Here is a 144,179-nt window from a genome sequence, read left to right as displayed (position 1 = left end):
ACAGACTTTGTATAAGTGACCAATCGTTCAGGTTATACTGTAAGGAGGAGAGAGCGAGAAGAAAAAAAAAAAAAAAAAAAAAAAAGGGGGAGTTTTCTGGTTACAATAACTGTGACAGGTAAAGAGCAAATAGCAAAAGGAAAAAGAGAACAGTAATAATAATAATCACCGGACAGACTTTTCATAATAGGGGCATAGATCAATATTTCTTCCAACCAATTCTCTCTCCTATTCGTTACACCCCAGGTATCCTGAAACACACGTCCATCTTTGCTCAAAATTGTCCAATGTCATTTGTAGAACTGCCGTCATTCGTTCCATTGTGTATACATATTTCAGTCTCTGAGTCCATTGATCTATGGTTGGTGGTTTCACCTCTCTCCAATTCACTGTAATCATTTTCTTTGCTATTAATAAGAGGATCCTCAGTATATATCGTTGGTCTGAATTGTACGAATCTTTGGGTATTGCTCCTAACAAAAACAGCATTGGTTCCAAAGTAAGGTCTATCTCTAAGATAGTGTTAATTTCTTTTCTAACCTTATCCCAAAATCCTTGTATTACTGGGCAGTCCCAGAATACATGAGTGGTGTCACCAACAGTTCCACATTTTCGCCAACATAGTGCCGCATTGGGATTTTTTGCATATTGGGAGATGACTAAGGGGGTATTAAAAAATCTGATTTTTACCTTCCAATCAAACTCTTTCCATAGTTGACTATTTATTCCTTTATGACATCCTGCCCATATGTCTGTCCAAGTAGAGTCTTCAATTATGACATTTAATTCTAGTTCCCATTTTTCCTTGATATACTCAGTATTTTGTTTAGTGTCTGATGCTAACCTCTTATATATATTAGATATGTGTTTTTTTGTGGGGAAATGTTTTTCTAGAATGTTGATAAAATATTTTTCTATTTCATTTGGGCTTCTACTGACCTTTTCCCTTTCCTTATGATTTATGACATAATGTCTTATCTCTAGGTACTTATATAAGTCTTTTGATGAGAGGTCGAATTGTTCTTGAAGTTGAGAGAATGATTTAAATTCTGCTCCTATAAAGAACTGATTAATTGTACGGAGGCCTTTGTCAGCCCACCTTCTAAATCCGGGATCCCCCAAGGAGGGTGGGAAATCTATGTTTCCTACTATCAACATGGCCCTCGAGATTGTCTCTGGCCCCCCGAGCATTTTTCTTACTGTAGTCCAAACTTTTAAAGTATGTTTTATCCATCTGTTCTTTATCTGGATTTTATTAATCAACTTTCTATCAATAAATGGGAGAACTGACAGGGAAGCACCCCTAATGGAGTCCTGTTCTATCTGAGGCCATATTGCCTCTCTATCATTTCCAATCCATGACACTATTGCATTTATTTGTGCGGCCCAGTAATAGTATTTGAGATTTGGTAAGCCTAGACCTCCCTCATCTTTGGGTAAATAGAGAGTTTTTAATCTTACCCTCGGCCTCTTCTTTTGCCAAATAAATGTTGAGATTAATTTATTCAACATGTTCAATGTGGAGACTGGCACTCTAACAGGTAGAGACTGAAACAAAAAGAGGAGTTTAGGTAATAGGTTCATTTTTACCGTTTCCACTCTACCAAGTAAGGAAAGGGGAAGGATTTCCCAGCGTGTCACATCATTTTTTATTTGCTTAATTAGTTTATTGTAATTTGCTTCAAACAACTGGATGGGGTTTGGTGTGATAGTAATGCCCAAGTACTTGAATCCTTGTTTGGACCAACGGAAAGAGACAGTATCACTCAGGTGTGCGGGCCAGGTACCTGAGATCATCATGGCTTCGGATTTATTTCCGTTAATTTTGTATCCAGACACTGCCCCATATTCCTGCAGGCATTTCATAAGTGCGGGGATAGAAAGGAGTGGGTTTCTCAGAAAAAGTAAAATGTCGTCTGCAAATAATGCTATCTTATGAATTGAGCCCCCTTCGTCGGGTATTCCTTGAATATTTATATTCTGGCGAATTGTCTCTGCCAAGGGTTCAATACTGAGAGCAAATAATATAGGTGAGAGTGAGTCCCCCTGTCTCACACCTCGCTCCATGCTAAAGAAGTTAGAGCAGTGACCATTAACTCTGACTTTGGATCTGGGTTCATTATATAGTAAATTTATCCAGGCCACAAATTCCTTTCCAAAGCCCATTTCTATCAGAGTTTGTTTTAGAAATACCCAGTCCACTCTGTCAAATGCTTTCTCGGCATCTAAACCGAGAAGCATTGATGGTTGTTTGTCTGTTGCTGCTACTGCCTGCAAGTTCAGGGTTCTCCTTATGTTATTCGTTCCTTGGCGTCCTGTTATAAATCCAGTCTGGTCTGGTTGTATTAATTTTTTTATATTTCTTTGGATTCTAGTTGCTATTATAGAGGTCAGAATTTTATAATCTACACAAAGTAAACTTATTGGGCGATAACTGCAACACTGAAGGGGGTCCTTTCCCTCCTTGTGTATAACTGTTAAGATGGTCTCTGACCATGAGCTTGGGGGGTCCCCAGATTTTATAACATAATTATATAGTTTACATAATATGGGATTAAGCTCATTTACAAATATTTTGTAATATTCCCCTGAGAAGCCATCTGTTCCTGGTGTTTTGTTGTTTTGTAGTTTGGTAATGGTTTCTTTAATTTCAGTTTCGGTGATAGGTTTTATTAAGAGTTTTGCTTCCTCGCTTGATAATTTAGCTAGTTTAAGAGGTCTTAAAAATTGTAATATTTTTTCTTCCTTAAATTGTAGTTCCTCTGCCTTATATAGCTGTTTGTAATACGTAGCGAATGTGTCTGATATCTTAGTGGGATTGGTTTCCACCCGGTTGGTTTCAGGGTTCCTAATCTTGGGGACTACACGGCTGGATTGGGCTTTTCTAAGTTGAAAAGCTAGTAGTCTACTAGCCTTATTCCCCATTTCGTAGTATTTTCTATTAGTATATCTGAGGGCACCCTCCGCTCTATAAGTCAACACCCCATCCAGTTGTTGTCTAACCTCGTTTAATTTTTTAAGAGTGTCTTTCTTTCCAAATTGTTTATGTTCCCTTGTTAACTCTTTTATCTCCGCTTCCAATCTTTGTTGTTTTTCCAGTCTTTGTTTTTTTATTCTAGAACTGATACAAATAATCTTCCCTCTCATAGTGGCCTTACTAGCATCCCATACAATCGAAGGGGAAACAATACCATCATAGTTTATATTAAAGTACTCAGATAGAGCTACTTTTAGTTCCTGCCTGATGCTTGTATCTGTTAGTAATGAGACATTAAGTCTCCAGTACCTAAAATAGTTACTTGCTCCCAGGTTAATTTTCATGGTCACAGGGCCGTGATCAGAAATCGTAATTGGTTCAAGGGTACATTCTTTTACTCTGTGTATTTCTGCTTTAGATATGCAGAATAGGTCTATCCTTGAATAGCTCCCATGTACTTGGGACATAAAAGTAAAGTCTCTTTCGTTAGGGTGGAGTTGTCGCCATATGTCGACTAAACCTAACTCCTTCATCAGGTGTGATAGCTCTTTCGACATTTTAGATTGGGATTTCTGTGTTGCAGGTTGCCTGTCTAATTTTGGGTTAATAGTACAATTAAAATCGGCTCCTACTAATATAATCCCCTCACCTTTGTCTGCTAGTAGAGTTGCTATTTTTTTTATAAATGAGGGGCAGTCTTCATTTGGGGCATACACATTAAGGATAGTTATCCTTATCCCTCCAATTGTACCCACCACCATAACATAATGACCTTCTTCATCCCGAAAGATTCTCTCTTTGTTGTAGAAAACAGATTTATTAAATAATATGGCAACTCCTCTCTTCTTTTTCTTCCCATATGATGCGCTGTAAACCTGATCTACCCACTCTCTCTTTAGTTTTAAATGCTCAGTCTCCGGCAAATGTGTTTCCTGTATTAGAGCGACAGAACAATTCAGCTTCTTTAGTTGTCCCAGTATTTTTTTCCTTTTGACTGGATTATTAATTCCTCTTACATTATAACTTAAAAAATTCAGCTCAGCCATGGTCAGTGTTTTTCTACCACCAGTTATTCCATCCTCCAACATCTCGACCTGTCTCCTCCTGTGACAAGCTAAATCAAAACAAACATTGTACCGATTTGGAAATTGGTAAATAATTCAACTTGAAGTCAAACCAACAAATTTAACACATCATCAACATTTGAAAATAGAAAAAGGAAAGAGTAGTTTTAACAAACCTGTACATAATTGTCATCCATGATGTCAAAGGAATGTGAGATCTGGAAAAAATGGATCCCTCTCTGATGGACCTTGTGATGCCACTGCCCTTATGTCTTGCTGTTCTGCAGCTCCTTCTTGCTCTGGGCGCCGCATGAGTTGCAGCCTGTTACAGCAGCTCCTGCTCACTGTCAAGTTTTTCCTTTAGTTTTTTAATAGTTTAAATTAATTTAGTTTTTAAATAGGTTTTGCTACTGTGTAAGATTGTGCAGAAGGAACTGAGGATGAAGATCAGGGAGGGAAAGAAACACTATAGAACAAAGATGGAGAAGCAGCTGCAGCAGAACAATGTCAGCAGAGTTTGGAAGGGCCTTAAAACCATCTCTGGCCTCAAGGAACCCAACTCCCAGCCTACAGGGGATCGACGATATAAAAGAATCAGCCATCTGCCCCTCCCCCCGTCCAGGACTCTCTGCTGCACCCCCCATCGTCTGCCCTGCCTGTATACTGACCCTCCCCCATTCCCACCTTTTTTTTTTTTTTTTTTTTTGTTATTATGCACTTGTATTGCTTTCTGCACCCTGCTGAAATGTTTTATGTAAAGCACTTTGAATTGTCTTGTACATGAAATGTGCTATACAAATAAATTTGCCTTGCCTCCCTTACCACAAACCTCAGCCCACAGCCACCCTGCACATCTACTACACTTCCTGTCCACCCCTCCTCCTACAACCTCCTACACCCAGCCCCCCTGCCCCAACCTGCCACTCACAACAAACCAGGTGAGGAAAGAGTTCAGGAGGATCAAGGCAAGAAAGGCTGCAGGTCCAGATGGAATCAGCTCAAGGCTTCTCCAGACCTGTGCAGACCAGCTGTGTGGATAGTAGGTCACATGTTCAACTAGAGCCTGAAACTGGGAAGAGTTTCACAGCTGTAGAAAACATCCTGCGTGGTACCGGTTCCAAAGACCCCAAACCCAAAGGACCCCAACAGCTACAGGCCAGTGGCACTGACATCCCATCTGATGAAGACCTTGAAGAGGCTGGTTCTTGTCCATCTCCAACCTCTAGTGAGACCATCAATGGACCAGCAACAGTTGGCCTATCAGCCTGGTGTTGGGGTGGATGACGTGGTCATCTACCTCCAACAGGGATCCTTCTCTCACCTGGAAAACGCTGGGAGAACTGTGGGAATCATGTTTTTTAAATTCTCCAGTGCCTTCAACACCATACAGCCCTCACCTATGAGGTTGGAAGTCACAGAGGTAGACCTGTGAGTCCGACAGGGTGGTCTGCAGCACGGGGGCCCACCGGGAACAGCTCTGGCTTTCTTCCTCTTCACCATCTACACTGCAGACTTCACACTCAGTTCAGCAAACTGCACCTACAAAAGTTCTCAGATGACTCTCCAGTCGTCGGCCTCATCGCAGACGGAGACAACAGAGAGTACAGAGAACTGATCCAGGGCTTTGTGTGCTAGTGCCAGCAGAACCACCTCCAGATCAATGCAGGGGAAACCTGGTGGTGGATTTCCACAGTTGTGAACACTCTTCACCGGCACCGGTGAACATCCAGGGAATGGACATAGAGAGGATGACATCTTACAGGTACCTGGGTGTTCACCAGAACAACAAACTGGACTGGACAGACAACAATAACACAAGAAAGGACAGAGGAGGCTGTATCTGCTACGGAGACTCAGGTCTTTTGGAGTGTAGGGGACACAGCCGAGATCCTTTATTGACTCTGTGGTGGCATCAGCCATCTGTTATGGTGTGGTCTTCTGGGCAGCAGCATCTCGACTGCTGACAGGAAGGGAATGAACAAGCTGGTTAAGAAGGCCAGCTCTGTCCTGGGATGCCCCGATCTGGTGGAGGTGGTGATGGAGAACAGAATGATGGCTAAGCTTTTGTCTCTGATGGAAAAACCATCCCACCCCATGCAGGACTTTTTAGCAACACTGACAGGCTGCTTCACCGCAGTGTGTGAAGGAGAGATACCGCAGGTCCTTCCTTCCTGTCAGACTCTACAATCTGCACTGCTGCCAGTAGCCACACGACCACAACGAAGAACTAATAATGCACACAGACGTGCAATACCATCACTGTAATACTGTAAACTCATTCTGTATATATACACTTCTATATAACTTTTATATAGACTTTTTATATAGTTTTTTTTCTGTAGACTTTGTGTTTTTACCTCTGTAATGCTGTTTATTACTGGTTTTGCTGCTGTAACACTGAAATTGTCCCTCTGTGGGGCTAATAAAGGATTATCTTATCTTATCTTATCTTATCTTATCTTATCTTATCTTATCTTATCTTATTTAGCTCAGAGCAGCTCAGTCTGTCCTCATGTTGATTACCTGGTGTCACCAGGCTGAAAGTAACAACAGAAAACCCTAGTAGCGTGACTAGGTTCATGTTGTCTGTTCCCATTGTAGTTGTAAGAATTCTTTGGATCTAAGACATTTTTAAGGAGTTGTAATTTTACTTTGACATGTTTTGACTGAAACCTCGGTCTCCTTCAGAAAGCATCATCTGACATTTGTTGTGACGCATCTTTATCAGCTGATGGTATCCCTGAGGTGTGACCAGCCTGGCAGTCTGACAGAACCTTGTCCAGCTGGTCATGCCTCCTGCTGCCCAACGGTGTTTCCAGGAAAGAGTCACATGTATGGTACAGCATGGAAGCCCCCTCATCACAGTTGGTGGTGTTCTTGGCTCGCCTCCTGGTTTCTTTGGCCTCCTGGTTTCAGCATTTGAGTGTTTTTTATTCTTCTGCAGTGGTCTGAAATGGCTGATTTCAGGTTTACCTGTTCTGCTTTTTCTTTTTGTGATCTTGTGAGTCATCTTGTTGTTTCCTTTTCACATAATTTTTTCCTTACGTTAACTCTTCCCCTTGTCTCTCCTATGAATGTTTTTTACATATTTTGCATGGAACTGGGTTTTGTTCTGTTCATTCATGTTTGTCTTTGTTTTTGCTTTTCTGTGCTCCTTTGATTGCTCCATTTTGGATATTAGCAGTGTGTCAGTGTGTGTTGTTTGTGCTCTTCTTCCTCATGTTTGTCCTCCTCCTCTGTGATAATACTGGCCCATTCATAAAGTGTTCTGAGTACAGAAGGTTTGTGTGTTATGGGATGTTTCATACATAAAACTCTGCCAGCCAAACCAAGATGGAGTCAGACCAACAAAGCAACACCATATATGAAATAAAATCATTTTTGTGGAAAAAAATTCAATAGTTTCTATTTTTAAAAGTCCAAATCTGCATCTGTTTCTTTTAAGCTTGAATTTGATCATGTTTAAATACTTTTTTTTTCAGTGTTCTTTCGCTTCCCTTTTGTTTTTATTGTTAAATTATGCTTCTTGTAGTCTGAAAAGCACTTTGAATCACCCTTTCCTTGAATTGTACAATACAAATAAACTTGCCTTGTAAAGACCAGCCAGGTATAAATCTATGAGATTGCCGGGCTGGTCGCTCCTCCAGAATACCATCAGCCGATAAAAACACGTCATGACCAAAGATTCAGTGAAAACATGTCAAGGTAAAATGACAACTCCTTAAAAAACTCTTTGATCAAAAGAATTCCTAAAACTACAACAGATAACTCTGATAATATCAAATTAAAGTTGTCTAGTTCAGCTTAACTAAAAAGCTTAGAATGTTAAATTATAGAATTTATTGGCAACTTATCTGATATGCACTAATGAATTTCATAGATAAAAGTTATTATTTTATTTTTCATGTGTCAAGCAGGCTTCATCCTTCTGAAAACTAATTCTGTCGCAGAGTGCAGTACATGTGAAGTCGGCCTGTTGACACACACATTCTGCTAACTGAATGTCTAAAACTCAACAAAGACACTTCATTCTCTGCAAAACTCTGTCGTAAACAAGTTTTAAATTATGTCAATACATTTGATCTTCTACAAAAACCCCACTGGTCCCCCATAGAAGACCCCCTTCCCCTTTAATAAAACATATATATATATATATATATATATATATATAGATATATACATATATATAGATAGATAGATAGATTTATAGATTTATATATATATATATATCAAGCTCCCAGGCCTCCTGTAGAGGACCCGAGCTTGGATGGATGAGACCACCCACGGAGGGCGAGTGGACAATTATTTTTTATTATATATATATATATATATATATACATATATGTATATATATACATATATGTATATATAATTTAATTGAATGGAAGGATGATTATTTAGCTCAATGGTTGTTTGATCAGTGGAGTTCACGTCCACCTAACTCAGTAGAAATACCTAATTAAACTGTATTGTAGTTATTATATGTTAGACTAATTATGTTTATACAGTCACATGATCACTTTTAAAGTTTATTCATCAGAAACATGGGAAGAGGCAGAAAAGTCTGAATGGATATAAAATGTCTCTGAAGCCGACTCAGCTTCATTCATACAGAACTTTACAGGTATTTAAAACCCAAACTGCTTTGCAGAAATGAAGAAAAAGAAGAAGAAATGAAAGAATTAAAGATTAAAAAATACAAACTGTTTGTGAAAACAATCAAATATGATTAGAAACAACGATGAGAAGAAAAGTCCACATCCATAATCATAAAAATAAACTATAAAAGCTCCATGAAAGAGGTTCATTTTTAGCTCGGTCAGAAAAGCAGAAAGAGAGTTTAAATCCCAATAGGAGCTGGTTCCACATGAGAGGAGCTGGTTGAAGGATCTCACATACTTTCTGTGGTACCACAAGTTTTTCTGTTTCTACTAACATTTTACCATGAACCATAAACTGAAGTCTTTAACATCTGGATGTTCAGGAAATCTGGAGGGTCCCATCCAGGGAGACGTGGGAATTAGATGTGTGGAGTTATATGTTGTGCAGGACGTGTTGAGACCCTTCTGGACCTTTCTGGTCTAAATGTCTCTGCAATCTTGACCAGAACTTTTGTGTGAAGCTTTACTTGTGTTATTGTACCTTTCTTTCTTCTAATGTTAAAAAAAGGAGATCAGTGAGGGAAACACCCAGCACATTTCTGTCAGAGAGCCATGGGAGGAGTCAGTCAGTAACCAAGATATAAGACTCTCTCAGCAGCAGCAGCAGCAGCAGACAGAAAGCTGCAGCTGGAAGTCAACGAGACTCACAAACAACTCAAGTTAAAGTTCATTTTACCAAGTTCATCAGGTGAGGACAAAGTTTTACTGAAATGTGTGTCCAACTGTTACTGATAATAAAAGTGTGTGTTACATATTTTTATGTGTTTTTGTTTAATTTAATTTAAAAAATAGTTCATGTTAATCAGCAGGTTGGAGACATGGACTCAGATAACATGTCAGTATCTGCTCTGAGTCGACCTTTCACCCTGGGGATGTTCTACGATGCTCTTAAAGATCAACTGATTCCAGGTAAGACAACATAACTCTTCTACTAAAATAAATCCTTTACCTTCTGTATTGATGACTGGATTTAATTAGTCACTTTTAAAATGTGAAAAAGGCCATAATTAAAAAAGACAAACAACTTTCCCAGTTATTTTAAACTCTCTTAAAACTTGAATGTCTAGTTGTTACCAAACTAGTCTGGTTTTATTCTGTTATACAAAATAAAATACATTTCATGGCAGCTGTTGCTGATCATGTCGGCTAAGAAACGTGAACTGGTTATAAAATAAAAGAAAAGAAGAAACGAGTCCATAATTAATATAGTAAATTTCAGCTTTATTTGCTGATGAAATGAAGGATTGTTTACTGAAAGCATCGTATCTGCTCTTGTTACCTTCATGCATCATCACCCTACAACAGAGTAAATCACATCTAAACAGATTATATAATAGAAGTGTGGAAAACGTTGTTCCACAATCCAAACTTTACCGTCTCTAGCATATTGAAGACTTTACTGTTCTGGTTCTCCTGACAGATAACACTGGAAGCTGCAGCTGTGGAGCCTAAACACATTTAGTTTTCTTAGCTTTACATAGAATTACTCTTCCCTTCATGCATGGACCTCATTCATTTTGTTTACAGAATTAATCTTTATTTGCTGAAATTAAGTTGGTCTTTGCACAAAAATATTTTCTGCTCAAAATTTAACTGGTGTACAAAAATGTTTTCTGTTCTATTCTATTCTGTTCTATTCTATTCTATTCTATTCTATTCTATTCTATTCTATTCTATTCTACAGTCATTTAGCAGATGCTTTTCTCCAAAGAGACTTACTTGAGTGTGTTGAAACCGGTGACGAATATTTACCCTATTGTCAGTTCTTTGACCGACCTTTCAGGCTCACGTCCTGTTGTTTCCTCTCTTGGATCTTTAACGACCGGTGAGACTCCAGTCGCGAAGTGATGGGCGAACCTTTCCACCTCGATTCTTGTGGCGCGAGAATAAGCAATTTTACCCCTTTAGAATTCCTGATTATTACCGTCCGCTCATTGCGGAGATAGACCTGAGGAGTTATTCTGGTAGATAAGCCAGCCTTTGGGTCTAGGAGTATGAAGCTACCGTACTATCGTCCTAACAGGAAAACTACCTGGTATCGAAATAATAACCTAGCGAATTCTTATGTCTCTTCGGGCATTGGGGAATCTGGGGCTTACCTGCTCGTTGTGTTGTCCTCTCCTGTCCTCAGTGGATGTGGACAAATATGAGAGAAATAAGTTTGGTTGGGAAGTTAACCGAAGTTAACTATAACCCTTTTATTCAAGTTTTCTTTTATTGGTAAAATGCAGAAAGAATAAAATAAAAAGAAAGAAAAAAGAATAAAATTCCCTTTTTGGGGCTTCCCTTTCAGTGAGGGCTAAAAAGCAAAATAAAAGAAAATAAAAGAAAATAAAAGGTTTTCTCACAAGGAGTGTTTTCCGCTTTCGCGGTCTAAGTTTTCTTCAATAATAAGTAAATCTCCCTTGGCAAACGGGCAAAATCTATCCCAGTAAGAGGGATGAAGTTCTGTAAAAATCTAACTAAGTTTTCTTCTAAGTCTCCGTAGAAAATCTGTAGAAGTCTCTGTAGAAAATCTCCGCAGCAGCTCTTCAAAATCTCCGGACAAATCTTTCTTTTCACAAAAACACCAGTATATATACATAACTTAAAAACCATCCCATCTGGTACCTTCCCACTAGCAGAAAAAACACTAAAAACCAACCCACTCAGTAATTTTCCATCGAAAGAAACAACTTAGAACCAACCCACTTAGTATTTTTCCATCAGCAGAAAAGCATACGTGAGCATCCTACAAGTTGGTCCCTCCTTCTGGGTTGCATCAGGGCTGAAGGAAAGAAGACACTTTTCCCTGCCCCGTTATCTATCTATCCTTACAGTTTTTCTACACAAAGGCTGCTTGTTAATATCTTCTGAGTTTGCTGGGAAATTCCGCTCTGCTTCGGAGCGAAGCAGATAACAGGTTACTCCCTTCTCCCAGACCTCCTGGGCCTCTCTTCACTTCCTCAGCAGTGTAAAAAACTCTGTCTCTTATTTGTACCTTATTTGTGAATGCACTCTCTGTAAACTACAAACTAATAACAACTAAGCTTCAACTCTTATTAATTAAAACCCAAACCCTAATGAACATCACTAAATCTAAAGATAATAATGTAAATAAGCATGCAAGCAGGAATATATGAAATGTGAATGAGTAATACATTACACATAGAAAAACATAACTGAGTATTAATCAGGCAGTCCATAAACTCAGTCTTTTGATTAAAAACATCATCTCACATCATGTGTGCCATAACAGTCATAGATTCAAACTTTAATAAAACTTTTCTCCCTCTTCCACTCACTGAGAGCAGAAAGCGGGGGTTTCCAGCAGGTGTTATCTGTCGAGATAAGGGCCTCTGCTCCCTGTCCGTTGCCTTAGCAACGGCTCTCTGGCCTGGAGCAGTGTTCACGCCACCATAGAAGAGCGCGGCCTTCACACCCTCCTTGGCGGGATACGCTGCTCCTCATAGACGATGATTCCTCTGTCAGAATCTTCTCCTCGTACTTCGGCCCACAGGAAACTCTTTTGCTGGTCATTGGGGGGACGATGCCACACAGTCACCGCAACTCTCTTCCTTGTTCCTCCAAGCTCTTCTTGTGCGATCCCTTTGTCTTGGCTTTGACAGGGGTTCCTCTCTTTCGTCGATCTTCTCCTGTTCCCGTTCTTCCGCTAGTACAGCGGCTGCTTCCATCACCTTGTCTCCTTCATCGGCCTTTTTCATCAACATTGCGATGATTTCTTCTTGTCTGTAGTTGTCTTTAATTTGTCCTTCCAACTTCTCCAAGGAAGGTTTGTTGTCCAGCATTTCACCCGCCATGACGAGCAATTGATCTTCTCCAGGACCTTCCGGAGGGAAGAGGTCCAAGGCATCTCCCAAATTGGGTGTTTTGAGCTGTAACTGCTCTAATTCTTGAAACAGCGATTCCGTCTCAGAGAGAACTCCTCTCTGGTCTGCACCCTCCACTCGTCGAGTGTGTCTTTGTTCATCTTCCTCTTTGACCTCCTTCTCCCTTTCGGGCTGGCGTTTCTTGACTGCCTCGGCATAGGATAGTCGTTTGGCACACCCTTGGCTTTGGCTATCTCCTCTATCTCCTTCTGCACTCTGCAACGAAGGCATTCAGATCTGAATTGCATGCATGCACATACCAGTATGGTTATATAACGACTCCAGAATATCTGGTCTGTCTCTGTAGTTGGTATTAAGGTCTCACTTCCCAGGAAGGTCGAGAGAGTAACTTTGTTTCCGTTTAGCAGCATCACTTTCGCTGGTTCCCCGTTTGGGGCTGTGGATCTTCTCTCTGCTTCCTATCATAAAAGTACAATATCCCATGACAGGGAAAATGGCTGAGTTAATGTAAGTAATTGCGACAATATCCGCATAACTAACTTTTAATATAATAACTGATCCAGTTGATTGAATACTCATGCTAACAAGAGGATAAGTTCTAAAATTGAGAGAGAGTTGCATTCACTAATCCTAACAAGGCTTATAACTGTATTAGTTCTTAGCATAACTGTTCCTCCGTCTCACAAGAGGATAAAATTTATAATACATGAAGGCCTACTGGTCCCCAAGCAGGGCTCTGCTAGCTCGGCACAGAAACCAATATATGCCTGTTCTTTGCCATCGCTAAGTCTGTCTCCTGACCCTTCATAAATAATAAAATTATATTACCGTGGTAACTATTGGTGAGGTCCCTTCAGGGTTGTGAGTCGTGGCCTTCCCTTCATCAGGGCTGCTTTCGTTGTCTGAGCTGTTCATCCTGTCCTATCTTTCTCGTCCGGGTCTCCAATCTGATCTCTACCTCTAGTAACCTTCTATTATATCCTATTCGCCCCTCCCCTCAATTCGGCTCCGCCTTCAGGGGCGTGGTCTCCCTTCCTCCGTCTGAACAGAGGCATGAGGGGGCGGTCCATCTTATCACGTAGGTTTTCACACTCCAAGGCGTCTCTCTCCTCGGATGGTTCAAATAAGGGCCGTTTATACGTCTCGAACCTCCTCTTAAGGTAGTACAGGAAAACCTTGATGACTATGAGAGCCCCTGCTAGTGCTACCAGGAAGCAGGTGGCGTATATGAGATAAGGTTTGAGGACAGTGAAAAGCGGCTCCAATACTGAGTCGTTTACTGCAGTTGCTGCTGTCGTCACAACTGTTTTTACTGCTCCCTTTGCTACTTTCCCCAGTTCCTGCAACCCTATTTTGGCTCCTTCACCCGCCACCTTAAATACATCCCCCCATGTAATTTTCTTGCCTTCGCCCCACTTGCCAAATTTTATGGGAAAACATCTTCCCTCCTTCACTACATGAGTCCATCTCCAAGAAGGACGAAGTTCGTCCTCCTCGATCTCATTGGGGGTCCAATGTTTGAATTGGCTGAATCTCAGAACACTAGTGTATCCTTCGAATATGTGTTCTGTCCGATACAGGATATTTATCATGAGCGATAGTGTATTCTGGGCATGGCAATAGGTTGTGGCCAGGCCCAGGAGGTTTCCTATATTAAAATCTGTTATCCCAAAGCTGGGCCAATCATCATCACAAACCATGTTCTGTTCATGACTCTGCTTGCCCTCAACGTCTGGTATGGCGATACCCCTTCGTACCGTCATGAGTTGCTGATAAAAATTAGTACACGCCTTCCCCATTATTGTTGGGGGATCTATTCCATATCTCATGGAGTACTTTCGAGTATTTGCTTCTACCACATACTTATTTCCATCATCATCCTGCCTTATCCACCTCTGGGACAATTGATATTGTTGAAAGTATTCCCCATCTCTCACAGCCCTCTTTGCTGCATAATCAGTGTCATACCTATACTTGCTATAGCCTCGTTTCCTAGTGTAATATCCAAACTTTACTTGATTTTTTCGAGTATACTCTGTCATCTTGTGTGCTGTTGCTGGGTACGCACTTGAATATCTTGCCATTCTAACCAGGGTATATTTAGTGTAGCTCTTCTCTGTGCGTGTAATTATTCTGGGCCAGGTCAAGTTAAAGTTCTCTGATAACTCGGGGTCATGAGAGTTTGCCATCATGGACATTACTTGTCCCCACCAATGGTTTCTCATTATCCCTTCCAAATCCTCATTACCAGTGAGGAGTTGGTTCCTACAGTTAGCAAGCTGTATTCTCCCTTCTTGGGAAATTCCTGGTACTACCACGTACCTGTCGTCTGAATACAGGCGTCTGGCATCAAAATAGGGTGTATTATAGAAGTATGAGTACATTCCTCCCACGGTCTCTTGGAAGGTCCCCAGGTGGGTTCTATTCCACCTTCCCCCTTCATTGTCTGATTTATTGTAAATTCTCAGCTTCGAGAAATCCTCTTTGGTGCTCAGTAGGGCGCTTTCAATACATTTCACCATAAGTGTTTCGAAGGACGGGTAATTGTTATCCATCCATTCGCTAACCCTTGGGTGTTTAAAGTTAGGAACTTTCATTCCCCATTCCCATTTTCCATTGTTTGGATGCATATAGTATCCCGGGAAGGGCCAATGCATCCCATTTGGATGGGTTCTGTTAGTTTCATTTTTTGATAACCACGGGGACGTGGTTACAAACAAGGTCCAGTTAAAGTATTCTCCAATTTCTTGGTCTTCTAAGGCACAGAATGCACATCTGTCACTTATTGCTCTTCTGGCCCTCTGTCTCTTAACAATGGCTTCTGAGTTCTTTGCATACTCTGACTCGATCATTCGATTCATTAGTTCTGTCACTCCAAGAAATGTGGTGGCTTCTTTTCTGGTCATCCCCTGTTTCGGTTCCCATGATTCAACCGATTCTATTACCAGGGGTTCCATTAAACAGAGGGTACGATTTGCTCCCTTTTCGGGATTGCAGGTGCAATTCTTTACTTGGAAATGTCCCAGACCAATTCCTCCCCAGAAGGGGCTCTTATGGTGATATCTTCCTGTCATGGTTTGACAGGTTATGGTTTCCTGCGTCTCATTAATCAGCCGTATTATCTCTTTTACCCTAAAGGGTTGATCTGGAACAGTGTTTACAGCTTTCACCACCGTCCCATTCAGGTGTGTTGTGGTGTTTGTCCCTGGTCCCTTGAGAGGGGAGATGTGTACCATCAACTGCTCCCAAGTCCAGGGTGCACTGGTTTCAGGTTTAAGCTGCCAGTTGTCTGTGTTAACACAGTTAATTTCTGTGCTATTCTTACACCTAATTCCCGGCATGACAAGGTCAAACCAGTTTTCCCAGATGGTTCTGTTAATACCAGAGCTATTGCTCAGGCCGTCCGACCTTGGGATCTCTAACTCTGTGAACTCCCAGTACATGGGGTGACCTTCGTTGACTGTGACCTGCTTCTCATATTCGAGAATAAGTATGCGGCTATTCAATACCACCATGGTGTATGCTGCTATTGTAATGGCCAGTGCGAGGATTATTCCTGTCCTCAGCCATCGTCTACACCTGTCCCTTCTACTCTCCCTTTCCCTTTTGTAGGGTTTGGCGGAGGTTTCCCCTCGATCGGGTCTCTCAGGGTAGGTCATCTCCCTAAAAGGGGATAGGAGAACTTTCTTTTAGTTATTGGTTGAAGGTCAGGGGAGCGCGCCCCTGCTTCATAAACACATATATGCCGAAGGCCACCACCTGTCCTTTTTCATTCACATATCTTGTTTTCTCTATTTTGAGAGATCCTGGCATCCCATTCGTGCATTTTACACTGGCTTCACAGCTGGTTATCTGATATTTCATTTCTTTCTCAGTGCTTTTCATGGTTCCTGTCGTAACCCAGTCCCTTTGGAACGGGGCCATTGATATCTCCTCTGTCTTTCCCTTTTCTTTCTTATTCCACCATTTGAATCTTCCCCTATTCAGTTGCTTATTAATCAGATTTCCTAGAACCACGGTCTGATATCCTTTCACTCCCCATCCCGTTTTTGCTATGACGGGTTCCGGGTATGATTCCTGTATTATGTTCCTAATTTCCTGACCAGTAAGGTCAAGACCGGAGCGATATGTCATGGTGGAACATTGTCTCACAATTGGTTGCAGGCTGCCTTTGGCACAGCAAATTATCCCATAAGTGGTCCGAGTGCAACACTGGTGGGGGATCATGTCTCCGTGGTCCAGTCGGCAGACATTGTATCGACACATTTTGGTGGTCATACACTTCTGACAAAAGGTCAGCTTAGCGCTTCCAGCCAGTTCTACTCCCACTGGGGATGCTCTGTTTGGAGTTAGATTACGAGGTCTGTTTTCTCTCTGACCTTCCCAGACTGGGTCAAAGACTCTTATTTTACATATAGCACAACACCCTGGTTTATATTCTTCCCATTCTAGGAACCCTCTTGTTTCTCCCCCAGGGGGGCTAGTTCCCAAGTAGGTACCCTTGGTGGTACTAGAGAGGCACAACTGACCCCTACTTAGGGCGTTTTTGGTGGGTGTTGGGTTTTCTGAATCCATTATCCTTGTAGTTGATTTTCCCTCGGTCTCTTTCTGCTCTCCCGGGTTTTACGCCTGTAAGGACAGAAAGGGACCTTAGGTTCTTATACCAGCAGGGTTAACTGTTTCCTTTAATCTCCCTTTTTGGGCTGTAAACCCTGGTGGCTATACAATATCTGGAGAGACCTCGAGGGGGGCCTCTTTGTTTTTCATATATACATATACCCCCAAGGCCACAATTTCTAAAGCCTCATTTAAGTATAGCATTCTACTTATATACATCTCTCCTTTTCCTGTAGCTGTCTCTACCATTATGGTTCCTAGCCTTATGTGGACTGTCAGTGAACCTTGCGGTGTCGGGCGCGTGCCCGTAGTCATCCAGTCCCTCATGTACTTTGCGATCGGGCCTGTTTCATATATAGTTCCCCTCTTGGCTTTCTTAGGGGTGATGTCTCTCCCTCTCAGGATTTCAGTCTCTATAACTTCACCCAAGGTAGTTAGGTGGAAGCCTCCGAAACCCCACCCTTGCTTGGCTTTAATCAGTTCTGGGTAGGCTTGCCGGATCATGCGTCCGATTTCGTGTCTCTGCCAGGTCCGTCCAGAACGGTAAAATAGGCTTGTGACCTGACGATTTATCATTGTCACTGTTCCCCTGCTGCAGTTCAGGACTCCGTAGATTCCCCTCTCACAACATTGATAGGGGACTTCGGTTCCATGGTCAAGCCTACAGATGTTGTATCTGAGGCTTATAGGAATGCATTTTTCACAAAAAGTTATCTTAAAAGCTTCTGCCAATTCTATTCCCTTTCGAGGGGGTGGATTAGGACTTAACCTTGGGGGTCGATATTTCCTAAGGCCTTCCCAGCGCTTAGAGAACACTTTGATATCACAAAGTGCACAATGCCCCGGGATATAGGCCTTCCATTCCAGGAATCCCTGGGTATCCCATCCGGGATACGAGACCCCCAAGTAGGTGCCCCTATCCCCGCCCGAGAGACATAGCTGACCTCGAGCTAGCATACTTTTAGCAGGGCCGCTGTCGGTTGTGAGCCGACCAGGGGCCCGACCCTCCTCGGTTGTGAGCCGACCTCGGGTCAAACCCTCCTCGGTTGTGAGCCGACCTCGGGTTTTGCTTGCTTGGCTGTCGTCAGACTTAGCGGGGTTGCTTTTTCGTTCCCTGAGCCGTGGCATGGTGAATCTGATTTGGGTGAGCTATTATCCCGTTCTCTAGTCGGACTAAGTTCCCTTTTACCGCTTCGACGACGAACGTGCCTTGTAGATTAGTTTTGACGTATCCTCCTCTGTTCTTTGGGCCTCTTTTTAACCAAATCTTGTCTCCCGGTTTAAATGGTTTTAGCCCTGCGGAGACAGAGAGGACGTCCTTACTCTTTGTAGTCTTTATGTGCGGCATCGATAAATAACGGTTTAGTTTCACTAGTCCGATCGGGCCATCCCAGTCTTTCTTTAGGGATGTTTGGATATACTCCTTTGCCGTTCGGATTGCCCTTTCAGCTATCCCATTTGTATTGCTCTGGTATGGGATACTGAATACGGGTTGTATTCCTAGGCTCTCGAGTAGTTTCATTACTTTATCATTTTTAAAATGCGTGCCATTGTCCATCCTGATTGATTTTGCTGTTATTCTGCTAGAAAAAAATCTAGCTATTGCTGTACTGATTGTGTTGCCTGTGGACGTCCTGAGGGGAAACACTTCTGTGTCTTCTCCTGCATTATCTGCTATCAGGAGAAATTGGCCGTGGCCTTTCCCTCCTTTTTCCGTCAGTACGGCTACATCAGCTGAATAGTGTTCTCCCCTAACTTCTGTAGCTATGGGTTGTGGTTCTATGGGAGGTTTTTTGTGTCCTCCCTTTTCAGCACATTCTGTACAAGCTTTCTTCATCTCTGAAAACTTCTCCCTGAAGCCTTTTATTATTAATTTGCTCTCTTTAAGGATGGCTTCCATCCTCTTAGTACCAATATGCCCAGTGTTGTCATGAATCTGTTTTATTATCTCTGTCGCCTCTCCCTCAGGACATACATACCGTCCGTCGGGTGTCAGCCAAGATTTTGGTAGGATGAGTGGTTTGTTGAGTAGCAGACCTCTGGCCTGAGCCAGTTCATCTGCCCTCCTATTCCCTTCAAAATCAGGACCTTGATTTCTTGTGTGACTATTCACATGTCTCACAAGCACAGTTCTCCCTTGTTTTAGGTTTGCTATTATAGTCCAAAGACTTTTATGCTCTAGGGGTCTCCCCTTATTGTCTGTGAAACCAGTTGCTGCCCAGAATTCCAAATCCTCTGTGAGGCCTCTATACACATAGTGTGAGTCAGTTACGATCCGTACCACTTTGTATTTTCTTATGTCTGCATCTGCGAGGGCTTCGAGTACTGCTGTAACTTCTGCCACTTGTGCAGTCCCGTATACAAATCCACTCCATTCCCTTTGTTGGGATTGGCTAGGCTGAGCTACTACGGCCCACTTGGCTCGTATCTCACTGTTTCTTTTGGATCCGTCAGTGTAATACGTACACTGTGGTTCTGGTTCTGTTGTTTCTTTTTCTTTTTCTTTCCTCCTGAGAGGTTTTTCTCCCCTGAACGAAAAGTTCGGGTCTTCTAGCATCATTTGCCATTTTCCCCATCTGCTTCCAAGTGCTTTGCTTCCTTCAACCGTATTTTTCCCTGCTTCCCTCAAGAGAAGATTTTCTGTTTTTACCAATACAGGTTTTCCTTGAGCTAGGTTTCTAATTTCCGGATACCTTTTGAACAACAAGCATAAGGTCTTCTCCGTATCCGGATATTTCCTCTCAGTTGGCGAGAAGCTATAGTTTTTACTATAGAAGGGGGCTTTGTCTCCTTCATTGAAGGCTTGGACTGTCCCTCCTAGTTCTCCCACATAGGTGGCTACTTCAATCCCTTTATTGGGGTCTCTGTTGGTTAGAACCACTCGGGCACCTTTAGCCCATTCCATCATTTGTCCAAAGAGGAGCTTTTCCCCTTGGGTTAATTCCCTATCATGGGTTGTGATTTTTCCATTCTTTTCTCTTTTCCTAAATCCCCTTTTTATCTTATGAAGGGGTCCACTGTATTGGAAATACCCTGGTAGGTGACGAGATATGTACTCAATCTTCCCTAGAATCCCCTCCAGTTCTTTGACTGTCTTCGGGGTCCCTATTCCCTCCAGGGTTTGGTCCAAGACCCCTCTACCTTGTTCGGTAAATGAAAATCCCAAGTAGGTGCAGGAGTCGGTTGCTATTTCACACTTCTTCAGGCCTACTTTAAACCCAGCACTTTTCAGCTTTCCCAACACTCTCTCGAGCGTGTTCAGGTGTTCTTCCTCATCATCATGAGAGAAGTATACATCATCAATATATACCATTACAGGTTCTCCCTCAAGTACGGTTTCTATAGCACTTTGGAAGACATTGGGTGCGTTACAGTAACCTTGGGGCATCCGTTTCCATAGATATGCTTCTCTTCCTATCTGGAAGCATGTTTTCAGGCTACTGTCCTCATCCAACGGGATACTCCAGAACCCGTTAGCTAAGTCAAGGGTAGTTTTGAATTTCAGGAGCGGCGCTTCATGAAGAGTTCTGTTTGGGTCTATTATCTGTCTACTGTCTTTCTCAGTTCTCCTATTTAATTCCCTTAAGTTATGTACCATTCGATGTGTTTTATCTGGTTTCGGGACAGCTTGGATGGGCAACAGACATGGGGGGTTTTCTATTTTTTCAACCACATCAAGGCTCTCCAACTCTTTTAAGGTTGTCATTATTTCTTCTCTCCCATTTTTAATGGGGTACTGTCTTTCTTTTGGGGGCATACTGGCGGGTATGTGGTGAACAAAATCTTTTGCAAACCCCACATCATTTTTGAACCGAGCATATTCACCCTTTTCTAGGATTGATAACAATCGTTCTTTGTCTGTGACCGTGCTTTTGTCTATGATACGCTCAATTTGCTCAGTGATATTTACTTCCTTCATATAGGCTCCTCCAGCCGAGTAGCCGGTGGGAAGAGCTCTACTGAGGTCAGTTATTCCTAGCATTTTCCTGTCTCCCTGAATATATTTTAATCCTTCCGCTGTTTCGTGTATAGGTACGATTTTGGTCTCGCCGTCCGCAAACGTTACCGGTTTATTCTGTTTTGGGGGGTTAGGAGGCTCATGATCGAGAGTGGTCATGTCTGCTCCCGTATCTATAGTAAATTCTTCTATTTTTCCATCTACCACAGCTCTGGCTTTCAGCCAGGGTCCTTTTTGGTATGCTACTTCATTTAACTTCGTGAGGACTGAGGAGGGGGCCTCTTTTGGTAGTTGTGTTTTTTGTCCCAGGCATCTCTTTTCACTAAGAACTCGTCCTTTGCTGTTCTGTCCATTTTGGTCCACTGGTCGTTGCTGACCCGCGGGCGGGGATCGTTCCCTTTCGGGTTCCACCAGGGATTGGCAGTTCCCTGGCTGGATTGTTGAGGAGTTTGTTTTGGCTGTGTGCGCAATTCTGCTTCCCGATTGTACGGGGGCCTGTTTTGCTGGAGGGGGGCTGAGTTCGGCCGATCTGGCCTGGGCCTGTCCCTTTGTTCGGGCCTCCTGTCGGGCTTGCCTCCCGACCCTGTATTTCCGTTTTTTGAACGGAGGAGCAGTGATTGACGATCATATACGTCCAGCTCTAATTGTTTGTCATTGGAGGATAATAGGGCCCATTTAGCCGCTAACAGGTGTCCCCCGGGGACGCTTAATAGCAACCTTTCTCTATGCAGGTCGCCTCCTCCCGCAAGGGTAAGGGAGCGCATGGCTACATTCAGGCTGATTACCCCGTCCCTAACCTGTTCAGCTAGCCGCTGTTTCTTTTCTTCCAGGTCATCAGACCCTGGTGTCCTGACCTTATTCCTCAGCAGGTCTGAGGGTCGGCAGCCGGCGGGAAGGTTAATCCCCCTAGATCCTCTTAAGAACAGGGTGAACGACGGATCGTCCAGCTGTTCCGCCTCGAGGCCCATTTCTACACAGCGCTGGAGTAGCTGTGTATCGCTCTCCCCTGGATTTCTCCTTGGGATGATTTCATTATAATTTAGCGTGAGGGGGAGTGATGAGGGGATTCGATCTTCTGGTTCGGGTGTCCTTTGAGCAGGTTCTAATGCTGTATCCCAGGCAGACCTAGCTGCCGGGCGTCCTCTTACAGAGGTCTCAAATGTTTCATTTCCAGGGCCGCCTGCCCCGGCTTCCCTTGGGGTTGAAAACCTTATGGGTGACGGCTCTGAGTGTACGGGGGGCTCTTGTCTCAGGAGAGTTCTGGCTCACTCATGGTGTCTTTCCACTGAGCGGTCCCTCCTTTTTACTTCTCCCCGCAGCCAGTCATACCCCGCTGCGAGGTACGCTTGCTTAAAGGGGGCACCTATTTCCTCCATAGCATATACCTCCCGACTGGTCTTCATCTTGGGGACCAGTGGGGCCCCTATTTCATCATAATCATACCACTCTGGTAGTGCGAGTCTTTCTGTTGGGTTGTACTCATCCCCTCTCCATAGGGGGTTAAAATATGTGTTTCCTTCCCCAAATACAACCGGCTCCTCCACTGGGTGCCTGAGTGGGTCGTATTCAGGTACGGGTATCGGGCGGGCCCGTCGTACATCCCCTCGCCTCAGGAGAGGTTCTCCCGTTTTACGGGTCAATCCCAGGGGTGAGAGACACTGCCTGGGCGCGCTTCTCTGTCTAACGGACACCGAGTTCACCGGTGGGTCGGTGAACCGGAGCCTTCTGGTTGGGGTGTTGCTCCGTATGATGCTCCCTCTTGGGGCGCTTCCTCTCCCTGAACGCTCAGGGGAGGGATGAGGAGTCGGCTCTCGTCTAGACGATCCGGTATGAGACCGGTTTGGATGTCGGCGACTGGCTGCCGGTGATGCGGGTGTAAAAGGGGCTGGGGGGATTGGTTCATCCTCACTGTCCGATTCCTCGGATTCGTCCTCATGCATAGCTTGCTGCACTGCATACATGTCAGCCTGCTTATGTACGAGGATTGTTACCCTAGCTCTGGGGGGCAGAGAGTCCCATGGGAAGGTGCGAGCTATTATTAGCCCTATCTCCCTTGAGGGCAGCTGTCCACAGCGATGTCCCTGGTAGTGGGCCCGTATTACCAAGGAGGGGTGTGGCTCCCCCTCCAGGTCTTGTATTTCGTTTGCTACGGCTCGTGCAATATCTGTTATTGCGGTTTCCCTTTGGGGCCTTATGACCGCAGTTCGTACAGCGTGATATTTTACAGCAAGATTGCCTAATGTTGTGTGGCGTACTAGGTGTTCATTGTTCCCCTCTTGGGGCTTAAAGTTTCTGAGGTTCCTTCTCCCCACAGCTCTTCTCACCTCAGCCCATCCTTTTGGCTCATCATCCCATGGCTCCGTCTCACTCCTGAATAGGAGGAGCCGGTGGGCTGCAATACCTTCCCCATCTATGGGGGCTACTGCTACAGTTACTGGTCCCGGCTCCCTGGAGCCCCCTCCCCCTGCTCCTTCCTGTGCATCGTTATTGATGGCTCGGAAGGGCTGGGGGATGCCTGGGGGTTCGGGTTCTGGGTCTCCCGGTAAGGGAAATAACTCCGGGGGTGGAGGTGGAAAATCAGGTGGAGGAGGAAAATCCGGGGGGTTTAGGCTACTCCCCGGGTGCTCTAGTCCCTGTATGGGATTCCCTCTCTCTTCCTGTGGAAGATCCGGGTATAACCTGTTTCTCCCCGGGTGATCGGGGTTTTCTGGAGGGGGTCTAGTGTTTTCTCTCCCTCCCATTTCCCTGCTTAGCAGCGGGATTAGGGTCTGGAGTCGCTGAAACTGCTGATCTGAATTAGTTACTATATACACTCTTCTCCCTTCCATCACCTCTATGAGGATCCGGAGGCTCAGTTCTTCGTTCATTCTCCACTCTCCTACTCCCAATAAAGGGAACAGGAGTGGGGCGGTTGGGATTACCAAGGCCGCTACGGCCCGGTAGGCTTCTCTTAAGTATCGTTCTTCACTTTCCCGGTTATCCGGGGGTTCCCATGCGAGCATTACTATTCCTCTAAATTCCCCTAATGAATGTAGGGGCACATAATGGGCTGTGTTCCTTGGTAGGGGAAGCTGTGCCTGATACCTTTCTCGGTGCTCTCCCACTTCTCTGGGGAACCTTCTAAGCAGGGCCGCTGCTGTGCCTGCTCCATGATTTAACCCTGTGTTACAGGAATTGACAATGACCGCTCCCGAAATGGGGGCTCTGAGATTCTCGAGATTTCCCAGCAAAAGGTGAACCGGTCCGGAGCACTCTGCGCGCTCTGCCCGGCGCTCGGTTACACGCGTTCGTTCGAGAAAATCTCGTAGACGATGCCTAATTTCTCCCATGGAGGGGATTGTTTCTTCACTATCCTCGTCCTCCGCGAAGGAGGAACGATCGTCCCAATCAGATTCCCATGCACGGCTTGCCATAGTTTTTAATACACTTACTTTTCACGGTACCTGTTTCTCGTGGGTTGGCCAAACCGCTCCGGAAATAACCCGTATAAAAGTACTTTTGTGTATTAGTTGGTACTCTTTTGGAAACCTAATCTGAGTCACTCTTCCTATATGACTTGTTTTTCAGTTAGGTCCCATCTGGGGTGCCATGTTGAAACCGGTGACGAATATTTACCCTATTGTCAGTTCTTTGACCGACCTTTCAGGCTCACGCCCTGTTGTTTCCTCTCTTGGATCTTTAACGACCGGTGAGACTCCAGTCGCAAAGTGATGGGCGAACCTTTCCACCTCGATTCTTGTGGCGCGAGAATAAGCAATTTTACCCCTTTAGAATTCCTGATTATTACCGTCCGCTCATTGCGGAGATAGACCTGAGGAGTTATTCTGGTAGATAAGCCAGCCTTTGGGTCTAGGAGTATGAAGCTACCGTACTATCGTCCTAACAGGAAAACTACCTGGTATCGAAATAATAACCTAGCGAATTCTTATGTCTCTTCGGGCATTGGGGAATCTGGGGCTTACCTGCTCGTTGTGTTGTCCTCTCCTGTCCTCAGTGGATGTGGACAAATATGAGAGAAATAAGTTTGGTTGGGAAGTTAACCGAAGTTAACTATAACCCTTTTATTCAAGTTTTCTTTTATTGGTAAAATACAGAAAGAATAAAATAAAAAGAAAGAAAAAAGAATAAAATTCCCTTTTTGGGGCTTCCCTTTCAGTGAGGGCTAAAAAGCAAAATAAAAGAAAATAAAAGAAAATAAAAGGTTTTCTCACAAGGAGTGTTTTCCGCTTTCGCGGTCTAAGTTTTCTTCAATAATAAGTAAATCTCCCTTGGCAAACGGGCAAAATCTATCCCAGTAAGAGGGATGAAGTTCTGTAAAAATCTAACTAAGTTTTCTTCTAAGTCTCCGTAGAAAATCTGTAGAAGTCTCTGTAGAAAATCTCCGCAGCAGCTCTTCAAAATCTCCGGACAAATCTTTCTTTTCACAAAAACACCAGTATATATACATAACTTAAAAACCATCCCATCTGGTACCTTCCCACTAGCAGAAAAAACACTAAAAACCAACCCACTCAGTAATTTTCCATCGAAAGAAACAACTTAGAACCAACCCACTTAGTATTTTTCCATCAGCAGAAAAGCATACGTGAGCATCCTACAAGTTGGTCCCTCCTTCTGGGTTGCATCAGGGCTGAAGGAAAGAAGACACTTTTCCCTGCCCCGTTATCTATCTATCCTTACAGTTTTTCTACACAAAGGCTGCTTGTTAATATCTTCTGAGTTTGCTGGGAAATTCCGCTCTGCTTCGGAGCGAAGCAGATAACAGGTTACTCCCTTCTCCCAGACCTCCTGGGCCTCTCTTCACTTCCTCAGCAGTGTAAAAAACTCTGTCTCTTATTTGTACCTTATTTGTGAATGCACTCTCTGTAAACTACAAACTAATAACAACTAAGCTTCAACTCTTATTAATTAAAACCCAAACCCTAATGAACATCACTAAATCTAAAGATAATAATGTAAATAAGCATGCAAGCAGGAATATATGAAATGTGAATGAGTAATACATTACACATAGAAAAACATAACTGAGTATTAATCAGGCAGTCCATAAACTCAGTCTTTTGATTAAAAACATCATCTCACATCATGTGTGCCATAACAGTCATAGATTCAAACTTTAATAAAACTTTTCTCCCTCTTCCACTCACTGAGAGCAGAAAGCGGGGGTTTCCAGCAGGTGTTATCTGTCGAGATAAGGGTCTCTGCTCCCTGTCCGTTGCCTTAGCAACGGCTCTCTGGCCTGGAGCAGTGTTCACGCCACCATAGAAGAGCGCGGCCTTCACAAGTGTAAGAACAACACAAACATGAAATTAACCAGGAGGGGCGTCATTATTAATTGGTAGTCAGACTGTTGGGAGTCCAGGTGCTGTCATCTAGCGCTAGAGGCAGTGCTTTTTTTTAAGGGCTTTTAGGGTCCCTCTCCCGATAATACTCCTTTGTCTAATGATGAGATCACGATTTCATCACACAACATCATCTTGAGCGTAAGTCCACGCAGCTTCTTCAGTACTTGGTAGATCGTTCCACCACCGGGGAACAACAGAGGAGAAGAGTCTAGCTACTGATGTGGTGCCACCTTGTGGTGGGAGCACTAGGCGTCTTTCACTGGCAGAGCGTAACTGTGGAGAGGGAGTGTAGCTCTGGATTAAGGAGTGGAGGTAGACCGGAGCTGTTTGGGTTATTGTTTTGTAAGCCAAAAGCAGAGCTTTGAATTTGATGAGCTCTTTTGGGCTGGTTGAAGACCAGACGTGCTGCTGTGTTCTGGATCATCTGCAGAGTTTTAACTGAGTCTGGTAGGGTCTGATCCTCTTGATGTTGTAGATAGTAAATCAGAAAGACCAGGCAACGGAGGCAATATGGCATAATGTGGGCACAAGAATGACAGGATCAAACTGCACGTTTATCTGTGGCGGTAAGGAAGGATTGGCTGGAAAGACAATAAGCTCAGTCTTGGACAGATTTAGCTGAAGGTGACTATCCTTCATCCATGCGGAGATATCAGCAACAGGCTGATATTCACATGGAGACGGTTGTGTCGGGTCAGGTGGGAAAGAAAGGAAAAGCTGAGTGTCATCTGCATAGCGGTGGTAGGAGAAACTATGAGAGCTGATGATGCACCGAGTGAGAAGGTTTATAGTGAAAAGAGAAGAGGGCCAAGCACCGAGCCCTGAGGCACCCCTATTATGAGACCAAATGCTGTTTAACACACTTCAGAAGCCACATTATGATTCTCTGTTCATCTTTAGTCATTTCAAGAACATTTAACTCACTGACAATTAACAAAAACCTGCTTCTTAACTGAAATGTTCTGGTTTCTGCAGGTTTTACACTCTGGGATCATCAAACTATAGTAAATAACACAGTTAAAACCTCTCAGCAAAGCAGTGCATTTGAAATTTCTGCATCTGAATCCACTGAATCCAAATCTTCTCTGCTGGATATTGAAGCTTCTCTGAAAGCCAGTTTCTTAGGTGGACTGGTAGAAGTTGGAGGATCTGCAAAGTACCTGACAGATCAGAAGAAGTTTGCCAACCAGAGCAGAGTCACGTCTCAGTATAAAGCCACCACCAACTTCAAACAGTTGTCAATGCCGGCCCTTCAAACCTTGGATGAAGATCAGATTAATGCTATAAAGAAGAGCTCTGCAACACATGTAGTCAGTGGTATCCTTTATGGAGCAAATGCTTTCTTTGTGTTTGACAGTGAGAAGTTAGACGCGAGCAGTGTTCAGAACATCCAAGGCCAGATGCAAGCAGTGATAAAGAAAATCCCTTCATTTAATGTGGAGGGAAAAGTTGACATCAAACTGACTGAAGAGGAAAAGAAGCTGACTGAGAAATTCTCCTGTAAATTCCATGGAGATTTCATTCTTCAAAACAACCCTTCAACATTTGTAGATGCAGTGAAGACCTATGTAGAACTGCCGAAGCTACTGGGAGAAGATGGAGAAAATTCTGTCCCAGTGAAAGTCTGGCTGCTGCCGCTGAAGAGTCTGTATCCTGAAGCTCCTGATATGGTGAGTGAGATCAGTGTTGGACTGGTGAGGAGAGTTGAAGAAGCTCTGGACGACCTCAGAGAGATGGAAACAAGATGCAATGATTCTCTGGTTGATGAAGCTGTAGAGAATTTTCCTCAGCTTCAAGAAGAGATGAAAAGTTTCCAGAGCCTGTGTGGTCTTTACAAATCTAAACTCCAACAGACCATGAAAGAGAAACTTCCCTCCATCCGTGAAGGTAGAGAAGATGAGAGCTCCCTGAAGCAGCTCTTTGAAGACAGAGAAAAGTCTCCATTCAGTCATGACAAGATGGAGAAGTGGCTGGTCTGCATGGAGAGAGAAATCAATGTTATCAGATCATGTCTAGAACCAATGAAGGGAACAAAGATCGTCCACAACCAGTCAGAGTTAGACAGAGAAGTTCTCGCTCCAGGTGTCACTGATGCTCTCTGCTTTGTCTTCACCTCTTTGGAGGATGATGACCCTTACATCGATAAGATGAAGACCTACTTGGACACACTTAGACTAGGGGGACCCAGTAAAGACCCCTGGTTCTACTCAACTGAGGTTGTAACCAAAATGAGAGAAAAAGCCAGAGTTCTCCATGATCTTGCCAAAGCTCTGAAGAACAAAAAGGATTTCTGCTTCCTTGTGGCTGCCATTGCAAACAAGAAATACACCGGAGCAACCATCTACCAGTACAAAGATGGCCATCTGGTCACAGAGGACTTTTCCCAACCAGACCCACCCCCTGTGGAGACCATCACAGACAGAAGAGACCTCATCTGGTGTAAGTTCTTTATGTTTTTACTCAGAAATGAACAGAAAAGTGTTTTTCTGTTGAAATGATTTAGGTTGTGTTTTCATTTTACCACCAGATGCTTGTCATCTCACTGTGGACCTGGACACTGTCGGCCAAGAACTCTTCCTCTCTGAAGACAACAAAAAGTTGACATGTAAACAGGGAGGATCTCATGGTTATCCTGAAAACCCAAAGAGGTTTAAGTATCCACAGTTTCTGTGTCACGAGAAGCTGACTGGACGAAGTTACTGGGTGATAGAGTGGAGTGATATAGAAAGTGACAATGTCCTGGTGGGTGTTGCATACAGTACAATTCCAGGAGATTCTTACCTGAGCATCTCAGATAAATGTTGGGTGTTAAATCACTTTTCTTTCAAAAGTCTTTTCCTAAATGCACTAAATGCACTTCATTCAAAAATGGTGTGGAAGGCCCCTTTCCCTTATGGCTGCATCAGGATTGGGGTGTTCCTGGACTGGTCTGCAGGGACTCTGTCCTTCTACAGGGCCGAGGGTGACACACTGGCTCACCTGTACACCTTCCACACCCAATTTACTGATCCTGTTTATCCGATTTGTGCAGCTTATAATACTGACAATTATGTCTATCTGCGTCCAATAGATTAAGAGTCATAACAAGACCTGAGACTTCACAGGAACGTGTTTGTCTCAAAGGTTTTACAAGCAAAGTGAAAACCTTAAACCTGACATAAACCTGTCATTTACTACATGTTGAAATTATACATGTACATTTATTTTCATGGTTCTTCTTTAATCAACAGCTTTATGGGTTTTGTTCTCCAACCAGATTAAAAGAAACACAGATATGCAAACCCAGTTTCTTTGTCAGAAACTTAAATTTCTTCTTTCATCTTTTTAAGTAGAATTGCTGAAATGAAATTTCTCATATAATCATTGCTTAATATTATATATAACCTGCTTTAGAAAATAGTGGATAATCAGAGATCTGCTGACACACAAGATGAGATTTTATGAAATATTGTACAACCTGTTGATCTTTAGTGATTTTTTTCACTAAATAATTTTCATTTAATTAAAAATTTTAAACATCTATTTGTAATATCGTTTGTTTTTGTGTTTTTCTTTATATTTCTCTTTTTTCAAGTTTAAAACTCTTTCATATCTTAAAAATCTTTTTTAAAAGATGAAAAAAAGTTTAATGTTTTTCTTTAATTCAACAAACTTCTATAAAACCTGATATATCTGCTTGTTTGTTTGCAATCTCACAGAATATATACACCACCTTTCGTCAAACTATTTTGACAGGTGGTGTTGACCAATCAGAAGCTGCTACGTCATCACCCAAAGTCCCTCCCCCTCTTCGAGAGCATAAGTGACATGGTTGCATGGATGTCCCTCCCCCTCTTCGAGAGCATAAGTGACATGGTGGTCATCATCCGGAAGTTGCATCATTTCACTGGATCCAGAAATGTCGTCATTGCTGGCATCCTTGGTGGTTTTAGAGCCAATAAGGTGAGGGTTTGGTCAAACGGTGCGTCGGTCCAACAAGGGCATGTCTGAAAAACTGTGAAAATAAGAAGACCAGTTTTTTCTTTACAGAAGAGAAGTACGGAGAAGAAATGGAGAGAAGAGCTACCAACATCACTAGCGGAGGTGAAGTGGTTCCTCACACGAGCAACAATGAGTTACCAAGCTGCATCAGACCAAACAGTACTCCTCCAGGAGATGACTGTAACCATCTATGAATTAACACGTTTGATACCCAGAGCTCCGGTTAAGAGAGTTTTGTATTACCAGAGGATCCAGATGCCTTCAGCCAAGTCTCTGCATGATGAATGGTTTCTAGCTCCCTACTGAATGAGTGGTAGGTGGGGTATGTGCTGAAGTACGAGACAGGTGAACTCTGTATGTATCAGGCAGATGGGGGTGAAACTTTTGGAACTTTACCGAATGTAGCATCTTTGACCTCCAGCGACTGGGGATCCCTGAAGATAGTGGTGCCGCAGTGGCGTGGTGGGCTTGAGCTAGGCTCCTTGGATGAAGAAGAGCATACAACGGTTTCTCCTCCTAAACCTCCTCGATTGGAACGTTTCCCCAGCAACTTGGAGAGAGACGGCTGGAGAAAGCCACATGGAAAACCACCGCCTTAGGCCGGTGGCTTTTCTAAACCAGCCTCCGGAGCTTTGGGGATCCATGGGATGAGAGGACTTTATTTTGGAGTCCTTTAATTCAGAGTGAGGCGTCTTCCAAATGGTGTTGGCTCTGCCTCATACTGTCTGATAAAATGGATGAAATTAGTGACAAGATTAGCACCCTCTTCCGGACTGCCGCAACTGGAAAGACACTTTAATGGTGAAAAAAGGGAGGCGACCAAGATGTTGCTGGGAGCGGATGGTTTTCATTGGTAGGAGAAAGGCTATAGGAATATTTGAAAAATTTTAAGGTTATGGAATCTAATTTTTTCCCAAAATACTGATACACTGTTTTCCATGGAACTAACTCACCATAAGAACCGTGAAAAGTGTTGTTGAGACAAATAAAACTAAGAGTTTATTGACTTTACGAACTATCCTTGAAAGTTAGCTTGCTTGAGCTCAGCTTGCATAATGTCGAGCCAAGCCCCAATGTCCGTGTTGAACAATATGGAGGTGGATCTCCTGAAAGAAAAACGGAGGATTTAAGAAACTCAATCTGGAAAAAATGATCCAAAACAACTCGGCTGAGATTGAAAGCTTGAGCGAAGCATTTAATTCAATTCATACTGATGTTATGGATTTAAAACAAGAAAACTAAACACTGAAAACTAAAATTGTGGAGCTGAAGGAAAAAAACATCATCGCTAGAACTACAGGTGAACGAACAATAAAGGTACAACCGCAGATGGTGTCTACAAATTCATGGGGTGGCTGAAAACTCTTCAGAAAATGTAAAAGAAAAATGGTAAATGGTCCGTATTTTATATAGCGCTTTACTGTACCTGGGATGATACCCAAAGCGCTTTACATTATACATCACATTCACCCATTCACACACAGATGGCGGAAGCTGCCATGCAAGGCGCTCGACCACGACCCATCAGGAGCAATTAGGGGTTTGGTGTCTTGCCCAAGGACACCTCGACATGAACCCGACTTGGCCGAGGATCAAACCGGCAACCCTCGGGTTACGAGACAACCGCTCTACCTTGCTGAGCCATGCCGCCCCCTTTTATCATAAGATTTACATCCAGAACAGCGAGAGATCTCACATGGAAACACGCCAAACAAAGTGCCTTTCTGCGAAATTTAGGTCTCAGGTTCAAGGGAGGATCTCACCACCAGAGACAAAGAAGTCGTCTTTGGCCTGCGGTGGAGAAAGCAAGGAAAGATGGCGAGACAGCTTACTTCAGCAGAGTGAGAGCGTTTGTTGACACTACAAAAATACGTCCTGTAAGGTTATTAAATATGATAAAGTTGGCACTGATATTGTCAATATGCTACTTTATTACATTGTTCAGAGTTATCCTTTTAATACGTCCTTAAAAAGTTATTGGAATTTAGGTTATTCAAACTTCTGTTCCTTAAATGAAATGAAATAATAATAATAATAATAATAATAATAATAATAATAATAATAATAATAATAATAATAATAATGATAATAATAATAATATATTTTATTTAAAAGCCCCTTTTAAAACACCCAAGGACATTGTACAAAAGAACATTAAAATAGTTAAAAACAATAAGCATAAAACAAACATTAAAACGGTTAAAAACAACAAGTACAAAATAAAAAGAACAGAGGACAACAGAAAGATGGAGAGTGACTCGATGACGTAGGACTGTCTGAACAAATGTGTTTTGAGTTGTGATTTGAAGAGAGGAAGTGAGTCTATGGTACGGATGTCAGGGGGAAGAGAGTTCCAGAGATGGGGAGCAGAGCGGCTGAATGCTCGGCTCCCCATAGTGACGAGACGGGCAGGGGGGAGAGGAAGCTGGAGAGAAGAGGAGGAGCGAAATGAACGGACCGGAGTGGCAATGTGCAGGAGATCAGATATTTATGGAGGGGCCAGATTGTGGAGTGCTTTGAATGTAATGAGGAGAATTTTAAAGTTAATTCTTTGTTTTATGGGGAGCCAGTGAAGTTGTTGTAAGATGGGGGTGATGTGGTGAGTAGAAGGGGTCCGTGTAATGATGCGTGTCGCAGAGTTTTGGAGGAGCTGCAGTTTCTGGAGGGATTTATTGGGGAGACCAAAGAGAAGAGAGCTGCAGTAGTCAATCCGGGAAGTAACAAGACTGTGGACGAGGATGGCAGTGGTGTGGGGGGGTGAGAGAGGGACGGAGACGAGAAATGTTTCTTAAGTGAAAATATGCAGACTGGGTGATACTGTTAATGTGGGAGTGAAAGGAAAGTGTGCTGTCAAGGACGACACCCAGACTCTTTACCTGAGGGGAGGAAAGGACATTTATGGAAAGGGGAAAACTGTTAGATCTGGAGAGAGTGGGGGGCGTGCCTACCAGGAGGACTTCTGTTTTAGAACTGTTGAGTTTGAGGAAGTTGGATGAAAAGTTGGGGGGGTGCAGAGCATCCATCTGCATAACATTTCCAGGGGAACTTCGCCATCCAAGGCCAGTACAAGGAGCCAAATTAAGATAACAGCATTTGTTTTGGTTCAGGCTAGAGCTTGTTTCGTCTGCCTTGAGTCTCTCAGTGGTCTCATGGCGACTCCAATTAATCCATTTCCATCCAGCCAAGCCGACAACTTGTCCACCCCGCATACGAGCTCCAGAACTGCAGCCAGCTGAGCTAGAATAGCCTCCAGTTTACGATGAAGCTCTTGCAACGCTATAGTCTGATTGTTCATAGCTCGACATACACCGGTGTTCTAACAGTTCTATTTATCTTTATTTCTGAAATTACAATATTGTTTTATCCCAAAAGTTCAAAATTTAATTATGCAAGATTCCTGATACATATAGAAAATGTTTTACTTTAAACCTTCACGGTAAACTGTAAGATCATTTTCTTTTCCTTTGTCGTTTTCTGCTTTTTCTCTTAATGTCAGAGGATTACGAGGTTCATTGAGGAGGAAAGCTGTTTTTTAGTACTGCATAAGTAAAAATGCAAACTTTTATTTTATTCAAGAAACCCATGCATGTGCAGCAGATGAAACATCTCAACGGGGTGGTGAGATGTGGTTCTCCAATGGAAGTAATCGATCAGCAGGGGTCGCCATCTTAAAGGGTAACTTTGAAGGTCAGATACGACATAGTGAAAAAGTTGCTTTGGGTAGACTCATTATTTTAGTATGTGAAATAAACCAAAAACAATTTATAATAGTTAATATTTATGCTACCAATGATAACGTGAAAAATCAGACTGTTTTCCAAAATGTTGAGCTGAGATTCTGCCAACTTAGCTCAAAATTCTCTCAAGCTAAAATCTTTGGGGAGGTGATTTTACTACAGTGTTCAATGAGTATTTGGATCAATGGCCTCTGAAAAAGATGACAAATACAGACTGCAACCTTAAAAGTACAGTTTTGCTGTTGGGACAAACAACAGAAGACGTATATATGGAGCAACAGAAGCCTTTCCTTACAATCACGTATAGATTTTTGGCTCATGCAGCGATCTTGTGGATATGGTCAAAGACGTTTTAATAGAACCGTACATCTTAACAGACCATAAAGGAACATTCATTAGACTTGCTTTCAATGAGACTTATACTCAGAAATTTGTTCTGGGATACTGGAAACTGAACAATACTTTACTTAATAACTTGGATCTAAAATTAGAAATTAATAACATGATCGATAGACTTTGGAAACAAGGCTGTGTACCTGGTAAATATGGACATTGATTTGAATTAATGAAATAGGAAATATTTCGTATGATGGCTATAAGAAAAGGAATATTATTGGCAAAGCAAAAAAGAGAAAAAGAAGTAAGCATTATTCAAGCAATATTAAATTTACAAAAATAAAATAAAATAAATAAATAAAAAAGAAAAAAATAGAAACCTTAATGAGCAGAAGCTTACTCATATTAATTCATTACAAAGCCAATTAGACAAAATATATATGAAAAAACAAAGGGTGCCTTTATTAGGACCAGACGTAAATGGACTGAGGAGGGAGAGAAAAATACAAAACATTTCTTTTGATTAGAAAAAGACGAAATGGTGAATATGCTAAAACCAATAGTTTGATGGTAAATGGTAACGTCACCAATGATCAGAATGTAATCTCCAGCTATGATGCCAGCTTTTATCAGAACTTATACTCTTCAACTCCCACCACTTCAGACACAGAAGGTTTTTTAACACCATCTTTAACAACGTTAAAAAAGTAAATGAGGAATTTAAAGATATTTGTGATGAAAAAAATGTCTTTACCTGAACTGGTGGAATCTGTGAAGCATCTTAAAGACAATAAAGTTCCCGGGAATGATGGCCTGACAGGAATTTTATAAAACATTCAGTCACAAACTCTCTCCCTTCCTATTAGTTGTATTTTAAGAAGCCATCGGAAATGGTGAACTCCCCCGACTTTAAAACAGGGGTTATCACATTATTCCCAAACCAAAGATAAACTACAGATTAAAAACTGTAGTTTACTTAATAATGATGCAAAATTATTTGCTCTCACTTTTGCCAGAAGAATTAAACAAGGCTTGAATCAAATAATAGTCTGTTTCCTTCATGTTTGTCTTTGTTTTTGCTTTTCTGTGCTCCTTTGATTGCTCCATTTTGGATATTAGCAGTGTGTCAGTGTGTGTTGTTTGTGCTCTTCTTCCTCATGTTTGTCCTCCTCCTCTGTGATAACACTGGCCCATTCATAAAGTGTCCTGACTACAGAAGGTTTGTGTGTTATGGGATGTTTCATACATAAAACTCTGCCAGCCAAACCAAGATGGAGTCAGACCAACAAAGCAACACCATATATGAAATAAAATCATTTTTGTGGAAAAAGAATTCTATAGTTTTTATTTTTAAAAGTCCAAATCTGCATCTGTTTCTTTTAAGCTTGAATTTCAAAACTTGATCATGTTTAAATACTTTTTTTTCAGTGTTCTTTCGCTTTCCCTTTTGTTTTTATTGTTAAATTATGCTTCTTGTAGTCTGAAAAGCACTTTGAATCACCCTTTCCTTGAATTAAATTGAAGTTAAGAATTAAAATTAAAGCTGTCTAGTTCAACTGAAAAGCTAAGATCTCGTTGTTACATTAGAACGTTCAAAAATATCTGTACTGTTTGGGAAGAGAAGGAGAAAAGTAGCTCATTGAGATTAAAGAGCTGCTTTCTAAAAGGTTTCTATGTAGAGTTAACACACCCTGTGAGCCACAGCTTCCCCCAAACATAGAGTAAACTATTCCAAACCCATTAAGTTAGCTTCATTAAATGTTAGGTCATTAGCAGGGAAAACATTTTTAATTAATGGTTTTATAACTGAACACAACCTTGATTTTATGTTGTATGCCCACACACACTAAAGGACACACTCTAGATTTACTGATTTCAAAAGGTTTGAACTTTTCTAAAATTACTGTGTGTGATGTGGGTCTGATTATTACTGTGTTTTCTTTGTGTGTACAATTCCTGTTCACACAAATGTCTCAACAGTGATGATCACAAAACGGTGTGTAACTGAAAACACGACTGAGATGTTTAACCAGATCTTTGTCATGATCCTGCACTTGCTGGTACGGCTTCCGCTCCTTCCCTTATTCGGAGGAGAGGCGGCGTCTCCTAATCTAGGATGCACAGCTGAGGCTCATCCGATTCGTCAGAAGACAACATAAAGACTCCTGGAACACATCTAGTCTTCGCTGGATCGTAGTACTCATGTGGTAACCAGCTCGGTACAAATCTAAGTCTGAAAACCTTTGTTTGTGTTCTAATCGGCCGCTTGTTCTGTCCAAAGCTCATCACCCTGGATCATTCACCGGACTTGTGCTTCCTGTCTGCTCGCTCCTCGCCTTGCCTGCTTCATGCCTCGCCTGACACTGGATTCACCTGCCTGCACATTCCACTTTGTAAATAAACACTCATCACTAACCTACCGTGTGTTCTCCTCCTGATCATGACAATCTTCTCTTCAACACCTGCCCTATCAGGGGGTTCAGCCAATGAGCTTGTTACTAGTTTTAATGATAAAATGTTAAATATTATGGATGCTGTTGCTCCTATTAAGGTGAAGGTTGTCTCTGGGAGGAAAAAGTCTCCATGGAGAAATTCCATGGAAAAATGGAAAAAGAGAGAGTCGGAAAGCCGAGTGCAGATGGAGAAAAACAAATCTACATGTTCATTATGACATGTATAAAGAGAAACTTCACTCTTATAATCTACACCTGAGGAATGCAAGAAAGTCCTATTTCTCTGTCATTATTAGGAAAACCTGTCACAAAGCTCGGGTCTTATTCGCTATTCTCGACAGATTAACAAACCCTCCTGTGTCAACAGCACCTGAACTCCAAAATATCAGACAAACATCAGCAGCAACAGGTTCAGGAAATATACTGTGTCCATTGAAAACCTGTTTAAACACCATGACACAGTTTAATCCCATTAACAGAAAAGATCTACACAATATCACATGTGACGAGACTTCTCTGACCAAAGTCATTAATGACATATGTTTGAATACAGACGATGGAAAAATGTCAGTCTTAGTCTTACTGGACCTCAGTGCTGCATTTGATACAGTCGACCACAAAATATTACTTGAACGACTGGAGAACTGGGTGGGCCTCTCTGGCACTGCACTAATCTGGTTTAAATGTTATTTATAGAATAGAAAATACTTTGTGTCAGTCGGTAACTTTACATCTGAGCAGACAAGAATTACATGTGGAGTTCCCCAAGGTTCCATCCTGGGGCCTCTTCTGTTTAACATCTACATGCTCCCACTGGCACAGGTCTATGAAAGCGATTCTGTACCTTATTTCAATTTAAAATGGATTAACAGAAATGCTTTTTCATTTTCAGAATATAGCTGCATTTTTTACTCATAAATCAAATGGTTTCTGTATGATGGCGCTGTCGAAGTCGGCCGCCGTCGCCGCCGTCGCGACTGCTCGAAACTGATATCATGGAGTGCATTTGTTACACTAGAGATACTCTTATTTCCATTGGTGTACAATGTACTCACAAATCGTTTTTAACCCCGGATCCGAGTTGGCCGAAGGAGATCCTGAGGGAGAACAAAGGACGGGACCCGAAATGGAGACCCCGGGGGAAACGAGCCGGCGTCAGGAACAGGCTGAGAGCTCGTGCACACCGCACACCGCTGCCCAGTATTCTGCTCGCCAACGTCCAGTCTCTGGAGAATAAGCTCGATGACCTCAGGGCCAGGGTAAAGTTCCAGAGAGACATTCGGGACTGCAATCTCCTCTGCTTCACCGAGACATGGCTGAACCCAGCGGTGCCGGACCACGCCATCCAGCCGGCCGAGTTCTTCTCGGTTCACCACATGGACAGAACACAGGACTCAGGAAAGTCAAGGGGAGGCGGCGTGTGTTTAATGGTGAACAGTAGCTGGTGCAACAGCGCGAGCATTGTTCCTCTCACTCGCTCCTGCACACCCAACCTGGAACTATAGCGATGCTTTGAGATCCCGGTCCGCGGCGTATAACACGGGGCTCGCCAGGGGAAACATGGACGAGTACAAAACCGCGTCCTACAGCGTGCGCAGAGTGGTGAAGGAGGCAAAACAGCGCTACGCACAGAAACTAGAGTCACAGTTCCAACAGAGTGGCTCTAGGAGTCTGTGGCAGGGACTGAGAAACATGAAGGACTATAAAGCACCATCTTCCAGATCGGTGGGCGGAGACGCTTCTCTGGCAGACGAGCTGAACACCTTTTATGCTCGCTTCGAGGCTGCAGCTCGCAGCGCTAACAGCGTTAGCAGCTCTAACGTCGCCAAGGGCAGCACACCTCTGGAGCTCCCCGGAGAAGCTAACTCATTCACCATCTCAGAGCACGATGTGAGAAAGGCATTCAGGAGAGTGAACACGAGAAAAGCAGCAGGACCAGATGGCATCACAGGTCGAGTCCTGAAGACCTGCGCCGACCAGCTTGCTCCTGTGTTTACTGAGATCTTCAACCTCTCCCTGGATCAGTCTGTCATCCCGACGTGCTTCAAACAGTCCGTCATTGTTCCAGTCCCGAAGAAACCTCAGCCTGCCTGCCACAACGACTACCGCCCAGTTGCGCTCACCTCGGTAGTGATGAAGTGCTTCGAAAGGCTCGTCAGAGACTTCATCACTTCTTCCCTGCCGGCCACCCTGGACCCTCTACAGTTTGCGTACCGTCGAAACAGATCTACAGCAGACGCCATCGTACACCTCCATCACACAGCACTCAACCATCTGGACAACGGAAAGGGGAATTATGTGAAAATGCTGTTTGTTGACTACAGTTCAGCGTTCAACACCATAATCCCCTCCACACTCACGACTAAGATGGAGATCCTAGGCCTCAGCCCATCCCTGTGTCGCTGGATCTCCAACTTCCTAACAGACAGATCACAGGTGGTACGGTTGGGCAGCCATGTCTCAACCCCTATCACCGTCAGCACTGGAGCCCCCCAGGGCTGTGTTCTGAGCCCCCTGCTGTACTCCTTATACACTTACGACTGTGTAGCCACTTCCAGCTCAACCAACATCATTAAGTTTGCAGACGACACTGTGGTGTTGGGCCTGATCTCTAACAACGACGAGACGGCATACCTAGAGGAGGTTAGAAACCTGGAATTATGGTGCCAGGTCAACAACCTCCTCCTCAACGTCAGCAAGACTAAGGAGCTGATAGTGGACTTCAGTACTAAGCAGGAGAGGAATTACCAGCCCCCGAACATCAACGGGACCCCAGTGGAGAGAGTGGACAGTTTCCGGTACCTAGGTGTTCACATCACGCAGGATCTGACATGGTCCTGTCATGTTAACACCGTGGTGAAGAAGGCCCGACAGCGTCTCTTTCATCTAAGACACCTGAAGGACTTTAAACTGCCCTCAAGGGTGCTAAGGACTTTTTACAGCTGCACCATTGAGAGCACCCTGGCGGGAAATATCACAGCCTGGTTCGGGAACAGCACCAAACAGGACAGGCGAGCTCTTCAGAGGGTGGTACGATCAGCACAGCGTACCATCCGTATGGAGCTTCCTGACCTAGACACTGTATACAGCAAGCGGTGCTGGACCAGAGCCAGGAAGATAGTGAAGGACCTCAGCCATCCCAGCAATGGACTCTTCTCCCTGTTGCGGTCAGGGAAACGTTTCCGTTCCTTGAAAGTAAGCACTGAGCGAATGAGGAGGAGCTTCTTCCCGCAGGCCGTTCGGGCCCTGAACCAGAACGCCAGTACCTGGACACTGTAGACTCTATACACACAACATCTACCTCGGCTGACTGCTGCACACGACACGTTGGCATTTTTACAGACACTTGTCACTTTCCCTCTGCACACAGACACTTTCGGACTCTCAAGCCTTGCACATTTATACTTTATATTTGACATGTTTTACATTCTCTACGTTGCAGATATGTTTATATATGGTTTACATTTTTCTTACATTTCATATACATTATATATTTTTTTATATATTTTTATTTTATTTTACTTATTTTTTTTGGAATCCTATATTTTTGCTATATGCATTTTTATTTGATTTTACTATTTCAATATATTCAATTTAGATTCACAGTGCCAGGCGGCGCAGGACAGTGACGTCAGTGGCCGCTCTTCTTCTTCTTCTTCTTCTTCTTCTTCTTCTTCTTCTAATTCTTCTTCTTCTTCTAATTCTTCTTCTTCTTCTTCTTCTAATTCTTCTTCTTCTTCTTCTTCTTCTTCTTCTTCTTCTTCTTCTAATTCTTCGGCCCCAGTCTGACTGAGCTACGCATCTGATACGGTAGAAGGCGGTGTGTATATCTGCAACACGAGTGAAGAGTAGAGCTTGAAAGTTGTGTTGGTACCACAGACTGTCAGAAACAGCGGGAAGAGCTCCATCATGTCCAAATCTATGCCAGAGCTGCTGAGGGCGGCTGCTCTGAGAACGTGAGAACATGGTTGTGCTACACTCTCCCTTCTTGCCGCGGATATTGGATACCTGTCAATCAAAATGACACGCCTCTGTGCTGAATTTCAAGATTAAAAACCATCTAAAAGGATGAGTTAGAAAAAAATTCACCCTAATCCTAATCATTAATCCTAAAATGGATTTTTGTACCAGGCTTTAAACATGTTTATTTCTGCTGTGAAGTTGGTCTTTTTAACATGGGAGTCTATGGTGACCCCCATAGTGAAAACATTCAGAAACCTACAGGTGATGTCACGGGTGCTCCGTCCATCTCATATATATAGTCTATGGTGACAGCTCAATGCTTCTATAGTTTTGCTACACAGCACAATAATTGTCATCCTCATCTCTCCTAAAACAGTTGTCTGACATCCGTCCTGTTCTTTGATTTAAGCTAATTTTTTGTACTTAATTTTAATTTAGGCCTAAATATAATTTTTGTTTTCTTAGAAGGGATAATGATGGACAAGCTTAAATAGTTTTAAAGTGTTTTTGTGGCTCTACTAATATTTCCACTTACATACAGTGGCTATTTAAATACTATACTGAGCATGCCCAGCACCACCTCACTACAAGACTTTTTACTGTAATAGAAATTTAAAGCGTAAATCTGAGACATCTGAACATGTTTTTAACCATCTCAACTGAAAAATGCTGAAACCTGCCAGAGGCGTGAGAGGTGATGGGCAGGACATTCATCAGGAATCAAGCTCCTGTGCAACATGAACAAGAATTAATCAAAAGAATGCACATTTAGGGGGAATTAATCGTGATAATAAAATAACAAGCATAGGTTTCCTTCTTTTTGTTCTCACATCGTTAAAAAGGGAAACATTTAAAGAATATTCTGCAGCAGCAGGTGAGTCTTTAAGGTTTGTTATGCAACAAGTCCAAGCAAACGGTGCGAGTCAGCAGAGAAAAATATGAAAACTAAGATTTATATGAGGATTATTAACAAACCAGAGTTTCCAAATGCAACCAGGATGAGCTTTGTTTCACTAGTATTTCATTTGGGACCTTTTTATTGGTTCCTGCTGCCATCATGTGGAGAAGTGTGAACTTTTTTTTGGAGAAGTTCATGTTTCCCTGAAGTTCATGTTGCCCTGAACCCCAACCTTCACACCTCAACCTAACTCTGCTGCAGCCACATGTGTGTGTGGAGTCAGGTGGTGTCACAGTGACACTGCATGCTGAGGAAAACTCACCAAGGCTCTTTTCTGCTTGATGCACCTGCGTTTCAGCTCCACTTAAAAGATGCACAATCAATTTCACAACATATCAGAGTCAGACGAGGGCGAGTGTGTTTGCGGGTGTCGGGTTGCTGCTGCCTTGCATTGAGCGAAGCAGGGAAGCTAAAAAATAAATGTATTTTTTGAGAGGCTGTGGCAGACAGAAAGGAGAGAAGATGAAGACAGAGATGTGCTAGCTAGTAAAATATTCATTTGGAGGCAGCAGGCCATGCCTAAAGCAAGTTTGGCTTTCGATGATTAATTTATCTGTATTCCAATCCCACAGGAGGACTGTGTGTGTGTGTGTGTGTGTGTGTGTGTGTGTGTGTGTGTGTGTGTGTGTGTGTGTGTGTGTGTGTGTGTGTGTGTGTGTGTGTGTGTGTGTGTGTATTCTTGCCTCCATCACGTCTCCTCCTCAGGATCATTATCGCCACTGGCAGTGTGGATGTGAGACAGAGAAGCTGCTTCTGGGTGTGAACATGCAGCTTCGTGTGTGGGTGAAAACCAGAACGTTCTGCTGCATGTATGACGGAGGCATGCTTGCATTTACACATGAAGGTTGGAAGGATCTTACTGCAGCCAGCTCACAAAGAAATGACCCAAACCAGCTTCTTCATTCTGTCTGTAGCTCTGAATGACGCGTCCTTGAATGCACCTGAGCAGAGGTTTGGTAGAGTTAATGTTCAACCCGACTCTGAAAATGTTGGGGTGCTGTGTGAAACGTAATTTAAAGAGAAGTATATGATTTCCAAATCTCATTGAGTCATATTTTATTCATAACACATAACATATCAGAAGATATGAGTGTGGTTAGCAGGAGATAAACTACATCTGTTGCAAGTGTCCGTCACAGAAGGGTGTGTTTAGCCGTCTGTGATCAGCCTACGGCGACCACAGATCAAACCCAGAGGAACACGGGACGAAGTCCTACTGTTGGTTAGTGAGGATGGTTCTCGGGCTGTCCTCCCACACAGTTCTAACAGCAGTATCCAGCGTTGGGAAAGCTAATCACATGCACCTGTAGAGAGTTGAGATAGACCCCCTGCGGTGGGATTTACCATCAAAGTTCTTTAAACTTCAAACTTCCTTCTGGTGATGAATCGGTCTGACTTGGTTAGTGTGTGGAAGCCCAGGTCAGACTCATCCTACATCAGACTGAGTGATTTTACCTGTAAAGATCATTTTAAACGGCACTGACTCAGCATTTTATCCCAGATTCTGCAAAGCTTTGTAATTATTCATCATTCATGCCGCTCAGTGGCAAACAGGCTCATTGTGCCTTCACCTCCGACACGTGCAGCAGCTCCTCCTGCCGGCTCTCTGGGTGTTTCATGGCCCTGTGAGGTCCCTGCAGCAGCTTCTGGATTTGCCTCCAGGCTGGCTCCCATAATCCCCGCACAGAGAGGTGTCCTGATCAGATGCAGAAGCACTCTGCTTTCGACATGAAGGAGCAGCGGCTGTAAGCTGAACTCCTCCAGGACGTCTCAAAAGCTGCTGCAGAGGAAAGTTATCAGGCTGCCTGTGTCACTGATCTCTTCCTTTACTTCATGACCACGGCTGAAGGAGCAGACACCACGATTCACCGCTGCCTTCGTGCTCATGCTCTGCTCCCGTTCAGCTCTCCATCCTTCCTGACAAAGCACAGCAAACTAAGGCTGCAGAGGTTTTTCTCACACAGATATATCGACTCAAACATGCACGGATCTCTGCAGTGGACTGATTGTTGGAAACAATTATATGATGGACAAACAAGGAACTGCCTGAAAGTTAACACTTTATTTTTCAGAATTACCCCGATAACTCACAAAGAGTAAATATGAACAAAATGTTAAGTTCCTCGTTTCTTCTTCGACTCATTGCCTGTCAGAAACTGTGCAGCAGAGGAGCCGAACACAGACTTAAGGCTGCAGGCAATGGTGTGAAAATGAAACCCACAGTCGCCTGGCTGTAGCAGGCTGACCAAGAACCGAATCCAGAAACACAAAGACAAGCAGGACCGGGTGTAAACCAGGTTCAGCACAGAACGACCAGAACGATGACCCTCTGCTGGAATAAGCAGGTACAGAAAGTAATTCCTTATTTATACAGCATGTTTAAGCACAACTAAAACTTAGATTTTCACGTTGAAGAAAAGGCTTTAAAAATGCAGTTAAACATTACAACAGTCATAAAACAATCAGCTAGAAGTTCATGTAAAAAAGGTAGAAATAAAACAATAAAAATCTATCTTAAAAAGGAAAAGAGTAGAAAAATAAAACTAACTGATCCAAAAATGCTGCAAAGACTCAGGAAAAACTCACCCAAGCTAAATCTAGCATTAAAACGATCTGGATCCTGAAGCCAGACTGGGAGCCAGTTCCACAGAGAGGGGTCCGGTTCTGGTCCCTGAAGCCAGACTGGGACCCGGTTCCACAGAGAGGGGTCCGATTCTGGTCCCTGAAGCCAGACTGGGACCCGGTTCCACAGAGAGGGGTCCGGTTCTGGTCCCTGAAGCCAGACTGGGACCCGGTTCCACAGAGAGGGGTCCGGTTCTGGTCCCTGAAGCCAGACTGGGACCCGGTTCCACAGAGGGACTAACCCAAGTCTGCAAACACTTTGCCTTAGAAAGATTTTATTTGGTTTCAAATACTTGAGTTAACTGGGAGAATCTTAGTTTGTAGAACTTGAGAAATCTTCAGATGAAGATGAGATCAAATCTGTCGAAGTTGAGGTTTTAAGTCACACGATGAGTTCAAGTTCACGTCACTGAGATGAACTGATGAGCTTAAACGCAGCAGGAACTTGGTGTGGATGTGGTCTTTACTAGAACAAGGCCAGACGGCTGCAGCGGCCATAGAGAAACCGCATTACACCAACTTTATTTATAAGGATTTTAAAACAAGCACAGCTTTTTATTCTTACCTCTTAATGTTTTAATGTTTTATTGCAGAATTATTTGAGTTATATGTTCAAGCTTTGCTGAGTAGAGCACTTTGGTGGACAGAGTTGTTTTTAAAATGTTCTACACATAAAACTGGATTGGAAACAAACTGTTGCACATAACCTAATACTGAAAACTAGACACTTTAAAAAGCATAAAACAGGTTAAAAAACATACCGGGCCGGCCGCTCGCAGCTTCTGTAACCTTCATTATTCCTGACGGAAAGAAAAGAAATAAATCATTAAAGGTGACACTTGCTTATTTTCATGATGTCGAGCTAACTCTTAAAAAAGAACCAAACTTGATCATTCAGAACGTTTTCATGTCAAAGATTATTTAGATTTTCTGTTAAACAAGGTTAAAATTTCCTCCATGTAGACAAATGTCTTCAGAGCTCAGAGTTCACGTCTTTTTCTGAGTCCCTGAAACTTTCTCCAACCGCCTTTCATCAACCACACAACGTTTTCCAGGTTTGAGGTCCAGGAAGAAGGTCAGGAAACGCTGGAGGGGAGATGTCAGCATCTCTGACTGCTGTGAAAAACAACGAGGAAAAGTCAACGAGCTGATTAGTGACGACTGGATCCAGAAAAACTGATGAATCACATGATAATCAGACAGTTTGGAGTTTTTTCACACCTCTGTTCTTTAACACTTTCCTCTCTGCAGCACCGTAGCTTATGAAAAAAAAGTCCAACCCCTGGACTCTGCGCGTCCTTTTTCTGTCTCCACCTGGTGCCGGTCTAGCCAGGCTCTTCTTCTAAAGCCCAGACCAGCAGAACTAATCCCCCCGACACATCCGACAGAGAAACTCCTTTGGGGACAGATTTCAGTGTTGCACTCTAAATTATTAATGAAGCATTCCCTGCTCCCCCGAGGCTTCGTGCAGAAGGATGCCAAGAGAAAAGCTAGAATCTCCACGGAGTCCCAGAACATCTCAGCACACAGCAGACTGCTGGACTTTACAAGACCACACACAGACAAGAGTGGCTCCTAGATGTCACACAGCTCATCACATCTAACAATAAGAGTAGAATAAACTCAGTCGTGTTTCACTGAGGAAAACTCGTTTAGAAGCTTCCAGTCTTTGCAGATGGTTTGGACTCTGCACAGGAAGTCTGAAACAACAATCCCAGCTCCGATCGCAGCTTCCCAGCACATCAGGATGTCTCCATCGTTGGTCCTTCCTGCCAACCGCTCCGGGCCTGGAGAGCCTGCTCCATGAGGAAGACCTCGTCTTAGTTCTTTAAATGCTGCTCCAAAACAGAGTTTACATAACTCAAGGGGAAAATGGGAGAACTCGGGTCTAAATTATGTCTAACTGACCCCATCAGTTCCACATACATCAGTTATAATTTTCTCCATCAGACATTTATCCCACCGCAGAAATATAAAGCAGAAATTCCAGCTTGTGTTTAGGATTTGGATTAGAAGAGGGCTCGTTCCTGCACCTATGCTGCTCATACATCATGCCACAACTCTTCATCCCCCACCAGATCCTCACATCTTTTAGTCAGAAGACTTCTCAACAACTGCATCGCGCCTACATGGACGTCTGACTCCCACCTCCCTGTAGCAAGATGGAGCTCAGAAATCAACGTATTCCACTGGAAAGGATCACAAATACGCTCAGAAAGGGGTCCAGCCGCTTCTAGACGGACCTGATGAAGTGGACGTGGTCAACATAAAGTCATAAATCCATAAACCTGAGGAATTATGAATCTGGAATGTGTTTTTCTCTCCTCCACCATCTATCCATGTTTTATTGACTCGGTTAGTGTTTTCTTATTCATGTGTGGAGGGCTGTTGTGTCGGGCTGCTGCATGTGTTGCATCAGTCCAGTCGGGTTAATGAGCAGATTTGGTCCAGCAACATTTCCAAAGGAGCGAAAAGCAGAAACGATCAGAGCTGCCAGAATTCTCTGATTTCCATGCAGCTACAGGGAATAAAATAAGGCTCGATAAGATTTACTGATCCTTCCATTCTGGTTAGATTTACATTTCACACTGCCTCCAAACTTTTTGGGATTTGTGGTTGTATGTAAATTTTTAGTGTCTGTTGCTACGGGAATTTAACATGAATGATTCGTGTAATTATGGAGGGACGTAGATTGTGATTAATCCCGAAGACAACAGGCATCAATCTGTTTTTAAAATGTTTTCAAACATCATATTTATAGTATTTAACTTCATCCTCTATCCCTAAAAAAATCTATAATAAATGTGATTTATGTTTTTCCTCTAAATAAAACAGCTGATTGAACATAATCCAGACGTAGGGATCACATCCTTTTACCAGAGGTTGTAGGAGACGTAACAGACAGAGGATGTTTCAGGTGTGTTGTACTTCCTCCTTAAAGGCCCATTAGAACCGGTACTGATCAGGAATCTCCTGTGATTACTCAGGAGTCAGAAACATGCAGCAGGAGCAGTTTAACTGGACTTCCTGGAAGGTAACCAGCACCAGCAGCCAGACCCAGTCTGAAGGACGGGAGATTAAAATGGAGACAAACATAAATTCAGCTGCTCATGACTGGTCACAAAATGATGAGAGAACGAGGCTTTTTGGCTTCAATCTGGTCAGTTTAGTAAAACAAAGGTCATGGATTTGTGGTTTTTACTCATGATTAAGGTGGTTCTAATGTTTAAGATGTGTTAGGTTGTCAGGTTCCTGATGTGTGTCCAAGATTGACATGTTCAGATTTAACAGGCCCTTTAAACTGGTACCAGTCTGTGGTTTCCAGTTTCTTCCAGTGGTCCCCTGTTAATCTCTCTAACTGGACACTTTAATAACTGCTAACATCTAAACTAGTTCTCACCAATCCTCAGGGATAGTTCTCCAGGATCCTAGAAGGACTTTCCAGGAACAGTGTTCCAGGATCCTTGAACGACTTTCCAAAGCTCTTGGTTCTGGGGTGGATTCAACCCACCATCGGACCCACTGAGGTCCTGGTTCTGGGGTGGATTCGTCCCTCCATCGGACCCACTGAGGTCCTGGTTCTGGAGTGGATTCGTCCCTCCATCGGACCCACTGAGGTCCTGGTTCTGGGGTGGATTCGTCCCTCCATCGGACCCACTGAGGTCCTGGTTCTGGAGTGGATTCGTCCCTCCATCGGACCCACTGAGGTCCTGGTTCTGGGGTGGATTCGTCCCTCCATCGGACCCACTGAGGTCCTGGTTCTGGGGTGGATTCATCCCTCCATCGGACCAGATGAAAATTCAGGTTCTTGTCTGTGTTAAATCGGGTTCAGTAGCTTCTCTGCAGATGTTTTGATTGACAGCTGCTCTTCTGCCTCCGCTGGCCGAGCGTCTGTCAGGGCGGCGATGAGGGAGGCTGAGCTGCTGTCTGTTCAGCTGTTGAAGCCAAACTGAATTCAAAGTGTCATGTTTTGACATCCTGTCAAAGAGTTCTCCAAACCTCCATAATTCATGGACCAGGGAATCCCCGACGTGTCTCTGGCTGCTCCACCTCTTTCGTTTTCATCTCACACAGGATTTAAAGGTGTTTGCAGTTTGCAGAGAGGATGATGAAGCCGGCCTTCGCTTTGGAATCTGAGAGCAGACATCAAGCTTCCACTAAAACTCTTCCTGAACTCTGAGGTCGCCTCAAGCTCAGAGAGGAAGTTTTTCATGCAGCAGCGATCTGTGGTTCAGACGTTTCTGTCCTGCTCGGTTCAAACATGCTTCTGCTTGTAGTCAGTCATCTCTTATATTTTTAAACCTTGGTTTTAACCTCCTGCAGCATGACGGATGATTAGCCTTCTAAAATATCTAAATAACGTGAACTTCAAGCGCCTCTTCGTCCAGTTAACCTGGTCCATCCCAGCCACTAGCCGGCCAGAGGCAGGTTCACCCAACACTTGCTTGTGATGTAACTGAGCCATAAGTGCCAAAAGAAACCCAGATTTGCCCCAAACACATTCTAATCTGGCCAGGACTTGATGCAGGAGGTCAGAGTTTGACTTTTAATTCTGTTTAGTCCAGATGGGGTACACCTTCTCAGTTGCCTCTTCTTCCACCTGCATGGTCCAAGGTGAGGGGATGTACTGTATAAAAACAGGAATAGAGGGAGGAATGACTATGATGACAAAATTATTCAAACTTTATGCCTATATATGTATATACACCCTGAAGAAGTATTTATAAATCCTTCTCTTAAACCATGTGTACGTCTTTACAGCAACTCTGATAAGATGAGTAGAAAGAGGCCACAAAATTAAACATGATGCATCAAAACACCTGCCTCTCCTTCATCATCATGTCCAGGTCGTCCTCCAGCTGCTGTCCAGCTTATGTTTTCATCTGCTGCAGTTAAAACAGGAGCTCAGGTGTGATGTGGAAGCATCACATTTCTGTTGGTTTATTATCTGAATTTTGTTATTTTTATCTTCAGCAGGGAACTTTAAATTAAATTAAATTAAATTAAATTAAATTAAATTAAATTAAATTAAATTAAATAAATTAAATTAAGTTAAATAAATTAAATTAAATTAAATTAAATTAAATTAAATTAAATTAAATAAATTAAATTAAATTAAATTAAATAAATTAAATTAAATTAAATTAAATTAAGTTAAATAAATTAAATTAAATTAAATTAAATTAAGTTAAATAAATTAAATTAAATTAAATTAAATTAAATTAAATCTGTTAGTGAAACAGAAATAAGAACAAAAAGCAACATGTTAAGTTAAAATTAACAAACAACAAAATTAAAGCATTACTAAAAAATTAAAGAACTAAAAGTTTGTGGTTTACAAATTAATAAACTAAATCAAATAAATAGAAAATAGACTAAAATTTACTAACAAAAAAAAGTCTGTTCTGTGGTTTCTGTGAGTATAAACTGAATGTTGGGGTACAAATGTTTACTCTGTGCATCTGGACGTGTTTTAAACCATCTTTTACACATTTAATTTGGCCTTTCAGCGTTAACATGATGCTCGGTCACTCCAGCCACACAAACCTTAGGCCCAGAGTTCCTGGTAGTTTTTATGATGCACATGTCCCAACCATATGAGTGCTGCGGAGACTAGTTCATGTTCATCAGATCTACGAAAGGCCAAACGTCAACATCAACCAAGCAACGACGATATCAATCAGGTCAGACTTCAAACTGAATAAACTGCAGAGTTCTGAGAAAACAGACGAAGTTTCACCTTTTTTACAGTCCGCGTGCAGTCAGCTGATCGATTAGAAGATTTCAATCTAAACTTTTAGAGCACTGTCTGCAGCGACCTTCCTGAGACTCTGAGGATAACAAGGTTGTCTTTAAAGCTGCCCACTCACTCCCAGCATCACATGCTTCTATTTATTTTTAACTATTCATTTTCATGTCTTTAGGAATTCATCTCTGGAAACATGAATGAATTTTATTCTTGCTTTCTTCTCCGCACATACAGAATTTACGGTCCCTGGACCAGGCCGAGCTAGATGGTACCCTGCAGGACTCATCCGTTCATGCAGAATTTAGCTTCACTGTGAAGAAAACATTCACACCTGCACAAACACACACACACACACACACACACATTGTATGAAGCCAGTACAAGTCAGAATGTGTTCCAGTAGAAGCAGACAGAAATCCGCCAGATCGTCCGTCACCAGGGAGCAGAGATGGATGAAATGTTGGGGAGTAGCGCCCTCTGCTGACCAAAACGCTGAACTTCACTAAATCCTCACGCGGCCTGGTTTCTGACGTCTCCTGGAGCTTGTGAATGAGCTGATCTAAGATCAGTTCTGCATTAAGCTGCATTTAGACAGTTTTACTGATTTATTTCCTCCGTGGGAAGCAGGAGGTTTGGAGGTGATTGATGATGAGAGTCTGAAAGTTTGGAGAAAAACATTCTTGTACAGAATTTACAGAACAGAGATAAAAACATGATCAGTCGGGGGAACAGAAACGATTCATTTGAACCAAACTTTTTAAGCAGATAAATATTTAATGGTTTTCTTTTTTCATTCAGAGCTGACCTGTAGATACAAAGCAGCTGATTCTACGACTGTTGCTTAGCAACCAGGTGGTCCTTGCCAGAGAGGAAGATGATGGGCAGTAGTTACCAGAAGGACAAGCATACATCTAACAAAATAAAGACAGATGTGAGACTTCTTCATCGCAGCAGGAGAAAGTGCAAACTTCCTCAGACATAAAGCAAAACTAAAAATCACAGCAATTAAAGGATGGACACACACGCAGGGATCCGTCATGGGTCAGCGTTGATCTGAGCTCCTGCACGCTGAAGAAGAGGTGTTGGTGTTAGATTCATTCTGAAAACGGGCCGGTTAAAATGTGTTTTCAGTCCTGTCCGTTCCACAGGCGACTAACCGAATAAGTTGTCCGTTTTGTTTTGATAGTTAGTGTGTGAGCAACTACATCACTCTGATGTACCACCCCTATGCATCCCATGTCATGGAGTAGGCAAGCAGCTGTGGAACCTACGAAGGCCCTGCACCCCCCTTCCATGGGGCATGTAACGGCTTTCCAGCCCACCGCCAGGTCTGCAAACTTGGCTCACTTAGCTCAGTAGCAGCCAACAGATCCCCTTCCCATGGGACGCTGAGTTTGACCAGAAGGATCTGTCTTGCAAACCTCTGACCACATGACTAAGTCTAAGCCTACAGTTCACACACACTCACCAACACTGGACAATAGAAGATGGAGAAACGTTGCTGGTCTGATGAGTCCTGGTTTAACCAGCACAGCCTACCTGAGTATTGTTGCTGACCATGTCCATCCCTTTATGACCACAGTGGAGCATCTTCTGATGCTACTTCCAGCAGCATAATGCACCATGTCACAAAGCTCAGATCATCTCCACCTGCTTTCTAGAACATGACGATGAGTTCACTGGACTCCAACGGCCTCCACAGCCACCAGATCTCAGTCCAGTAGAGCAGCTTTGGGATGTGGTGGAACGGGAGATTCTCATCATGGATGCAGCCGACAAACCTGCAGCAACTGTGTGATGCTGTCATGTTAATACGGAGAAAACCTCTGAGGAAGGTTTACACCACCTGCTTCATCTATCACACCAGGATTAAAAAGGTCCGACCCGGTACTAGAAGGTGGTCCTGATGAAGAGGACGACCCGGTACTAGAAGGTGGACCTGATGAAGAGGACGACACGGTACTAGAAGGTGGACCCGATGAAGAGGACGACCCGGTACTAGAAGGTGGACCTGATGAAGAGGACGACCCGGTACTAGAAGGCGGACCTGATGAAAGGGACAGTGGGTGTAGGTCTCTGTCAGGTGAGCTTGGATCAGGTGAAGGTGAGACCGCCGGGCCTCCTGCTGTCTCCTGTGTTTTCTTTATTAACACAGTTGAAGCAGAGAAGTCAGCTATGTATGTTTAATTTATCTCTTCTCTCCTCCCTGACAGTCTTCCTAATCCGGCCTGACACCGCTGACATCTCCTTTCCCTCCAGCCTCGTGCAGTTGTGATTAATTGTTGGTTGGTGGGGTTACAGGTCAGAAGGTCACGTTACCATGGTGATAAAAACATGGCCGCCTGGATTGTCTGTTGGAGCTGCAGACAGCTGAGGAGAGTTCAGATCAGCAGGAAGGAGGAAGATAAATGGCACAAATGAGACATGGCAGCACGAACGAGATGCCCTCACACACACACATACACACACACACACTGAGATGTGGTATGACGGGAGTTAAAAACACTGCCTCTGATTGGCTGCTGTGATGTGTTTAGCAAACAAACATCAACCTCAGCTTACGGTCTTCTTCTGCAGAGGGAAGTTTGCTCCATCGTCATGGCAACGCAGCGGCTGCAGGACTTTTTCTTCTTAGTAATTTATTTGATTTCTGTTTATTTGCATACCCAGGATGAGGTCAGGCTGATCACGTGATGAAGGTCAGAGTGTAAGTAAAAAAGGATAGACGAGACACGTGGAGCATGGCCAGGCATGGCCTGGGATGGAGCGCAGGTGGGGGGTGGAGTACCTGCCCGTGGTGGTGCAGGGTACACTTCCCCTTCACAGCGCCCAGATTCTTCCCGCATGTCCTTCAACGCCACACTGATTTTAACGAATCTCACGAGCATAAACACCCATATGTTCCAACACCTTGACCAGACACCGACCCGGTGCAGGACACGGGTCGCCCACTGGACCCGCTTTTTTTTTAATGCTTCACACTGTCTCAGGATGAATAAGAAATAAAAGAAACACACAAAGTCAGATATAGTGTGGCATGAGACTGATGGCGGGTGGATCTTTGGGGTGCTGGGGGCCCCTGTGCACCCTGGCTGTTGCTGCATTGATCCCAACTTCCAGTTCAAGCCTCCACTGGCCCTTGGCTGGTCGATGTGTGTGTGTGTGTGTGTGTGTGTATGTTTAAATAAACATCAGGTAAGTCGACTGACTCCGACCAAAGAAAAAAAAAAAAAAAAGAAAAATAACAGAACTGTGAAACTCTTCATCAATAATTAAAATCGGGTAACTCATCCATGATCACCACAGATGTTTCCTTTTTAAATGAGTTAAATGACTTCTTTGCTCGTTTTGACGGGGATAACACTGAAGCAGTCACCAGCACTCGGCTCCCAGCAGACCATCAGCCCCTCACACTCACCACTGCAGACGTCTGTACCACACTGAAACAGATCAACGCACGCAAGGCTGCTGGCCCAGACGGCATCCCTGGTCGTGTGCTCAGAGCATGTGCGGAGCAGCTCGCAGAGGTCTTCACGGACATCTTCAACCTGTCCCTTACCCAAGCAGCTGTGCCAACATGCCTCAAATCCACCTCCATTGTACCGGTACCAAAACACTCCAGTCCGGCATGCCTGAATGACTACCGGCCAGTCGCACTCACACCCATTGTGATGAAGTGCTTCGAGCGGCTAGTCCTGTCACATCTGAAGAGCTGCCTTTCACCCACACTGGACCCACATCAGTTTGCCTACCGCAGCAATAGGAGTACAGAGGATGCAGTCTCCACAGCGCTGCACTCTGTGCTCACACATCTGGACAATACCAATACATACGCACGGATGCTGTTTGTTGACTTCAGCTCAGCATTCAACACTGTCAGACCCTCCAGGTTAATCACTAAACTTGGAGACTTGGGCATCACCACCCCCCTCTGCTTCTGGATAAAGGACTTTCTGACCAACAGACCTCAGCATGTTAGGTCAGGCAACACCTGCTCCTCCACCATCACACTCAACACAGGCGTACCGCAGGGCTGTGTGCTGAGCCCATTCCTGTATTCCCTCTTCACCCACGACTGCAGACCTGTACATGGATCCAACTCCATCATCAAGTTTGCTGACGACACCACGGTGATCGGCCTCATCAGCAACAACGATGAGTCGGCCTACAGGGAGGAGGTTCAGTACCTGGCCACGTGGTGCGCAGACAATCACCTGCTCCTTAACACAAAGAAAACCAAGGAGCTCATCGTGGACTTCAGGAGGGAGAGAGGAGGCACACATGACCCCATCCACATCGACGGGATGGCAGTTGAACGTGTCTCCAGCTTCAAGTTCCTGGGGATCCACATCTCGGAGAACCTGAATTGGACCACCAACACCTCCAGCCTTGTGAAGAAGGCTCACCAGCGCCTCTTCTTCCTGAGGACGCTGAAGAAACACCACCTGTCTTCAGCCATCCTGGTGAACTTTTACCGCTGTGCGATTGAGAGCATCCTGACCAGCTGTGTCACGGTCTGGTATGGGAACTGCTCTGTCGCAGATCGCAAGGCGCTGCAGCGGGTGGTGAAAACTGCCCAACGCATCACAGGGTCTCCACTTCCAGCCCTCGAAGAAGTCCAGAGGAAACGCTGTCTGCGTCGAGCTCGCAGCATCCTCAAAGACTCATCCCACCCTGCACATGGACTGTTTGCACTCCTGCCGTCTGGCAGGCGCTTCAGAAGCCTCAGGACAAAGACCAGCAGGCTGAGGAACAGCTTCTTCCCCAGAGCTGTCTCGCTGCTGAACTCTGCCCCCCACTGACTGACCCCATACCACACTACGTCCCATCACACACCCCCCGACCTGACCGAGTACTATGTACTGAACATTCCACTAGCCTTTCCACTTCACTGTTTATTTAGTTAGACTCCTGTTCATTACTTTGCACTATTTCAATGTCCACTGCACTAGTGACTAAGTACATAAAGACTTGTAAATACTGATGTACATTAATGCACATATCCATCTGTATATTATGCTCATAGTACTTAAATCATCATACTGTGATGATCACTTTTTTGCTTTTGTACATTGCACATTTGTACATACTGTACAGTCATTTGCACATACTGTATATAATATATATCTTGCACTTGTTGCTTATTGCACTTCTGGTTAGATGCCAAACTGTGTTTCGTTGCATTGTACTTGTACATGTGTAATGACAATAAAGTTGAATCTAATCTAATCTAATCTAAAAATGCATTTTACTCACACACACACACACACACACACACAGTGAAAGTTCTCAGGCCGATGGAAGACCCGATCTTTCATTAGAGGGATAACATGCCTGATTAAACTCACAGTGGCCACACACACACAGCTGGCCGGATCAATAAACACTGATCGGATCAGCAGTCAGCGAACAGGAAGTGTCCTGAGACAAATGTGTGTGTAACGGTGTGTGTATGAAACACAATGAGGGAGGAAGGAAAGATCACTGGTGTGAAATGATACAAAGGAGTATGTTCATCCTGTGTGGGTATTGATCGCTGTGTGTGTGTGTGTGTGTGTGTGTGTGTTCATTCTGTGTGGTTATTGATCGGTGTGTGTGTGTGTGTGTTCATCCTGTGTGGTTATTGATCGGTGGCCGTCGACCATCACCTGTAGCTTCTATGTGGCTCATTCAGCTATCGAAGGGCTCTGATTGGCTGATTTTCTATCATCTACTTTGTGTTTATGTTCTGAGAAAGATGAAAGTTTTAAAAAAAGAATTTTTTTAAGGTTTCTTTATTTGTCTCCCTTGTGATTCGTCTTGGAGCGAGACGCTTCCTGCACATCACACCCTGTCAGCGTGGAATAATCTCAATATACAACATGGATTTTAGAGCAAACATTAGATACTTGAGCACCATCTGGAAGGAAGTCAGCTTCCCTCTGGACTTACTTCCCCGGACCCCTCTCTTTCCCGCTCTCTAGCCCGTTATGCTGGGTGAAGCCAGGGGGCCATCTAAGCGGCCTCCTTGGCTGCACCCTGTGGAAACTCGCCTTTCAGTTTTAATTACACTTAGACATCAAAACACAAGAAACACAACACAAACAACTTTTGGGGGGCGTGTCATGTAGTGCATGGTGGGCGGGGCTGCTTGTGTGGCCTCGCTCCCAGCACAGTGTGGTTACTGCCCCTTCCGGGCTCTTGGGGTCCTTCCGCCCTTCGCTCTGGCCGCCCTGGGTGACTGGTGCCTGGCAGGGTCGATCTGCCTCTGACTGTGTCCCTTGACTGCGGGGGGGCTCTGGATGGGGCCTTCCTCTGCCACCCTCTGGGTGGGTCCGGGGTGGTCTTCATGGTGGGTGGGTTTGGGTTCGTGCTCCAGGGTTGCTGCTAGTCCCCATCTAGCCTCCGTAGGAAACTCTCTGTTGCGTTTCTGTGCAGGTGTAGCAGCTGCTTGTCTGGTGTTATGTTGGATTGAAGGTTGTTGCTTCCATTTACTGGATATTTGTCTCCTCTTTCTTTGCTCTACTTTATTTTTTATTCATGTTCACTATTCTACTTTTTTCTGTCCCCTCCGGTCAGGTTCAGCAACATAACATAAATTCCATAAGGATGAATAAATTAACAATAATTTAAATAAATAAATCAGATTATGAAGAGGAGCCTTATACACATAAAGCTCCTCTTGACAAAGCAAAATTTGTTCAGCACAACACAGCAGCCACACCATCATTCTGCCGCCACCGTGCTGGACAGGACAAGGTAAGGAAACAAAAAAGTAGTTCTACACTCGCTTTAAGCTTTTCTAAGATGAGCCTCTCAAATGATTTAAAACATTGGAGGTAGGTGATACTGGTCTGTAATCATTGTCTTCCTGAGGGCCTTTTTTCTTAGATGCAGGGATAATGACAGATGTTTTCCAAAGTACCGGCACTGTATGAGTGTCCATCAGCAGCTGGAATAGCTTAAGCCAGACTGGAGAGAGTTCCTCAGCAAAAGTCTGGAACATCCAGGCAGACATACTGTCTGGACCTGTGGCTGCATTTAAAAACTTTGCTAACCTCCTGTTGTTCAATTAAAACCCTCTTAGTACTCAAGTCACAGGTCACATGTTCTAGTACTATACTGCATTCATTGGCATTGTTTATCAAGCCTTAAGAAAATGGTTTAGCTCATTAGTTTGAGACTAGACACCGGTTTCCTCTTTGGCTCCATATTTGTATTGGAGACACAGCTTCCACAGTTTCCTTGTACCGGAGACACTTCCTGTTCCACTTGCACCTTGTGCAGGTAACAAGTGGCTTTTTCTGGGGGCTTGAGGTCCTTTTGAGCAGCACTTTTCCCTTCCGAGTCATTTGAAATAAAAGCTCTCTTCCTCCTGATGTACTCCCTGATCTCTTTAGTGATGTGAGGTTAATTACTGGGGCATATTTTTACTATTTTCTGGGGGATGATGGGTTGCACACAGAAGGAGATATAGTCTGTATCTGCTTCAGTAGCTTCAGCAACTTATTGTAAAGGTTAATAGCAGTGGGTCCTCAAAGAAGATGTCCCAGTCTGTGCAGAGGAAGCAGCTTTTCAGATCTTCCACCTTTGACTTGGTCCAGATCTTCACCGTTTTTGTTTCCAGCTTGCAGGACTTAAAAACTGACTGAGAGCTATCATTCAGTACTTTAGTGCTTTTTAGGAACTTTATAGAGAATGAATTTAACTGTTGATGATAAAACCACAGAGGTGTGGAATTAGAGAACCAGGAAACATCTGGATAAGCAGTTATTTAAAAGACAGAAAACAATATCTTCACTTACATGATGTAAAATCTAATGTTATAAAAATATTACTTTTTAAACACATTATGTGCAGATTACACTAAATCCTGAAGTTGTGGGGAGAACCTGCAGCAACTCGTGGATGATGTCGACAACAATGTTGAAAAAAGGGTTTTATGAAAATAATATTTGATTAAATAACATTAACCCTTTAATGCATTCATTCATTTACAATTATATAAGATTATATTATATAAAAACAAAATAAATACAAAATAAATACAGTACAAATTTGGGAAAAGTTTAGATAAATCAATAACAATTAATGAAGATAAATAATAATTACTGTATATAAATAAGAGTAAATTAAAGCAAATAAAAAAATGAGTTAGAAAAAGAAATAAAACAACTTAAAGCTAGAAATGAGTTTGCAACAAGAGGCGTGGAGGGGTTAAATAAAGAAAAACTAAATTCATTATTTTTTAATGATCAGTCTGACTTTAACAAAAACTCTGCATAAATAAAATTAAAGTAGAAAGAGGGAAATAACATTTTTGGGTTACAGCTGTTTACATTTTAAAATGTGATTAATTGGTATTAATTCAACAGGTATGCTGCAGATTAATCAGATTACAGACTTTAGTAGTTTAACAGCCTCGGTGCATATCATAATTTTATGATATATTTATTTTACGGTGAGTGGCGAGTACTGGACAACATCACTGTACCATCTCCACCCATGAACATTCTAGAAAACAGCTGTCACATCAGCATCGTCTGCAGTGGACACTTGGCATGAAAGAGTTCATATTTTAACACATTAAAAACAAAGTTACTACACACACCATAAAAATACGAATATTGGTGGAGACATCGACATGTGGTCATCCAGTTTCTCATAAAAAACGGCAGATATCAGATTATGAGGTTTACATGGTCACTAATCTGGTTTTCGCTGTGCATGTAAACCGGCTCATTGTTTGTTTCGCTGTTGGAGGAAGGTGGATTTCTTGTTACTGTATGGCTGCTGTTTTTATCTCTTCAGGTTTGTACCGACATATTTTTGTGTAATACATTAATAACACAGTTAATATACAAACATAAACATTAAAAAGAGGCAGACGTAGAAAAGATCTTACTTCTGACTGATCTAAAGGAAATGTCTGGAAAGTTTACAGACTGTAATTTCCCCATTTTTTCACTTTTTTTTCTTTGTTTTCTTTTATTAGATTTGAAAAACGAACTTAAACAAGAAAAGGATGATAACTGGGGATTGTTGTTGTTTTTTACAACTAGATGCAGTTTTTACTGACGTCTCTACTGGCTAAAAGATTCTGAAACTGTCCGGCTGCAGATGAAATTTCCTCCATTCAGAAAGAAAAGAAAAGAAAGAAGTTTTACCAGCTCTGGTTTTCTGATGCAAGTAACTGAAGGTCATTAAAATTTACTCACCGAAAGCTGCTGGAAGCTCGACTGAACGTGTGGACAACACATCACTTTCATTCTGAGGTTTTAGGTGCAGGTTTCAAAACCTATTTCAGTTCAATGCAGCTTTATTTATACAGCACCACTTCACAACATCTCAGGGTTTTACAGACAAATCAGTTCCAGTCGGTTCATAATAACAACCAACAGATCCTGACTTCCATTGAACCCCCATCCTGAGCTGCAGGGGGTGACAGTGGAAAGGAAAAACTCCCGTTTAACAGGCAGGAAAAACCTCCAGCAGAACCAGAACCAGAACCAGAACCCGGACTGGGCTCAGGGATGGAGGCCATCTGCATCGACAGGTTCAGGTGGAGAGGACAGGAAAGAGACCGACAGACATCACAACTAAGAAAACAAATGATGTCGTGTCTTCCATCACATTTTATGTCTCAGCCGGTCACAAGTTCATCAGCTGACGTCACGCCTTCATGTTTCAGAGCAGACGTGTTGTGTTGAGCTGTTGTTGGTAAACCGGCCGATTCCACGATTAGTAACTCATTATGTAAAGAAAAGAAAACATCAGAGCATCATTACTCCAAGACCAGAGCCTTGTAGGAACCTTGAGCATCTCTCTGTCATCGGGACTGTGTCTGAACACAAGGACCAGATCCAGGACCATGATGGAGGCCCAGCAGAGGAGGTTTTAGAGGAGATGAAGGAAAATGGTGCATGTGAATCTGCACAGCTGCTTCTTCCATCAAGAGCATAGGTTTTAGATTTGAGAGCAGTCCATGTTTTCATGTTCGCTCGCAGCACCAGGGCCGGCTCCAGCCTTTACAGGGCCTTGAGCAGAATCCGAATTGAGGCCCCCTCCCCACCTCAGCACCAACAGTGTTTTACTATTACCGATGCTACACTATGAATTTAACACACCCTTACATCATAGAGCTGCCACTCTGGAGAAAGGTTTAATCTAGGTCTGTCTTAAAATCTTTAATAGGATTAATCACAGTTTTAAAAGTAAAGACCTAGCTTGCTGCTGCCGAAGCTAGGTGGTAAACCTGAAATTGCAGACTTAACAAATGTGTGCTTGATGTTAACGTAGAGATGCTTCAGTAAAACTAAAACTCCTTCCTGCTCCGTCTGCAAAAGGCAGCATTTTCCTCATCTTCATTTCCTCCTGTATCATCCTCTTTGTCTTCTTCTTTGTCATCTCCTCCATCATCTCCACCTCTGGTACGGAGTGTGGACCAGAACAGCAGGTGGATGACTGAGGTGATAATTGTGTGATATAGATAATGTGAGGCTAGAAAACCTTCAGAATCTTTATTAATAAGGAGGAAAAAGTGGTTTTTGGTGGATTTGGTTCAACACTGTGACACATGACCAAAATCAGCTTCTCTCACAGAGTAATAACTTTGCTGTTTATGCGTTAATAAGTGAAAATAATTGCATTAATTCCACAGATAAATGTCTTTATGGGACAGCTCTAGCTTTAACCTTTCTGGGGAAGCAGCTGGGGAAAAATGTGTTATTGTGGTGATGTTAGAGTGTGGCAGACTGAACCTGCATGAGAAAACATCAGCAAACAAAACAGATTTAGAGTAAACAAGTTGCTGAGTTTTACATTTCTGGTGCGTACATGACGTACATGAGTGACAGCCGTCCACAGCAGGAAATGTTAAGTCAGTATCCTCCGTGGGCCAACCAGAACATTTTCCTATTTAAATTTTCACATTTTTATGATAAAAATGGTATAAAAATGAGTTTTTCTGTGTATTAGCATTTTTATTTCTATCATTCATGTACATGTTTGTAAATCACAGCCCAGCTATTTCAAGTTATCTCCATGCCTGGAGGAGACTGTCGTTCCGCCTCAGTTCATATCTGCACTATTACACGTACAACCAGCACCACTAACCTGGATCTGCACGAATTACTCCCCTTACAGTACCGTCTACTTAGAATAGAATACAACAGAATAGAATAGAAACCCTTTATTAGTCCATCAGTGGGGAAACTGCTTTGAAACAGGTGCAGCAAGTAGAAGCACACAGGTGGTATAAACAAGAACACACACACACACACACACACACAGAGTAAATAATAACATGTCCAGTACCAGAGGGGTATTGCACGAAACCAGAATAAAGAAATCCAGGATAATTAAACAAGCCCAGCTTGACCTAGCTTGCGCGGCCTATCCTGGCTTAATTGGTTGCACGTTTGCTGAGCCAGGATGAGAAGGTGCGGCTATGTTAAGCCAGGTGAAGATAGTTGGGATAAGTGCGTGTGCACGGCATACTGAAGCAGACCTCGCGATCGCTCACAGAATCACCGATGGGGAAATGGATAAAAGTCGCGCGTCCTACGTCACGGCCGCTGAACAACAGCTCCTGACGGAGTTCTCTGACGAAGTTAAGGATATTATAAGGAAAAAAGGCAATACCAATGCCATAAGTAAAGAACGCGAGAGAGCCTGGCAGACAATATCCGACCGGCTCAATGTGTAAGTAGTCAAAAACTGTACAATTAATAAACAGTGCTCCACTGGAACTGTCATAATTAGGCTACAATTAAAGGATTACTTTTCAAATCCACTAACTGTTGTATACTTTAAGAGTGACAAGCAGGTGCATGTTACTCAGGAAATGTAGAGTATGATTAGGTGCAAACAATTATCCACAATGTGTCATTTAATCTATTTTCCTCATGTTACGTTTTTATCTATTTTATCTTTCTGTCCTTCATAAAGAACAAACCTGTCTGGCCATAAAAGGACCTGGCAGCAAGAAAAAATTAAATATAAGAACATTTTGCAGGCTGGTAAGTGTCTCCAAAGTAGATAACCGTGAACAAATGAGGTGAATAGATGAGGTGTCTGCTGACATGTTCAATGTCTGTATGATTGTAGCAGTTAAAAAAAGGCCTATAGAACTGGCACAGGGGGCGGCCCACCAAGCCAGGATGTGACTCCAGCAGAGGAACTGGCCTCCATTTAAATAAAGGGAGGCCAGTGATGGAGGGGATCCAGGGAGGGACAATAACTGACTCTGTCCCAGCCACAGAAACTGTCCGCTTCATACAAGGTACACAAAGTACTGCAATTCTACTGCACATGGAACACAATCAAATATAATATAGTGTCTGACTTTGGATAACCTTGCAGTGTCTGGGAACACAATTACACTTTTGGAGCCACCAGAAGATGATCCGGTTAGTACAGCGTCTCGAAATCACAGGCTTGGTATGTTCTGTGAAATCTTAATCCGAGTCCTCTCGCTGCATGTATACGGCAGGGGGAAGGCACATCTGCAGCTGCAGAATGCACATCTGCAGCTGCAGAATGCACGTCTGCAGATGAGGAGACTGTGTCAGTGGAGTCCAGAAGGCTTGAGGCATGTCAGTTTTATGGGATTGGCCTGCTTATTTATTCCATGAAGGATATGAAGTCAGTGATGTGGTGCTAATAGAAAATGTGTAGCAGGACCCGGATGCTGCACAGTCTCCTAAGAGGCCTGGTAACATTGTGAGTATTGGCTAAAGTAAATCTACGTTATGCACAAATCCTGCTGTGCTAACTGACATTTCCTTTACAGACTTCACAAACTGTCAGAACGCTTTATTCAGGGCACCTGGAGAGAGAGAGAGAGCTGGCAGATGTTAAAAGCTGACTCAAAAAGAGCAAGCTCCAAGAAATAGAGCTGGATCTTGAGATTAAACGCCGGACACTCAGAAAACTGCTGGAAATCCAGTAACCGAAAATCTGTATCTCTCAATGACATAGTCATCTCCAAAGGCCAGGGGATGTGACCTGTCCCTGAAGACTCGTTCACGTCTGAATGCTCTTCTGAGGATGCGGGCTTCCTCGTCCAGCACATCCTCTGAAAAAGGGCAAGCCATTATGAAGAGGGACCAGGTGGAGGGGAGTTGGACCAGAATATTCTACATTGCCCTCGTCACGGATTTCTTTGAATACACCTTTGTAACCTCATCCGCTGTGTTTTGTAATCTCAGTTAATGCAATAAAACACATATTTATAAAACCTCTGACAGCAATTTGACGAGCAGTCTTCATTAGCATAGCAATATAACACTTGGCCTGAGTAATAATACTGCAACTGGAATCCATATAAAAAGGCTGTTGCGATTACGAACAGATTTGGATTAAATGTACAGTGACTGTATATGTAATATTTTAATACTGGATGATTAAAATGACGCGCCATACTTAGGAAGACCATGGACATGCTGTAAAACACATTAATTCCTCATAGAATTGACGTTGGACATGCAGGTGACTCGCTAGGATTAATCTTAGCCTGAGCAGTTAGCCTGGTAAATCACCACAGTAACTTGGCCGGGTTTAGTTTGAGCTGCTTTCATGCAACCGACTTAAATTCAGCCAGGATAACCAACATATCCCGGCTTAATCCCTTATCTTGGTTTCGTGCAATACCCCTCTGGTTTGTAGGGTGAGTATGTGCAGGATATAAACATGTATATAAACATGTAAAGACAGTTTCATCTGTTCATTGTAGTGTGTGTTATGTGTGTGTGTGGGGGGGGGGGGGGTGCACATTATTATTGTAGACCTGGTATTATCATCATTAATAACATACTGCTTGGCGACATATATTGTGTTTTTTGTACTTATTGGATTTATTCTACTAATTATTCTTACTAATTATTATTCGCATGGTAACCATCCCGCCTGTGTTTTCTGCTCTGTTTGTTTATTTTAAGTCGTTTTACTTCCTCAGACTGAAACTGATAACTATTCTGTGTGCCACCAATGGCTCCTCGGGGACAAATAAAGTTTGTTTTATTGAACTGAATTTGGCTGCTGCTCATGGGTGGAACAAAGCAGACTAATCGTCTCATTGACGTTGAAACATGAGACAACTGAAGCTTTACAGTCTTACTTTTCTCTGTTGGATCTGGTTTTCTTGATGACCCCTGCAACACGTCAGCTGGGCTGGAAACGAAGCAGCAGCATGCTGGAGTTCCTCTCCGGCTCAGAGGAGGGGAGTTTGATCTGCGGCCCGTGTCCGTCTGCAGCCAGCCATTTCATTGGGTTTAATAAAGCAGAGCATGTTAACAGCTGAAGACACACCTCCTCTAACTTGTCTGTTTGATTCACCAGACTTCAAATCATTCAGCTCAGCATAGTTCTGAATTCAACCTACACACACGTAAAGATTGTAGCTCTTACTGAGCGATGATGTCAAACATCGGAAATGAAGCAGAATCTGAGCAACTTTCCAACTTTAAACCCGGACGTTTAAAGTTCCTGTGTGGTTTAAAGGCTGGCGGGTGTCATCTGTGAGGGCCGGGTTTGATCTGCGGCCTGTGTCCGCTCGCTGGCAGCAATGAGCCATTTCATTGGGTTTAATAAAGCGGAGCGTGCCAACAACTGTCATCTGAGCCGCGAAGCCAAACCTCCCCACGTGCTCCAGATCTGCAGAGTGAAAAGAGCTGAACTCACCGCCTCAGACGGCCATAAGGAGTCCATTATGCTCCGTGTGTGTCAGCCATCTTTGTGCCAGCCCGGCACCACGCTGTGGCGTCTGTAAAGGCCCGGTCCGGCCTGGCCCAATGCTGGCACACGACCCCGAGGACACGCTGCTAAATCCCATTACAGTCTGTCCAGCAGGATGCCAGCCTGCCACTTACTGTCAGTCATCATCAGCCTCTCGCTGCTGGAGGCTGCAACACTTTTAATTAACCTTAAAAACAAGACGGGCACTTACAAGCTGATGAGCTTTAACGTGTCTGAACATTACAACAGAAACACGTCCAAACTCCAACAAACAGCACGAGAGCAACCCAAGTCAGAGGAATGCAGCGTCCCGCCCCATCGCTGACCCCTCCCAAACAAAATCCCTGCTACAAAAACAAAGAGTTCAACAGTTATTTTAATTTCCTGGTAGGTGGGGCTTTTTATTTCCCAACATGCAGGTTTAATTAACTTCTTTATCACAAACGCAGTTAAAATGAAACCAACGTTACAAAGTTTACATCAACTAATCAGCTGATTTATTTCCACTAGTTCAGATAAGACTAGATGAATCTTAGTGTACAACCCGGTTCCAGCCAACTGTATATGTAACCAGAATGCAACAATTTCCAGATCTCATCACGTCGCATTTTATCCCCAGTAGAAGAAAAAAACACATCAGAGACGAAACGGAGACGTTTCACCATGAGATGAAAATATGAGCTGATAGTGAATCTGATGGAAAAAGTTGGAACAGGAGCAACAAAAGGCTGGAAAAGTACCTGGTACAAACCAGAAACACCTGGAGGAGCATTGGACAACTAACCAGGTTACCTGGCAACAGGTCAGTAACATGACTGGGTATAAAAGGAGCATTTCAGAGAGGCAGAGTCTCTCAGAGGGAAAGATGGACAGAGCTTCAGCAATCTGAGACAAACTGGATCTAAAACTGTGGAACAATTTCAGAAAAATGTTCCTCAGACTTTGAAGATCCTCCATCTACAGTGTAGAATATCATCAGAAGATTTGGAGAATCAGGAGGAATCTCTGTGCGAATGGGACAAGGCATGATCATCTGTTTTAAGTCAAAGTCAACTTTGTCAATTCTGCAGCGTACAGGACAGAGAATTAAAATCATGGTTCTCTCAAACCTTGGTGCATGAAATACAAGAAATAACCCAATAAACTAAACAAGTTAAGTAAATAAAACCGAATAATAAACAGACGAGGCGGATTACAATCAGTCTGATTTCTGTTTCTGGTTAAAGAGCAACAGCAGACTGAGTTAGCTTCTGGTTAAACTGGTTAAAGTAGCTGTTCTTGTTCCTGAGGGGGTAAAAGTTCAGGTGTTGATGGGGGGCGTCAGAGACCAGGGTGGGTGGAAGGGGGGCGGGAGAGAGTTCAGCATCCTGACAGCCTGGTGGACCAAGCTGTCCCTCAGTCTGCTGGTCCTGGTCCGTAGGCTCCTTCCTGATGGCAGCAGGCTGAAGAAGCTGTGTGACGGGTGGGCGGGGTCTCTCCATGCAGAGGGCTTTACAGGTGGAGGTGTTTGCAGGGAGAAGAGCGAGGCACCATCTTCTCAACTGCTCTCACGATGTGTTGGAGGGTTTTCCTGCAGGACGTGGAGCAGGCGTCGTACCACACAGTGATGCCGCTGGTCAGGACGCTCTCCATGGTGCCTCTGTAGAAGGTGCACATGATGGGGGCGGGGCTCTAGCGTTCCTCAGTTTGCAGAGGAAGTAGAGGTGCTGGTTGGCTTCCTGGGCCAGTGATGTGGTGGTGATGGTCCAGGAAAGGTCCTCTGTGACGTGCACACCCAGGAACTCTGTGCTGCTCACTCTCTCCACCGTAGCACCATTGATGGTCAGGGCTGCATGCTGGGGGCGTGGTCTCCTAAAGTCCACAACCATCTCCTGAAGTCTTCTCCACGTTCAGAGAGAGATTGTTGTATTTCCACCACAAGGCCGGCGGTCCACCTCGTTCCTGTAGTCCGTCTCATCCTCGTTGCTGATAAGACCCACCACATTCGGGGCTCAGCACATTCTTGAGGTACCCCGTGTTCAGTGTGGTGATGCTGGATGAGTTCCTGGCTGTGGTCTCCCGGTCAGGAAGTCCAGCAGCCAGTTCCACAGTGAGGAGTTAGTTCCCAACTGGTCCAGTTTCAGACCTGCTGGTGGACGACGGTGCAGAACTTAAATCTATGAACAGAGTTCTGGAGTCTTTGTGTCCAGATGTGTGAGGGCATCGCCTCAGTAAATAACGTAAATATTTCAACTCGAGCAACTTCATTACTTAGTTATTATTATATCTTACTACTTCTACATTTCAGTTTAATCGTATAAAAATGTGAGTTTTATTCTCATAGCAAGAACATACAGGCAAACATGTTAAATCCAGATGTACATGTTTACATATAAAATATTTAGAATTAGAAATAAATGTTTGGGTCTAATAAAAAAAAAACAGCATTTAGATTTAAATTTATTTCAATTTAAATAATTTGATTTATTTATATAAAACATTGGGTTTTACATTATATTTGTCAGCGTTATATTATTAGTCATCTTTGACTTCTGGTTACGTTAAATCTGTTTTAAGTTCATTTTAATCTTAAATAATGGAAAAATGTGCTAAATACAAAGAAAGTGACAAACAACTAAAACTTTTAGCTACAAGTTTTAAACTGAGTGTTTTACACTTGGCAGCATAAATAATAAAAAATTTTAAAAAGCCTTGCTGATTTGTTCTTATCCTGAAGTTTAAGTCCTGATTTCACTCCAGCTAACAGAGGGGTTCTTCCACTCCTGTTCACACCACTCCTCCTTCCTTCCTTCCATCCATCCTTCCTTCCTTGCCTCCTCCAGTCTTTGTCCGCCTCCCTGCTTCGGCCCACTGCTGCGCACTGAGACGCTTCTAATCCTCTTTTGATGAACTTGGTTAATGGAGCTCCTGCAGAGACTTTGGCTCTGTTCACTGAGCAGCACACGACCTTCTCCAGATCCTGTCCGGGGTGTCCGCTGCCTCTCATAGCAGCTGGGACAGGCTCCAGCCCCCCCGCGACCCTGTCCACGCCCCCGGAGAAGCTCCAAGCAATCTCGTGGCTCTCCAGTCCATAAATTCTGCCCTGGAAGTTGAGGAGTGTGAAGTTGATGAGGAAGAGGAGCAGCGATGCCGCCGCGTAAAAGTCTGTTCGCGCCTTTCATCTCGGTGGCCCCGGAGGGAGGAGTTGGCCCCACGGCCCCGGAGGCTCTCCGCGCGGACATCCACGCTCTGCTGCAGCGGAGCACTGCTCAAGAACTACACGGGACAGAGCGCACAAGGGACGCCCACGACTACCGTGACCCTCCGTGTGCCATCGTGGAGCTCCGACTGGGCCCCGCCGGCGGAGCGCTGCACTACCTCCAGCCGGACAAGTGCGCACTGGAGCGGGCACAGAGACGGCGGCGCCTCGCCGCTAACGCCCGGGAGAGGAGGAGGATGCTGGGACTGAACGTCGCCTTCGACCGGCTCCGCAGCGTCATCCCCAACCTGGAGAGCGACAAGAAGCTCTCCAAATCCGAGACGCTCCAAATGGCGCAGATTTACATCGCCACGCTGAGCGAGCTGCTCCAAGAGGGCACGCGCGGAGACGCAAACACTGGAGCGGCTGCACCCTCACAGCCCGCCGTGGACAGCCGCAGAGGTCAGGAGCGCGCAGAAGAGCACAGGATAAGGACCAGCGAGAGACAACGCGCGCGCCTGAGCGACATTTAAAGACAGAAACTTCTTCACTACTGACTTTCCTCCTCTTCTCAGATTTTTTCTCGTAATTATTTGTTAAAATAAAGTAAAAAGTTGCCTGAAATGCGGGTTTTCAGTTTTATTTCCACACAAGGTTTCAGATATTGGTAAAGTTTGGGATCCATGAACAACCTTCTAAAGACAAGAAATTATCATGCAACATCCATCAGGAAACAAGAACAGAGAGAAAAGTCTGATTAAAATATAAATAACAGAAAAATGCAGGAATTACTGAAAGTAGCAATTTTTATTATTTTTAAATTATGTACAAGTAACCAAAGACACACGTCTGCAAATCGGTACAAAGATCAAGTTTTCCTGCAGTTGGCTTGTTAAGAAGCTCGCCGCCTGTCCAAACAAAAACAAACTTCTGGGAGAAAAAGGCTTTAGAAAATGAAAAATAGAGTCAGATTCAAAAAAGTAGAGTCTACGTCTAAATTTAAATTTAACCCGCCCCCCAACTTACAGCCTCAGCCCCCCACCCCTCCCATTAACCCACATTACTCTCCTCCTACAGAGGAAATTCATCTATTTACAGGAACTATGTACAAAAGCTCTTCCAATCATTCCCGCAGACGTCTGTGAATAAAGCTCTTGTAAACTTTGTAAAGGTGTGTGTGTGTGTGTGTGTGTGTGACCAGAGGAACAACGATAACACGAGCTAACTCTAAGCTTTAACATTGAGGACATCTTCATAGAACGTGTTCAGACTTGGGAAAATTAAAATTAAAATATGACTTTAAGAAGGAAACTGGAAAACTGAAGGAACAAATAAAACATTTAAAGCTTTAAACGCTTTTTCTCAGATAAAGGTCTAAAATGATTTTTAAAAACTCGGCTCTGAAGATGGATGTGGAAACAACTGATGCTGACGGATGTCTTTAAAATAACGGCGAAGTTGTTGTGAGCTGGAACTTCTGAACGAGTCACAACCAGACAACGTTCATCTGCTCGTCGGTTGTCAGAAACATGACGGATTTAACTCTGGTACCAATATACAGCCTCGTTACCATGGAAACTCAGACTGGTAACAGCTGATAAACCTCACTAATGTCCACGTCTTACATTCACCTCCTGGGACTGTTGAAATCAGAAGAGTCAGAGGAACAAAGTGTGGACGTCGGTGAGGCTCTGGGTTCTGGCCTGAAGGGCTCGGTCCCACCGACATGCCAAGCTTTGATGGAGGGACCTGGGTTGTGGTTCTGTGTGCAGAACGACTGAACTTCCAGAGCAACGTGACAACGGATTAAAACTCTGATTCTGCAGTCGCTGGATAGAAACAGCTAATGGAGCTAACAGTCCAGGGCCTGCCTCTGGGCTCCTGGCCCCGAAAAGATCAATAACACGTCTCCTAGCAGAACCGAGGCCACAGCAGCAGACAGCCAGAGTCCGGTTGAGCTCGGCTCGCCGCGAGCTTTGGTGACGGGCTGGAGGGAAATTCAGGCTTCGCTTCAATCTGCCACCAATCGAACCACCGGACCGGTTTTATCAGAGAGGAGCCGCAAAACAAAAAATTTAATAAATTAACTGTGGATGGAGTCAAGACTTAAACACGAAATACTGACGCGGATTTTAACTTCAGTCAAAGTCTAAGAAGCAAATCTAAAAGGTTCCGAATCCACCGATGGAGAAAAAACTGTGGAACTGGAGGAAGAGGAGGATGTGGGGATGAAGATGTGTGTGCATGTGTGTGTGTGTGTGTGTGTGTGTGTGTGTGTGACAGGATCTCTCTAGCAGTGCTCCAAGTAGTCGATGATCCGGGAGATGGACTTCTGTCCCGTGGTGCCGACGTCACACTGCAGACAGAAAGAAGAAGATCAGCTTCATCAATGAGCTCCAACCTGAGCAGCTTCTTCTCATCAATCATTTTTAACTCTTTGTGTCATAGATTCAACAAGGTGGTGGAAGCTCAGGTAGGCTGTGGTGGTTAAACCAGGCAGCAACTTGAAGCGTTGATCCAAGGCGGGATGGATCCACGTTTCCTGGTCTGGGCCCCTGGAGACCAGACTGTGTTGCATGTGGCCCCCTGAACTAAAATGTAAATGTACACCTCTGGTATTAACATTAATCTACAGGTGGAAGAATGAAGCACTGAGCTGGACTAACAGCAAGATGGAACAAAGTACTGAGAAGCTTCATTTCTGAAAATCCCAACTTTAGTTTGAAAACTTGAAGAGAAATTTAGATCTCTTAAAAAGAAGCCGTTCTTTAGGCTGCGGAGAAAAGCCGCGACTCACCGTGAGGTTCATGAAGTTCAGGAACTTTTTCAGCATTTCTGTCATGATGGAGAAATCTCCTTTTGGCAGGTTTTCTCTCACAGTCGTCACATTCAGCTGGAGGAAAGAAACACGACAGGATGAACCACACAGCTGACACCTCAACATGGGTCTGGACCAAGCTATTCCAGGACCAGGCCAAGACCAGGACCAGGCCAGGACCAGGCCGAGACCTGACAAGGACCTAGTCAAGACCAGGCCAGACAGAAAGAAAAAATATTACCCTGTGGCTACAGATGAGACTATTGTCTCATATAGTCTCTGTTTCTAACTGTGTGCCTTAAAGGTACAGTGTAGAAAAATGACTGACATTCAAAGATGGGTATAGCACAGTTTTAAATGTACGGTGGCCATCACTGGCCAAACTTCTTCCAGACATCAACATGTTTTCATGTGTGAGTGGATCCAGCAGCCTCAGGTGCAGCGACACCTGCATTACAGGTAACTGCTCCAGCTACAGTCTTTTTCTATGGTCCCTTAAAGTTACTTATCCCAAACACACACAGAGTTGTTTGTCCCTTCAGAGACACCGTAGTAAAAATGGAGGCAGCTGCCATGTATGTGGACCCACAGCAACTACCTATAAATGCTTCACTCTAAGACAATAAAACCTCATTCTTTTAGTAAAGAGATCAGATAATATAAAGTTTTAATAATATATTAAATTGTTCTGTCAGAGTTTTTATTTTATTACACACTGCACCTTTAAACACTAAATCAGGTGTCTCACTTTAACCCTCAGAGGGTCTGACGTCTCCTAGCAACATAGTAGTAATAGTGATGTTTTTATGATGAAATGTGGTAAATAATGCTGTTGTCATGGATCATAGTGGATTTACGGGATAGAAATGCCTTTAGATCAGCTGAAGGGTAGCTATCCATCACAGGTTACCCCACAGAGCTACACACCCCCGCTCCGGAGACTCTGATGATGGTAGAAGTGACCTTGGGGAGATCTAGCAGAGTTTTAGGGGTTAAACTACTGACACATGTGTGCGAGACTCACCGGGCTTCCCTGACAGAGGCAGCCCAGCAGCAGTGCCGTGTAGGAGGCCACGATGCTGTCCTCCATGTGCTTCCCTGCATGCTGCAGAGCTGAAAACAAACATTCTGTTTAGTTCCTGAACTTCACAAACGTTCAAGTCAGGAATAAAAACCAGAACCAGGAGGTACCTTTGTTTAGGTCCAGCTCATCATCCTCCTCGTCTTTCTCCTTCTTCTTGCCGTCGTCCTGTTTGTTGGCGTCGTCCTTGGCGACCCACTGGATCTCCCCGCCCGTCTCCTGCCACTCCCCACTCTGGTCCAGCGTGGCCTTCGGAGCCTCCTTGATGAGGTCGTCGGTCTGCGCTTCAGCCAGGACGGCGGCCCGCTCCCGCTGGAGGAACAGCTGAGGAGGAGGAGTTTTTGTTAGGAAAAAATATTTGCTTGAGTGACAGTTATCCCGACATGATGATGGAGGCTGCACCTGAACGAGAGCAGCGATGGCGCTCAGCGGGCCGGTGCGGGGGGCGTCCTGGTGCGGCGGGTTGAGCAGGACGGTGGAGTCGCAGGGACCCTGACCTCCCTCCATCTCCATCTCCATCAGGAAGTATCTGTTCCTGGCGCTGTACTCCACCAGGTTGATGAGCAGACCCAGACCCTGAACGCAACAACAACACTTAGTTACTGACACCTTCCAGCAGGAAGCTCAGGCTGTTGTCGTCCTGTTTTCTAAACTTAGAGCTCAGAAAAAACTTTAAGTAAATTAAAGATGTCATAATCTTAATTAAAATAGTAGCTATAATTTAGCTTCTTAATATTTAAGTCCAAGAGGATGTATTTAAAAGGAAGCAGCAGGTATGTGAATAATCGGGGACACTAGATATTCTGAAAGCGTAGCAGACGGATTGTGGTCGGAACCATCGGCTCAGAGGCCTCGTTTCTGATGAAGAGGACTTGTGATCATAGAAGCTGCTGTTCAATCTTCATGGAGCCGATTAGATACGACTAAGTTCAGTTTGAAGAGGTTTAAAATGCCCCACGGTTTACCTTCATTAGTGAAAGCACATCTTATGGCCCATTATGCTCGACAGACGGACATGCAGACACGTTCCTGTCTCCTGCATCGTTTACGTGAGTACTTTGGTCTTTTTTCGGAGTCTCGCAGAAACGTCGCTTGATGCAGCAAAGAGAGCAATACCACCGGAAACCACGGAGACAGTGCTGAGCAGGAAAGCTGACATGCGACCAGCGAAAGGAACAAACCAGAGAAGAAGAGCAACAGGAAGAAGAAACAGAAGAAGAGTGTGTGACACGTACCAGCACTCTGACGTCGAACCTCTGCTCCTGAGGAAGATATTGAGGGACTTTGAGGACACAGTTCAGAGCCGTCACTATCAAATCCTCCTGCTCTCCGGTCTTTGTGCTGCCCCACTCTGCACACACACAGTCAGTCATCATAAGCTGAATCTGGAAGAAGCAGCTGCAGTAAACTCTGTTTATCGTGTTCTCACCGTTGTCGTGCGTCAGGTTGAGCAGGACGCCGATGATGGCCCTCATGCAGTTCTCTACTGCTTTCCCCACCACGGCCCCGTCTGAGTTCACCTCCCGGTTGTAACGTTGGATCATCTGCTCGCACCTCCTCAGAGCCCTGAAAGGAGAAAGTTCCCAAACTTTAACTCCGCTCAGGGAGGAGGAAACACCCAGACTTAAACACGGTGTTGTCTGAACGTGACCAGCTCAGGCTTCAGGGAAAGATCCAGGCCGGCTGCAGCAGGTCAGCAGTCTCGTGGAAATAACCAAATTAAATCTTAATGTCAGACGTTAATGAAGACAGAGCAGAAACATCCGGATGTAGGACAGAAAAAAAAGCATCAGAAGGAAATGAAACGATCTTTAGAGGATGAAACCAAATCACAGGAATCGTCTTCTTGGCTTTATTCCAGCCATAGAGGAGCATTATTTTTCTTCTTTTCACACACACATAGAACTTTCTGCTCACTGGTTGATCTTTGGCTGCTCCTGATTGGACGTTACCGTCAATCTAAGCTCTCTGATTGGTGGAAAGTCTGACAGGAAGTGGCTTCTCTTCCATCATCCATTTTTTATGATGAAAAGTGATAAATAATAGGGGTGTTGAATTTAATCGTTTCTACGACGTATCGTGACGTGGACGATTCTGCATCGATGCAGCAACAGCTCGGCAGATCCAAGGCTTCACTAAGAAAAACTGTAAAACTAAACAAACAGAAAATAAACCAGTATCTAGTCTTAAGGAAACTGCCTAACATTACACATGAAAACGTATAAAAACCGATAAGTTAGCTTAAGGCTAACGTCTATGAAAAATACCATTGGCAAGCTAGCAGTTAGCATGCACAAACAGACTAAAGGGATTTAAACAATGTCCATCAACAAATGTTTACCTCACCAATATTCTCTGTGTTCAATTATAAATAGAGTAGAATACTTGACTATGGAAAGACTGAAGGGACAAAACACACTGCTACACTGCATGAAATTTTGATTCTTGAATTTTCCGGCAATGAATACGATGTTTGTCAACATATAAACTACATTTAGTGGCTGGATTGTAAACTTCCTGGACGGGATAGAAATGTCTGGAAAGGATAAACGACCCCACAGAGCTACCGCTTGATCAAGATGAGCCAGTTTCTTCTGCATCTTCTTCACATTTCACCTCATCAAACTCCTCTCTGCACGTTGAGCTCCAGCTGAGTCTGATGTGGTCGTCCAGACGCAGAGGAAGGTCACCAACGAGCCAAAGGAGGTTTTGTGTGTGTAACAGGGCAGTTTGGAGCTTTATTAGATTAGAGCTGCAGACAGCTGAAACACAGGCAGCGTGTGGCGACGAGGACGGAAACAAAACAAGTCCGGAGGAAACGGCAGAAAGAGGACAAGATGACAACAACACAGAGTTAATGGTGGGTGTGTGCGCACGAGGCAGAGCTCGGTCACTCTGCAGCCCACCCGGAGTTTAGGGGGTTAATCGAGTTAACCGACGGGCAGCTGAAGGCTCAGACTGAAGCCTGTGTTTCACACTGAAACAGCAGCTCTTTGTCAACTCTTTCAGCCTCATCTTCCTCCCCCGTACACCCCCCACCTGAAGAGGGCGAAGGTCCAGTCACAGGAAGGACAGGGGAGGCGGAACCAGAAGGTAAAGCAGTTGGACTGATCGTCCTGCAGAGGGACGTCCATGTCCATTTACATCATCAGTAACCGGTTCTGCTCATCGCTGTGAAATGAGAATTGTTATTCCTCCAGTTCTGCCTGAATCGTTCCGTCCTGTCGATAAAGTTTTTTTTTAAACAGATAATGCGGAGGAGAGAAACCTGGAGTTGTTCCCCCGGAAACAGAAAACATCTGCTCTTTATCTTCCATAACGACTGTTGGTCTTCCCGGATAAAAGTCAGTGTCTGTTGGTCTCGTTCTTCTCCACCCAGTTCGATGCAGGTGGAGCCGGGTCCTGGTTCTGGTTCTGGTTCTGCCTGAGATTTTTCTTCCCTGATAAAAGGCCGTTTTTCCTCCTTTGCTTCTTGCAGCTCAGGACGGAGGACTGGATCGAAGTCCAGGTTTCCTTTAACTAGGCTGTTATTATGAATCAGCTGGAACTGATTCTGTTAAGTTTCCTGAGACGTCATTACGAAGTGGTTCTACACAAACAAAGCTGAACGGAAAAATACAGAAATACTACCGACCAGCCAGGTTACAGCTTTATAACACTAACACCTGTAAAGGTGAGTAGCTGCAGGGCCAGGCCGTGATCAGGTGTGGTCTACATGAGGAGAATAAGTATAATACTAATGTAAAATATAATAAACTAAAATAAAAAATAAATAAACCTTATCTGCATGTTGATAAAGAGATTTTCCGAACCAGAACCTGTGTGATTATGAATCTTTAAACCTTTAAACAGGTAAACGGGTCCTAGGAGCATCCTCCAGTCCTTCAACTCGTTAGTTTCTGATTTCACCCGATTTTATTAAAAAAAATAAAAACGCTGCCAAATGAGTCTGATAAACTCAGGTAATCAGTCGAGCGATTTTCACCTGAGGACGAGAGAAGTAAATGATGAGTGGACTGGACTCGTACCCGTAGATCCTTCCTGCCTGACGGGGAGAGTGCGGTCGTGTCTCTGACACTGTGGACTCTCTCTTTCTGCTGATGTTTGCCCGCCAGCGAGGCCAGAGTTCAAAGGTCACAGCCAGGAAATGAAACAACAAACCCCGATAATAGCGTGCATTATAACCATGAGGAATATTTAAAAAGACGCAGACGTCCTTCCTGGACGCAGACATGGAGCGAGCGTTACTCACTTTGCAGAGGAGATGATCAGAGACGAGTCCTTGTAGGCGATCAAGTAGCTCTGGTTCTCCGGGTTGTGGACCGTCACCTGCAGCAGACAGACAGCGAAGCTTCATCTACGTTTATATTTACATTTTATTACGGAGGAAAACGACTGGAGACGAGATGATGTGGGTTCAAATCTGCAGCGATCGTCTTTTCTTCAAATTAAACATTTAATCAGTCGTTTTAACCCTTAAAACTCTGCTAGTGTGTAGCTCTGTGGGGTAAATGTGATGAATATTTAACCCTTTAGCTGATCTACAGAAGGTTTCTAGGACTTTTCTATCCCGTCCAGGAGGTTTACAATCCAGCCACTAAATGTAGTTTTATTCAGAGACTCTATCTGGTAAATCCACAATGATCCATGATAACAGCATTATTTATCACATTTCACCATAAAAACATCACCATCACTACTATGTTGCTAAGAGACCTCTATTTAGACCTGGACATGATGATGAAGCCACTTCCTGTCAGACTTTCCACCAATCAGAGAGCTTAGATTGACGGTAACGTCCAATCAGGAGCAGCCAAAGATCAACCAGTGAGCAGAAAGTTCTATGTGTGTGTGTGTGTGAAAAGAAGAAAATGATGCTGAAGTTTTATAGCCAGAAAGCCGAGCCTGGCTTTTAATTAAATACATTTATAATGAAACTCTCTTCATGAGCCATTTACTCGTTCCATTTTTTTATTCTTATCATTACCTTTACGTCTGTTTTTAACTTTTTATTTACGTACTTCTTATTTAAAAACACATTTATTTAGATTTCGCTCTTCTGTTTTTATGCTTTTCTAACTTTTTTTTTTACATATAATTTTACTACTTGCTGCTCCTATTCTAGCCTATTTATTTATTATTTTAATTTAATGCTATTCATTTGTTATTTATATATTTATTTATTTGCTTGTTTTTTCCATGTGTTCCATATGTTTATTCCAGTTTTGAGGTTTATTTGACCTTTGCTGTGAGCTTTATCCATATGTGTGTGTGTGAGAGATAATTAATGATTAAGTGTGTGATTTTAATTCAGTGAGTTTTATAGTTGGGTAGGTGAAGGACTATTTTTCATTTTAATTTGAAATTAATTTGATATTTAACTGTTATCTTTTTGTGCTGCTCTTTGTATGAAAAGTGCTATATAAATAAAATGTCATTGACTGATTGATAATCTGACTACTGACGCTGTCCTGAACAAATAATGTCTGGATGTTGACTGGAAAAAGAAGCGCTCGGCTTTACATGTAACTATATATTTAAAAGAAAAAAGGGCGTTTTAAGGGTTAAAAGAGGAAACTGGTTTTCACTCAGCCCACATCAGCTGATCTCCGTGTCCCAGATGTCCCCACAACCATGGCTGATGTGATGTGCTTACACTCTCCAGCACCCGTAAACACCTCTCTGCTCCCCACAGCGACGACACCAGCTTCTCCTCCTCGTCTTCCTGGTTCAGGTTGTCCACACACTCTTTCACTGTGGAGACAGAAACAGAAGGCGAGTCAGAAAACCTGTTTTTCTTTCCATTCGTCTGGAACAGAATATTCTTTATGTTCAACCTTTGTCCACTATGTGGTCCAAGCCTCCCAGCAGCCGCAGCTCCTCCTTGAACCAGTCTCCGGCTCGCTTTGAGGTCAGAGACAGCAGCGTCTCCATGGCTAAATGCCCCGTCTGCAGGACGACAGGAAAAACAACGTAAACCCCACAAAGACCTGCATCAGCTGCAGAGCTGCACCGGGAAGCTGCTGGAAGCGCCCAGACAGACGTGGACGGCGTGCGCGTGCAGCTGAAACCACATCCGTACCGTGATGTTCTGCAGGTCCAGATGCTTGTTGTGCACGGTGTCGCACAGCTTCCGGATCTTCTCCTTTATTTTGGCCAGCTCTCTGGCGCTGAACTGGGTGCTGGAATCCATCCCTGCCCCACCTCCTTGATCCTGGTCCAACTCAAGGAGGCGGATCATCAGGTCCAGACAAGATCGGTCCAGATCCATGTTCAGCCGGTCTCGGCTCAGGATGTACATCAGAGATGCCGTGCACAGAGCCAAGTTCTGCAGAGACGAGAGAGAACGGAGTCAGACCTGATGAAAAGTTTACCCCTCCTGAATCTGCCGGTTCCTCAGAACCTGCACATCTACACACAACAGGAAGGAACACGAGTGTGGTGGTGGTTACCGGGTGCTGTGGGGCGTCGTTGAGGGTTTTGAAGACCTGAGCCACCTTCCCTCTGGCCCTAAGGTGCATCCTGAAGCTGGGCATGGCACAGCGGGTTGCCAGGCTGATCACACTGGAGAAACAACCACAGTCACATGATCACAAACACGCCAACTGTTTTCTCACAGAGCTTCATCTCAGACCAGAAATCCACCCTGTGTCAGTAACAGTTTTTATCTTGGTCTCAGAGACGCATCTAACATTTCCAGGTCTAGGTGTCGGACTTTTCCCTGAATGTCTGTCTGTGTGATCAGTCTTCATTTCCTCCTTACCCCGGCTCAGAGAATCACACTGACATAAAAAGCTGATGAAAACAATAAGACATTCAATGCTACACAGCGCTAGTAAAACCTACATCTGTTTCTGGCAACGCATCAGGCTGCATAGATCCTACAGCTGGGTCCCGCATAGATCCTACAGCTGGTTTGCATATAGATCCTACAGCTGGTTTGCATATAGATCCTACAGCTGGTTTGCATATAGATCCTACAGCTGGTTCCTGCATAGATCCTACAGCTGGTTTGCATATAGATCCTACAGCTGGTTCCTGCATAGATCCTACAGCTGGTTTGCATATAGATCCTACATCTCCTCCATGCAGCTGGCCCTTTCCTACAGGCCATCCGTCCATCTCTGACCCCTCAATAAAGTGCTCTATAACGAAGTAATAATAATAAATAAAAAGTATAGATACATGATAAAACACAAGAATAGAATTTGGAAAAAATAAAACTAGTTTGATAAGAAGTCTTGATAAACACATTCCTGAACCTCATTCTTGTTAACAATAATGTAAATAATCATGCTGGAAAATATGCAACTTCATCAAAAAGTGCACCAGTGCAACCACCGCAGAGCTAGTCTGGAGCCGTTTTCTTACCTAAGGCATCGTGTGTTGAGCGGTTGTCCAGTCTTCAGACCGGTAGCTAGGTACTCAAAGTCATCAGTGAACTCCTGGTTTTCTCCAAACTCCACCACATCGTTGAAATGCTTCACGTGCTGGACCACCGTATACAGCTGGGAAGAAAGAATGCTTACATGCATGACTGGAACTGGACAGTAAAGAATGAGCATCAGGTGGTGAGGTGTTACACTGATGTTAGCGACATTTCCACAGCATACATTTCCACACACACCACAGCAGCTGTGGGAAGTTACCCCCCTTCTATGGACCAACATCTTTAACAAACAGCTCCAGCAGAGAGGAAAGGCTTTGTTTACCTCCTTGTGTTCTTTGTGACACTTGAGTGCAGTGACAGTGTCCTGGCAGGGATCTGTCGGGACCTTGACACACTTTGTGACTTTAGGAGGCGGAGGCGGAGCCTTGAAAACGCCATCGTCCTTCTGGGAGTCAGACGGCTCCTTATTGGAGCCTCCAGCTGTGACTGAGGCCTGGAAAGATGGAGGGAAGTAGTTGTGAGATGGATGCATGTGCAACCTGACGTTAGAGCATCTGACGGGTACCAAGGACTGTTTGTGAAGGCTTACAGGTGTTGCATGAGACCGTGAGAAGAAAGGTGGAGGAGGCTCCTCTTCACTCTCCACAGTCCAGTGTCTGGCGTTGTACACGGCTTTGGTGGGAGACTGTAAAATGAACACACACACAGATAAAACATGGATGTCTGAACATGTTTAACTGATATTTTTCATTTTGCAGCCTCCCTGTAGCTGGATGTCCACTTTCTCTAGAACGTAACGGCATCAGTCAGACAGCCGTGTCTGGATCTCACTTACACGTCCAAGCTCAAATATTACAAACGTGATGCTGATGCAAACCATCATCATCATCAGCAGTGCCTTCATCACGATCCATGATGAAGGCAAACATCTGGCAGTTTCTTCTTCCTTCGTGCGGTTGCTCTGCTCCTCACCGTTTCCTCTTTTCCTCCCGGCTCTGACAGGTCGCTGCTTCCGCTGGTTCAGAACCAGAAGGAGTTTCCAGTATCTGATTGGGTGATTCTGGTGTCGGTTAATGGGCTGCATCAGCGCGTTTCATGGGTCAGCGGTCATGAAACTAAGTTATGTGCTGATTATTTGGATGAATGAATTACTCAGGCACGGGGACCACTGTGAAAGGGGGTGTTTAAAGATTTGAGCAGGCTGAGCTACTGAGTTTCATGGACCAATCAGATGGATTAATAAGCCGTGCTGGCCTATTACTTCACTGCATTTCTGCAGAATCTCTCAGCAGACGATGGTCCCAGAAAGTAAAACGTGTGTTCAGTTAAAGAAACTTCTGTTACAATCCTGCAGCTTCATGTAAACAAGATGAAGAGGAGACATGCTGAGGTTAGCGAGGGGGGGGGGGCAGGATAACTAGATGCACATGAAGCTGATGAGAGGCCGCTGGCGCTGATCAAATAGCAGGACACAACTAAAACAAACACACACACACACACACACCACCCTCATCCTTGGCTCGTCCCCCGTCCTCTTTGCCAAACCTGTGGATGGCGGCTGCCGGGACATTCATGATGGAAACAAAAGATGGAGAGAGGGAGGCGCTGGATGGAGAAAGAAGACAGACAGAGTTGGCTGAGGGACGTAGAAGTGAGGTGGAGGGGACGGGGGGGTGGGTGGGTCTCACCGCAGGGTTAATAAGCAGAGACAAAAGAGGAGTTTGAGGATGAGCTGGAACATCAACACAGCAAATTAAATCCAGCCACAGTGACGGGACTGACACACACCCCCACCCCCACCCACCTGCTGCTCAGCAGCATGGTGCAGATGAGGATGATGGAGGAAGGTGGGCAACAGTAACATACACACACACACACACTGAAACAGCAGAACAGACTGGAGGATCTGGTCCAGGGCCCGGGGGCCAAAACTGGCCCACCAGAGGGTCCAGTCTGGCTGCAGGGTGGATTTGGTAAACATGAAAACAACGCAGAAGAAAAAAAACTGTAGTTTTATAAACAGTAACTCCTCATTTCTTATGCGAGCGAACTGGTTCGTTGTTCTCCATCTTTCTGAAGTCACGGACGAGACTTCAGCTTGTATGATGAGGGGAGTGTGTGGTACAAATGTACACGTATGCACATTTAAAATAACTTCTAAATATTTAAAGGTTCCTCTGATCATCGTGTGAAATACTGGATTTTCATTTCCAGATTGTTTACTTCAATTGTTAAGTGCAAAAAATAAATGATTTAAAGGCAGCGTATTGCAAACTTATTTAAAAAGTACCTCTATATGAAGAAAAGTTCAGAAACCAATGAGCTGCAGCAGTTAAACATCCCCTGTAAATCTCTACGTAAAATATTAGAATTAAATTAAATCTCTGAAGTCTAAGATGAAAATTTGTGGATTTATTAGCTATAAGGTAACAAGTCAGCAGGATGAATATACGCCGTGTGGAGCAGATCATATCTGAGCCATCTTTTCTCTCTTCACTCCCGAAACAGACAAAAAGCAGGATTATAATCCCACGTGATGTAATGACCTCAAACATCAACATTTCCTCTAAAAATTCCTGTTATGAGTAAACATGAAACCTGATCAGTAACGAGGTAAAGACTTGTTTAGTCTCTGGGAAAGTAATTCAATGACTTTTTAAATCTTCAAACAAAAGGAAACACAGGGAAAAAAAACACTTTTGCCTTTAAACTTTCCCCGAGACGAGCGCAGAGGAGTTTTTACCCGGGAGTTTCCGTGAGGAGACGACGCCGGTGGTGAAAGCTGCACAAACCGGCTGAGCTCCAGTCAGTCCTGCACCTGAACCCAGGTGCAACCATAGGAGCATGAGGGGGTGGATCTTCCCTCTCACCATACTCCCTGCTCTGCGACACACACCAACACACTCAGGACTGAGTCAGACTGGACGTAGGAGGACAGCCTCGTCCCTGCAGCTACATCCAGACCAAAGGCCTCCAACCTGATGGATGTTTTTCTCTGAGGGGTCCAGAGTCAAACATCACAGTTTTACATTAATTATGTTTCAGAAATCATCAAGTTTTAGACCAGGGGTGTCCAAACTCAGTCCTCCATAACAAACAACAACAACAATGGATTAAATTTATGTTGTACTTAATTACTTTACACTGGATCCCTTATTCATTCATACCTGGTGATAACAGCTACACCATCACCACCCTGCCTCAGGAAAACTCAGTTAAAGACGGTATGTTAAAGACAACGAGACCAAATAAATAAAGGAGAACAAAAGACGATGTACGTGGGTAAAACACTGAACCACATAAATAGATGGTATAATAAATAAATAGGAAAGTAAATAATTCAATATAAATCTATAAAATAATGATGAAATAAACCATACAAAATAAAATAGACTAAAACAAAATGAAAAATAAAACCAGTTAAAAGCAAAGCTAAAAGGCCTTGATCCTCTTTACAGCAACATTAAGAGTCCTGCAGCTCCGAGGTTCTCTGGTAGGATGTTCCCCAGAGGAGGACGGCAGTGGTGGACAAGGCCTCGTCCTGGGTTTCAGCTCGGGCTCTCAGAACAAATTAAAGGCCGGTAACAGAGGACCCCAAGTTTCTAATCTAAAAGCAGACAGACAAGAAGGTTCAAGACCATCAAGTCCTACGAACCAGTCTGAAACACACAGAGAGCCGATGCAGCCATTTTAGAACGGGTGTAACGTTTTCCACCCGTTAGGAAAATACAGATGAGAAAACCTGACGGATACTTTCTCTGTTCCAGCATCACAGACTGGACGTGAGGTTTTCTACTGTAGCAGAAAGCGTGTAAATGGTCCGTGTTTATGTAGCGCTTTACATCATACTTCACATTCACCCATTCACACACACATTCACACACTGATGGCGGAAGCTGCCATGCAAGGCGCTCAACCTCGACCCATCAGGAGCAGTTAGGGGTTCGGTGTCTTGCCCAAGGACACCTCGACATGAACCTGACTCTGCCGAGGATCGAACCAGCAACCCTCGAGTTACAAGACGACCGCTCTACCTACCTACCGCTGAGCCACGCCGCCCCTATTTAGTTCCAGATCACACATTTACACAGTTAATCCGGATTATTCTTGATAACAATCACACCAGGGTACGTCTGTACTCTGGAGTATCTGTAACCTGCAAACATTTACAGAAGATTCACCAACATCTAAAATCTTCTGAGCTTATTTTCTGTTTTTTTACTCAACAGGTGGAACTCACACCTCAGTCCGTTTCCTGGTCCTACAAAGCATCAGTTCACCAGCAACTTGTGAGTAAAATGAAATCTCATGAAAGAACAACACCCTGCTTCTTCCCCCACATGGTGACAGCAGATCAAGGTGTGTGTTGGTGAATGAACACAGTTGCCTCCGAGCAGTCACGTGACTGTGTGAAGGTTATGTTGTGTCTGACCTTCTTATGTGCACTAAAGATCCTGCGGAAGGTATCCGGGTTCTTGTCAGCCGGTTTGCCCAGCGGGGGCCTCCTGGGACCGCTGGCCACCACCCTGAGGTCGTCTTCAGAGAAGTCCAGGACATCTGCAGGAAAAAAGAAACACACACGGTCAACAAGATGTTCAGACAGTCGGGATGAGTGAAACCTTCACAATGACTGCATCTACGACAACCCGAGGATGTTTCCATGCACGCGCACGCGCACACACACACACACACACACACACACAGAGCAACAGGAAATGTCATCCATCTTTGCTGGAACCAGACGCAGCTTTTAAAAGACTGCGACATGTCGAGGTTTCATCCGAGGCAGAGTCTGACACATCTGCTTCTACTCATCAAACCAGTGAAAACACACCTTCCTACTAAGCAAGTTGCAAACATCATCAGTACGTCACAGATTGGGTTTGACTCTTAATGATTCCTGCAGCAGAGCATTCGGCAGCGTGTACACGAGTCAACGAACAGCCTGAGTCAGAGTCTGACCACTTCCATCTACCTCTACATGACATAAAGCTTTATTTATAACGCCACCAGCAACATCATGCAGAGCAGCTCATGCAACCCCCCCCCCCACACGCTCTGACGGACATCCGTCTTGTTCCACTTCCTGATTCTCGTCTCCTCGGGTGTTTCAGGAGCAGGTCTGACATCCACCTGGTTGCTATGGTGCTTCACCTGCAGCGGTTTAACCACCTGGGTCAGTTCATGACTCGCCATCAGCCTGGGCCTCATGAATCCTCGTAAATTTGCTCTGAAGTTGTACTTAAGGGTTTGTTTACTGGAAATCTTCAAGATTTAACGTGTTCGTACATCACGAAGCTGTTCGTACCGTAAGACCACATTCAGCTGGATCGGAGTCTCAGCAGACTCGGACATTTATGGAGAGTTGTTCTTCCTACTGAGGAGGGAGCGGATCGGATGTGTTCAGCTTCTTATACCGATGGTTTTAGGAAGACCAGAAACAGAATTAAATCTGCCTGGACTCCAACTTGTTCCTGAATGAATGAAAAATAGTTTGTTTTTTCCCCTGAAGGAAATTATAACATTTTAAATAAATTAACTACATACAGGGCGATTAACCAATAAAATCGATAAAACTAATTTTCTGTTTCTGTTGATTTATGAAAATCTGGATTTTTCTCGCATTTATATGCACCCCACATGTTCTCCCTGGGTTTCCAGTTAGCAGGACTCAGGCCTCCCTCTGCACCACGGCGATGTACAGAGAAGTGAGCCGTCACTCACGCCTGGAGCTGCAAACAACCGCGGTGAGGAACGCTGCAGAACTTACGTCCAAACACCCTCGTTTAGAGACGACCTACATCAGGGGACTTATTTCCACAGCGGATCCCGTATGATCAGGATCCAGATAAAGAGATCACGGATGCAGCGGTGCTGCTTCTCTATGCAGGACATGAAGCCGTTCCTACGGTGGAAACGTTACCATGTTGTTTACTCTGCTGTCATTCATATAAATAAATAAAACAAACACATCTGCAAAAAAAAAATCTTTTAAAATTGGAAATTGGATTTGGTTTGAAAAATATCTGAGATTTTTTCAAACAGGTGGACAGCTCATTTGTCAGGACACCGAGTTCGAATCCCACAGGGGACACCTTCCAGTCGGGTCCTTCAGCAAGACCGTTGACGCTACTGCCTAAACACCTTCAGGAGAAAAGAAGCTGCTAAACGGCTGTAGAAAAGAAAAGAATTTTATTTTGAGGCCGTATCGCCCAAACACTCAGATGTTCATCAGCGTTCTCCTGAATGTTCGTAGGATTTGTTCCTACAAGACAAAGATTATCATGAATGCCACAATGTTCGCAAAAAGTTTGTAAGCAGGACTTAGGAGCACATTTTAGAAGGTCGATGAATGAGGATCAAAGCTCTTAAAGATCCGGATCAGTACTGATCACAGAATAAAACTCTGATCCCAACAGCTTGGTGGGTGGTAGTGTGGGTTGATAGGGTTGGTGAAGAGTGAGTGTGTGTGTGTGGGTGTGTGTTCACCTCCTTGTATTCTGCTCTCCAGTCTCACAGAGTTCTTCTTGCTCTCCTTGACTGTTGGCCTTTCTCGGTTTTCCAGCATCTCAAATGAATCCAGGAAATCATCCTCCGGCGTTTCCTCCGTGGTAACCGCTGTGGTTACCTTGGAGATGGACGTCTTCTTGGCCCTCCTCCTTTCTTTGCAGCCGCTGTTGTCGTCTTCAGCACCATCGCTGTCGCTCATGTCATCGAAGCCGAAGTATTTGATTTTGTAACTGGACCGGCCGTCTGTGCTGTCGGTACTGTTCTCGTCCATGTGAGAGTCTGCGTCTTCGAAGCCGAAGAGGTTCTGCTTACTGTCCTTCTTGGACTTGGTTTGGGTCTGCCGAAACCTGTACAGAGAACAGGTCAAGGAAATCAGATGTTTCCACGGAGCAAAAACTGTCCACAAGTCTTCAATACATAACAAAAATAAAAGACAAAGAAAATTAAATAAGTGAAATTCCTACCTTGAGTTTTGCGCTTCGGGTTTCTTCCGTTGCCATCCCGACTCTCCCAGCTGTGCTGTACTGGTAGAACTGGTGCTGCCGCTGCTGCCACTCACCGGCGCTGCATCAGTAGTAAAGTCGTCCACCGCCCGGTCCGGGATGGTGACGTTGCACATTGACATGGAGGACGGCTGCAGCACCGTGTAGTCCCTCGCCCTGCCCCGACTACCTCCACCTCCTTGTTTTGCTATCATTTTGCTATTGTTGCCGTCGGTTGTGGATTTGGGAAGATCTGAGCCAAAAACGGCGCTGGTAAAACCGCTGGAGTCCGAGGCTTTGCCAGAAACCTGTTTGTTGGGCCTCCTGTATGTCCGACAGTTAGAGTTTCTTTCAAGTGATAATGAGCTGGAAGTCTGGGAGAAATATGACGTCTCAACAAGGTCAGATGTCCCCACCAGGTTGTCGCTCTCACTGAGGCTTTGAAGCCGTGGAGGGGAGGGGGGCTTCTCGTGCCGGGTCTGCACCGGGTCCAGGCTTCCCGCACCGATGCCGGTTGAGGCCCAAGAGAGCGTAGTGGCAGGATTACGAGGTTCCTGTGTGGGCGAAGGTGGGCGGAGACCCATAATAACATCCCAGGAGTCATAGGTGGATTCTGCCTTGGACCCAGTCTTCAGGGTGGTGGTCTGGGCGAGCGGCTTCCTGTCACTCTCAGCAGCGTTTTGGTACCATGAGTAGCTGTGCTGGTTCTCCAACGATGACGACAAGCTCTGCTTGGACTTTCCTGAGAAGGAAAAGGGAATGGGAGTCAGTTCCAACACGGCAAAAACGGCCTGAATCTTTGAATCAAGCTTAGAAAATTCAAACCAACTGAATTAATTTAAGAAATGCAGGAGGTGACGTCCAGATGACCCAAGCATGCCACTTACAACCTGGTTACAACCTGGACTTAAAGACAGGTCTGGCCACCACAGAGTCCAGACCTTCATACTGTTCCGGACAACACTGTAAGCACTGGTCCAACGCTCCCGTTACCAATACAAGACACATCATTTGTTCTTAATACCACTTATTCCAGATCAAGGTTGCAGTACAAGATGTTGGAGAAACATTTATGGAAATCTGGATGGAAATGAATTTTCTAACACTGCATAAGCTTAAATGATGCTGCAGAGAATGCATCCCATAATCAAGGTGAAAGGTTTGGTTGATTATTGTAGTATTTGAATCCCTAACCAAGTGAACCCCAACAGGAGAACGTTCCAGGGGATTCTGGCTCATTTTTGAGGGGACTCTGCCTCCATGTTTAACTGTGTAGCTCGTTCTACTGAAGCTTCATCCTTACCAGTTCTATCTGGTTGTAAAGAGACTGCTCAGGCTTTCCAACCCTGCAGAATACAACAGCAGCTAGGGTTATTAACGGGGAGCAATAATCCACCAATCATTCATTTCCTTACTTGTACACGTTTTTTTCAACCTCCTGTTAATTTTTTGTGAGCTTGTTTTGGCTTCACGTTTTCACTGACTGTTCAGCTGCTCGGTCACCTTCAACAATGTGCTGCAGAAGTAAATTTGACCCAATTCAAGCCTTTAATCACACTAACAGTTCTGTCTTGTTATGAAAATGTGTGAGCTGCAGCCCTGGAAGAGAAACACACGGCCTGTTTGAAGCATACTTACAGGTGAGGAACCAGCTGCAGCTACACATTGTTTCCACATATTCATAAGTTTTAATTAAAACATTAACAGTTCAGATGGTTGGCTATGTGGACATCAACATAGTGTAAAATGAAACACCACCAGGGGCTCAACAACATCTTTTTATTATTACTTCATGTTAAAAAGCACCTTTACACACTGAAAACAGGTTACCAGCAGACCTGCAGAGCATCTCGAGCAGCTGTTAATCAGTTTCCTCATGACAAACATCCTGATGACACACAAATGATTCAAACAGTCAACAGAAAGCTCCCCTTTGGTTTTAAAATCCTGTAATATGCTGCTGTTACAGTAAAATCCGCTGATGGGTGACACTTGGTTAGCAGACCGGCCCGTGTGGGGGGAATCCATCACACTGCTCATGATCACACAACAGCAGTTTAAAGCATCTGGTGATGTAATCGTTTTGTTCCACTCACGTTTTCCTTCCAAAAGGCAAATAAAAGAGTGTCAGAGTGTGAAGACGTGACTGCTCAGAAACAGAGATGACGGCGTGGGCGCTGCTCTCTGAAACAGATAGGCCTTCATGTCAGACTGTGTCCCAGCAGGAGTGGGAGGCACAACGCAGACAATATTCTAGCTTTACCACATCCATCTAGGGCTGGTAAGGCTGATCTTAGAGGACAAGAACTCCAGTTTTCCAGCCCTAAACTTCCTGCTTCCTTCCAGAAGAAATTAAGCTGGAACATCTCAACAGTGCTGAGATGCAGTCGTCTAAATAGGGCTGGGAGATAAATCCATTTAACTCCTATTTTCTGTTTATTAAGATTTATTTCTGTGAAAATCTGAACCCCCGCCCCCCCTTTTAATATGCACCACAAATGCTCTCCATGGGCTGGCATAGTTAGCACTGGGCCCAGCCTCCCCCCGCCCACCTCCCAGAGAGAGACAAAGAAGTGAATGCATATTTAATACTAACATAAACCCAGCAGCTAGCAAAGAGGAGCTCCGTGTAGATGCTAACAGAAAAACGGCTCCATGTAGATGCTAACAGAAAGGCTAACAGCTCAATGTAGATGCTAACGGGGCGGCTAACGGCTCCATGTAGACACTAGCGGAAAGGCTAACGGCTCCATGTAGATGCTAATGGAAAGGCTAACGGCTCCATGTAGATGCTAACGGGACGGCTAACGGCTCCATGTAGACACAAGCGGAAAGGCTAACGGCTCCATGTAGATGCTAACGGAAAGGCTAACGGCTCCATGTAGATGCTAACGGGACGGCTAACGGCTCCATGTAAATGCTAACGGAAAGGCTAACAGCTCCATGTAGATGCTAACGGAAAGGCTAACGGCTCCATGTAGATGCTAACGGAAAGGCTAACGGCTCCATGTAGATGCTAACGGAAAGGCTAACGGCTCCATGTAGATGCTAACGGAAAGGCTAACGGCTCCATGTAAATGCTAATGGAAAGGCTAACGGCTCCATGTAGATGCTAACGGAAAGGCTAACGGCTCCATGTAGATGCTAACAGAAAGGCTAACAGCTCAATGTAGATGCTAACGGAAAGGCTAACGGCTCCATGTAGATGCTAACGGAAAGGCTAACGGCTCCATGTAGATGCTAACAGAAAGGCTAACGGCTCCATGTAAATGCTAACGGAAAGGCTAACGGCTCCATGTAGATGCTAACGGAAAGGCTAACGGCTCCATGTAGATGCTAACGGAAAGGCTAACGGCTCCATGTAGATGCTAACAAAAAGGCTAACGGCTCCATGTAAATGCTAACGGAAAGGCTAACGGCTCCATGTAAATGCTAATGGAAAGGCTAATGGCTCCATGTAGATGCTAACAGAAAGGCTAACGGCTCCATGTAGATGCTAACGGAAAGGCTAATGGCTCCATGTAGATGCTAACAAAAAGGCTAACGGCTCAATGTAGATGCTAACGGAAAGGCTAACGGCTCCATGTAGATGCTAACGGAAAGGCTAACAGCTCCATGTAAATGCTAACGGAAAGGCTAACGGCTCCAGGTAGAGGCTAACGGAAAGGCTAACGGCTCCATGTAGATGCTAACGGAAAGGCTAACGGCTCCATGTAAATGCTAACGGAAAGGCTAACGGCTCCATGTAAATGCTAACGGAAAGGCTAACGGCTCCATGTAGATGCTAACGGAACGGCTAACGGCTCCATGTAAATGCTAACGGAAAGGCTAACGGCTCCATGTAGATGCTAACGGAAAGGCTAACGGCTCCATGTAGATGCTAACGGAAAGGCTAACGGCTCCATGTAAATGCTAACGGAAAGGCTAACGGCTCCATGTAAATGCTAACGGAAAGGCTAACGGCTCCATGTAAATGCTAACGGAAAGGCTAACGGCTCCATGTAGATGCTAACGGAACGGCTAACGGCTCCATGTAAATGCTAACGGAAAGGCTAACGGCTCCATGTAGATGCTAACGGAAAGGCTAACGGCTCCATGTAGATGCTAACGGAAAGGCTAATGGTTCCATGTAGATGCTAATGGCTGGAGCATAGGAGAACATGGATCGAGCGGTAAGGTGGTGAAATGGGAGGAACAATGAAAATGTGGATGCAGAAGAACTCTTACCTAAAAAAAAACCTATTTTGGTTGCAAGGGAGATAAGACGTTACAAACACAGAAACTCTGCAAGACACACCAGAGACGTGTGGAGACCACCAGGGGAAACACGCCAAATCTCTGCTGCCACCAACAGTACAAGGAGCTTTAGACGAATCCAGTAGATGTTTTGTGTGTTGCGCCGCCATTACTGCGAGGACTAATTACCTGGTATCTGTCAACATGGACAGCAGCATGGACATCAAGACAGAAGACCTCAGACAGTGGTCCACCGGTTCTGATGAGGGTAAATTATCTGGAGGTCTCAAAATTATCCTGCTTTTCATATTAGTCAGACATCAGTATATCGATGTATGCTCTGATTAATCCGACAGAAGCTGATTGTGATAACTGCCGATCCACACTGGAATATAAAACGTAATCTTGTTAGAATAATTCACCACAAGTTGCTAAAGAAATAACTTCAAACGAAGGCGGTTAATGGTCTTTGTCATCTCTAGTTTTAGGCTGCTGGAAACACAGCTGCATGCGATCAGTTTGTGTTGCTGACTGAATGATTCTTATTAAAATCTAGCATTGGATAAAAACGCTTTTAACGTTATTACAGCGAGAGCTTTAAAGTTCAACAGACGTCCACGCACGAGTTTTTGAGTGGAGCTCTAGATAAGAACTGTAGGGGCCAGTTATTGCTTTTGTCACTTGGTTTGTATTATCTCGCCAGGTGGCGGTGAAGAGGCGCAGCAGGTGTATTAAACTGCAGCCACAGGTGATGCGATCTAATTAGCTTGGGTGAGACACAGTTTACTTTTGTAGTGACTACGCCATTTAGCTACTCAGCTGGTAGGGGAGAGGCCACCGTCCATGTTGGGTGAAGTTCCCGTTTATTTTCAATTATCTTTTATGTGCTATCACTTTTTTGTTATTTGCACCTTTCATTTTGATTAGAAATGTGACCTGTCATCAGAGTAACACATAACAGATAACTGAAAATAAACAGGAACTTCACGTTGCTATTTACATACGTAAGGGAGCAGAAACGGTCTTTAGCAGGAGCTGGTTGGTGGGGATTTTGTTTTCATATTTACAGTCAACATGCTGTCATAGTGTCATTCTAGCTTCCCCCCAGGAAGTGGAACATCCCTGAGCTGAAGCGCTCATGGGGACGATGCGAGTTCCTGGCAGGTGGCCAGCAGAAATCATTGGAAAGCTACAGTGCTGACATTGCCAGGCTTGAAGTTTTCCTACATCCCATCTACAGCTAAGAGTGGACTCACCAACACCTACAGCTGGAGTGTCAAATGATTCCTGCTTGATGTTGACTTATCTTACTCAGACCTGTCCATGCCTTACCTGTACTTGCACTGCTGTTGATGAACCAGGCCGTGTCCTCCATCACTTTGGGCTGGCTCCTGTCACCAGGCAGCCATGATGCTCCTGAGCTGGACGCAGCAGTTCCTCCCAGGAAGCTGGACCTGCTCCCTGCATCCAGAGAGACGCCTGGTCTCTCTGCTTGTGGAGGCTCTGCCGAAGCTGGTTTGGCAGGTGATGACTTGCTGCCACTCCGGGATGACACCGGTTTAGACTCCTCATCGCTGTCAAACCCAAACGGGTCTTCCAAGCCGTCTCCAGAGGGGCGGGGCCTCTTGTAAACCTCCAGGACTGAGTCATTCTTGGGGGCGCCACTGCGCTTGGCGCCTACCTTGGCTTTGTAGGTGGTGTCTCCCCATTTGGTGCTGAGGGTGCCTCTCTTTGAAGACAGAACTTCATCAAACTTGGATGTGCCCTCTCCTCCCTTGCGGCTGTAGGTTTTACCAAATCTGGATGTCATTGTTGCATCTGGATCATGTTCTCTAAAAGATATGGGAACAGAAAGAACATTGCATTTTTAGGAGGCTGATCAGGTGAACATAATAATGAGATGTTCTTCCACCGTTTTGTGGTGCAAATCAACAGTTTTACTTCTTTAACAGAGGCTAACTTAGAGATATACAACCTCTAAAATAAATTATATATAAACAAGAATCCTGTTAAATAAGTTCAAATGTATATTTAATCTATATTAAACTGCAAGGTCCGTCACGTAATTCCTACACAAGTAGTTATGGAAGGATTAACTTGAGTAAAGATAACAGCTTTAATTTTTCTCAGCCAGCTGGTTTCACAAAACATGGCTAACTTTAGCTTGTCTGGGTGCTAACGGTGCTAACTTACGGCTCTCCGCTTTGATGACATTCACACTCACAACATTACATGCTGATGGAGCCGAGACAACCAAGACTATGGGTGTTTGTAGTGCAATGGAGAGATGCCTGGTATTTATTTCAAATTACTGCTACTGTTAGCTGAAGATTAGCCGTTAGCATTAGCAAATGCAAAAAGAAAAAACTCAACAGAGCCAGGAGCGTCACACTAACCTGCTAGCATAATGCTAATAGCTAACAATAACTACAAACAGACATCCTCTTGTCCCACAACCAAAACAGTCACACACAGGCCCGATTCTATTTCACAACCAACAATAATTAATATCGGGATTTCCACTTACTTGGTGAGATAAAGGGCCGATCCGCACTAAACACACTCCTGAGCCAAAACGGCCGTTAAACTCGCATAGGACCACCGGGCCTGCTTCCCTGCTTCAAGCTGTACAGTATAAACAAGGCCGAGCAGACGCCTTTTACGGTTAATCAGCACATTTAGAACTAAACAAGGACAATGGAGGATCCAGGCTGTGCAGAAAAGACACGATTTATAAGCACATCTGATGAAATCGACTCTCTATTGCAGTGCAAACCGCACTCAATTGTCTCCTCCGGGTTGGAACGAAGGCTTCCATTGGACTCCACAGCTGCATCAAGTTAACCATAGACAACAGGACAGGACCGGAAGTGAGAGATATACCTCATAAATAAAAGCCTGAACAAATATACAAGAGGAAAAATTTGCTAATGAAGGTTTAATTGAAGTACTTTCATTCAAAAGAAGTTAAAAACAGTTCATTTAATTGCACACCCTTAATCTACATGCTATTCAGTGACTAAATTGTACAGTATTGTCGTTAAATTATTGTCTACGTGTTTATCTGTCTAATTTTATTTTTAAAATCAACCAAAGGTGATAATGTGTAAGAAATTGAACTTCACAAAATCTATTCATTAATCTTCGTCTTACGAATGCGGCATTCAGGTTCTCCCATCAAACTCGATTATTTGACCATTTACAATTTTAAGAGCATGTAAATGCGGCATTATACATTCTGTAGCTCGTTAGAGGACAGAGAATAACAGGAGGGCCACGAAGTAAACGTGTAAAATAAAATCAGGAACAAATATTAAAGAAAGAATAGAATGGATTAGAATTTTATTTGAATTCAAAATAATGAGAGCAACTAGCATGCTGTACAAATAGTTTATTAATTATCTATTCTTGTCCCTTGTTGGGCTTTAACATGAACAATATATCAGAACACTAAAGGTAAATGATTGACATGGTACATGGTACAACACGCACAGTAATATACAAGTATTCAGACTATACAACAAATTTACACAGTACTCAAAAATACATACTACAAAACCCGTAGTACATATCATAAACCATTACACATCTACAAACAAAATGCTCTTTAACACATGAAGAATGAATGGGAGCAGCTTTGTTTTTCTGTAAGCATTCAACCGCTGTTGTAAACTATTTCATATTATGTATTAGCTTGATTTAATTTGGCAACGTGTTCCAGAGTTGACTGCCTAAATAAAGAAAGCAGTCTGTCCAAATGTGCATTTATGATGCAGGGTTTTACACCTTCACCGTGCCCCTGGTGACTCCGGTACCCTCGTGTGTTCCCTGGAAAGAGGTTCTGGGGCTAGATTATGGAATTAAGTAAATCTGACCTTTTACGGACATGATAGTAACGCCAGCAAATGGGCTTTTTATCCATTATTTCCAGGACCTGGTTGCAGATGGCGATGCTTGAGTCTAAACAGTCATATGATAGGAGATGTGTAAAAAAATCATCACATGCATAAACATCAGGGCTGAATGAGTAGAAATTTAATTTATAATGAGTTTAAAGCAGCTGAGGTTCATTTTACAACATTTGATACTTTTGAATTTGTTTATCAAATTTAAGTTGTCAGTCTAGTAATGTGAAATAAGTAATAAATACAATTCTAATAAATAAATATATATATATATATTTCAAGTTTATTGAATCAACAACAAAGTAATGAAGTTGGATTCATATGTAAGTGCTTTTGATCGGCTTCAGCCTAAATACAGTCTACGAGTGTGTGTTGCGCGCCTGGACTCAGTGGTTGTGTGCGCCAGCTTTAATTGAGGCTCACCACGTGTGTCCTGTGTCTAGACAAAGCTCTGAATGGTGCAAACTGAAGCTCAGAATCAGATCTGAATGCTTCTACTTAAAACAGCCGTTCATCAAACAGCAGGAGGCCATGAATCTGTTTCAGGACTGCTGCTAGTTTTAACCCCAACGGTGACACATACAAACATCTCTTCTATGACGTCTTCATGGGAGTTTATTTCTATTTATTGTTATTAGTCTTTCTTCATATTACTTATGTATGTATTTATATATTATTTATGCCAGTATTTATTCTTTATCCGTCCTTCCAGCAGGACGTGGGTGGGTGGGAAGCAGGAGGATTGATTTCAGTCCCAGTTTGACCCGCCTCCCTGCTGGATTTTTCAGCCACATAACTAAAGCAAGCATTTTAGCAAGCTATGAAGGCTCTGCATGGATCTTCAGACTGACCTTTTTCCTGCAGAAATCTGCTTTCCGTCTGCATATTTCTGAGGAGAGCTGGAAAAACAACATCAGGCTTGATGTTTGATGGTTGCCTGCCTGAAACAATCCCAGTACTTGTTGACATGCACCCTGCCACGGCTGTCTGTTTCTTCGGGGCAGTCAGGTCATTCTGGCAACAAGCCTCGCTTATTCCAACCTCAAAAGTCCATCCAAGAGTGACTGCACAGCCCTGAGCCTGGCTCAGGTCCCGGCATGGCGTGCTGCGGCCCCTGCGCCAGCATCAGCCATCAGACCAACGCTGCTGTACCATGAGGGGGTTCCATATCCTCACAATAAACAACAGATCTGAGCTTCTCACAAGGATGCCAAAAGCTCCTTGAGCGAGAGCGGGTTGTTGAGAACCTGGCAGAACTGTGCAGGGGCACCTGGAGGGCCCAGGCATCATGCAGCTTTGAAGAATGAGCCAACACAGTGGCTGCCATCTTTGCTGGCAGAGCCTTCTGTAAAAACAATTAGGCCTTTGACATCCAGCAGATAGCAGGATCAACTCTAGCTAAGACAAAGAGGAGGGAAGCCACATGACCTGCAGCAATCATCAACTCTTTGGAGACGATGGTTCAGAGAGGACAAACGCCTCTGATGTGTGTAATTCAGACTGGAAGAAGAAACCAACATCATCATCATCTTTCACTGCTTTTGCAGATGACTTGGCTCTGATGAGATACACCGCATGGAAAACGTGGACGGGGGGGGGTTCTAACACAGATATATAACAAAGGTTGTTTTTAAGTAGGACAGCCACCAGGGGTCATCCATCCTACACACTGGGTGGTTAATGCGGCCCTACAGGCAATAAAGTATGTAATTATTGCCATGAATGTGTCTAATCTGGGCTGGTGTGATCAGCAGGGCATACCCATTCATTATTTGTAGGTGGCTTACATCAAACTGGTGTCACTTGGTTCTGGATTTTAACATGAATGTGGCAGCAAATTCAGGAAAGTGGTCTAAGATTAATTTACACCTTTTAATATTCAGTCTCATGTATGCATGTGGGGTACGAATGTATGCATGTGGGTATTAAATGTATACATGTGGGTATTAAATGTATGCATGTGGGGTATTAAATGTATACATGTGGGTATTAAATGTATACATGTGGGGTATTAAATGTATGCATGCGGGTATTAAATGTATGCATGTGGGTATTAAATGTATACATGTGGGTATTAAATGTATACATGTGGGTATTAAATGTATGCATGTGGGTATTAAATGTATGCATGTGGGGTATTAAATGTAGGCATGTGGGTATTAAATGTATGCATGTGGGGTATTAAATGTATGCATGTGGGTATTAAATGTATGCACGTGGGTATTAAATGTATGCATGTGGGGTATTAAATGTATGCATGTGGGTATTAAATGTATGCATGTGGGTATTAAATGTATACATGTGGGTATTAAATGTATGCATGTGGGTATTAAATGTATACATGTGGGTATTAAATGTATACATGTGGGGTATTAAATGTATACATGTGGGTATTAAATGTATACATGTGGGTATTAAATGTATACATGTGGGTATTAAATGTATGCATGTGGGGTATTAAATGTATACATGTGGGTATTAAATGTATACATGTGGGTATTAAATGTATACATGTGGGTATTAAATGTATGCATGTGGGTATTAAATGTATGCATGTGGGTATTAAATGTATACATGTGGGTATTAAATGTATACATGTGGGTATTAAATGTATGCATGTGGGTATTAAATGTATACATGTGGGTATTAAATGTATGCATGTGGGGTATTAAATGTATACATGTGGGTATTAAATGTATGCATGTGGGTATTAAATGTATGCATGTGGGGTATTAAATGTATGCATGTGGGTATTAAATGTATACATGTGGGTATTAAATGTATACATGTGGGTATTACATGTATGCATGTGGGTATTAAATGTATACATGTGGGTATTAAATGTATGCATGTGGGTATTAAATGTATACATGTGGGGTATTAAATGTATGCATGTGGGTATTAAATGTATGCATGTGGGTATTAAATGTATACATGTGGGGTATTAAATGTATACATGTGGGTATTAAATGTATGCATATGGGTATTAAATGTATGCATGTGGGTATTAGATGTATACATGTGGGGTATTAAATGTATACATGTGGGTATTAAATGTATGCATGTGGGTATTAAATGTATACATGTGGGGTATTAAATGTATGCATGTGGGTATTAAATGTATGCATGTGGGTATTAAATGTATACATGTGGGGTATTAAATGTATACATGTGGGTATTAAATGTATGCATATGGGTATTAAATGTATGCATATGGGTATTAAATGTATACATGTGGGGTATTAAATGTATGCATATGGGTATTAAATGTATGCATATGGGTATTAAATGTATACATGTGGGGTATTAAATGTATACATGTGGGTATTAAATGTATGCATGTGGGTATTAAATGTATACATGTGGGGTATTAAATGTATACATGTGGGTATTAAATGTATGCATGTGGGTATTAAATGTATGCATGTGGGTATTAAATGTATACATGTGGGGTATTAAATGTATACATGTGGGTATTAAATGTATGCATGTGGGTATTAAATGTATACATGTGGGGTATTAAATGTATACATGTGGGTATTAAATGTATGCATATGGGTATTAAATGTATACATGTGGGGTATTAAATGTATACATGTGGGTATTAAATGTATGCATGTGGGTATTAAATGTATACATGTGGGGTATTAAATGTATACATGTGGGTATTAAATGTATGCATATGGGTATTAAATGTATGCATGTGGGTATTAGATGTATACATGTGGGGTACAAGTTAGTTTACTCTCAAAGCAAATTGTTTTCTTTGTTTTCCTTTTTAGAAACAACTGAGCTGGAAATAAATTTATTTTTCTAAACTTTACTGTGATTTTCATGTGGCACCACTAGATGTCACAACATTCACACCATCGCCTCCTACCTCATCCACCTTCCTCCTGCTTCATCCACCTTCCTCCTGCCTCATCCACCTTCCTCCTGCTTCATCCATCCCACCATCTTCCTGTTTTATTTTTCATGGGGTTCGGATGTTTTATCTTGGATAGCGGCCCTGATGCTCACTAGTCCTCAGCCTCCCTCTTTGAGCTTATTGCGTAGCCTCTGAACTCTGGACCTGGGGTGGAACCTCCATACATGAACATCTTCCATGTTTTAACATCTGTGGTCTGAACTTCCTCCTTTGGCCAGCTTATTATCCCAGCAGGGTGTCTGATCCCTGGCAGGGCATCGCTGGTATTTTCCTGGATCTTGTTCTTTCCATTGAGCTGACTTCTCAGGACTTACTCGTTGTAGATATGTGACTGTGGCAACTTTCCTTTTGGCTTCTTCATGGTTGCCGTTGGCTTGTGGTATGCCAAGGTACTTGTAGCTCTCCTTAACATCTGTTATTCTGCCCTCTGGGAGTGCAGTGCCGTCTGTATGGACTACCTTCCCTCTCTTTGTTACCTGGTGGTGTGGATCAGTGAGCTAAATTCTCTCTCACTCTTAGCATACAGCTGGATGTCAACCATGTAGAGGAGGTGACTGATGGTGGCCCATTTCTGAGTCAGTAGCCAGTCTTATTGATTAAATGGTGAGGGGGTTCGGGCTTATGCAGAACAGCAGCGGGGACAGAGCATCTCCTTGGTGTGTACCACATTTGATGGAGACTTGAAGTTGTCTGCCACAGCCTCATTGAGTGTGTTGATCTCATACAGCTTCAGGCTTTCCAGGATCATGTATGCGGCATTGGGTCAGAGGTTTTCTGGTAATCAATCCAGGCAGTAACAGGCTGGTCTGCCTGGTTTTACAGTCTCGGGTGACAGTTCTATCAACCAGCAGCTGGTGTTTGGCTCCTCTGGTACCTTTACCAAAGTCTTCCTGTGTCTCTGTCATGTCCTTATCCATGTGCCCACTTACCTTATCTTATCTTAGTTTATCTTAGCTTATCTTAGTTTATCTTAGCTTATCTTAGTTTATCTTAGCTTATCTTAGCTTATCTTAGCTTATCTTAGCTGCTATGACGGCCGACAGATGCTGGAGAAACAGGTTATTGGCCAATAGTTGGATGGGACTGTTCCCTTACATATATATATATATATATATATATATATATATATATATATATATATATATATATATATATATATATATATATACAGTATATATACAAAATAGCAGTAAAGAAATAAGAAATACTTAATATAAATATATATATATATATATAATTTTTTTTTTTTTTGCATTTGAAACTCATGCCTGTTTGCATGTCTGAACTGAATTTGATGTTTGTGTCTAGCTGCTGTTTCCACACAGAAAATACTGAGTTTTGACTTAAGCTTTATGAAAGCTACAGCAAAAGTGGTTTTTCTACAACTTATGTGTATTCTTCATCTTAAGGAGCAGCTGTAAGTCTTCTTCATCTTCCATGCCCGCAGCATATTTATATATACCCGATAAACTGAAAGTGCAACAACTGTTGGAGGAGGAACTTGTCGCCTTCCATCTTGATGACTGTTAATGAGTGGGTGAAAATGATGCAGTTGCTGTTGCTGCTGGTGCTCACCTCATGTTTATTTCACTCAGAAACCTGGAAACACAAAAGCATGAGGAACAAGAAACTCTGATGAAAAGATGCAGCCAGTCTGCGTATTGTCTTCTTCACTATCACGCAAAAAAATAGCTCTGCTGAAACTTCTTCAGGCAACACACACACAAGCCTCCAGGAAGTCCCCTAGCTTTTGTAAAAGCATTTCCCAGATGTTGTTTCCTCCTCTCAGGGTGTTTCAGTTCAAATCGGTGCATGTGTGTGTTTGTGGGTTCAATCTTCACATTTGCAGATTAACAGGAGCACAAAACATAAAAATCAGCTTTAAAATGCAGTCAGTGCCAATTCTTCCAAAGTCAGACCATTTTTATTTACCTTGTACTACCCGTCATTGTCTTCTTCTTTTTCCTTTTCTAAATAATTTTTTGTTTTTATATCTAGAAAGAAAAAGACATTACTACAACACTGAAATTTACCTCTGGGATAAAGTATTTTCACGTAATTTAATTTGATTTCCTTTTACTGTGAAGCCCAAGCGGAAGTGACACCACTACTTTATTCTGTAACAAACCGGAAGTGGTGTGGATTTCCGCTCGCTAGCTTGATGCGTCCCGGATCGCTGACTGGACCCGGACTGAGCAGAACTGTGTAAGTAGACCCGTTTTCCACCTCAGTTTGTTTAACTCCCGCCCGGTTCGCGGGGATTCAGTTGGTAATAAAAATAAAAAATTGAGACGTGTGGAGGAGACGGTTAATGGAGGCGGGAGAGGAAATCGGTGGATGTGTCAGGCCCGACGACAGTTTGATCTCCACGGGGAGGAACCGCACCGATGACCGATGAAATGGGCTCTTTTACCGCAGAGAATGTTAAACTTGTTCGGCCGAACCGGACCGTTGGTGTGTAAATGTGAAGAGATGGCGTCGGTTGGGAGGTAGAACAGATTAAATACGGAGTAATTTCAGGGAGAAATAAACCAGAACAGCGTTATTTTCTTTGCCTTCATTTTCTCTATCACTGTTATTATGGGTCTGAATGTCTCCAAACCGGGACTGATTATCTATATTTATATGGCAGAGCTGTCTCTTTCACATATAGCTGACTTTATCCATTTTATTTAATATTTACATCATGTCTGAAGACAAAAAGAGTAGTTTAATGCATCCTTTTACTAAAAACCGATGCACAGAAATGTGTTTATTTACTATAAAAGATCATAAATTCAGTGAAGTCATTTGTCTTTGCTGACTTAATCTAATTATTTGGGGATTTCCATTAAATTGGCGTCACTTGGAATAAATCAGTTTATTAACTGGAGCTGTTTTATTTATTGAATCTAAGAAAAATGGTTTATATCTATACTGTGAGGAGCAAAAGGCATTTTATTTCCTGACTTTCCAGTTTTTTATTTGCACGTTGTTGATGCTTTAATTACTTTCTTTGAATTAAAATCAGTTGCCACTGAAAACGGCATTAAAAACATCAGCATCATAAGAAACTACCATGCAGACCTACACTACTTTACATGATCAGGTTTTATTAAAAGAAGTTTTCATGCTGCTGCTGCAGATTTTCTCCAGCTGATAACTTCACTCCTCCCTGTAAGCCAGTTTGGACGACTGTTCAACAAGCTTCTACATCCTGAAAAGATCCACATTTCTGCAAAAAGCAGAGCTTTGAAATCCAGTTTGACTTGTCTGCTGTCAGACGTGTGAAGAAAAAACCAGTGAAGTCGTCAGACTTGAGCGTAAAATCAACCCAGAGTGGGGGTGAAATACCGTCAGAAAATTCCCTGATTTTTATTTTATTTGTTTTAAAAAAGGCCAGAGAGTGAAGGCTGATGATGTGCTCAGTCCCAAGCAAACCTCTGCAGCCTCTCATTTGGCTGCTGTTCAGACAGATACAGACGTTGTCTGATGTAATTCTCTTTATGGATTTACAATGAAGTAGCAGAGAGATGAAAGTGAGACCGCCAGCACTGATTTCATTTGGATGCAAGAGAGCCAGTCCAAGTCTGGCATGAAGACAGGAAACAGGTGAAGCTGCAGAGGCTGGAAAAGACGGAGCAAGGGTGGGAACAAAAGGTTCATAACTCGCAACTCTGGATTTGTAAGTGCAACAATAAGCACAAATTACAATTAAGTCAGAAAACATGAGCACAAAACATTTGTCACACACCTACTCTAGAAAGATTTCTCTCATTTCTAACCCATCGCAAAGAGAGGAAACAAGTTGGTGTCCACAAGCCAACGTTCCGGTGTGTAGAAAAGTTCCACCAGTACCGCCTGACCAAGGCCGGAGACGGTCCAGCGTCCTGAAGGGAGGTGGTTTGTGGAAACCCGAAGGGTCTGGAGACGGAAAACATGTCTGCCATTAGCTAATTCTGCTACAGGTTCTCAATCTTTTATTTATCCATGAACACTTTTTCATTTTCTTTCTTAAAAACATATTAAACTTATTAAAAATGTGTTTATTCATTTATATGAGCGAATGACAGCTAAAAAGTACTGTCGTGGTAAATGGTGTGTATTTAGCGCTTTTACCCAAAGCGCTTTATGTACATCACACACATTCACACACTGATAACTCCTAACGTTTCCAGCGCTTCTCATCCTGCATGGAGAAGCAGCACCGCTGCATCCGGTCTCTTTCCATCTGGATCCCGATCATCCAGGATCCACTGTGGAAATAATCCCGGATGTAGGTCGTCTCCACCAGGCTGAAGTTGTCTCCTGCACCTCGTAGAGAGCAGCACGAGTCCGCTGCTAACTACAGAAAAAACCCCGATTTTCATAAAACAAATCGTCAAGAGACGGAAAATTCGATTTTATCGATTAATCGTCCTACTTTCTACTAATGTTTTAAACTTTAAATATTTTTCTCAATGTTATTTTAATAAGATTTTGCCCGTTATAGTTTTATGTGAAGCATTAAATAAACATGAGCTTGAAATCGTTCTGAAGTTCAACCCAGCAGCGTGATAGAAGAAAGCCTGAGGCGTGGACGAGGGAACCCTGTTTTCTTCATAATAATTGTTTTTAGCTGGACAAAGACGTATTTTTAACCTGCAGCTCCTCGTCCACCTGTTCCTCCACCCGCAGAGTTCCTGTGATGCCCCAGGGCGGGCTGAGCTGGCCGGGTCGCGATGCCGTACGTGGACCGACTGAATCGTTTCTGTGGCTTTCTGGACATCGAAGAGAATGAGAACAGCGGCAGGTTCCTGCGCCGGTACTTCATCCTGGACACCCAGCAGGGCAGCCTGATGTGGTACTCGGACCACCCACAGGTGAGCGCCGCTGGGGCTGGAAACATCTGGAAACATCTAGAAAAGCTCTGCAGAGTTCCTCCTTGGAGCTGCTTTATCAGCCTGATATGTAAAATGATCATTTCTGGTGTTGATTCACCAGCTAACGGCCATGTTTAGATGCTGCATCGGAGCTTATTAAACCGTTTATTCATGTAGAATCTATATGTAAAAAAAGCTCAGTAAGTTCTCTAAAGTAGTTTTAGCACATGTGACTTCATGAAGAGGAAGTGAGGCATTCACCAGTAAAATACGGTAGCAAAGATCAGTGTTTCAACTCAGTTTAGTTTAGTAAAACATTTTATACCAGATTACAGCATAATAACCTATAAATGTGCAGATAATTACAAATACGTTATCAAACATTAACATTTAATCAACCCTCCTTTTAGAAAACATTATTTCTGCAGTTTTAACAATATTATGCTTCCGTTTATCTTTATTTATTTATTGTGTTCAGCGTTTTTATATGAAAATGTATTTATGTGTTTCAGCATAGATTTATATGTCAAATTAATTTTATATATTTTTTTAATGTGACTAATGATATTTTTATGTTATTTTTAGATGTAGTATTAGTCTTTTATTTGTATATGACACATTTACACGTGCACAGTAACCTACAGATCACAGTAGATCAACAAAGTCACAAAAAAAGGTATCTGGAAGGGAAAAACCCAGTTTTTCACATTATGTTTAGAGAAACCCGATCTAGATGTTATTTTAAATGTACATACGTGTCCATTTCCACATGTGTGTAGTAATCCTGACCAGCTGCACTGACTCACCTCATAACTGAAACTGAAGTCGCATCTAAGGCACAAAGATAGAAAAGAGACAACAAATCATCCCTTAATCATCCCTTATAAAATCATATTTTACATTTTGACATAAAAATCCAACCTCTGGTAAAAAAAAGATTGAGTTACTTTTTTATATATATATATATATATATATATATATATATATATATATATATATATATATATATATATATATATATATATGCAATTAATGTTTTCTGTGTCATTTTCATATCGGGCCAGTTTTGGCCCCCGGGCCTTATGTTTGACACCGTTTTAACTGGCTTTAGACCCTGACTGATCTCTGAGGGTCTCAGGAAGAAGAAACAGAAGCTGAACCAGGACAGTAACGTTTGTATTAAAAGTTGAAACTCGTCTTTTATCGGCTGTGAGGCTTTGGCTCGTGGTGACGTCATGGCCGATCTGCTGCGTGTCAAACAAAAAGCTGACAAACAGGAACCACAGCAGAAAAGGTGAAAGGGTTACAAGAAGTAGTTCTTACATTTCCCCACAGCAGGGAATTCCCTCAAGGATTTCCTTCATTTTAAAGAGTTAATGTTTTTCTGCCTTTGTTGCCATGTAGAAACACAAGTTGCCAGTATGTTTGATAAAAAAGACAAACGGAGGAAGAAAATGTTCTGTTATTACTGTGTGCTAATGACAACCTATCAGCTGCTTTTGCTTCTCTGGCGTAAACATGGCTGACACCGACTCCCATAGCAGAAAAGCAGCAGCAGACAATAATTCCTGAAGACTTCCGTGTCTTTTTATGACCTGGTATGGTTTGTTTTCTTCCTCATAGTTGTACAAAACAGCACCCAGTGTTTCACATCCCTGCTGTGACAAAGCTATGTGGTCTCCTGTGCACCAAATAACTGGTTTAAAATGTTTCTGCCAGTAAACAAGGTACTGAATAGTTCTCTTTTTCTGGTCCTTATCCAGCAGCAGCTGCATTAGTTGCAGTCATTTTAGTGATTTTTTTAGAGAAACCTGTAAAAAGTCTACTACAGTCTTCAAGACTACTTAATACAGTTTTTCTGAATCATGCTGAGTCATCAGTCCCTTTATACTAGATATTTACTTCAGGTGGTAAAAGCCGGATTTTACCACCTGATCTGGACTGATCCGTTGATTGGTTCCAAAGACAATCATTTCAAATTTTTCTTTATTTAGCTGAAGACAATTCTGGAACAGCAAAGCACTAATTTGACCAAGACACAAACTAAATCTTTGTCTGGGACCAGAGTCCCCTGGCGAGACAGTAATATAAAGCTGAATGTCGTCAGAATATCTGATCTGATATTTGGTTTGTTTTCATGATATGTGCTAATGGGAGCATGCTGAACAATAGGGGGGCCCAACATGGAGCCTTGGGGAACTCCATGTGTAGATGCTGAACAATAGGAGGCCCAACATGGAGCCTTGGGGAACTCCATGTGTAGATGCTGAACAATAGGAGGCCCAACATGGAGCCTTGGGGAACTCCATGTGTAGATGCTGAACAATAGGAGGCCCAACATGGAGCCTTGGGGAACTCCATGTGTAGATGCTGAACAATAGGAGGCCCAACATGGAGCCTTGGGGAACTCCATGTGTAGATGCTGAACAATAGGAGGCCCAACATGGAGCCTTGGGGAACTCCATGTGTAGATGCTGAACAATAGGAGGCCCAACATGGAGCCTTTGAATCTTATGAGTCTCATTTACTTTTTTAGAAAAAAAAAAGAATCCAGTGACTTTATTGTATTGTTATCATTTTGAGACGGTTAGGCCTAAAGAAAATAAGTGTTTTTGTCCAGACAAGTTTTAGCTCTTCCCTCTTATCATATTCTAGTCCCTTATGGCTTCATAAGGACCAGATACCTTCTACTTCTGTCTGAACATGCTGTTGTTCTCCAGTAATCTTCTACCACTGTTGACTGATGATGTTTTTGGCTTCTTCTGTACAGAATCTGCCTAAAGGTGCAGAGAACGTGGGATCTCTCAAACTCACTTACATCTCCAAGGTCAGTCCTCTCTTATACCATGTCGGCGACATCCTCAGCAGCCTGTAATTGAACTTTTTTAGAGAAAATCTTTTCCTATGGTTGGATTTCAGATTCAGGAAGATAACTGTATTAGAACACCGGCTGTTTTGAACACCGTGGCTGATTCAGCAAAGAAACGCTAGAAGCCTTATCAGAGGAAGAAAGAGATAAGACGAGTAGCAGTGTGACTTCAAGGTTTTGTACACGTGTGAAGAAGATATAAGTGGATTAGTATTTTAACTTCCAGGAGAAGAGATCTGGACAGATTATGTCTGTCTGCTGGCTCGATCCCAACCTTTGACATCTGGAGGAGGTGGCTTTGAGTGGGAGGTCTCCAGCAGCGCAGCTTCAACCACTGGTCCACCCCAGAAGCGGCAGAAACTGGATCGATGTGAAATCGACTCCTTAAGGGACAATGATACTTGTAGTTTTACTCAGGCATAGGTGCTGCATGCCAACAGGCAAACCAGGCAAATGCTTGGGGCCCCGAGCCAGAAGGGGCCTCTGAGGGCCAACCGGCTTTGAATCAAGACAGAGCAGCAACAATGTTGAGTTTGCAGTGGCGGTGGTATTCCCTGAAGCAGGGGTCTCCAACTCCAGACCTCGTGAGCTGCTGTCCTGCAGGTTTCAGATGTCTCCTACTACAACACACCTCTGCACAAGCCTGTTAATGACCCAGTGGTTTGAGTCAGGTGTGTTGCATCAGGGAAAACTCCAAAACCTGCAGGACAGTAGCCCACGAGGACCGGAGTTTAAGATCCCTGCCCTAAATCTCTAAAGGGACCCCACGGTGCGCCTCATGTAAACAAACAGGAGAGAGCAGGTTTATAAAAATGAGACGTTTTTTATGAGGCAATGACAAAAGAAAGATATAAAAAACAGGAGGAGTAAAGACTGCGGTAAGTAGTGCAGATAATCCAGAAGCTAATTTAGCTCAGTCTGTCGTGATGACTACCTGTGGTCAGGATGCTGAAAATATCAACAAATAACTCTGATAATATTAATTAAAGCTGTCTAGTTCAGCTTAACTGTAAAGCTAAGAATATTAAATTATAGGAATAAATCTGATCTGGATTACTGGATGAAAGTAATTGTGTTCAGTGGTGGTAATGTTTGTTTTACCATGTGTCCAACAGGCTTTGTCCTCCTGAAAACTACTTATGTATGTGCTGTATTAGCTGATCCTAAAGACTCATAATGCAGGTTTCAGCACATAGTTTAATCTTTTGTACTGGAAAATTAAATCACGTCGCCCCTGATTAATGAAATAAAATAGTAAATAATGAAGAAGAAGTTAGCAGAAGAAATGAACACCGTCAAAGAACATTTCAAAGTTGTGGTTTAACAACACATTTAAAGATAATATAAACATTTTATTGTCATTGTTCTAAGTAAACGGTATCATAATAAAGGGTGATGGACGCTGGTTGGAGGGGCCCCCTGTGAAATCTTGCTTGGGGCCCCCAGAGACCGAAGAACCTCCTCTGTAGTCGGTCATTAGTGATAAAACCTGCAGCAGCTAAAAATAGATGCTCTGGCTTCTGCTAATGACTGATTAATAAAGCAGAGCCTGGAGCCACCGTTACATCATCCCGTCACAGAGCTGATTGGACGTTTGTTTCTGTCTGGATCGTAACCTTTTCGTTGTCTTGCTCAGGTCAGCGATGCCACCAAACTCAGGCCAAAGGCAGAGTTCTGCTTTGGTAAGTCTCCCATCTGCTTCCTACACCAGGGATCCTCAGTCCTAGTCCTTGAGAGCTGGTGTCCTGCAGGTTTTAGAAGTTTCCCTGCTGCAACTCACCTGACTCAAATGAGAATCAAATGTGTTGCAGCAGAGAAACGTCTAAAACCTGCAGACCAGCGGATCCCTGCCCATCATGACTCCACCACAATAAATCTGTCGCATTTTCTTTATTTCTGTCATTAAACCAACAGTAAACGATGTTTCGCCTCCAACATGGTTGTCTCAGTTTGATGTGGAGGAGCTGGACCAGGCAACAGAGCTCGCTGACCTCTCTCCTTCCTTGTTTCCTTCCTTCCTTCCTTCCTGCCCCCCTCTTTTCCTCATCTGTTGGGTTTATTTCCTCTCCTTTGTGCCGTGCTACTTGTTGTTCCTCTGCTGTCTAACAGTAGCTGTTTGTCACTCAATAGGAGGAAACTGTACAATGACAATGACCTAACCTCTGTGTTTATGTGTGTGTGTTTGCATCTAGATGGGATGTTAATATACACTCACATCCTCTTGCCTCTGAGAAACCAGAAACAAGATATTTTTAGATTTCCATGGAGCTGTGGGCCTTTCTCCTTCTGTGTTTCAGAGTGAGGAGATAACAGGCAGAAGGTTTACGGCCTCTCTCTCTTCTCTCTGCAGCTATAAACGCAGGGATGAGGAAGTTCTACCTGCAGGCCAACGACCAGGAGGATCTGGTGGAGTGGATCAGCGTCCTCAACAATGCCACTAAGATTACCGTGAGCCTCACACATGCACACACAGGCGGATCGATAGCTAACCCTGTTTTTCCTGCTCAGTTTTCAGCCTCAGGCCTCAGCAGATGGAAAATTAGCCATCAGACCAGAAAAGTAGAGCTCGATGCAGGCTTAGCGGGGTGGAAGGGGAGGACGACGGGAAAGGAATTTCTGCTCTGATGTTTCAAACTGTGGCTCACTTCCAACCAAACAAGAACACTGAGAAGTTCACCGTTACATTTTTAGTTCCTGCTCATACTTTTATCTTCTTCTTGACTAGGGTCCCCGGTACCGTAGGCAGCATGACATCCATGCAGTCCAGAAGATGTTAGACACCAGCAAACAGCAATGCTAACATGTAGCATAGCAGCATGAACATGAGGAACTCAGCTAAAGATTCTACCAAACACAGTTCAAACCCCAGCAGTTCTATGCGAATGTAAGAAAACCAGAACAGCTCCGTTCGCTTCTGCTAATCTCTCCACCGTAAGCAAACCGCACGGACAAGAAGTCACATGGAAGCAGAGACTCTGCTGGTTACAGATAATACCAGCTGCTGTTGTACTACACATGGTTGGAAATTACTCACCTTTACAACCAGGTAGAACTTGTAAGGATGGTGTATTTGTGGAATGAACAACACAGCTAAAAACATAGTTAGCGCCCCCAAAAATGAGCCAAAATCCCCTGAAATATTCTACTGTTCACGCTTGGTGGATTAGATTGGACTCTCCCAACGTAGGGGGAGAGACGACAAGGTTGACTGAGGGATGGATGTGGCTTCCTGGTGGAGGCGGAGCTTCCTGAACTGACGTTAGCAGGTGAACTTCGTTTGCAGTCCACCATAAAAATCAGATTTTTGTCCAGTTTATTGCAGTAAAGATGATAAAACTTTGCTGTGTTTACTTTATAGAATCATAAGCAGTGAGTGTGCTTTCCTGATGAAAACCAGACTGACCCAAGGTTCTGGTCCTTTGTTTTTGTTTCAGGTGCCAAAGCCTGAAGAGGGTCCAACCACTCACGTTGAGACACCGCAGGAAGTCCTCGGTGCCATGAAGCAGGTCTCTTACAAGACTGAGATCATAGGTGGAGTCCCTGTCATCACACCCACCCAGGTAACACCCCCACAGGCCCGGTCCTGTCTGCTGGTATGCAGCCACACACGTGACCCACCACGCAGCAGCTCTGACCTACATGACCAAAAGTTCCTAAAACATCATCTGAAATAGAAGTTTGTAGCATTTTTTGGCTTTTTAATTAAACAACAGCTGTTTGGTATCTGAAATGTCTCTGCAGCTCACTCCTGGAACTGTTTCCCCGGCTGACCTTCAGCCAGCAGCCGTTCAGGTGCATTGTGGGTAGTGTGTGCTATTAAGTAACAAGCCATTATCTGATTCCACTGAGTTAATTCAGATATTTTTTATTATAACTCTGACAGAACTTTAAAGAAATAATAAAATGGTGGAGAAGTCTGACGAATATTAAACCAGTTTATTGAAGTGGACAAACAAATGAGGAACTGAGTGGAAAAATTTCAGGTTTAAAGTCGGACTTTAGCAGTTATTGATCCATAAATCCTCCTAAAAAATAACTGAGCTCATTCTTCATTGGGTGAATGAGGATGACGCTGTCTGCTGACTAAAACCTGGATAAACCAGTTTGATCCAGACAGAAAGCTAAATGCTAAACATGTGTGTGGACGTGTCAGAATAGTGATGGAGTCACGCTGCATGTTCACACTGCATGTCTGTGCGTGCTGCTGAAGAGGAATGAGACTCATCGGTGTGATGAGACAACATCCTTATAAAAGTTATTTCACAATGTCAGTGGATGACGTCCAGTCCAAACCAGCACACTGCTTGTTAGCACTGCTGTGGAGCTCTCTGTGAGACTAGTAAAAACACGAGGTGTTGATGAATGACTTCCTGACTGCTTCCAGGTAAAAATGTTGGGAACAGGGTTGGACTGTGTGATTAGTTTAGCTGTTTACAGGTTGAGCTGGTACTTTGTGATGTTACTGTGCATCGTTGCCAAATAAACTGACTCCGCTTGATCTTAGTTTCACATCTTTGGGTGAAGCATGAATCTGATTTCACGCCGTCACAGTCATGAACAGAACTTGTTTTCCCTTCTCTCCACGGCCATCCACTGATCCTCACTCACAAACAGTTCTTACCAACTAAGTTATTCTCAAGTCCTACTTGAGAACTGTTATTAACACCGCTGACCTGGTTATTAACACCACTGGCCTGGTTATTAACACCGCTGACCTGGTTATTAACACCACTGACCTGGTTATTAACACCACTGGCCTGGTTAATAACACCGCTGACCTGGTTAATAACACCGCTGACCTGGTTATTAACACCACTGGCCTGGTTAATAACACCGCTGACCTGGTTAATAACACCGCTGGCCTGGTTATTAACACCGCTGACCTGGTTATTAACACCACTGACCTGGTTATTAACACCGCTGGTTATTAACACCGCTGACCTGGTTAATAACACCGCTGACCTGGTTATTAACACCGCTGACCTGGTTATTAACACCACTGGCCTGGTTAATAACACCGCTGACCTGGTTAATAACACCACTGACCTGGTTAATAACACCACTGACCTGGTTATTAACACCACTGACCTGGTTATTAACACCACTGACCTGGTTAATAACACCACTGACCTGGTTAATAACAGCGCTGACCTGGTTATTAACACCGCTGACCTGGTTATTAACACCACTGGCCTGGTTAATAACACCGCTGACCTGGTTAATAACACCACTGACCTGGTTAATAACACCGCTGACCTGGTTATTAACACCACTGACCTGGTTAATAACACCACTGACCTGGTTAATAACCGCTGGTTAATTAGGCCCATTCTTCTCACATTGTCCTGAACATCTTCATGGTCGTGTATGAAAAGTTCCTTCTCCTTGCACCTACTGTGTTCTCCACCCAGCTTGAGCTAACTTCTCCAGTTTACCTGTAAACCCCAGGAATTAGTCAGGATCAGTTCCTGCAACGTTCATGTGGAACATTCGGGCCGTCTAAGCTCACCTCTCTGTTGGTGACACTCTGCAGACCAGAATGAAAACCCTCAGCCGTCACCCTGATGGTTGAAGCCACATATGAACAAGTCTAAATGTATTTATCTGGTGTCTGTGGAGGCCGGTGTTCCCTGACCATGGTTTCCTCTGTGTGCTGAAGGAGCAGGGAGCGGGCCAGAACGGGTCGGATCGGGGAAAACGGGCTCACACTCAGCTGCCGTACTACCTGTCCAGAGGAGCTCAGGACCAGCCCTTCATCAAGGCCGGATACTGCGTTAAACAAGGAGCTGTGGTGAGTTGGTGACTTTCACCGTACGACACAACGCGAGACTTTGGTCTGAGATCATGACTCTTCATGGTGATGGTGCTTTCAGATGAAGAACTGGAAGAGGAGGTACTTCATGCTGGATGAAAACGCTGTCAGCTACTACAAATCTGACCTGGTGAGAAAACGTTTCCTGGTTTGTTGAAGCGATGTAATAAAAACAAGCCATCATACTGCAGGGCTTGTTTTCTCTACCTGCAGCAGCATGCCACCTGGATTCCTCCTGCTAGGAATGTCCCACCCACAGCCTATCTGAGCACATGCATGAACACTCCCTGTATGTGTGTGTGTGTGTGTGTGTGTATACTCTGGCTGTGGGTTAGTGTTTACATGCTGCTGTAGGTAGGAAACTTAATCTGAGGGATGAAACGAGGTCAGTCGCTGAAAAAGTCTCAAGCAGAAACGTTGGTTTCATCAGCTACACCAGACTGGATTTACTGGTTTAACTGGTTTCAAATTTACTACAAACAGCTTCTTTTTAAAACATTTTCTTTCTTTTTATCTAATTGATTTTTCAGAATTAATTTTTATTTACCGTTATTTATTTATCTTTTTATGATATTATTAATTGATTTAATATTTAAAGGATGGATGCGGGGGAGGGGTGAGGATGGAAGGATGAATGAAGGAGGGAAGGATGCAGGGGAGGGGGAGGGGTGAGGATGGAAGGATGAATGAAGGAGGAAAGGATGCAGGGGTGAGGATGGAAGGATGAATGAAGGAGGAAAGGATGTGGGGGTGAGGATGGAAGGATGAATGAAGGAGGGAAGGATGCAGGGGAGGGGGAGGGGTGAGGATGGAAGGATGAATGAAGGAGGAAAGGATGTGGGGGTGAGGATGGAAGGATGAATGAAGGAGGGAAGGATGCGGGGGTGAGGATGGAAGGATGAATGAAGGAGGGAAGGATGCGGGGAGGGGGAGGTATTTTGCTGTACCATTCTGATAGTTTTATTATTATTTTCCTTTGTTGATAAGTAAGTAAATAAAATGAGTTAATTTGAATCTGGACCTTTTTGAGTCTTTTTCCATATAAAGAAGCTCAGGTTGAACAGAGGAGCTGGTGTTAAAGGGAACATGTTAAGCATTAAAATCTGTCTCTCTGCCCGTGGGTGGTCAGGAACGGGAGGCGCTGAGGGTCATCCCGCTGAAGGAGATTCACAAAGTCCAGGAGTGCAAACAGAGGTCAGTCCGCCGGTGAATCGGTCTGCTGCTCTTCAGCCTCACAGAGCAGAAGTTGTTAAATCAACTTCGTTTTGTTTTCTGCAGCGAGCTGATGATGAGGGACAACCTGTTTGAGATAGTCACCGGCTCCAGATGCTTCTACATACAGGTAACATATTCACGTTTATAAATAAGTTACACAAGGCTGAGATGTAAGAGACCAGACATATTTCAGAAACTGCTGATCAACTGGGATTTTCACACACAACCATCTCCAGAGAATGGTCTAAAGAGAGAAAATATCCAGGGAGCAGCAGGTGTCTGGACCAGAATGTCTGGTTGGTGTCAGAGGTCAGAGGAGAATGGGCAGACTGGTTGGAGATGATAGAAAGACAACAGGAAGTCCAATCAGCACTGGTTCCAACCAACACGTCCAGCCTGGAAGCAGATGGGCTCCAGCAGCAGAAGACACACTGGGTTCCTCCTGCCAGCTAAGAACAGGAAACTGAGGCTACAATTCACACACACTCACCAACACTGGACAATAGAAGATGGAGAAACGTTGCTGGTCTGATGAGTCTCCATTTCAGCTCCACATTCAGATGCTCGGCTCAGAATCTGCTGGAAACATCATGAAAACATGGATCCATCCTGCCTTGGATCAACGCTTCAGGCTGCTGCTGGTGTCATGGTGGGGGGAGGTTTTCTTGGTCCACTTTGGGCCCCTTAGTACCAACGTGGTCTGGTTTAACCAGCACAGCCTACCTGAGTATTGTTGCTGACCATGTCCATCCCTTTATGACCACAGTGGAGCATCTTCTGATGCTACTTCCAGCAGGATAATGCACCATGTCACAAAGCTCAGATTATCTCCACCTGCTTTCTAGAACATGACGATGAGTTCACTGGACTCCAACGGCCTCCACAGCCACCAGATCTCAGTCCAGTAGAGCAGCTTTGGGATGTGGTGGAACGGGAGATTCTCATCATGGATGCAGCCGACAAACCTGCAGCAACTGTGTGATGCTGTCATGTTAATATGGAGAAAACCTCTGAGGAAGGTTTACACCACCTGCTTGATCTATCACACCAGGATTAAAAAGGTCCGACCCGGTACTAGAAGGTGGACCTGATGAAGAGGACGACCCGGTAATAGAAGGTGGACCCGATGAAGAGGACGACACGGTACTAGAAGGTGGACCCGATGAAGAGGACGACACGGTACTAGAAGGTGGACCTGATGAAGAGGACGACACGGTAATAGAAGGTGGACCCGATGAAGAGGACGACACGGTACTAGAAGGTGGACCCGATGAAGAGGACGACCCGGTACTAGAAGGTGGACCCGATGAAGAGGACGACACGGTACTAGAAGGTGGACCTGATGAAGAGGACGACCCGGTAATAGAAGGTGGACCCGATGAAGAGGACGACCCGATACTAGAAGGTGCTCCTGATGAAGAGGACGACACGGTACTAGAAGGTGGTCCTGATGAAGAGGACGACCCGGTACTAGAAGGTGGACCTGATGAAGAGGACGACCCGGTACTAGAAGGTGATCCTGATGAAGAGGACGACCCGGTACTAGAAGGTGGACCTGATGAAGAGGACGACCCGGTACTAGAAGGTGGTCCTGATGAAGAGGACGACCCGGTACTAGAAGGCGGACCCGATGAAGAGGACGACCCGGTACTAGAAGGCGGACCTGATGAAGAGGACGACACGGTACTAGAAGGTGGTCCTGATGAAGAGGACGACACGGTACTAGAAGGTGGTCCTGATGAAGAGGACGACCCGGTACTAGAAGGTGGACCTGATGAAGAGGACGAGCCGGTACTAGAAGGTGGTCCTGATGAAGAGGACGACCCGGTACTAGAAGGTGGACCTGATGAAGAGGACGACCCGGTACTAGAAGGTGGTCCTGATGAAGAGGACGACCCGGTACTAGAAGGCGGACCCGATGAAGAGGACGACCCGGTACTAGAAGGCGGACCCGATGAAGAGGACGACCCGGTACTAGAAGGTGGTCCTGATGAAGAGGACGACCCGGTACTAGAAGGCGGACCCGATGAAGAGGACGACCCGGTACTAGAAGGTGGACCTGATGAAGAGGACGACCCGGTACTGGTGGACCTGATGAAGAGGACACCCCGGTACTAGAAGGTGGACCTGATGAAGAGGACGACCCGGTACTAGAAGGTGGACCTGATAAAGAGGACGCCCCGGTACTGGTGGACCTGATGAAGAGGACGCCCCGGTACTAGAAGGTGGTCCTGATGAAGAGGACGACCCGGTACTAGAAGGTGGACCTGATGAAGAGGACGACCCGGTACTGGTGGACCTGATGAAGAGGACGCCCCGGTACTAGAAGGTGGACCTGATGAAGAGGACGACCCGGTACTAGAAGGTGGACCTGATGAAGAGGACGCCCCGGTACTAGAAGGTGGACCTGATGAAGAGGACGACCCGGTACTAGAAGGTGGGCCTGATGAAGAGGACGACGCGGTACTAGAAGGTGGACCTGATGAAGAGGACGACCCGGTACTAGAAGGTGGACCTGATGAAGAGGACGACGCGGTACTAGAAGGTGGACCTGATGAAGAGGACGACCCGGTACTAGAAGGTGGTCCTGATGAAGAGGACGACCCGGTACTAGAAGATAGACCTGATGAAGAGGACGACCCGGTACTAGAAGGTGGACCTGATGAAGAGGATGACCTGGTACTAGAAGGTGGACCTGATGAAGAGGACGACGCGGTACTAGAAGGTGGACCTGATGAAGAGGACGACCCGGTAGTGGTGGACCTGATGAAGAGGACGACGCGGTACTAGAAGGTGGACCTGATGAAGAGGATGACCTGGTACTAGAAGGTGGACCTGATGAAGAGGACGACACGGTACTAGAAGGTGGACCTGATGAAGAGGACGACCCGGTACTAGAAGGTGGACCTGATGAAGAGGACGACCCGGTACTGGTGGACCTGATGAAGAGGACGCCCCGGTACTGGTGGACCTGATGAAGAGGACGCCCCGGTACTAGAAGGTGGACCTGATGAAGAGGACGACCCGGTTCTAGAAGGTGGACCTGATGAAGAGGACGACCCGGTTCTAGAAGGTGGACCTGATGAAGAGGACGACCCGGTTCTAGAAGGTGGACCTGATGAAGAGGACGACCCGGTTCTAGAGCAGATGGAAACTGAATCAGTATTTGTGGAGAAAAACAACAGAACAGTAGAAAAAACCAGAAGACTTTCCTCCATGTTTGGATCTGGTTCTCTGCTTCTTTCTGCTTTATACGCCCCCTGCTGGACTCACTACACTGGTTACTTGATAATTTAAGGGAAGTGGATGCACGTCAACACATAAAGACTCCAGAGTCACCGATCGAGCAGCTGATATAAACGAAAAAGAAATAAATCACAGCCAGTCTGGATGAAGCAGCAAGTATCATGTAGATTACACCTAAACAAACTCTAAATACCAGAGGCCTGTTCCACAAAGCTGGAGGTAACTTCAGGGTTAACCCTGGGTTTTCTTCTTACCAGGTCAGTCACCATGGCAACCTCCGCTTAATGGCTAACCTGCTCCGGAGCAGGTTCTGGATAAGAGATCGATAAGTATAAGCTTTGATAGATGTTCCTGTCCTTGTTCTTCAGCTCTGCTCGGGTCGTATCTGCTCACACAGAACCATGAATTTACAGCTACTCGTGTCGTCATGGTGAGGAATTAATATTCCCACACGAACGCTCACATGGGGGCGGAGCCTCTAAAGCAGTGGTTTCCAAACGTTTTGAGCCACGACCCCCGAGATAAGATGTGTTGGTGTTCGCGCCCCCACACCATGACTTAGTCATGAAACAGGTCATCCTGCAGCATCTAAAGAGAAAAAAATCGTTATAAATAAGGAGGATAAAGTGGTCTTTGGTTTACTGCTTTACTTTTTTCTTTATTTTGTTTCTGAGATTTCCTGAAAATGTCATTAAAATCCGTCCAGAAGGTTCTGAGTTCTGTTGCTGACAGACAGACACAGGATTACAGAACGTGAGGAGGAGCTCTGGCTGAAACTTCTGGGCTAATAAAATAGAATTAAATTATCAGAGTGCTGTCCGTTCATATCCAACAATTTTACCTATTACTTCCTGGCTGTTGCCGTGGCAACAGTGTTGCTGGCCTGGATGATTCTTCATCTTTCTGAAGAATAACGGTCTTCTCCTCCATGGCGAAGTCGCTGCTCTGCAGGGTTTCTCCATGTCTGTGATTGGTCAGATGCTTCAAACTCTGCCCGCTGGTATGTGAGCTGAGAAAAGCCTGGGTTGAATTACCGATTCATAACCACTTATCCAGATCTGGGTAAGTCACCGCAGGTAACAGAGATATTGGGTTTGTTAGTCATGATTCCTCCGCATTGTTTTTATGAGCCTGCAGATGTTCATCTAAAAGCAGCCCGGCTCTTCTGACTTCTGTTTACCGACTTTAAGTCACCACATGATGATTTGTTAATTCACTCAGCTTCTTCCCTCAAATTCATCACTGAAATGTAATAAAATAAATGGAACAATCTTCATGTTTGTTCCTGTTTGTCTGTCAGGCCGACAGTCCAGAGGACATGCACAGCTGGATCAAGGCGATCTCAGGGGCCATCGTCGCTCAGCGGGGTCCTGGACGCTCCGCCAACACGGTACGTTTCCTGTCAGGCGAACAAGACGTGTCTGCAGCACTCTGTTCAACGGTGAAACACTCTCCCACTGGGATTATTTCTTATTAGAATGCTGGAACATTGTAGATATTTATTATAATATTTTCAGATAAATTTCAGGTGTTTTTCAAAGTTTTTTAAAATCACTGCAACGTTTCACAAAAGCTGCAGCAAAATCAGGCTTTTTAAGTCGCAACAATCACAAAGAAATGCCACAAAATCCTGGAGGGACTGATAAATGCCCAAAGGCAGCATATAGATATCGACTGAGCCCCAGTACTGGCCCTGTGGAACACCACAGACATCAAATGTCTCTGGAAACCTCAAGAAAAGCCATTTGAGTGGAGGCAAGTGGCAAAAACCAGACTGGAAAGTTTCTATAATATTGTTTTTCTCCAGAACGTTAGAGCTTGGACAGCGGTGCATCACTGATGGAGCAGCTGCAGCAACTTTTCCTTCTTCCTCTTACAGTCAGAGAAGTGAGGCCAAAGCCAGGACCTGTTCGTTAAACCAGATGACTTAAACCTGCTTCCTTTCAGAGATCTATCAGATCTCTGAGTGGTTCAGGTTCAGGAAGTTTTCCGCCTTTAACTGAAGGTTTGCTTTAACAGGAAGGAGAATCTGGAGACGATAACAGCTCAAACTGTATGTGACGTTTGTGTGTAATAAACGTGTTGGTGGAAGGAAGTGTGGTTGGTTGGAAAGGAGCTTTTTCTCTCTGTAACTGAGCTGTAAACTTGTTTCAGATCCGTCAGGCCAGGCGGCTGTCCACCCCATGTATACAGAGGTATACGCCGTTCTGCAGCGGTGAATGCAGCACGTATGTGACCCCCCCTCCCCTTAACCTTCCCCCAACCCTCCCATCCACCGCAGCCTCTCTCTCACCCCGTGCACTCCAAGTCTCTTCAGTTTCCAGCTGGTGGTTCAAAACAAAGGAATGCTGCTGTGTTTGTCTGAAGCAGCGGAATATCCCTTTAAACACCCAGCTGGAGTTTGTAGTTCCAGCAGCTTTCCTCCGAGTTTTCCCCTCCAAACTAACAAAACCGGAATGTTCTTCAACCTTCTCTCCACTATGATCCGTCTCAAACCGTTGTTACAAGCTCAAATCAGAAGAAGTTGGAAATATTGCAGACTGTGTGAACCCACACGTTTCACGTTTTAGCCCATCAATTTCATTTTTAGTGAACATCCACTTTTACATTTCAGACTGCAACACATCACAAATAAAGTAAATTCAATCAGTCTGGAGGAAGAACCAGGGACGGATTTTCTGATGGTTCTGGTCTGGGGTTGGGTCAGGGTTCTGATGGTCTGGGGTTGGATCAGGGTTCTGATGGTCTGGGGCTGGATCAGGATTCTGATGGTCTGGGGTTGGATCAGGGTTCTGTAATGGTCTGGGGCTGGATCAGGGTTCTGATGGTCTGGGGTTGGATCAGGGTTCTGTGATGGTCTGGGGTTGGATCAGGGTTCTGTAATGTCTGGGGCTGGATCAGGGTTCTGTGGTGGTCTGGGGTTGGATCAGGGTTCTGATGGTCTGGGGCTGAATCAGGGTTCTGATGGTCTGGGGCTGGATCAGGGTTCTATAGTGATCTGGGGCTGGATCAGGGTTCTGGGATGGTCTGGGGCTGGATCAGGGTTCTGATGGTCTGGGGTTGGATCAGGGTTCTGATGGTCTGGGGCTGGATCAGGGTTCTGGGATGGTCTGGGGCTGGATCAGGGTTCTGATGGTCTGGGGTTGGATCAGGGTTCTGATGGTCTGGGACTGGATCAGGGTTCTATAATGGTCTGGGGCTGGATCAGGGTTCTGGGATGGTCTGGGGCTGGATTAGGGGTTCTGGGATGGTCTGGGGCTGGATCAGGGTTCTGATGATCTGGGGCTGGATCAGGGTTCTGGGATGGTCTGGGGCTGGATCAGGGTTCTGATGATCTGGGGCTGGATCAGGGTTCTGATGGTCTGGGGCTGAATCAGGGTTCTGATGGTCTGGGGCTGGATCAGGGTTCTATAATGATCTGGGGCTGGATCAGGGTTCTGGGATGGTCTGGGGCTGGATCAGGGTTCTGATGGTCTGGGGTTGGATCAGGGTTCTGATGGTCTGGGGCTGGATCAGGGTTCTGGGATGGTCTGGGGCTGGATCAGGGTTCTGATGGTCTGGGACTGGATCAGGGTTCTATAATGGTCTGGGGCTGGATCAGGGTTCTGGGATGGTCTGGGGCTGGATCAGGGTTCTGGGATGGTCTGAGGTTGGATCAGGGTTCTGATTGTCTGGGGCTGGATCAGGGTTCTGATGGCCTGGGGCTGGATCAGGGTTCTGGGATGGTCTGGGGCTGGATCAGGGTTCTGGGATGGTCTGGGGTTGGATCAGGGTTCTGGGATGGTCTGGGGCTGGATCAGGGTTCTGGGATGGTCTGGGGCTGGATCAGGGTTCTGATGGTCTGGGGCTGGATCAGGGTCTGGGATGGTCTGGGGCTGGATCAGGGTTCTGGGATGGTCTGGGGTTGAATCAGGGTTCTGGGATGGTCTGGGGCTGGATCAGGGTTCTGGGATTGGATCAGGGTTCTGGGATGGTCTGGGGCTAGATCAGGGTTCTGGGATGGTCTGGGGCTGGATCAGGGTTCTGGGATTGGATCAGGGTCTGGGATGGTCTGGGGCTGGATCTGTCAGGGGGTGGTGTATGGAGCCAAGGAGTGAAGCGAATGGAGAATGATAAAGAACAGTTTATTGAATGTGCTGAAGAGATGCAGGGTTCGCTGGACGGACGGACTGGAGCGGGCAGACTGGACTTTCCGGGATGCAGGTGAAGTGCGGACAGATTCTTGGGAGAGAGATGTCAACAGGTTAGTCTCAGTTTTACACGACAGAATCAGACAACGTACACGACTGGTTACCACGATGAGTAGTATAATCCAGCGATGACTGGATGTCTGTGTGGTGGTTATATGGAGGTGAGGTGATGATCTGATGTCTTCCAGCTGCGCCGTCCTAATCGCGGTGACAATAGGCAGTCCAAATATGGGCAACAGGAAGCACTGATTGCAGATTCGCACGGGCCGTGACAGTGCCCCCCCCTCAAGGGGAGCCCCCAGGCGACCCACCAGCCCGACGGCGGTGAAAATCCCGGACGAGGTCGTGGTCCAGAAGGAAGGAACGCGGGACCCAGGACCGCTCCTCCGGGCCATACCCCTCCCAGTCCACCAGGTACTGAAGACCACGACCCCGGCGGCGAACATCCAGGAGACGACGGACAGAGAAAGCCGGACCACCGCCAATGACCCGGGCGGGCGGAGGGGGCCTGGAAGGAGGGACCAACGGACTGGAAGAAACAGGCTTGAGCTGAGAGACGTGGAAGACAGGATGGATACGCATGGACCGGGGCAGGCGCAGCCTCATGACCGCAGGACTCCGCACCTCCAGGATCTCGAAGGGCCCGAGGTACCGGGGCGACAGCTTACGGGACTCCGTGTGCAGGGGAATGTTCTTTGAGGACAGCCAGACCTGCTGCCCAATCCGGTACGGAGGTGCGGGAACCCTGTGCCGATCCGCACCACGGCGGTTCCGGGCCTCGGTCCTCCCCAGGGCTGTCCTGGCGGCGCGCCACAGCCGGCGACAGCGACCCAGATGACGCTGCACGGAGGGAACAGCGAGCTCCGCCTCCTGGTCCGGGAAGAGCGGAGGCTGATACCCCAGAGAGGCTTCGAAGGGGGAGAGACCTGTGGCTGAGGAGACATGGGAATTGTGAGCGTACTCCACCCAGCACAGGTGACTGCTCCAGGCAGAGGGGTTATCGGCAGCCACGCAGCGCAGGGCGGACTCCAACTCCTGGTTCAGGCGTTCCGCCTGACCGTTGGTCTGTGGATGAAACCCCAAGCTCAGACTGACGGATGCCCCTAGCTCCGAGCAGAACGCCTTCCAGACCCGGGACACGAACTGGGGCCCCAGGTCTGAGACAATGTCCAGAGGAATGCCATGGAGACGGAAAACATGGTTGGACATGATATCAGCAGTCTCCAAAGCGGTGGGCAGCTTGGGCAGTGCCACAAAGTGAGCCGCCTTGGAGAACCTGTCTATGATTGTTAGAATAGTTGTGTTACCTCGGGACGGGGGGAGTCCGGTAACAAAATCCAGAGCTATATGGGACCAGGGCCGCCCAGGAATGGGGAGGGGTCGAAGGAGCCCTGCAGGAGCTTGGGAGGACGTCTTTCCCCGGGCGCAGACTGGACAAGCCCCCACGAATTCCCGGACGTCCTGTCCCAGGGTCGGCCACCAGAACCTCCGCCTGATGAGGGCTGCCGTGCGTGCTCGGCCAGAGTGGCACGCCACGCGGGATGAGTGACCCCACTGAAGGACCTGGGAACGGATATTGTTGGGTACAAAAAGCTTGTTAGGTGGACCGGTACCTGGGTCAGGATGCGCTCGCTGGGCTGCCCGGACATTCTGTTCCACTTCCCAGGTGACGGCAGCGATTATACAGGATGCAGGCAGGATAGGATCAGGATCTGGGGACGGGCCTCCGGAGCCGAACTGGCGTGACAGTGCGTCTGGTTTCACGTTCTTGGTTCCTGGCCTGTAGGTCAAAGAGAAATTAAAACGTCCGAAGAATAATGCCCACCTGGCCTGACGTGCATTCAGCCGCTTGGCCGACTGAATGTATTCGAGGTTGCGGTGATCTGTCCACACGATGAAAGGCCGAGCTGCTCCCTCCAGCCAGTGGCGCCATTCATCCAACGCAAGTTTCACGGCCAGCAGCTCACGGTCCCCCACATCGTAATTGCGTTCCGCCGAGGAGAGGCGACGGGAGAAGAAGGCGCATGGGTGTAATTCGCCGCTTTGCTCCGATCGCTGAGACAGAACCGCTCCCACCCCAGTATCTGATGCGTCCACCTCGACCACGAACTGCCGGGAAGGGTCAGGCTGCGTGAGGACCGGAGCCGAGGCAAAACGTGCCTTCAACTCCTTGAAGGCGGACTCGGCGGAGTCCGACCAGCGAAACGGAGTCTTGGGGGAGGTCAATCCTGTGAGTGGGGCTGCCACCAGGCTGAAGTTCTTGATGAATCGGCGGTAGAAGTTAGCAAAGCCCAGAAAATGCTGCAGAGACTTAACGGAGTCCGGTGTGGGCCAATCCAACACCGCCCGAACCTTCGCCTGGTCTGTCTGCATCTGCCCGCTCGTGAAAACGTAACCTAAGAAGCTGACCGTATCCGAGTGAAAATGGCACTTCTCCGCCTTTACGTACAGTTTGTTTTCGAGGAGTCTCTGTAGTACTAATCGGACGTGTTTCTTGTGTTCTGACAGGGTTTTGGAATATATGAGAATGTCGTCCAGATAAACGAAAACAAACCGGTTGAGGAAGTCTCGGAGCACGTCGTTTACCAGGGCTTGGAACACCCCCGGGGCGTTGGTGAGGCCGAAGGGCATGACTAGGTACTCAAAATGCCCCAGGGGGGTCTTGAAGGCGGTTTTCCACTCGTCGCCCTCCTTCACGCAGACCAGGTAATAGGCGTTACGGAGGTCAAGCTTGGTGAAGATGGTGGAGCCGAGCAGTGCCTCGAAAGCAGAGTCGATCAGGGGGAGAGGGTAAGTATTGCGGACGGTGATCTTGTTCAGGGCCCGGTAGTCGATGCAGGGACGAAGGGTCTTATCCTTTTTGGTGACGAAAAAGAATCCAGCAGCCAGCGGGGAGGAAGAGTGTCGAATTATCCCGGCATCGAGGGACTCCTGGATGTATTTCTCCATAGTGACTCGTTCCGGCCCGGAGATGTTGTACAGTCTACTGTTAGGAAGAGAGGAACCGGGCAGGAGCTCTATGGCGCAATCGTACGGTCTATGAGGTGGCAGAGATGACGCTTTGAGTTTGCTGAAAACTGCGGCTAGGTCGTGGTAATCGGCCGGGACCGGAGTGAGATCAGGGACTACCGTACTGCCGGGGTCTGTGTCTGCTGGGGGAACGGCAGATCTGAGACAGGCCTGGTGACATTCTTCGCTCCAACCCATGATGGATCCGGAGGTCCAATTGATTTGGGGATTGTGGAGAGATAGCCAAGGGTGACCGAGGACCAGCGGGGAGTTGGGTGCTGAAATAAGCTTAAACTCGATTAATTCAGAATGGTTTCCGGAGAGCTTCAATCTGACAGGAACAGTGGTGTGAGTTACCTGGGCGAGGGTGCGACCATCCAGGGCTTTGGCTGTTATGGGCTGTGGCAGCGGTACCTGGGGAATCTGGGCTTCTTTCGCCAAATGAATGTCCAGAAAACTGTCTTCTGCGCCTGAGTCGATTAGGGCCTGTACTGTGTGAGACTGACCGGAAAGGGTTAATGTGGCCGGGATCATGGTCTTGGTTTGGGTCCGGCCCGTCAGAATCCCGACCTGAACTGACGGGCCTGGTCTTTTGGTCGAATGGGACAGGAGACTCGGAAGTGTCCCACTTCTCCACAGTACAAGCACGCTCCTGCTTGCAGCCGTTTCTGCCTCTCCATCGGGGTCAGGTGTGTACTACCCACCTGCATGGGTTCGACGGCTGAAGCAGAGAGGAAGGCCGGAGATGGTTCAGGTGGAGTGAACGAACCCCGCCCCAGGGACTGGCCTAGGGAAGGAGTCCGTCGGTCACGGGATCTTTCACGGAGGCGATTGTCCAATCGGATGGCTATGTCTATCAACCCATCCAGAGTTGTCGGCAGATCCTGAGTGGCCAGCTCATCCTTCATGGTATCTGTGAGACAATGTAAGAAATGGTCCATTAATGCAGCAGAGTTCCATCCTGAGTCGGCAGCCAGCGTCCTGAACTCCACTGACAGTTCTGCCACGCTCTGATTCCCCTGCCGCAGAGAAATCAGGCGTTTGGCCGCCTCTCGGCCCCGAACTGGGCCGTCGAAAACCTTTAACAATTCAGCCGTGAAGGTCTGATGAGAAAGAGTGTGGAGGGGCGTGGTCTCCAGGAATGCTTCCGCCCAAGTTAGTGCCCTGGCAGTGAGTAGTCCGATCACATACGATACCTTAGAGCGATCTGATGCGTACGTGTGTGGTTTCTGGTCGAAGATGATTGCACACTGGAGTAGGAATCCCCTACACTTCCCCAACTCGCCGGAGAAAGGTTTGGGATCTGGGATGTGTACTTCCCGTGCTGGCGTGGGCGGAGTCGGCGCCGGGACAGGCTGAGAGGCTGTGGGAACTGAGAGCTGAGAAGGCTGATTAAACAGGGCTGACAACGAACGGGAGATATCATCTAATTGTTTTTGTAAGGCAAGTTGTCCTTCTCCTAGAGACCGGAGTACCTGAGAATGTTGACCCAGTAGCTGTCCTTGTGCAGACACGGCGTGATGTAGGTCGCTTCCGGGTTCGCTTTTCCTGGCGGCTTGCTCCGTGGGATCCATGTTTTGGCTGGATTATTCTGTCAGGGGGTGGTGTATGGAGCCAAGGAGTGAAGCGAATGGAGAATGATAAAGAACAGTTTATTGAATGTGCTGAAGAGATGCAGGGTTCGCTGGACGGACGGACTGGAGCGGGCAGACTGGACTTTCCGGGATGCAGGTGAAGTGCGGACAGATTCTTGGGAGAGAGATGTCAACAGGTTAGTCTCAGTTTTACACGACAGAATCAGACAACGTACACGACTGGTTACCACGATGAGTAGTATAATCCAGCGATGACTGGATGTCTGTGTGGTGGTTATATGGAGGTGAGGTGATGATCTGATGTCTTCCAGCTGCGCCGTCCTAATCGCGGTGACAATAGGCAGTCCAAATATGGGCAACAGGAAGCACTGATTGCAGATTCGCACGGGCCGTGACAGGATCAGGGTTCTGGGATGGTCTGGGGCTGGATCAGGGTTCTGGAATGGTCTGGGGTTGGATCAGGGTTCTGATGGTCTGGGGCTGGATCAGGGTTCTGGGATGGTCTGGGGCTGGATCAGGGTTCTGGGATGGTCTGGGGTTGGATCAGGGTTCTGATGGTTCTGATGAAGCCCGCTTTGAAGCTCACTGTAAGACGTGTTTAAATGAAGGAAAGTATTCATTCTTTGGTCCGTTAAGGGTCGCGGGTGAGCTGGTTAGAGGCAGGTTCACCTGGACAGGTAACCAGGTAACAAACAACCACTCACACTCACACACACTCCTAGGGAGAATTTAGTCATCAGTTAACCTAACATCATGTCTTTGGACGGTGGGAGGAAGCCGGAGAACCCGGAGAGAACCCACGCATACACGGGGAGAACATGCAAACTCCACACAGAAAGACCACACCCTCAAGGTTCGAACCTCCCCCCAGCCGAGATTCGAACCAGCGACCTTCTTGCTGTGAGGCTGCGGTGCTAACCACCACACCACCGAGCAGGAAAGTAGAAAATATTTAATGTCCCAGCTTTTCTTCCATGTGTTGCAGGTCTGAAAAACTAGAAAACATAAAAAGAAAAGGCAGAATCATTATTTTATTTATTTATTCTGCTTATTTTGCTCATGCTGACCCAACTTTTTTTGATTTGATTTGTGAAGAATGTGTGTAAACGGTGAAACATCTTCATCCTCCATGACGAGCACGCATCATCTGCTACAAGCTCTAACCCAGGGGAGTCAACCTCCGGTCCTCGAGGGCTGGTACCGGCAGGTTTTCATTGTTTCCCTGATCTAACACGCCTGAATAAAATCAAATGGATCCAACAGCTTCTTGTCATCTTCTTCACAATAACCCGTTAATTTCAGTCAGGTGTGTTCGATCAGGGAAACAATGGACACCTGCAGGAACCGGCCCTCGAGGACCGGAGTTTGACACCCCTGCTCTAACCTAACAGAGGTCGTCCACCATGACATCAGTTCACCGAGTTTGCTTATCAATACGTTTGAGTTGAACCGCTGAGATTTATCACCATGGTTACAGAGGATACAGCAGTCCAGGAAGTATAAAACCAACCAAAGGTCATCGGGGTTCCCGTTAGATCTGAGTCCTGCTTGTAGCTGATGTGCTTCATCATCTCAACTCTGTTTCCTGTTTTCAGCATCATCATCCTCCATCTTGGTTGTTTTGCTTCTCTGCCATCAGTTGGTTTAGAGTAACGCAGTTCCATCCCCGTTTCATACTTTTCATTTTGTTTACACGGCCATCATCTTCCTCACATGTCAATCATCTGAAGTTCCGGTGTCTCCTCATCCGAGCCTGAACAGGGTCTACAGCCCTCCTGACTCCCAGCCGGACCCCACAGAACCAGATTCATCCTGAGGCTTTTTCTTTCTGCTAATCCTCTGTCATGTCTTTCTTTTCTTGTGTGTGTGTGTGTGTGTGTGTGTGTGTGTGCGCACGTGTGTGTACTTTACAGAGAGTGAGGTGTGACAGTGACACACTAACCTTCCCAAAATGAGTCCTGCTGCCTACTTCCTGTCCCTCCCACTGCTGCTCATCGTCCAATCACCAAGCCCCACTGTCTCAGCTTCCTTAGCAACCACTGCTTCCTCCTGTCCTGCTCCCTGGCAACCGCAGCATCACTTCTTCGTATGTGTCACTCTAAACTGCATGGTCAGCACTTTCAGCATCTGTTTTCCTCCCCGTGTTGTTGATGAACTTCACTTCATAGAAACATTCAGTTTAACCCTTAAAATCCCAAAAAATTTCATGCTAATTTAATTTTAATCCCAGTATAAACCAGTCTGTAACAGCTTTTAATCCCAGTATAAACCAGTCTGTAGCAGCTATTAATCCCAGTATAAACCAGTCTGTAGCAGCTTTTAATCCCAGTATAAACCAGTCTGTAGCAGCTTTTAATCCCAGTATAAACCAGCCTGTAGCAGCTTTTAATCCCAGTATAAACCAGTCTGTAACAGCTTTTAATCCCAGTATAAACCAGTCTGTAGCAGCTATTAATCCCAGTATAAACCAGTCTGTAGCAGCTTTTAATCCCAGTATAAACCAGTCTGTAGCAGCTTTTAATCCCAGTATAAACCAGCCTGTAGCAGCTTTTAATCCCAGTATAAACCAGTCTGTAGCAGCTTTTAATCCCAGTATAAACCAGTCTGTAGCAGCTTTTAATCCCAGTATAAACCAGCCTGTAGCAGCTTTTAATCCCAGTATAAACAGTCTGTAGCAGCTTTTAATCCCAGTATAAACCAGTCTGTAGCAGCTTTTAATCCCAGTATAAACCAGTCTGTAGCAGCTTTTAATCCCAGTATGACCCAGTCTGTAGCAGCTTTTAATCCCAGTATAAACCAGCCTGTAGCAGCTTTTAATCCCAGTATAAACCAGTCTGTAGCAGCTTTTAATCCCAGTATAAACCAGTCTGTAGCAGCTTTTAATCCCAGTATAAACCAGCCTGTAGCAGCTTTTAATCCCAGTATAAACAGTCTGTAGCAGCTTTTAATCCCAGTATGACCCAGTCTGTAGCAGCTTTTAATCCCAGTATAAACCAGTCTGTAGCAGCTTTTAATCCCAGTATAAACCAGTCTGTAGCAGCTTTTAATCCCAGTATAAACCAGCCTGTAGCAGCTTTTAATCCCAGTATAAACCAGTCTGTAGCAGCTATTAATCCCAGTATAAACCAGTCTGTAGCAGCTTTTAATCCCAGTATAAACCAGCCTGTAGCAGCTTTTAATCCCAGTATAAACAGTCTGTAGCAGCTTTTAATCCCAGTATAAACCAGTCTGTAGCAGCTTTTAATCCCAGTATAAACCAGTCTGTAGCAGCTTTTAATCCCAGTATGACCCAGTCTGTAGCAGCTTTTAATCCCAGTATAAACCAGCCTGTAGCAGCTTTTAATCCCAGTATAAACCAGTCTGTAGCAGCTTTTAATCCCAGTATAAACCAGTCTGTAGCAGCTTTTAATCCCAGTATAAACCAGCCTGTAGCAGCTTTTAATCCCAGTATAAACAGTCTGTAGCAGCTTTTAATCCCAGTATAAACCAGTCTGTAGCAGCTTTTAATCCCAGTATAAACCAGTCTGTAGCAGCTTTTAATCCCAGTATAAACCAGTCTGTAGCAGCTTTTAATCCCAGTATAAACCAGTCTGTAGCAGCTTTTAATCCCAGTATAAACCAGTCTGTAGCAGCTTTTAATCCCAGTATAAACCAGTCTGTAGCAGCTTTTAATCCCAGTATAAACCAGTCTGTAGCAGCTTTTAATCCCAGTATAAACCAGTCTGTAGCAGCTTTTAATCCCAGTATAAACCAGTGTGCAGCAGCTTTTAATCCCAGTATAAACCAGTGTGTAACAGCTGCTTTGTGGCGCCACCGTGCATCAGAAACGTCTTCTTGGCTTTATTCCAGCCATAGAGGAGCATTATTTTTCTTCTTTTCACACACACATAGAACTTTCTGCTCACTGGTTGATCTTTGGCTGCTCCTGATTGGACGTTACCGTCAATCTAAGCTCTCTGATTGGTGGAAAGTCTGACAGGAAGTGGCTTCATCATCATGTCCAGGTCTAAATAGAGGTCTCTTAGCAACATAGTAGTGATGGTGATGTTTTTATGGTGAAATGTGATAAATTATTGTAAAGGTTAAACTGATTCTTTATTCTGTATGACTTGAATAATTTACCCTCGCTGACGACGTTGCAGCTCTACATGCACCATCCTAATGATGCCTTTAGTTCAGACTTTCCTCTTCTCCAGCTGTCACGCTAATAAACTAGTTTAGGTGGTAAGTGGTTGAACTGGACTCTGATTAAACCTGTTTAAACCAGTTTATTTTGTCTACTGGTTGCTGTGGGAACCATGTTGGTGCTGTGGCTGCTCTCTGTACACCCCTACCAATTTAACCCATAAAATCGGCAATGCATCTCGTCTCTGCATGAACAGAGAATTGATCCCTGATCACCAGCAAACATCATGAAAACGTGTTAAAATATGGTCAGGTGTCATTTACAGATCCTTCACGTTTTACACTTTTATTGTTCATTTATTAACTAAAATAAATATTTAAAAATAGAAAAATAGGCAGTTCTACTTGCAGATGTCTGGAAATGATTTCTGTCAGCTGATTTAGAAGAAAGCTGTTTTATGTGATAAACTTCCAGGTATTTCAAAATAAAAGTTTAATTTATTCAACGGGGACGTTGTACAGCAGCATTAATCCAGATTGTTGCTTTCAGCTAATTTCCATCTGCAAAGACAAACACAAATACTTAGAAACTGCAGCTTGCTCTGATGTTGCCATGGCAACAAGCTAAAAGTGGTATCCCAGATTTCTTCCTTGCCTCAGGGTTCCCCAGCAGAGATTCCTAATCCTTCCAGTAAATTCTGTGTCTATCCCGGGACCTCCTTCCAGCCCATCATGGCCAGAAGGCGTCCTAATCAGACGCTCGCATCAGTCCCGCCGCCTCCCGTCATCTGTTCTCCAGCCTCTGGTGTCTCCAGCGCTGAAACCAGACACTCTGGTTTCAGCTGCTCACATCCGTAAGTGAGGGCTGGAATGTCGGTGGACTGGAAAGCCAGACCTCCTTCTGGCTCTTCGAACTTCCCCACAACTGCTCACAGCCTACCTGGTTGGGGCTCATCTGCTCCCCCCACAGGCAGGGATACAGACAGTTTCATCCTCACACAAGAAGACGAGGAGCGATCCTGGTAACCGTGGAAACGGCGTTGCAGTCAGTGTTTCAGTAGAAAGATAACATTTCCTGAGTTTGCTGGTGAACAAAGTTATGTCAAACTTAATAAGACACTCCTGTCTGCATGAAAAGCTTAATACTTTTCATCCTTTTAGCCTTCTGTTCCTTTCCATCCATCCATCCATCCATCTATCCATCCATCCATCCATCCATGGAACTATCACTCTGCTCCATTCATCATCCCATGCCTCCTCTTCTGCATCTCACTGCCTTCTCTTCCTCTGTCTCTGTCTCCAGGAGCCCAGTGACCCCCCATCTCCCTCCTCAGCACCATCCCTCAGCTTCCGCTACGCCCTCAACTCGGAGCCACGCCCACCAGGATCCTCCTCCGCGGGTGCTCAGCCTAACGCTGGACACGCATCACCAGGACAACTTCCTGGGCCTCCTCCCGTGGAGGCTCAGCGGCGTTCAGTCGATGGTGGTGCCGCTCCCGTCCACGCGGTCCCGCCTGTCGCTGCAGGAGACGGTGCAGTCCTCCAAGTGATGGAGGTGGATGCGTTACCAAGGGAACACAGCAGCAACGGTGAGACGCAGCCAAGCGGTCGCCCCCCTCAGAATTTTGACAAGCAGATGACCCTGATGTGATGATGATGGACGTGGTGAAACACACACACTTCCACACTCCCCGACAGGCCAAACGACCTGTGACGTAGCTACCGGGACCAGTTTTACCTGCGTGGGATTCCACCTGCTTCCTTTCGTCTTCCTGTGTCTGTCTCGTACATCTCGTACCGTGAAGCCATGGCTCGTTGCAGCTGCTCGTCACACCGCCGGTGTTGTGATTCACGTATCCAGGTGTTGCTGGAGGTCCAACCGACTGTTGCAGCATCTCACTTTGTTTTTTAAGACTTTCCTGATCCTCGTTACAAACACTTTCATTCTGCATTTCTGCTGAGGAGCCGTCCTCGTTTCGCCTCCTGAGCACTGAGCACCAGATTCACTGCAGCTGCTTCGCCAGCTCAGAGTTACGGCATCAGGAACGGCGGTAACCATCCTCTGTTCAAGCTTTGCTGCAAAGCTGACTGGCGTAGATTTGTGGGATCAGACAGCTGCTGAGTTTTAATTAATCAGTTCTGGGGACATGTTGGACGAGTTAAAGCTGCAGTACCGGGTCAGAATCGTGCTTCAGGCAAGCTGCAGTTCCACCAACCAACCACCAGGTGGTGCTTGACAGGTTGACATCCTCAGAAGCTCAATATTTGTGAATTAAAACTCCTCATATTAATGAGTGTGAATCATAATTCCTCTCCTTTTTTAGACAGTAATTAGACTTTCATCTGGTCTTCACAGCAAAGGAAAAACTCCAGATATCTCAGGACCAAGCTTCGTGGTAAGCTGACAGATGCATGGTCCTTGAGGGCCACCATCCTGCAGGTTTTTAGAGATGTTTCCTTCTTCAGCTCAGCGGATCGTTAACAGCTAATCGCAGTTAAGGAGATCAGTTTTATCTGAATCAGGTGTGTTGGAGCCGGAAAACATCTAAAACCTGCAGGCTTGGAGGACTGGAACTGGACAGACTCAGCTGTTCGCTGATTAAACTAAAGTCTAAAGAATATTTGTTGCAGTACCGACTTTTTTTACTTTATTTAAAGAATTAAGGAGAGAAATTTACAGACGTTATCAGATCAGAAATGTTTGTATCTAATTAAATCATGTTTAGCTCTTAAAATAATAAAATTCTAAAACTTTAAACTGCAGAAAAGTTCAGTTATAATAGATGGAGTTGTTGTCATGGTGACGGTTGCTGGGATGGTGTATTCTGACCCTGCGTCCACCACGTTGACCCCCAGCTGCTGCAGAGAATCTGACCTCTGCGCTCCGAGCGAAGCCTTGGGATGGCAGCGGCATCACCAGCCTCCCCCACCAGTCTGTGCGCCCCCTCTAACCCCCTCCCTTGGCGTGTGTGGGTGTTTTATCTGCAGGACTCGTGTCCGCTCCCTGGTTGTGGGTTTTTTTTTTTTTTTTGCTTTTTTTTTGCTTTTCTGACCTTTAGTTTTGATATTATTTACAGCGATGACAAATAAACACTACATATTTGTTGTTTACTGACTTTTATAAACACGTGTGCATGAGTGCATGCACACACACCCCTCTCCCCCGTCCCCCCCATGACACATAAGCTGGGTAAAGTGCCTGCATTGATCTTTTTAAAGAGTTGATAAGAAAAATATGAGGAACTATTTTGATCCTTTTTAGTGTGTATGTGATTCTAAGACCATGTGCTCTATTTATTAAAAGATACTGAAAACAATCTGAGCTGGTTTGGTCCATTCTATAATGATAAATAGTAATAAAAGACTTTCATGTGAAAATATGAATCTAAAAACATCAAAACTACTGAATGAACCAACAGTTTGTAGATCAGGAAACTACAGGTGGAGCTGTGGGCGGATGTTAATGCAGGTGGTGACGCGTTCACTCTGTAAACTGGAGCTGGTTGGTGAGAAGTTTCCACACAAAACACTGAAGTTTAGTAGCATCAGCAGCATCACTGTCATGATACCATGTTGATGCTCTACATGCAGCTTTTCTCACAACCACTAGAGGGCACACTTTCTCAAAGAGCCAAGCCTCGCGCCTGTTGGGAGTCCGGCACCAAAAGGAGGAAACGGGATTAGATTTTCAGAAACGGACTGTAAGAGATTCTGTTTGAAACCAGGAGGTTACATCATCAGGTCATCTTTAGTTGTCAGCCTGCTCGCCGTCTACTTCCGGTCCAGCCAGGTTTGGTTTGACTCCATTCAGAGGTCGTGGCTGGAGAAGCAGGTTGAACCAGCAGTCTCTCAGGCTCACTTTCAGATTGACTTGATCAGAGTTGGATTTAGTTTCAACAAATCAGGATTGTGATGTTTGTGTGATGCTCTTTCACACTCAGCCAGAACGGGAGCCTGCAGACGTCGTGGAGCCAGAGGACGGACCGGTGTTGTGTCGAAATAAGCACCCTGCCTAAAGCAGGGGGTGCACGTTCTGGTAGGGGGTTTTGCCAGAAAATGCTCCCCAGCATTATTTAGAACATACTGACTTATGTCGTGAGTTTGGTGGATGGAGCTTTCCATTCAGAAATAGTTAACTATCATCAATTCCTTTATCAATTCTGGCCATCGATCTGGTTCTTCATCAATTCCCGATCCAATGTTTTAAAGAAGAAACAAGTATAAAAAAACACGGATTCAAAGTGTGAACTTTTTAAATATCTAAATAGTCAGACCCTTTTCCCCCCTCCCTCTAGCACATCACTAAATAACCTTGTTTTCAGGTTAACCACGGCTAACCAAGTTAACCAAAGGTAACCAAAGCTAACCAAGCTAATCAAGCTAACCAAGTTAACCAAAGCTAACCAAGCTAATCAAGCTAATCAAGCTAACCAAGTTAACCAAAGCTAACCAAGCTAACCAAAGCTTTAGACTGCACATCACAGAAATCTAACTTTACCTGCAGGATAAATCTGGAGTGATGAACATCTTTATGATAAATCTTTGTTTTGTGAAGATGCATTTAACACGCGGTGGTCATTTTAAAATCATAAGGGTTTGCTGGTCCCTGACTTTTCCTGAAACTATGTGACAGTAAAACCAGGTTTAATGCTCAGTATGAAAAGGACCTTGTAGGATTAAATGTCTGCAGTGCTCTGAGGAAAGTTTCTGCAGGAACGTCTAGCAGAGCACATGAAGGGAATCTTCTCTCCGCACCTCACCACGTGCACGCTGCCGTAGAGCGCGAAGCAGCACGAGCACAACTTTTTATAGTGTAATGCCAATTTACAAAATTTACTACGAGCCGAAAACAACTAGTTAGAAGTCCCAGGCAGAGCAGATCAGACCTGCCTCACCTGCTGCAGGTGTCTGAGTTTTCTTTCCCAGCTTTGTGCTGCAACGACTTCCAAACTTCACAAAATAAAACTAAATTTATCTGCTCTTTATACTGACCCCCTGCAGCCTGCTGGTCTCCATGGAGCACTTATACACACCTGTGGCTACAGGTGAGCTAACGCAACGAGCCGCTAACAGGTGCAGCAGGAGGAGGAAAACTCAGCTGGTCAGTGATGAACTCTCCGACATCCGACAAAACTGCAGAGCTACGGAAGCCCAGAGCGGCCATTACTGGCTATTATTCTTTTTGTTTGTTTGTTTTCTCAAGATAACAAGTTAATTGTCTCGAGATAACGAAGACCATGTTCTCGTGGAAACTGGACCATTTACCTTGTTAAGGTGAAACACGCTTAATAAAATTTACTATAATTTATTAATTAACTTATTTTTTATGATTCTTCTAGATCACATATGTCAAACTGGTCCAGCAAAGGGCCGTGTGGCTGCAGGTTTTTGTTCCAACCAAGCAGCAGCACACCAGATTTGACTGATACAATCAACTGATCTCAGTCTTCAGACAGCTGATTGGTCAAACTGTGTGCTCTTGGCTGGCTGGAACAAAAACCTGCAGCCACACGGCCCTTTGCTGGACCAGTTTGACATGCCTGTTCTAGATTAACAACCAGCAGGTTTCTGGGGGGCCTGTGTGCTTGTTCTCCCGGTGGATGCATGGATTCCTCCCACAGTCCACGTGCATGTTAGGCTGATTAGAGTCTCCAAATTCTCTCTGGAGTGACTGTGAGTCTGACTGAATGTTGGTTTGTGATGGACCAGGACCAGCTCCAGGACCAGGACCAGCTCCAGCCCCTCACCTCAGTTACAAACACAAAGGCTGACAGCCGCACGTTCACCAGCTCCAGCTTCAGTGTTTCGTCTTCTGGCTTTTTCACTCATACATGAATCAAAACATCACGGCTGGATGGAAATAGATTTATGTGTCCTCACCCTCGCGCTTTGTGTTTCTCTGAAAGGCAGATTTGTGTGTGAGAAAAGTCCCTGGTGGGCCGATCGAAGCCAGGCAGGCGGGGACGTTTCCACTGGGACTCTGTTGTTAAATTATTTCTGGTTTGTGTTCATTCTGACTCATTTTACATGCATGATGCAAAATTAGGAATTAAACTCTAATCTCTGAGGTCAGAGTTAAACTTTCAATAAAATCTTTGTGCAACAAGGGAGAGAAATTGGCTTTATGACGCCTTAATACTGTTTCCAGTTAATGTTGGAATTATTAAAAACTACAGTTAGATGTTATGCAGCATGAAATACGTCCAGGGTCACGAGCTAAAGTTTTATTGTCCATGTGAACAAAAATGCTCATTAAACAGAATCTATCAGTTTTCTGTCATTAAGCCAAACTTTTCCTCACTGTCACAGCATCACGTAACCGGAAACATGCAGCAGTCCCCGTGTGACATGAACAACATGCTTGTTCCCCCAGTGCTTCTATTACATAACAGCTAAATCAGGATACACAGACATTACACACTCTTGGCACGCCTGCAGCTGTTAAATAGTTCCTGATGTTCTTAGAGATCCTGTCAACGATTCATCAGACTTCAAGAACCCCGTGAACTCCGCCTAAAGTCCAAAGCTGCTCACTAAAACCTCCTCAAGGAGCCAGAGCTCCCTGAATACCAAACAAGCTTCTAAAGGGACTGATGGGTCCTCTATAGTTGTATTAAACATCCTTTAGGTTTCGTCCTTCTTGATTTACAAAAGAAAAGGAAACTAAGGGTCACTGGAACTTGTTTAGACCCGCTTCGAGGGCCAGAAGTGCTGAGTCCTCTAGACGCCTGTCCTGAAAGTCTAAAAAGTCCTAAAACGATCCCGTTCCGGACCTCCTTCAGAAAACCAGGTTGATTCATCAAAGCTTCCTCTGACTGAATAAAAGGACCTTGGAAAGTCTTTAGACGGCCACTAAAACCAGTTCAAGTATTCAGGAAACCTCTTTTGGAGTCAGAAGCACCTCATCCCCTGGAGGACGTTGAACTTCCATAAATGATCCCAGTCGGTCAGCGTTGGAAGCTGAGTTGGATGTTTTTCAGGGATTCTTCTGCCATGACTCTCTGATGAAAGTAAAAGGCTGCCAGTCTCTCTCATGACTCCTAGAGGTGGAATATTCTATAAATATAATTAAGAGAAATTCTGACCAGCGTGCCCCGTGGGGGGGACGGTCTCCAGCAGGTGACATATTTTTCTTCAGCTTGGTGAAGACCATGCCGCAGTGTGGTGAGGGTTTGGGGACAGGACAGAACCAGGCAGGAGGAAGGTTTCTAAAAAGCAAAAGCACTGCTACAGCAACACAAACCAGAAGAATGAGCAGACACAAACAGGACTGAGAGAAAAGCTGTGAAGACAAGGAAAGAAAGAGAAAACGATGATGATGAAGAAGACCTGGCAGAGAATGAAAGAAACCAACGAGTATTTCTACACTGAGGAGAACTTACTAAACGAGGAGCAACGTAAGACCTGGGGTCTCCTTTATAAAGCTGGCACAGGAACAGAAACCAGCGTACGCCACTTATAGTCAACTTCTGAGATTAATGAAAACCAAACTTGGTGGGAAAATGTTCCTCCACGCAAACTCTGACCCAGGTGTACGTACAGAATCTGGGAAAATGGGAAACGTCGACACCAACAGTCCAGAATAAAATCAAAGAGATGACGAGAAATGTGAGACATTCGTGTACAATCACACCACGTTAGAGGTTAAAGCTGTTTGCAGAAAGAGCCACGCTCAGGAAAAAAACAGGATTTCCAGGAAAAAGGGAGATGATATTAATAAAAACCTCAACCAGTAAAACATGTTCTGTCATTGTGGAACAAAACTTCATGTTATCAAACCCATCCAGATAAATAAGGAGCCAGTCTGCTGCCAGCATGTAGCAGCCAGTGTGGAAAGTAGCTTTGGTCCTTCGTTCCAGCAGAGCGGGACCAGACTGGAGGCTGGAGGTCTAGAAGTGATGCTACGCTAATGAAACACACAAGAGGAGGATTTCCTTTATTTATTCTTACACAATGTTTTTTATTCTTGTCCTCATTTCTGTCCACACGTCTTTATTTCCCACAACTCCTTTTCCACCTGGTTAATATCAGTGATTGTGTCCCTCTGCACCGCCCACCCAGCCGGAGCTCCGCCCACCCAGCTGGAACACTGCCCACCCAGCTGGAGCTCCGCCCACCCTGGCGCACCCAGCAACTAGAAAGAAATATTATTTACCACTAAATAAACTGCTACCAGTCTCAGATGTATCTGTACATGTTTGTTTTCTAGATGAAAACAAAAGAATAAATGAGCTGATCCTCCTCTCTGGCGTGTCTTCCCTCTGAAACGACATTGACATTGACATCTGGACGTTTTTGTGCGTTACATTTCCTGTTTTCCCTGCGTGCCTGTAGTCTGCTTTGCTCAGATTTATGAATGAGGCCTGAACAGGAAGTAAAGAGAACAGAACTACAAGTGTGTGACTCTACAAAATCCAAACACAAGACTCAAAGACAGCAGAAACTAAGGAACAGAACTAAAACTGAAGCAAAAGCCATAAACCGTGACACACCTTGTTCAATGACATTTTAAAACCCTACACCATCCACACCCCCAATATGACATGAAACGCTGAATAAAGAAGCCGGGGAAGGAATCCTCCTCCATGCAGAAAGTAAAAGGTCATCGTAAACCACATCCCCTGGAGGGACCCACACATTTCTACACACCACTGGATCAGCTTCTGTGACTCTGGAACCTTCCAAGGTATCCGTGGAGCCAAATCAATCATGTAAATCCTCCCAAGTAACCTTGGATCTCCTTAAAGTAACAATAAAGCCACTAATACTTACAAAAACCACATTGAGAGCACTGGCACTGATTTCGTGGGTCTTTCCATCGTTAGTGTAGATCTTCTTAAGCACGTTTCCATGGTGATGAGGGAAGAAACAGTAACAAAGACAGACAGAAAGATGGATGAGTCCACTCTGAATCACATGTTTACTGATGGTCTCTAGCAGCAGATGCTCCACCCTGAGAGCTCAGAGTTCACCCATCACAAACTCAAACCTCCAGACGCTGAGCTCCTCACTGCCGTGTTTGAGGTACACGGAATTAATTTCCTCCCCAAAGTTTGTGCATCTTTTTCCTTTATTACTTCTGTACATTTACATTGTTTCTAACAAACATACTAAAAGCTCCATGCTGGATGGAAGAAGATGTGGAAAGTTTGTCTCTGTGGTGGACTGGAAACATGTCCAGGATGGACGGACGGATGGATGGATGGATGGATGGATGGATGGATGGACGGAAGGACGGATGGATGGAAGGATGGATGGATGGAAACAGCTGGAATACACAGTTGAACTGTCACATTTAATTCATCTTCAGCTGTATGAACACTCAACACACACACACACACGATGAGGTGCTGGGGTTTAACACACACACACGATGAGGTTCTGGGGTTAAACACACACACATGTAAAATCACAATGAGAACATCCAAACTCAGATGTTGTGTTGAAACATGAAAACCTCTCACACTGGTGTAAATAACTCGCTTTCACCTCCTCACCCCCATCACAGGCCAGACTCTGGCTGGTGTTCCTCCTGCATCAGTAACTCTGCAGCCGCTGGCGGGATGCGACCTGTGATGGCCACACCCACACCCACACCCACACATTTAAAGACGTAACCCCCACCACACCAACACATCTCAGTTATGTTAGTTTGAATTAAAACTATGGTTTATATTTGGTTTAAATTAGGCTGAAACGCTTTAGTTCTCTTTTGTTAGCGCACACATTAGAGCACCATTGTTTTGTCAATTCTGTTTAAGTTCTGTGTATTTAACATATATTCTTTTCTTTTATGGTGCTGGGGGAGCCTTATGAACGCTTGGGGGCAGAAGTGAGCTCCACTGGTAGAAGCCAAGCAGCAGGAAGTGCTGTAAGCCGAGACCAAGCAGCTCCTTCCAGAGGGGAGATCAGTTTCCTCCATTATTTGTTTGGATTTTGATTAGTTTGATTTCTTGTTTCATTTTTGGTAATTCCTTTTGTTAGTAAAAAGTGAATTTACTGTTTCGGTTTAGTCTCATTGCTTAGTGTATTTGTTGGTATTTGTTAACCCTCATATGTGTTAGACTGGTCTGATCAGCTGGTATTTAAGTGCCCCTTTGTTTCATGTATGTTGGGTCAGTTTGGTTCTCGTGTTAGTTTGGTTTAATTTGAGTTACATGTTAAACAGTTAGTTTAAAGTTTTCTGAGTTATAGTTATACTTTTGTTTAGTTTTGTTCATTTGGCTTCTTTTAAGGGCCCAAAACTGTTATGTGAGGGTTTTTTGGGGGGTAAATAAAACCCGTTCCTTTTAAAAACCAACTGTGTCCTTGTCCTTCACCAGCTCGGTCCCTCACACGACCCAACACACCCACAGCAGCTCTGAAGCAAGGCGAGTCTGACGGGAAGCAAACAGAAGCAGAAGCATGTCCGTGAAGTGTCAGTGAATGCAGCATGTGATATGTTGTTGTACATCAGGGGTACCCAGGTCCGGTCCTCGAGATCTACTGTCCTGCAGGTGTTAGATGCAACCCCTTTCCCCACACCTGAATCAAACAGCTGATTCCCCCATCCACACGTCACGCAGCTCTGCAGGTGTAGCCGAGTCATTTTTATTTTTAGTAAATTATAATGAATCATTTATTTTTATGAACACTGTCAAACCTGTTATATTTTCTGTTAAGTTATTATTTGGTACTGCCAAACCGTTTCACCGCGGTGGCACGTGTGACGTTTTTGCAGCTTCGCAGCAAAGGCTGGAAAACCTTTGCGTGGGTAAGACGTGTTGTAGTGCTGTCTCTCTCTTCATTAAGCCAACTGCATGAAAAATAGCTTGTTTTGGCCTAAACTCCTGAAGAAGGAATCTTTAGGTTGACACAAACAGCCGTTAACGTTAAATCTTTGGCTTCGCTCCCCTCTGACCTGCTGCAGGAGGCGGGGAGAGACCATGTGTCTGACTCCTGCTATCCACAGAATAAACCTGCAGGCTCTGATTCCTGGCGTGATCAGCAATCATTCAGAGGCTGGTAACGAGACATCCATTTGATTCAGGTGTGTTGGAGAAGAGATGCATCTAAAAGTTGCAGGACGGTAGATCTCAAGGACCGGACTTGGGCACCTCTGGTCAACACTGAAGATATTATTGGCTGTTTTTTTTTTTTTCCTTCAAATTTAACATCTGATGACCACTAAAGTTCTAAACATCAGCTCATTATTTAATAAAGTCTAGCTCTTAAAAAAAGTTCCCATCTATGCCCCACTTTTCCTAGTCAGTGCTCCTGCCTGGCCCCCGCATCAAAACTTTTCTAGACCCGCCCCTGCATATAAATCCTGTCTATTACCTGTCAACCACCTGGTTAGAGAAGGTCCAGCTCTGACTTTTATTTCACCACATTCATGATGCCTAAAAGATAAACCAGCCTATCCAACATCTGCACAGCACCGATGATTTAGAGGAAAGGTCCTCTTGTTTAATCCTGACACTCGCTAGATGTCCGAACCTGAGAGCGACTGGAGCAAGAAAAAAAATGTAGGTGTCAAAACTCCCACATCCCCCACGGATTGATGCCCCTCATGCCCTCCTCAGACACTTATGAAGCGTATGAACATGGGGACGTATGACAACGTTAAAAGGGACACAGTTTTTGCGTATGTAGGGGAGCATAAACAGGCCTGTAACCAAGGTTACGCAGACACCACGGGAGTATAAATCCAGCTCAGTCTGAATGAAAGTTGATTTAGCTGATCTGAGGTTTTGAATATGTCCATGTATCATGAGAAGAAGTTCAACACGATAGCGAGCTCCACCCTTTGACTTCTGTCCTGAACCAGCTTTTCCACTAATGACTTTCTCCCACTCTGTTGCCTGCAGAGCGTCATGGATCCGTCATGTTAAATGATGACATAATAGTTACACACGTCATGCATGACGTCAGAGGAACACTCTTTATTGAGCGCTGTGGGTTCAGAACTATCGATCGTTTCCTCTTCCAGCTCCAGAGTCGGACTGATGGGAAACGACGTGATTCGGTGAGGTGAAGCTTCTGGCTGGTGGTGCTGAGCAGTGACCTGCAGAGGCAGTTTCCACCTCAAAATGATGTAAAATCATACCAACCAGACAGAGACAGAGGCAGCATTTAGAAAAGGATGCAGGAATAACGTCGGGATTAGCAGCAGGTCTATTTGTGAAGGCCATTTTTCATGGTTTAAATTTAAGTCACGCAGAGCAAAAGAAACCACCAGACTGGATCAGATCTTCTCTTTGATTCTATCCTCCATCCCGAGCTGCACCAGGAGACAGTGGAGAGGAAAACCTCCATCAGGACCAGAACCAGGACGGAAAACCTCCATCAGAGCCAGAACCAGGATGGAAAACCTCCATCAGGACCAGAACTAGGATGAAAAACCTCCATCAGAGCCAGAACCAGGAAGAAAACCTCCATCAGGACCAGAACCAGGAAGAAAACCTCCATCAGAGCCAGAACCAGGATGGAAAACCTCCATCAGGACCAGAACCAGGAAGAAAACCTCCATCAGTGCCAGAACCAGGATGGAAAACCTCCATCAGGACCAGAACCAGGAAGAAAACCTCCATCAGGACCAGAACCAGGAAGAAAACCTCCATCAGTGCCAGAACCAGGATGGAAAACCTCCATCAGGACCAGAACCAGGAAGAAAACCTCCATCAGTGCCAGAACCAGGATGGAAAACCTCCATCAGGACCAGAACCAGGAAGAAAACCTCCATCAGAGCCAGAACCAGGATGGAAAACCTCCATCAGAGCCAGAACCAGGAAGGAAAACCTCCATCAGAACCAGAACCAGGAAGGAAAACCTCCATCAGAAACCTGAATACACTTGCTAAGTGGTAAAAACCACTTAGCAGGACTTAGCTGACAGCTTACTTTGCTTTCACATGTTAACGCCACAGATGTGCTCAGAGAGGCACCTGAAAGATGTACAGTCTCAGAAACACAACACGGCCTTCAATAAACCGGCCAGGTGGAAAACTCCAGTAGAACTCTACTTACTTTCAGTTGGATGGTTATACTGTCTGCAACTTATGAAGGCATGACATGACAAGGTCCCAAGGTGAATGCATGGTCATCAAAATCTCTTCAAAAATATTACAAACTTAAATTCTTAGTCAAAATCAAAATGCTACATAGTAAGCCACACCTAGAGTATTCCATCAAGTTTAGGTCCATGTGGTTTAGTGAGGTCAGTGAGCCAGTCCAGCTTTGGTAGTGGAGTAGATCATGTCTGTCCTGGTAACCTGGACTTTCCCTGCACCATCTAATTAATGAAAACATGTCAGAGAAACTCCACAGTGCAGATTATTTGTTAACAATTAACTTTACTTTACTGAGGACAGGACTCGGGGGTGGAGGCCACAGCTTGTTCGTAGTTGCAAGAAGTGGGTCCTAAAGGAAAGATTGGGAACCACTGATTCAGAGCAACATCTGCTCCCATCCAGACAACGTCTCTTTCAGGGAAGACCTTGCAGATTTCAGCAAGACGATGCTGAACCACATCCTGCATCCATCACAGCAGCTTCACAGGAGAAGAGTCCGGCTGCTGAACTGGCCTGCCTGCAGTCCAGACCTTTCACCAGTACACAACATCTGGAGCATCATGGAAGCAGAAATCCAGCAACCAAGGTCCAGGACTGTAGAGCAGCTAGAATCCTGCATCAGACCAAAATGAGACAACATTCCTCTCCTAAAACTCCAGCAACTGGTCTCCTCACTTCCCAGACGTTTCCAGACTTGTTAGAAGAAGAGATGCTACACCATGCTGAACACCACCCTGGAACTACTTTTTACACCATGCTGAACACCACCCTGGAACTACTTTTTACACCATGCTGAACACCACCCTGGAACTACTTTTTACACCATGCTGAACATCACCCTGGAACTACTTTTTACACCGTGCTGAACACCACCCTGGAACTACTTTTTACACCGTGCTGAACATCACCCTGGAACTACTTTTTACACCGTGCTGAACATCACCCTGGAACTACTTTTTACACCGTGCCGAACACCACCCTGGAACTACTTTTTACACCATGCTGAACACCACCCTGGAACTACTTTTTACACCATGCTGAACACCAACCTGGAACTACTTTTTACACCATGCCGAACACCACCCTGGAACTACTTTTTACACCATGCTGAACACCACCCTGGAACTACTTTTTACACCATGCCGAACACCACCCTGGAACTACTTTTTACACCGTGCCGAACACCAACCTGGAACTACTTTTTACACCGTGCCGAACACCACCCTGGAACTACTTTTTACACCGTGCCGAACATCACCCTGGAACTACTTTTTACACCGTGCCGAACATCACCCTGGAACTACTTTTTACTGACGTGTTGCTGCATCAGATTCACTATCAGCTCATAATTTCAACATCTGATGTTTTCTATGTTTTATATATATATATATATATATATATATATATATATATAGAGAGAGAGAGAGAGAGAGAGAGAGAGAGAGAGAGAGAGAGAGAGAGAGAGATTTGTGAGATTTGCAAATCATATTCTGTTCACATTTTGCCAGTGTTGCTGAACAGTTTCTTGTTGTAGATCCTCTCCAGACTTCTAAGTCCTGATGGAACTCATGTATGTTTAATTGGGGATTTTCTCTCTAAGCCTTTCCACTAATACCTTTTTATTTTCTCTCTCTCTTTTAGTTTTTTTTCCCCTATTCAATGATTAATATATGTAGACAATCATTAAATAAGCAAATATAAGTCACTTATCCCACTTTAGCAGCTGTTGGGA

At 44.6% G+C, this 144,179-nt stretch overlaps 4 protein-coding genes across 13 annotated transcripts in view; 3 read left to right on the top strand and 1 right to left on the bottom strand.

Annotated features, from left to right (window-relative positions):
- The window catches only part of LOC121632690 (neoverrucotoxin subunit beta-like), a 50,342-nt gene extending 20,475 nt beyond the window's left edge, over nucleotides 1-29,867 (top strand). Inside the window, exons 1-4 of one of the 3 annotated variants that reach the window (XM_041974362.1) lie at nucleotides 8,959-9,390; nucleotides 9,509-9,611; nucleotides 27,428-28,891; nucleotides 28,980-29,867. In XM_041974362.1, the coding sequence (XP_041830296.1) occupies nucleotides 9,521-9,611; nucleotides 27,428-28,891; nucleotides 28,980-29,527 (2,103 nt within the window). In that variant the 5' untranslated portion in view covers nucleotides 8,959-9,390; nucleotides 9,509-9,520 and the 3' untranslated portion in view covers nucleotides 29,528-29,867. Of the gene's footprint in view, nucleotides 1-8,958; nucleotides 9,391-9,508; nucleotides 9,612-27,427; nucleotides 28,892-28,979 lie in introns of those variants that run through there. The other 2 variants (XM_041974365.1, XM_041974364.1) reach the window with 2 other exon arrangements.
- Nucleotides 29,868-67,617: 37,750 nt separating this feature from the next.
- Nucleotides 67,618-68,873, top strand: atoh1c (atonal bHLH transcription factor 1c). Its single transcript, XM_041973538.1, has one exon. It carries the CDS (start codon nucleotides 68,093-68,095, stop codon nucleotides 68,675-68,677), a length of 585 nt encoding a protein of 194 aa, XP_041829472.1. The 5' UTR covers nucleotides 67,618-68,092; the 3' UTR covers nucleotides 68,678-68,873.
- A 59-nt stretch (nucleotides 68,874-68,932) lies between these two features.
- Nucleotides 68,933-93,500, bottom strand: LOC121632248 (wings apart-like protein homolog). Of its 3 annotated transcripts, none has more exons than XM_041973535.1 (20): nucleotides 93,189-93,500; nucleotides 91,994-92,493; nucleotides 86,408-87,167; nucleotides 85,923-86,290; nucleotides 83,866-83,990; nucleotides 80,023-80,118; nucleotides 79,756-79,926; nucleotides 79,415-79,551; nucleotides 78,496-78,607; nucleotides 78,126-78,371; nucleotides 77,881-77,992; nucleotides 77,700-77,797; nucleotides 76,296-76,372; nucleotides 73,473-73,609; nucleotides 73,279-73,394; nucleotides 72,446-72,619; nucleotides 72,154-72,367; nucleotides 71,987-72,075; nucleotides 70,942-71,037; nucleotides 68,933-70,500 (listed from the first exon to the last, which is right to left on the bottom strand). In XM_041973535.1, exons 2-20 carry the CDS (start codon nucleotides 92,469-92,471, stop codon nucleotides 70,435-70,437), a joined length of 3,672 nt encoding a protein of 1,223 aa, XP_041829469.1. In that variant the 5' UTR covers nucleotides 92,472-92,493; nucleotides 93,189-93,500; the 3' UTR covers nucleotides 68,933-70,434. The 3 variants fall into 3 exon arrangements, with proteins under 3 accessions (XP_041829469.1, XP_041829468.1, XP_041829470.1); XM_041973536.1 differs by lacking the exon at nucleotides 68,933-70,500 and adding an exon at nucleotides 70,649-70,858 and having other exon boundaries at nucleotides 70,907-71,037; XM_041973534.1 differs by having other exon boundaries at nucleotides 72,154-72,619.
- A 7,130-nt stretch (nucleotides 93,501-100,630) lies between these two features.
- On the top strand, nucleotides 100,631-132,713 carry plekha1b (pleckstrin homology domain containing, family A (phosphoinositide binding specific) member 1b). 6 transcript variants are annotated; one of them, XR_006008939.1, is made up of 13 exons: nucleotides 103,151-103,335; nucleotides 106,106-106,162; nucleotides 107,841-107,886; nucleotides 108,555-108,652; nucleotides 109,639-109,764; nucleotides 111,864-111,995; nucleotides 112,078-112,146; nucleotides 113,146-113,210; nucleotides 113,295-113,358; nucleotides 117,778-117,867; nucleotides 118,632-118,705; nucleotides 127,185-127,357; nucleotides 130,700-130,804. XR_006008939.1 is itself a non-coding variant. In XM_041974268.1 (12 exons), exons 2-12 carry the CDS (start codon nucleotides 103,195-103,197, stop codon nucleotides 131,045-131,047), a joined length of 1,236 nt encoding a protein of 411 aa, XP_041830202.1. In that variant the 5' UTR covers nucleotides 100,631-100,699; nucleotides 103,151-103,194; the 3' UTR covers nucleotides 131,048-132,713. The 6 variants fall into 6 exon arrangements, 3 of the variants coding, with proteins under 3 accessions (XP_041830202.1, XP_041830203.1, XP_041830204.1); XR_006008940.1 differs by having other exon boundaries at nucleotides 127,185-127,381; nucleotides 130,700-130,786; XM_041974268.1 differs by lacking the exons at nucleotides 118,632-118,705; nucleotides 127,185-127,357 and adding an exon at nucleotides 100,631-100,699 and having other exon boundaries at nucleotides 130,700-132,713.
- The last annotated feature ends 11,466 nt before the right edge of the window (nucleotides 132,714-144,179 follow it).

Source organism: Melanotaenia boesemani, chromosome 21, assembly GCF_017639745.1.
Source record: "Melanotaenia boesemani isolate fMelBoe1 chromosome 21, fMelBoe1.pri, whole genome shotgun sequence".
In the NCBI taxonomy this organism is placed as follows: Eukaryota; Metazoa; Chordata; class Actinopteri; order Atheriniformes; family Melanotaeniidae; genus Melanotaenia; species Melanotaenia boesemani.
The sequence above is the reverse complement of the archived record's forward strand: the minus strand, read 5'-3'. Positions and strand labels throughout refer to the sequence as shown.

Excerpts from the sequence above, each read along its gene's own strand:
- atoh1c (XM_041973538.1), top strand. The coding sequence starts at position 68,093 with ATGCCGCCGCGTAAAAGTCTGTTCGCGCCTTTCATCTCGGTGGCCCCG.
- LOC121632248 (XM_041973534.1), bottom strand. The coding sequence starts at position 92,471 with ATGACATCCAGATTTGGTAAAACCTACAGCCGCAAGGGAGGAGAGGGC. Across the intron at positions 86,291-86,407 it reads CCCGAAGCGCAAAACTCAAG|GTTTCGGCAGACCCAAACCA; the intron begins GTAGGAATTTCA and ends TTCTCTGTACAG. Across the intron at positions 76,373-77,699 it reads GTTTACGGGTGCTGGAGAGT|GTGACGGTCCACAACCCGGA; the intron begins GTAAGCACATCA and ends TGTCTGCTGCAG.
- plekha1b (XM_041974268.1), top strand. The coding sequence starts at position 103,195 with ATGCCGTACGTGGACCGACTGAATCGTTTCTGTGGCTTTCTGGACATC. Across the intron at positions 109,765-111,863 it reads CTGTCATCACACCCACCCAG|GAGCAGGGAGCGGGCCAGAA; the intron begins GTAACACCCCCA and ends TGTGTGCTGAAG. Across the intron at positions 111,996-112,077 it reads GCGTTAAACAAGGAGCTGTG|ATGAAGAACTGGAAGAGGAG; the intron begins GTGAGTTGGTGA and ends TGGTGCTTTCAG.